This window comes from Dicentrarchus labrax, unplaced genomic scaffold (genome assembly GCF_905237075.1).
Source record: "Dicentrarchus labrax unplaced genomic scaffold, dlabrax2021, whole genome shotgun sequence".
NCBI classification, from domain to species: domain Eukaryota; kingdom Metazoa; phylum Chordata; class Actinopteri; family Moronidae; genus Dicentrarchus; species Dicentrarchus labrax.
The window spans coordinates 279,606-423,784 of record NW_026136760.1 but is presented as its reverse complement, the minus strand read 5'-3'; the positions used below and the strand labels follow the sequence as shown (position 1 = coordinate 423,784).

Genomic DNA, 144,179 nt, shown 5'->3' with positions numbered 1-144,179 from the left:
ACTGGAATTATGGGTTCTTGAGAATAAAATCATTTTGTGTTGTCATTATGTGATACAAACATTTAGGTTGAGAGGTTAAAATGTATTTCCTGTGCTTGTTCAGTGTGACCAGTCCTCGGTCTGCAGCACTGTGCAGAAACTTCCTGAAGTTCAGGAGGACGAAGAGGATGAAGATCAAAATGCAAACACACCTGTGGACTGCTTTACTGACAGTACGAACACACACACACACACACAAATAAATCAGTCATAGTGTAACAGACTGTCCTGGGTTTGTGTTTCTGTATTTGCAGAAGTGTGTCCCCTCAAAGTTGCCTCAAGACAGGAGTCTTAATGTTAGAGAAGAGTCCATAGGACAAACCCATGCATTATCACTATCTCAATCAGTATAAGCTCCTCTGGTCTAGTCCAACAGGTTGTGTTCAATAACAAGACCATAGATGGAGAGGGAGAGGAAGAGAGGAGATCAGTGCATCATGGGAAGTCTAGGCTTATAGCAGCATAACTAAGGGATGGTTCAGGACTCACTTGAGCCAGCCCCTAACTATAAGCTATATCAAAGACAAATGTCTAAGCCTACTCTTGTGCTTAGTTGGCACAACAGCACAGGTGATGGTAGTGCAAAAAGTAAAGAAAATATAACAAAATTCAACAAGATATTTAAGAATATAATAAAATAAATATACTTTATACAATCAAATAAAAGACAAGAAGCCTGTGTCTGTATGTTCATGTGCAATGTTTGAAAGTATTGTGTATGTACATGTTTAAATCAGTGTTGTCCTTTACAGTTTAAAAATCTCCAATATGCCTGACTTTTGCAATGTTACGTAAGTAAAAAAAGGCTTTCCTAGAAGTTTGCTGTATGTGAGAGTAAGAGGACATATCTCGATCAAAGATTACTTCAAGATTCCTGACAGTGATACAAAAGTTTCAGTTCAGTCAGGACCACTTTTGTCAAAAGAAAACTTTATTTCCAAATGCAGAATGTTATATTTGGCGCTATGGCTTTGTTCTGGGACCTCTCTGTTCTTCCATCTGCATACATGGAAATGGTAAGACAGGGAGAGCAGCAGCAAAGACCCTCTGGGGTACAGAACAAAGCAAGCATCAAGGACAAAAGAAATAACATTGATTAAATCAGACACAGCATAAAAGGAGGAGCAGGGGTGGAGCTGGGTTGCAAAGTGGCTTGCAGAGAAAGCAGCCAAGGTAGGCAGGCTAAAGCAACTTAAATAAGGCACCCTGAATGACATTTGGCAATTTGGATGCTTGAAGGGAATCAGCTGAGCCATCAGCTGATATGTGTTTATGATCAGCTGCAATCAGCTGATGTAGCTGGATTTGAGTGGACTAACGCTGTGCTCAATTTTTGGGTTTAAAATCATTGGGTTTTTATGTCCTTAAGGCATGCTAGTAATTTAGACAGTTGGTTAGTTTAATTCGATTGATAGATATTCTAAGAGGGTTAGGGAGTTTAGCGGTTAAGGTTAGTGTAAGTAAGATTTACTTTATTAATCCCCTATTGAGAAATTCTTCTTTTCACTTTTTTTTTGTGTGTATAAAATACTGAAATGCACACTCATCCACATGACCCTCCGGTTCCCAAGCCAAGTCCCTACACACTGAACTACTGAAAAACTCAAATCCAATTCATGAAGCTAAAAAGCAGGATACCAACACCAACTCAAGACAATATTTTGTTACATTTATGAACAAAGGAATAAATGTTCATTTCAGCTTTAATGTGAAATTGAAATGTTTAATTTTCAGTCTCCACTCTGAGGTGCTGGATTGAATGTTCACTTTTCTGATTCAGTTGTTAAGTAAGATCTCTGTATATATTTGAGTACTGTATATATTGTCATGTAACCAACTGTTTCAAATAAAATCTGTCTGTGTGCATATATTTCAGAGTGTTACCAACGCTGTCCATTCCTGGACATAGACACGTCTCAGGGCAGAGGGAAGGTCTGGTCTAATTTCAGAAGAACCTGTTTCTCCATTGTGGAACATAACTACTTTGAGACCTTCATCATTTTCATGATACTGATGAGCAGTGGAGCTCTGGTGAAGATTATTCCAAAATATTATGTATTATTGAATTATACATGATCAGATTTACTGTTGATACATTTGTATTTGCTTTCTTGTTTGCTGGTTTTATTTCTTCCTGTTAAGCATGTTGTTTTATTTATATGTATATGTATATATATATATATATATATATATATATATATGGAATGCCGTTTATATACCATGCCCTTTAGGAAATTATTGAAAGTCTGAATATATTCAGACTTTCATTCCATCCATTCAATAATTTCCTAAAGGGCATGCTATAATGTGTGTGTATATATATATATATATATATATATATATATATATATATATATATATATATGTAGTTTAAATACAGTCTGAGTGCTGCTCAGTCCTCCTGGAGGCTGATTGGTCTATTTGATCTGATCATGTGACTGAGTAGCTCAGATCTGATTGGTTCTCAAGAATGTGTGCAGTGTGAGTAATAACCTGGGGCAACAACGTGGCCGTCAGCAGATCACTGATAAACTGACCACAGAGCTACTAACATGACTAACAGTGGACTACAAAAATGACATTATGTGCTACTAACATGGCCACCACACCTTACACAGGTGAGGTTACCGTTAACTCACTCAGATTAGATTGTTAGTGTATGAGTGGTACAAGTTTTTAGTGTCACCAAGGTGGCTCTCTTTTAACCTGGTAAGATTATGGAGAAAATGCAAGACACAAATATTTGAATAATTTATTTTATTCTAATTTATTACTGAGCCAGCAAAGACAGACAAACTGGCTTTATAATACATCCCTCGGCCCCTGCAGTGACATTAGTCTGTGTGTCAACAGGCATTTGAGGACATCTACATGGAGCAGCGTCAGGTCATAAAGACGGTTCTGGAATATGCAGACCAGGTGTTCACGTACGTGTTTGTAGTAGAGATGATTCTTAAATGGGTCGCCTATGGATTCAAGACTTACTTCACCAACGCCTGGTGCTGGCTCGACTTCCTCATTGTAGACGTAAGAACGTGAATACCTGTGGTAGTGTGTAACCATAGTAACAGTACTTATTACACAAACACTGTAAAACGTTGAGGTGATATGATGTCATCACCAGGTGTGCTGTGTCTTACAGGTGTCTCTGGTGTCTCTGACAGCAAACATCCTTGGATACTCTGAGCTGGGAGCCATCAAGTCTCTGAGGACTCTGAGAGCTCTGAGGCCACTGAGGGCCCTGTCTCGCTTTGAGGGCATGAGGGTGAGAAACAGCCTGTCGGTCCAGATGGTCCTGAGGTACCAGTAGGTACTAGCTGTTCTATGGCCCAGGGACAAACTGAAAACTTTGTAAACCTTGGGCCCCGAATACCAAGAAGAAACCTGAAACACTTTATAGTATGACAATAAATTATAGTTATTTACAAACCATAATTAACCAACCAAACTTTTAAGGATAACAAAAACATGTAAGGTGGCAAGGTCTCCCAAACTATAAGATAAAAGTTCAACTGACACAGAAAAACACAATTCTAAGCTTCCTAACTAGCCACTACACAGGAGGAAACTGAATACAAAATAAATAGCGGGGAACCCCTATAGTGCTTCTTAAAAGTTACTAACCAACACAGTTACAGAGTGACTAACACAGCATTAGCATGTGACATGTTAGTTGCATCCATCAACATAAATAAAGATGGATGATATGACAGCTGTGGTAATCTCTCTCTGTCTTCCCCTGGTGGCTGACTGCAGTTTAGACTCTCTCTCTCTATTTCCCTCTGGTGACTAACTGCACTATAGACTCTCTCTCTATCTCCCCCTGGTGGCTGACTGCAGTATAGACTCTCTCTATCGCCCCCTGGTGGCTGACTGCAGTATAGACTTTCTCTCTATCTCCCCCTGGTGGCTGACTGCAGTATAGACTCTCTCTCTCTATCACCTCCTGGTGGCTGACTGCAGTAGACAGTAGGTAGTGGGTTTCTGTCATTTTAGGTCATTCTTATCATGCTGATGTTTGTTTAAGTATATGTGTTTAGTTTTAATTAGTTATTTTAATAAATAAAAAGGGGTGAATAAATAAAAACAGGTTTCACATCATGATTGACAGCTGAGTCCTGTTCGCCATTGAATCGGTCGGGCGCATGGGTGGGATCACAATTCCGCAGAGCCAACCCTGTGCAGACTCTGGTTCCAAATGACAAAACTAGTACAAACCACAAAAATTGGGGCAGCTAGAGGGTTTATGTAGAAACCCTCCAGCATTTGGAGGGTTCACAGAGTGACTCCAGGTGTGGGTGAACAGGCCCTTAAAGAGGGGCAGACCTGAAACACAGAGAGAAAAAGACCTCTCTTCCAAAAAGAGAAGCCACAAGTCAGTGGATGTAAGGGAAAACTGCCTTTTAAGAGGCAGAAACCTAGGACAGACCGTTCGGCTCTAGGTGGGTGGTCGTCTGTCTCGACCAGTTGGGGTGAAAGAGAGAGAGAGAGACAGAGAGAGAGAGAGAGAGAGACACAGACAGACAGACAGGTGCACAGCAACAACAGTAGCAACAACTACATTAATAGTAGTGACTGATGATGAACGGTGGGGGACAATGACAATTATGAGTAATAATAGTAACTGCAGTAATAATAATATTAATAATATTAATAATAATAACAATAGTATCAGTGATATTAGCAATTGCAGTCAAGCAGGACCATGGCAGGAGGCACCACCAGGATCCATGAGAACCTGCAAGACGAGAGAGCACAAGAACTCCGGGGAATTGCAGTTATCCAGCCTAGAAGTAACAAATGCATGGATTACTTTTTCTGCATCCATCTGTGACAGGATGTGTCTAAATTTTGTAATATTACGTAAATGAAAGAAGGCAGTCCTAGAGGTTTGCTTTATGTGGGAATTAAATGACATGTCCTGATTAAAGATAACTCCAAGATTCCTGACACTGGTGCTAGAGGCCACGGTAATACCATCTAGAGTAACTATATCTTTAGACAGTGAGTCTCCTAGGTTTTTGTGAAACTAAGTACAAGAATTTTAGTTTAGTTTAACATCAGAAAATTGCAGCTCATCCAGGATTTTATGTCCTTAAGACATGTTTGTAATTTAGATAATTGATTAATTTCATCAGGCTTAATCGATTGATATAACTGCGTATCATCTCCATAACTGTGAAAGTTAATGGAGTGATTCCTAATAATGTTGCCTAAAGGGAGCATATATAAAGTAAATAGTATTGGTCCAAGTACAGAACCTTGTGGAACTCCATGACTAACTGTAGTATTTATTGAAGCTTCATCGCTAACATGTACAAACTGCGAACGATCTGATAAGTATGACTTAAACCAGCTTAGTGCGGTTCCTTTAATGCCAATTTGATGCTCAAGTCTCTGTAAAAGAATATTATGGTCAATGGTGTCAAATGCAGCACTAAGATCTAATAATACAAGTACAGAGACAAGTCCATTGTCAGAAGCAATCAGAATGTCGTTATTAACTTTAACCAGAGCTGTCTCTGTGCTATGATGAACTCTAAATCCTGACTGAAAATCCTCAAATAAGCTGTTGCTATGTAAAAAGTCACACAACTGCTTGGCGACTACTTTCTCCAGAATCTTAGAGAGGAAGGGGAGGTTAGAAATCGGTCTATAGTTGGCTAAAACCCCTGGGTCAAGAGTGGACTTTTTAAGAAGGGGTTTAATTACAGCTACTTTAAAGGACTGTGGTACATATCATGACAATAAAGAAACAACAACACAGAGTGCCCAGTTATCCCAGTTGGTAGAGCTGGTGACCCATGTACGGAGTGGCTGCAGTGGCCCGGGTTCGAATGCAACCTGTGGCCCTTTGCTGCGTGTCATCCCCTTTCCTGTTGATCTTCAGCTGTCACTATCCAATAAAGGCAATAAAAGGCCAAAAAAATAACTTAAAAAAAAGAAACAAACAACAACACAATACTGATCAATCCCCCAACTTGGTTGTCTGTATTTAAAAACAGATTCAAATATTTTAATTACTTGACATGTATTTCAGTCCTGTCTAGATCTCTGACCTGCTAACCCAATAGAAGCCTGAAATCCAATTCTAGGAATCTGTTAGTAGTTCCTGGATTGAGACCAAGTGTCAACCTATCGTGACGTCACCCATTGATTCGTAGAGAACCGTTTTGAAGACTTAAATTCCGTGTTTTGGCCACCGCCATGACAGTTAGACGAAGCAAGCACGAGCCAGCAGATGTGACGTACTGCAAGTTGATTTATGCTCATTGTCTGGCAGTTTTGACTCATCAGTAGCAGGAAACAATGGCAGCTCACATGGTCACACACAATCTCATATTACAGTTCACTAAAATATGTTTGTGAACAGATTTTAAGAGAATTAGTAAAGACTCTTGCTTCACATCTGATCAGCACTGCCTAGTTTGACAGTTTGATCTGAGTTTGGTGCGTTGAGCTGGACAGACTCACTAAGAATGAGCTGTCAATCACAAGGAAGCCCCGCCCTAAAGCATACTCTGCTTAATGGTCTATTTTACTCTAAATGGGACCATCATTTACTTGGAATCTTGGAATTATCTTTGATCATGATTTGTCATTTAATTCCCACATAAAGCAAACCTCCAGGACTGCCTTCTTTCATTTACGTAATATTACAAAAATTAGACACATCCTATTACAGACAGATGCAGAAAAACTAATCCATGCATTTGTTACTTCAAGGCTGGATTACTGCAACTCTTTATTATCAGGTTGCCCCAATAAGTCCATTAAAACGCTCGAATTAATTCAGAACTCTGCAGCACGAGTACTGACAGGAACTAGAAAAAGAGATCACATCTCTCCTGTACTAGCTTCTCTACACTGGCTCCCTGTAAAATTTACAATAGAATTTAAAATTCTCCTCCCCACCTATAAAGCTCTTCATGGTCAGGCCCCTTCATATCTTAAAGAGCTCATAGTACCCTATTACCCTTCTAGAACACTACATTCTCTGAATGCTGGGCTACTTGTGGTTCCTATAGTCTCTAAAAGTAGAACTGGAGCCAGAGCCTTCAGTTACCAAGCTCCTCTCCTGTGGAACCAGCTTCCAGTTGTGGTTCGGGAGGCAGACACCCTCACCACATTCAAGAGTAGGCTTGAGACGTTCCTCTTTGATAAAGCTTATAGTTAGGGCAGGATCAGGTGAGTCCTGAACCATCCCTTAGTTATGCTGCTATAGGCCTAGACTATCGGGGGATTTCCCATGGTGCACTGAGCTCCTCTCTTCCTCTCTCTTTCTGCACTCATTCATGTTCCATTAATGCTTGTTACTAACTTCACTTCTTCCCTGGAGTTCTTGTGCTTTCTCGTCTCGCAGGTTCTTATCGATCCTGGTGGAGCCTCCTGCCATGGTCCTGCTAGATTGCCATTGCCAATACTGTTGTTACTGTGCACCTGTCTGTCTCTCTCTGTCTCTGTCTCTCTCTCTCTTTCTTTCTCTCTCTCTCTCTCTCTCTCTGTCTGTGTCTCTCTCTCTCTCACCCCAACTGGTCGAGATAGACGACCACCCACCTAGAGCCGAAGGATCTGTCCTAGGCAGTTTTTCCTTTCCCTTTTTGCCAAGTGCTTGCTCATGGTGGTACTGTTGGGTCTCTATAAATAATGTTATAAAGAGTTCGGTCTAGACCTGCTCTATTTGAAAAGTGTCCCGAGATAACTTCTGTTATGAATTGGCGCTATACAAATAAAATTGAATTGAATTGAATTAAATCATGCTGTATGGAAAAAGACTGAAACTAGAGACTGAGACCATAAACTCATCTGGAAACTGTTTACTGAGCTCATTAATCAACTTCTCCATAAGACTCAATACTTTCAGAGTGAAGCTGCTCCCTGCTGGCTTTTAGAGAGAATGCAGGTTTTAAGACACTTCTGCGGTGGCTTCAAATTTCTGACCCAGAAGCTCAGTCCATTATATATACTGATAAACATATTTTTTATTGCATTTTTTTCTTCAGTAATTATTCATTCCTCTTTTACCTGGCATTTCTGTATTATTTGCAAAGTTAAGTGCTAGGTTTAATGTATTGACCTGTCTCTCTGTGCCTGTCTGTCCTTAGGTGGTGGTGAACGCCCTGATTGGAGCGATCCCATCGATCTTTAACGTGCTGTTGGTGTGTCTGATCTTCTGGCTGATCTTCAGCATTATGGGAGTGAATCTGTTTGCAGGAAAGTTTTATTACTGTTTTAATGAGACGTCTGAGGAGTTTTTTCTCCCTGAAATCGTCAACAATAAGACAGAGTGTTTGGCATTAATTGAGGCAAACTTCACTGAGATCCGCTGGAAGAACCTTAAAGTGAACTTTGACAACGTGGGGATGGGCTACCTGTCACTGCTACAAGTGGTGAGTCTCAATACTCAACATATGTCATACAAGTGATTACGTCTGATATATGAAACACTAAAACTATGAGATATGACAGGTTAGAGCATCAAAATAATAATATTTAACAATTTTTAATTAATTGTTGGTTGGTTAATTGCAGTGAACAAATTACCCTATGGGGATCAATAAAGGATAACGTAACATACCTAACTCTGTTTGTAGAACTGAATCTATTAAACCCCCACAACTGATGGCTACAATTAAACAGTAATCAGTTAAATATTAGCATATTTCTTCAGCACAAGAATAGTTCATCTGAGCTGACATCCTTTTCTGGCCACACATTTTTAAACCTCCTGGGTATCACTGTATGCAGATGACTGGTCTTTCTTTATATATCATATCATATTATATACATATATAGATTACACTTAGTTGTCTAAATGGAAACTGATTATAATGAGTCTCGTCTCTTTCAGGCCACATTTAAAGGCTGGATGGACATCATGTACGCAGCAGTGGACTCCAGAGATGTCAGTATATAAATAAATAAAACAATTTTGGTACTAGTACTTCTGTGAAGTACCCTTGAAACCTGTGCCTAGATTCATCTAAACCTTAAGTATTGTGCCAATCCTAACAAAACTAAAAGTGTTGTTTGTTGTGTGAAGATCTTTGCTGCGTCTCAAATTTGTACAACAATTTGTATGAAGCAAATCTGTGATATTGTGTTGCACAGGTAAAACTTATAATTGACTATAATTGACTCTGGTTACCATGGTTACCAAACTGTGTGTGTGTGTGTGTAGGTGGAGTCCCAACCGATCTACGAAGCCAATCTGTACATGTACATTTACTTTGTCTGCTTCATCATCTTCGGCTCCTTCTTCACCCTGAACCTCTTCATTGGAGTCATCATCGATAACTTCAACCAGCAGAAAGCCAAGATATGTTTACACTCACTGAAAGCTGTGTCCAGATTCAACCGTGATAGTAAATATCATTCTGTATCTGTCTGTCAGTGAGTTAACTGTCGCCTTTTCTTTTGTCTTTACATGGGAGGAACAGATATTTTCATGACGGAGGAGCAGAAGAAATATTATAATGCCATGAAGAAACTAGGCTCAAAGAAACCTCAGAAACCTGTTCCTCGACCTGAGGTCAGTTCAGTTACTTCCTGTATGACTTTATTTAAACCAGTAAACCAGTAACTCTTTTTAAAGAGTTCGGTCTAGACCTGCTCTATTTGAAAAGTGTCCTGAGATAACTTCTGTTATGAATTGGCGCTATGCAAATAAAATTGAATTGAATTGAATTGAAATTGAATAGAAGACAGTAGATACAGGTGTTCAGATGAGACCAGAATTAAAACATCAGTTTAAAGCAGTTTCCAGTCCTTCTTTCTGGGCTAAACTCGTGTTTCTTCTCAAGAATAAGTTCCAGGGTTTGGTCTTTGACCTGGTGACCCAACAGTTCTTCGACATTTTCATCATGGTGTTGATCTGCCTCAACATGGTGACCATGATGGTAGAGACGGACGAGCAGAGTGCGGAAAAAGAAATGATCCTGTACTGGGTCAACCTCGTTTTCATCATCATCTTCACCATGGAGTGCTCTCTGAAGGTTCAGTTATAGTTTTATATACACTTATAGTTTTTTATATTTCTATTATATTTTGTAATATTCTTATCTGTGATAAGATTTTACTCGTACACTGTACTTTTTTTGCATTATATTCCCCAATGTTGCTGTGTGTAACTTGAATTTTTCCTACGGGGGATTAATAAAGGTATATCTCATTTTATCTCATCTTAAGGTCATCGCGCTCCGGCAGCATTATTTTTCCGTAGGCTGGAACATCTTCGACTTTGTGGTCGTCATCCTGTCCATTGTAGGTGAGTCGGGAGAGTGTCTGGTGATGTCATTGTCTCATCTGGTGATGTCATCGTATTGTCATTCATTCTTGTCATTCTTTCTTCCCCTCAGGTCTCCTCCTTGCTGATATCATAGAAAAGTATTTTGTTTCACCCACGCTTTTCCGAGTAATCAGACTGGCTCGAATCGGCCGAGTCCTTCGCCTCATTCGTGGAGCCAAGGGGATCCGGACACTACTGTTTGCCCTGATGATGTCACTTCCTGCTCTCTTCAACATTGGCCTCCTCCTCTTCCTCATCATGTTCATCTTCTCTATCTTTGGCATGTCCAACTTTGCCTACGTGAAGAAGGGAAGCCATTATCGATGACATGTTTAACTTTGAGACGTTTGGAAACAGCATGATTTGTTTGTTTATGATTACCACGTCAGCTGGATGGGACGGTCTGCTGAGTCCCATCATGAACACACCACCGGACTGCGACCCCGCCATAGATAACCCGGGAACAACGGTCAGAGGGAACTGTGGTAATCCAGCAATGGGCATCGTCTTCTTCACCACCTACATCATCATGTCCTTTCTGGTGGTGGTCAACATGTACATTGCTATCATCCTGGAGAACTTCAATGTAGCCACAGAAGAGAGCTCTGACCCTCTGTGTGAGGACGACTTTGAAATGTTTTATGAAACCTGGGAGAAGTTTGACCCTGACGCGTCACAGTTTATACAGTACAGGTGAGTCCTCTTTCTGCAAGCTGGGTCTTCATCTGGGAATTTTCTGATCCTGATCTGACTCTGATGTGTTCCACAGTAAGCTATCAGATTTCTGCGACACTCTGAAGGATCCTTTGAGGATTCCCAAACCAAACACCATCAAACTGATCCACATGGATCTGCCTCTGGTTCCTGGAGACAAGATCCACTGTCTGGACATCCTGCTTGCACTCACTGCACAGGTACCATGACCCCTATACCCAGATCCAACAAAACCCTGTCCCCCGTCCACTGCTGATATTATATTATATTATATTGTATTACATGTCTGCAGGTTTTGGGTGATTCAGGAGAGATGGACACTCTCAAAGCCAGTATGGAGGAGAAGTTCATGGCCAACAACCCCTCCAAGGTTCTATTCTATTTTATTCAATTCAATTCAATTCAATTCAATTTTATTTGTATAGCGCCAATTCATAACAGAAGTTATCTCAGGACACTTTTCAAATAGAGCAGGTCTAGACCGAACTCTTTATAACATTATTTACAGAGACCCAACAGTACCACCATGAGCAAGCACTTGGCAACGAGGGCAAGGAAAAAATGCCTGTTAAAAGGCAGAAACCTAGGACAGATCCTTCGGCTCTAGGTGGGTGGTCGTCTGTCTCGACCAGTTAGGGTGAGAGAGAGAGAGAGAGAGAGAGACAGAGAGACAGAGAGACACACACAGCAACAACAGTATTGGCAATGGCAATCTAGCAGGACCATGGCAGGAGGCTCCACCAGGATCGATAAGAACCTGCGAGATGAGAAAGCAGAATTCTATTCTATTGTTTTGTTTTACCCATTATCTTGACCCACACTCTTCATCTTTATTCCTATTTAATCTCAGTGTTATTTTCCACATTCATACAGTATTCATACAATTCAATACAATACTGTGAACGGTTCATTTTTCAATATGTAGTCTAATGGGAATGACAGATGGTGGTAGAGCTGATATTTAAGTTTTAGATCTTCAGGCATGATTGTATTTGGAAAGAAGATTGGACCTTCAGTGGTTCATGATGAAAACAGGTCAAAATGTGAAAAATATTTTCTACGTTGACTTTATTTGTTGAAATGTTTTAAATGACTTGTCTCTTGCAGATGGTGCATTGGTCATTCATTGATATTGTTTATAACTGATTAGACTGTAATTATTGTTACCTACAGGTGTCATATGAACCAATCAGTAGCACTCTACGAAGAAAACAGGAAGAAGTGGCGGCGACAGTGATCCAAAGAGTGTATAGGAAACACCTCCTGCAGCGGACAGTCAAACTGGCGTCCTACAAATACAGAGAGAAGGTGGAGGGACGGCGAGACCAGAAGGCTCCGCCAGAGACAGAGGGACTTCTCTGTGAACGACTCAGTCAGCTGTATGGAAACATAGCGGAGACAGAGGAGCCCATCTCAAGTGAGGATCCCCCCGCCCGTGTGGAGCTTCAGAGCGAGTTTCTCCTCCACGCTGCTCCTCCTCTCAATGCCCCTGACTTCCTGCGACACGAGAATCTGAGGGAGTCTATTGTCTGAGGATGTTTCTGTAGTTTTTTCCTGTTTTTCCTCTGTACTGTGCAAACTCACCTCTGGTGTTTCTTGTTGGAGGAGCAGCTACAGCATCTGTGGAGACTCCGCAGAGCGTCAAGTCACAGCAGAGACAAGGTCACAGTGAACACTGCAGATCTTCGACCATCGATGACGCTTAAACTGTGTCAGTTGATTCGGTTCTTCCTGTGGCTTTGCACTTGAAAATGTCTTGTGCTGAGGTTTTTAATCTTCTAACAGTTCCCTTCTAACGCTGATTAACTTTATCCACATTATCAGTAACTCTGTTAGCAGCAATCTGTGACTTGTCTGTAAACTATCAGTCCCAGACAAGGTGATACCTTCCTGTTCCCAGGTGTTTCTTAGCTTTGACTGCTCCACAGTGTTCTTTATAGTCAGAAAAGAACTGTGTTTTGATGGAGATAGCCAATCACGTGGCTGTATTGGTGGTCAAATCTGTAACTAAATAAATAACTCTCACTAGATGACTTTATGACCTCCTAATCTGCAGTAACACCTTTTCCCTACCAGTCCCATTACCTAACCTTCCCCACCTACCTGCACACCTGTTCCTACTTTCTCCATCATCCCATTCCCATTCACTCTTTGCAGGTTGTTGTATGATCTGGTTTCCTTTTGCCTGCATGGTTCTGACCTGTTTTCTGACCACAAGAAACTTTTACTTTTCTTGTCTCTTGGTCATGGATCTGGGTTCAAACCTGTTACTTGTCAGTGGTTACTGACCGAGTAGGCAGCCACTTAGAGGGCAGCATTTAAACAGATCAGACCTGGTTACATTAGTTAAGGAGACTTAAATAGAGTTCAGGAATATTCAACAATATTGGAGGGAAAATCAAACTAGAGACAAAGACTGCCACCAGAGCTGAAAGAAAAAAAAAAATCTTGTTTTTACCATGTTGTTAGTACACTGGTCATGATATGTCCCAGTATTGATCTCAATATCTACTAGAATATATGAAACTAACTTAACTAAAAATTATTTTTCCATCTGAATCAGTGTCTGTGAGCAGTGAGTGAACAGGTTGTAGCGTAGCTTTGTTCCTCTGCTGCCTGTGAACTGATTTCTGTGTTTCTATGTAGGGATGAGGGTCAAAGGTTGTGACCTTTATGCTCCCAAGTGCCTTCTCTCTCCGCTTCCCTACAGTGTCAACAGTGTGCCACACTAACTAATGTTAGCTTATAAATGGAGTCCGCTAACGTCTACAAATGACCGACACCCACCACAACACAGAGTCCAACACAAAGTCCAAAGTCAAAGCTATCATTACTGAAAAGCTTGTGGGACATATTGTCTGATTGGCTTACAGCTGGATAACATTAGGTTTCTTTCTAACATAGGCTAATGAAGCAAATTACCATTAGCTAGCTTCATCAAAACTCCCAGGGCTGATTTGGCTGGTTGTCATTTGCAGGTTACTTTGTCGGCTGGTACCAGTTATTCAGCGTGGCTTTGTTGCACTTGTTGGTTAACCTTAGCCTGCTTGCTCACTCACGTTTTTGCTATCAAAATACTTTGAGTTGGCTCATATTAGCTTGCTTCCTGACTAACTTTATACTGCAGAAGGGCCACTAGTGTTACTGTTAACAACAGTTTAATGAAAGTTACACATAGACGTTTTAATAATCCGTCTCCATTTGTGGTATTCTTTGATTCTGCAGGTTGTTTTTTTACAGCTGACTGAGCTCTTTATGTGAATCTACAGCTAGTAAACATCAGTCAGACAATTACATATGTGGACCAGTTAGTTAACAGCCCATCCATCATCAAACTTGGGAAAAGTTAAAGGTCCAGTTTGAACCTGAACCTGAACTGATCAAAGCTACAACAGCTAAACGATAACATTATCTCCACAGGGGAACTAAGGACAATGCAACAAATATAACTTGAATTGACAAAAACTATGTTAAAAAGAGCAGTGTTTTGATTATAAAACAGGCAGATGAGAAATGTCCAAGGATGGACTTTAAGAGAAGTGGTTAATTAATAAAAATTGATCATTAATGACTGATTTTGTCTTTAGCTCCCTCTTCTTCACTGAGCGGATCCTCCTTTCTCTTTCTTTCTTTCTTTCTTATTTCATGTATTTTTGTATGGCGTATGGTATATCAGTGTGATTATAATATTAATCTTTGCAGTAATCATCAGTTGTCGCTTTTTCATATTTTGGTTCTTTAAGAATTCTCTCAATGTGATCGGCCCATGACTGTCAGAGTCATCAGCTTGCTGACTGGTCAATTTTGAAATGTTTGATGAATATCTTGTGACCTTCAGTGATGATTAACTGATTAAAGTTTTAAACAGAGAGCGTTTCCACTTTCATTCTTCAAGCTCACCTGATAGTAACATCTGCACACCATTATACCTGCACACCATTTTATGGGATGATATTTGTTTCCAAACACATCAGAGTTCTGTTGATTCTGTACCTAACTTTGGGTTTCATGATGTGGACTCTCTTTCTCCTACTGACTCAGAAGTGCTAAATCTTTTTCATTTACATTGAGATTTTGATTTGCCTTTCTGACCAGCATGTGAGCAGTATTTTACAATTATGTTCACTGGACTAAATATGCAGAATAGTTTCTAATGATTCTTAATAATTGGGCTGTGTCTTGGTTGGTTCCACTTCCTGGCTCAGAGGCAGCAGCAGCTGTTGTCCGGTCTAAATGGCCAAAGTTCAAAGAGAAAGACAAGAAGAGCAACAGCTGCCAATAGAACTGACATTACTCAGGATTACACACCACACACACACACACACACACACACACACACACACACAGACTGAGTATCTTGTTTCAGTCGTCAGTGATTCAGAGGAAATCTCAGCTGAAGAACATTTTGACTCTGAATGAGTTCTCAGTTTGTTCTGTCAACTGAAATCAGGTCTCTGTTCTATAAAATAAAACTCCTGCAGCTGCAAACACACAGAGAAATTATTAACAGAAACTCCACTGAAATCTTCTCTGGGAATAATATGTGTTTCTTAAATACTGACAGCAGGACAAGATGAATACACACATTTTTTTAAATAAAAAAAATAATCTGAAAGAAAAGGACAGTTAAACTCACCGGGTTAAAAACGGTACCACTGTCAGTTAAATAAATTTCCCCCTGGGGATCAATAAAGAATTTCTGATTCTGAACACAGCACAGAAAGAAAACCTATGAAGTAGTTTTATTAGTTTTTATATGTAAAATCTATTTGAAATTAGTGAAACATCTGTGAACAAGTTTGATGGTCATCAGATTCAATAATTAATAATAGTTGATTTTTAATTTATAATTTTTCTTTTTAACGGATTCATCAGAGTTGTTTTGTGTCTTCATCAGCAGAGACTTTATTTAGTCTGAATGCAGCTGTCGCCCTCTGCTGGACAAACGCTGAATTACATTGTTTACATTCACACAGATAAATTATTTTCTGTCTAAAATGAAGCCGTGGACAGGATGAAGGTTTTATTTGATTTATTTTTTCTTCATTTAACAAGATAAGTCAACTGAGAACCAATTTTAATTCACAATGACGACCTGGCCAACAGGCAGCAACAGTCAACACATCAAGTAAAACATGCATACAGCTAAGGCAAAAAACAGTACAGTTAAACAGAGTTAAAAGGAGTACCTGTGGCAGCTGCATTGAGTAGACGCAAGATGCACATGCTCCTCGTTTCAAATTTGTGCACTTATTTTATTTCACGCACACCTGTCTTAAAATGGCTTCAAAGAGTGGCAGATATGAAAAAAAGGACAACTTGCCGACTAGCTTAACGATGGAGGCTATCTCTGCGCTACTAGACCAGCACTGCTCGGCATTAGCAACAGACTTCAGGACCTCTTTTAGCTTACTTGAAACAAAATTCGACCAAGTCCGGGCCACCTTGGAAGACCATGGCCAACGTCTGAGTTCTCTCGAGCTTGTTTCAGAGGACCTGAGCCAGCGTGTCAGTGAGCTAGAAAATGCATGCTCCAGCCTCTGTGAAAGCAACTCCAATGTAACGACTTGGACCTGGAAGGTCGCAACAGACGGCAAAACCTATGCATCCTTGGCCTGGCTGAGTCTACTGAAGGAGGGCAACCTACGGAATTCTTCTCGGGTCTGCTGTGTGAGGTTTTCGAGAAAGAGATGCTTTCCTTTTTTTTTTCTTTTTTTTAACCTCTCTTTTTGGCGGCGAGGTCGTTCTGCCTCCTCTGTCGTAGTCAAGGTAAACATGTCAAATCAGCGGTGATGTGAGTATTTTGCTTTTCTTTAAACTCAATGGACTATTCGGTGGCTGTGGCTCAGAAGTAGAGCAGGTCGTCCCCTAATCAGAAGGTTGGTGGTTCGATCCCCGGCTCCTCCTGTCACATTTCAAAGTATCCTTGAGCAAGATACTGAACCCCAAATTGCTCCCGATGCTGTGCATGAATGTGTATGTATGAATGATAAGTTTCTGTTCAATGGGCTTTGCCATTGCTGTGTGAAAGGGCGAATGTGGTAAAAGCGCTTTGAGTGGTCGGAAGACTAGAAAGGCAATATCAAAAGTTATTAAATAATGGTCAGATAGGAAAGGATTTTGTGGGAAGACAATATTAAATGTTCAATATCAATGCCATACGATAGAACAAGGTCAAGAGTGTGATTGAATATTAAAATCACCTGCAATAATTACTTTATCTGATTTAAGGACTGAACTTGATAAAAACTCAGAGAATTCAGATATAAAATCAGAGTACGGTCCAGGAACAAATAGAACTGGCTGCAGTGTTTTCCAGACTAAGAACAAGGCTTTCAAATGAATTATAATTTAGTTTAGGTTTAGGGTCCATTAAAACGCTTGAATCATATATGGCTGCTACTCCACCTCCTCGGCCAGTGCCTCGAGGAATGTGAGTATTAATATGAATGGGGGGGTGGATTCATTTAAGCTAACGTATATATATATATATATATATATATAATACAGTATATTATATATTTACTGTGTGTATAATATAGTATATTATATATTTACTATGTGTATAATATAGTATATTATATATTTACTGTGTGTATAATATAGTATATTATATATTTACTGTGTGTATAATATAGTATATTATATATTTACTATGTGTTTAATACAGTATATTATATATTTACTGTGTGTATAATACAGTATATTATATATTCCGTCCCACTACAGATAGTCCATACCATAATAACGCCTACCTTCACATACGTTCTCTATGTGACTGCATACCATAATAATAAGCAGCTGTCTGTCTGTCTCATTAACTCATTACGTCTACCTACTTTCTGTGGTTCAGATCATGGCTGTGTTTCATTAGTGGTTCCACTTCCACTCGTTCACTTCCCCTCAGCCCTTGGTATGACGTAACAGCATACGTCACACGGTGGAGCGCGGAGGGAGCGGGGGATTTAAATGAAACGCACCTTGGAGTCTACTCATTGGCAGCCGCCGGCGTTATAGCGGCAATGATGTAAACTGCAATGCATTGTGGGTGATATCCACCTCGGAGTGACACTCGTCGTTCACTCGCTCCCTCAGCCCTCCGAGGGTCCATCTCACCAAGTTCACTTCAGGTTTTCAATTGGAACGACACTTATGATGGCGGCGGGGATTCCCCCGAGGGCGTGTTTAACGACTAATGAAACGCAGCCTATTCAATTCAATTCAATTTTATTTGTATAGCGCCAATTCATAACAGAAGTTATCTCAGGACACTTTTCAAATAGAGCAGGTCTAGACCGAACTCTTTAAAACATTGTGTTGTGTGATGTTGACATCACTTACTGCTGTTCAGGAAGGAAACAGAATCTAATCCTTTCAGAGTAAAAGTGTTATGGACAACTAAACCAATCAGCTCTCTGCGACGTTCTCGGCGATGTTCAGATGGTGCGTCTTTAGCAAACTGAGAGCAACGACTCTGCTGGTCCAATCAGTGCAGAGCTGCTCTGATTGGTTGTTGCTAACAGGAAGTAGACAGACAGCAGTGGGCGGAGTTTACATATTTTTATTGGTTTATTTTCATAACGATGATAAAAAGAACATAAAAAACAGCTGTGATGTCAGAGGATAAGCTCGATGACATACAAGGAAGAGGAGGGTCAGGTGGCGGGGCGTCAGAGCAGCAGCAGTCTGTTTCAGCCAATCAGAGGACGGGGAAGAGGGCCAAGGGCGGCGCTAAACTGAAGAGCTGTCTGTCAGAATGTTGCCTAGCAACAGTACTCCTCCTGCCAATCAGAACAGGGGGCTGGGCTTGACTCGAACAGGGGGCGGGGTTCATTGAAGGGGCGGGGTTAAAGGACGTCATCACTCTCAGCTGTGTGGAGCTGCGTGTCATCGGCGTCCGTCATGATACTGCTGTCCTGACTGTCGTCCACCTCAGCCGCTGAGACAGGTAGAGAGACAGACAGTATTTAACAAACAGCCTTCATCCTCAACAACCTCTGACATCACAAACAGCCTGACCAATCACAGTTCAGCGAGAACAGACTCCAGGTACTTTCAGTTCACTCTGTGAACCCGTCTCACTCTGTGAAGCTGTCTCACCTTCGTCCTCTGGCAGGTATCTCTTGTCGATGGCTTCTTTGATCTGGTTGTTTGCTCCTTTAGGATCCAGATCCATTGCCCAGCTGAAGTTCATCAGAGCCAGATGAGTCTGACCCAGCTTCTTATACACCTGATGAGACAGACAGGCAGTCAGACAGACAGCTACTTCCATGGTGAGGTCAGTGTCAGAGGTCAAAGGTCGGTTAAGGTTACCTTTCCTATGAGGAAGTAAACCAGAGACTCTTTGGGAACAATCTGTTTCAGCTCCTCCAGCTCCTGGAGAGCCGCCTGCAGCAGGTCACAGACAGACAGGTCAGAGACAGACAGACAGGTCAGAGAAGCACAGACAGACAGGTCAGAGAAAGACAATTTGTGTTACTCAGTTTCAGCCTCTGATTAATGGCTGATTAATGGTTATTCACAGTACCATGACTGTATTGATTCTTACTGATCAGTATTGATTACCTTATATTTGTCGTTGGCGAACAGTATGGACGCTCGGTGGAACTTGCAAAGCGGGTTTTTGGGGTCGATCCCAATCGCTCTGTTCAGAGTCTCTAAAGCCGCATCAGACTTCTTCAACGCATGTTGCACCTACACACAGACGAGATGTAGATGGAGGATGCTACGTGCTAACAGATCAGTTGATGTAGATGGAGGATGCTACGTGCTAACAGATCAGTTGATGTAGATGGAGGATGCTACGTGCTAACAGATCAGTTGTAGTAGATGGAGGATGCTACGTGCTAACTTACCACTCCAATGTGACAGAGCAGCACGGAGCTCTGAGGGTTGATACTCAGAGCTTTCTTAAAGTGAATTTCTGCCAAGTTGAACTTCTCCTGTTTGTAGTAAATCATCCCCAGACCATACCTACACACACACACACACACACACACACACACCAAGATCAGGCAGGTAGCCTTGAGCGAAAGCGAGTTGCAGATGTGATGTCATGAAGACATCCCCCGGTGTAATTTTGGGTGTAACCTGTTGGTTACCACGGTTATCGTACCATGCGTTGTAGTGTCTGTTGTTGACTCTGATGGCGTTGCGGAAGCAGGCGAGTGCTCGGTCCAACTCCTCCGTCAGAACAAACTCATGACCCAACAGAGTGTAGGCGTACGCAAAGCCTGGGTCCACCTGAGAGACAGACAGGTCAGAGAGAGAAAGAGACAGGTAGGTGGCGACAGAGACACAAACAGGTCAATGTCCTCCTGGATCCTACTCTTCACATATATCTGATAACCTTCATGTATCAGACATTGAGTCATCAATAAATGTCTGTAATGTGATTGTATTGGTTTGTTCCACTTCCTGTCTGTCCTGTAGAGGGAGCGGTCCTCGTGGCTCTTCCTGTTTCCCTGTTAAACGTTTGCTTGGGAGTTTTTACAGGAATGGAGGCTCTGCGGTCAGAGGGCATTGAAAGTTGAAGGGACTGTAACCATGGTAACAGCCACTCACCTGGATGGCTCTCTGGAAGAACTTGATGGCGATGTCGTGCTCCCTCTGCAGGCTGAAACAGTTACCTGCTACACACCAGGCCTGCAGAGACAGACAGACACAACGGTAATGAGAACGTAGTCTGTGTGCAAATATTCACTGATACGAGTCAGAAATCAGTTTAACGTTATGGATGAAACAACAAAGGTACGAGGACCCCTGGATGGATCCCAATATACCATCAACCGGTCGATGGTCAGATTCTAAAGTTATGAAACTGTTGACTGAAGCTTTGCTGCTAGAAGCGTCTCCACTCTCGTCTCACAGCTGATCTGTTAGACATGGCTCTATTGTCAGTCTCAGGTTGGGTCTGGGTCTAAGGCCCGTGGTTCTGAGCTGGAGTGTAGTCCTACCTCAGGACAGTTCTTGTCCATGTCGGTCAGGTCTTTGGACAGCGCGGACAGGGCCACGTCTTTCTGCAGGTGCCACAGTGTGGTCGAATAAATCTCCATCCCTTCAACTCTGTACGACTCGATCCTTCGGACCTCACTGAACAGACGCTCCGCCTACAAAACACATCATTGTGACATCATAACACCTGAACAGAAAGCACTGCTGACCAATCAAACTGCTCCCTGGCTGACAGGTGAGTGTTACCTGTGTATACTCTGCCAGTTCAAAGTAAGCCCTGCCGATGTGCGTGAGGACCCAGCCGGTGTTGTAGTGCTGGGGAGGAAGGGAGGTGAGGATGTTGATAGCCTCTCTGCAGTTGTACGAGCACAGCGCCTGGTAACCACGTCCCAGTTCCCGTAGCAACACCATCACGCTGTCTGCACGCACACACAGATGTAAATGAAAAGTTTGAATGAATGAATTTAAAATACTCCTCCTCACCTATAAAGCTCTTCATGGTCAGGCCCCTTCATATCTTAAAGAGCTCATAGTACCCTATTACCCCACTAGAACACTACGTTCTCTGAATGCTGGGCTACTTGTGGTTCCTATAGTCTCTAAAAGTAGAACAGGAGCCAGAGCCTTCAGTTACCAAGCTCCTCTCCTGTGGAACCAGCTTCCAGTTGTGGTTCGGGAGGCAGACACCCTCACCACTTTCAAGAGTAGGCTTAAGACATTCCTCTTTGATAAAGCTTATAGTTAGGGCTGGATCAGGTGAGTCCTGAACCATCCCTTAGTTATGCTGCTATAGGCCTAGACTATCGGGGGGATTTCCCATGGTGCACTGAGCTACTCTCTTCCTCTCTCTTTCTGCACTCATTCATGTCCCATTAATGCATGTTACTAACTCCACTTCTTCCCCGGAGTTCTTGTGCTTTCTCGTCTCGCAGGTTCTCATGGATCCTGGTGGAGCCTCCTGCCATGGTCCTGCTTGACTGCCATTGCCAATACTGTTGTTGCTGTGCACCTGTCTGTCTGTCTGTCGCTCTCTCTCTCTCTCTCTCTCTCTCTCTCTCTCTCACCCCAACTGGTCGAGACAGACGACCACCCACCTAGAGCCGGAGGATCTGTCCTAGGTTTCTGCCTTTTAACAGGCAGTTTTTCCTTGCCCTTGTCGCCAAGTGCTTGCTCATGGTGGTACTGTTGGGTCTCTGTAATTAATGTTAAAGAGTTCGGTCTAGACCTGCTCTATTTGAAAAGTGTCCTGAGATAACTTCTGTTATGAATTGGCGCTATACAAATAAAATTGAATTGAATTGAATTGAATTGAATTGAAAAGGTTTATAAAGAAAGACAGTGTCAGAGTGTACTAACCTCTGGTACTGCAGTATGAGTTATACTAGTCTCTGGTACTGCAGTATGAGTTATACTATCTGGCAGTGCTCACCATCAGTCACACTTCAAATCAGGTAGAATTTATCTTGTTTTACAGAAAATTTGATGATGTAAATGAAGAGCAAACGTTTCCAGGAAAACTTATTATTATTATTATTATTATTACATTATTTCCAGGAAATTTGGTCATTTGAATCAAATTAGAGGTGATTCCATGACTGGGAAACTAGTCTCTACATTTCCAGGTTTTGTAGGACATGTGGGAACCCTGGCAGTGTGGTTCTCTACTACAGGAGCTCTGGACCACCAGGAGTCCATTAGCAGCAGTTAGCCAATAGCTACAAGTTAATGTCCATTAGTGAAGTAAGGATAAAGTAAAGATCGGATCTGTACCTGCTGCAGCCCTTTGGTACTGGGGGATCTTGGTGTCTGGTAGACTCAGACTGGGATCCAGTCTCAGGATGTCCAGACTCTCGTTCAGGTTGCTGCTGTTTGAAGTCTTCGCTGATTTACATTTTGTTTTCCTGTTGGGGATCTTTGTTGGAAACTTCATCTTTAACTTCTTACTGTTTTCCTGCAGAGACACACAGTATCAGGCTGTAGTGTGTTATTACTGTATCATTACTGTATCATTATTACTGTATCATTATTACTGTATCATTAATGCATCATTATTACTGTATCATTACTGCATCATTACTTTATCATTACTGTATTATTATTACTGTGTCATCATTACTGTATTATTATTACTGCATCATTACTGTATTATTATTACTGCATCATTACAGTATTATTACTGTGTTATTATTAAAGACTGAGCCAGCGACCACTGGAGGTCCCTAATGTTTTTGCTCGATTTCTTACCTATTATTAGGGACCGAGCACTGACCAGTGCAAGGCCCTATTGTTTCTCTTCTTCTTATTAGGGACTGAGCCAGCGACTGCTGGAGGTCCCTATTGTATTTGTTCAATTTCCCTATTATTTTTAGCGCATTCGACTGCATTTTTGCCCTCCTGAACATATACAAAAACTTTATTTTATTTGGAAAAGTGGTCAGGCCTGGTGACAAATTTGATATTCTATGAGTCGCTTTTTGGCCCGCCACTAGGTGGCGTTACTATCATGAAAAGTGCGTTTAGGCTAATAACTCCCACACCGTTTGTCGCACATTCAAAAACTTTATATCCACGCGTTCGGTGAATGGAGCTGAATCGAACGCGCGTAATGTCCTTAAACTACTTTTTCGTGTCCCTCCTACACGCTCTCTCCGATTCGCATGAAATTTTTCAACTAGCACCTGGGGACCCCCCTGGCAAAAAAAGTAATTTGAACATTTTTGAAATTTCAAAAAATAAGCACGCTATAAAATTCACACTTCCTGTACATTTTTCGTAAAAAAAAGGAAGTGGACCATTTCTCCACATTGGTGTGTCCGATTGACACCAAGCTTGGGTCCATAGTTCCGCATGTCTTCCTTAGGCACCGTGCTCAATTTCAGGCTATCACCACTAGGTGGCGCTCTTTAAAATGAAGAAGTTTATATCTCTGCAACGGCAAGTGTGATTTAAATGAAACTTGGTAGGATGCTTGCCCATGGCTTCCTGAGGCTCACCTAAAAAGGAAAAAAAATGATGCCACTGGGTGGCGCTCTGGTGGCGGTGTAAATCACTGTGCGGAGACTGTAATAGTTATGAAAATGAAATTCACAGGGCACGTGTAAAGTAGTGCCTGAAGCTCACATACCAAAAATTGTGTTTGTAGCGCCCCCTTCAGGATAAAAAAAATGCAGCCCCGGTGCCCCACGTTTAACCGATATGTACGAAACTCGGTTAAAAAAAAGCCCCTTGGACTAGGGACGATCGATTAATTGATCATTAAGAATTTTGACGATGACGTTAATTTTTCATCGATAAAACTAATGCAGGGTCTGTTGCGTAGTGTGAGTCTTGAGCAATGCAATGAATTTCGCTATGTGGCAGCAATTAAACATTTTACCACACGGGGGCAATATTAAAACCACCACAGGCCTACTCAGTTTCTGTGTATTTCAAAAGTCATCATGAAGAGGACGAGGCCCCGGCAAAGTGTGGTGTGGGACCATTTTGATTTAAACAATGACTTAGTTCACTGCCAACACTGCGAAGCTGTGTATAAGTACAACACGGCCACGACTCAAATGATGTACCACTTGAACAACGCGCATCCGACCCTGGTTAGTGGCGGTGCAGCCTGCTCTCAGTCTCAACCTAGCATCGACTCGATGTTAGCACGGACACGGAGGAGCTGCGATGCACAACGAGCAGAGAAAATTACCCAAGGGATCTGCAAGTTCATTGAGATGGATATGCTGCCCTTAAGTATTGTTGAGGGCGAAGGTTTTCGAAAACTGATAAACTTATTGGAACCAGCATATCACATTCCGTCACGACGTACCATCACCAGACTGATAGAAACTCATTATGAAGAACGGAAGCAAGAGCTGTTAAAAGAATTGAGCTCAACTGAAAAAGTTGCTCTAACCACAGACTGCTGGACCACTTTAACAGCTGAGAGCTACATCACCATCACCTGACACTACATCAGTGATGACTGGCAAATGAACTTAGCGGTGCTGCTCACAGAAAGCCTGCCAGGCCGGCATACAGCTGACAACCTCGCTGAGAAAATGAATGAAGCTGTAGAGCAATGGGGACTTGAAGACCGAGTTATTGCATGCGTTCATGACAACGCGGCCAATATTGTTGCTGCCAACAGTCCCACCAGAGTGAACTGGATTTCCGTTGCCTGCTTTGCGCACAGTTGGCCATAAATGACGGATTTGAACCGTATCTATATCGGGTAATATCAGCGGCTAGTAAACTTGTTAGCCACTTCAATCACAGCACCGCAGCAACCAATGCACTGCAAAAGAAACAGGAGCAAATGGGCCTCGCAACTCACCGGCTTATCCAGTCGTGTAAAACACGGTGGAACTCTGTGTGCGAGATGTTTGATCGGCTGGTGGAGCAGCAGTGGGCTGTTGCTGCTGTGCTTTCGGACCGAACCGTGACTAAGCTTCAAGATGCCAGGATCCTGGAGTTGAAGGATGAGTACTGGCAGATGATGGAGGACACACAGCCTGTGCTGTCAGCACTTAAATGTGCCACCACGGTTATGTCTGCAGAGAAAGACGTCTCCATCTCGAACACTTATCCCGTTACCTTCGGTCTCATCAATATCCACCTCATGCGCAGTGAAGAAGATGGGCCCAGGCTCATCGAATTCAAAGCAAAGGTGCGGTCCTCCCTCATCAAGCGAATGAATGTAAGCTAAACTTTTTTTTAATCTTAGTTTAAATGATTTCCATAATAAATAGCATATTTGGGTAGGCCTAATTACATGCATACTTGTCTCTTATCTGCGTTGTGTTGCCTATTTAGATATAGCATTTTTTTTCATCATATATTTACAGGTTCAGTCTGATGAGTTTGTTTCATCCGCCCCCATGATCTCATCAATGCTGGACCCTCGTCACAAGCACCTGGGCTTTCTTACCCCAAAACAGAAAATAGCTGCTAATGTGAAACTGGTTGAACTGGGTGAGGCAGTGGAGATCGGTAGGGTGGCTATCCCAGAGGCTGGGGGAGACGAGGAGTCTGCGTTGTCTGACACGGACGAGGGTAACGCAAACACTGGAGTCGCGGCCCCTCAGTCCCAGGTCTCCGCTATGACACAACTCCTTGGGGAGCACTATACCACTCAATGCGAGTCTGGCATCGAAGCAGAACTTCAGAACTTTCTGAGGGAGCCCCCTCCACCCCTGGATTGCACCCCTACAGCCTGGTGGAAATTGAATAGAATAAGGTTCCCCCGGCTTGCTAAGTTAGCACGGAGGTACCCGTGCATCACGGCAACGTCGGTCCCCTCAGAGCGGGTGTTTTCGGCGGCAGGACTGACGGTCACCCGGCTGCGGTCGCGTCTGACCCCAGAGCATGTTAACATGCTCATCTTTCTCAACAAAAATCAGTAGACTGGTGCTGAAGTTGTACGTGAGTTACTGGTTATTTTATTACTGAAGCTTTGTTAATAAGCCTAATTCATTGTTCCCTCTTTCTCGACTTGGTGCCTTTTTTGATAGTTTTGAGTTACATCTGGCAAAACCTGTCCGAACTAAGTATTATATATTTTTGGTTAACATGATTGTTTTTTTTATATTATTATTATTATTATTATTATTTTAGGAAAAAACGAGGGTCAGTTGTGTTTATGAGCACCGGCTTCTAGCTGTAGCGCATATCAAGTGTAACCATTGAGCGGATCCGGTTTAACTGCCACAAGAGTTGTTCATCTTGTAATAAAGATCTCAAAGAGGAAAACACGCTGTGTTTTTGTATTTTCGTTGCATTTTGAATAAAGCATATAAATAGTGAATTTTAATATAAAAATATTAGCCTAATGATTAATCGAAAATCGATCGTTAATTCTCCTGACGATCGACTAAGACAATTTAATCGAATGCCCATCCCTACCTTGGACCCATACCCCAAACCCCGCGGGAAGTCGGCCATTTTGATTTTTTATTTTCACTTTCCGCGAACTTTTCGCATTGTATTTGAACGAACTCCTCCTAGGGAATTTATCGGATCTGCTTCAAAATTGGTCAGTACATTAAAAAAATGGTGCTGATTAAAAGTTGTGCTATTTGTGCTTGTAAGTTGAAGGGCGTGTCCGTGGCGTGCCCTCAAAATTGGCCATTTTGAATTCCGTGCTCATTTTCTGTGATTTTACGTGTTGTATTACAAACTCCTCTTAGGGAATTTATTGGATCTACTTCAAAATTAGTCAGTACAGTCAACATATGTTGTTGATTAAAAGTTGTGCTATTTGTGACTGTACATTGAAGGGCGTGTCCGTGGTGTTCCGTCAAACTTGGCCATTTTGAATTCTGTGGTCATACAAACAAGATGAAAAGTTGAGCTTTTTGTGACTGTGTCAAACCGCGTGCCAGTGACGACTTGTTGAATTCAGCCGATTCGCCATAAAACAGCACTCATAACTTCAGTGTGTAATGTCCAATCTCCAATAAACTTCACATATTCTGTAACAGTCTCGCCCTGAACTTGTCCACATGACAATATTAAGACATAGTGATAGCGCCACCTACTGGCAACAGGAAGTAAGCGTGAAACGTGACATTTTTACGTTGTGGTGTTACAACGGCACGTGACGCAGCCGCAGCACGCCCCGAGTTGCGTGGAGTGTGAGGTCACGCCCAACGCTGCTTGCAGCTTTATATTATGCCCTCATTATCATATTATTATTATTACTGTATCATTACTGTATTATTGTAAATAATGTTATAAAGAGTTCGGTCTAGACCTGCTCTATTTGAAAAGTGTCCTGAGATAACTTCTGTTATGAATTGGCGCCATACAAATGAAATTGAATTGAAAATGGAATAATTATTATTATTATCATTTTACTGAATTATTATTACTGTATCATTATTACTGTATCATTACAGTGTTATTACTGTATTATTACCGTATCATTATACTGTATTATTATTACTGTATTACTACTGTATTATTATTACTACTGTTTTTATTACTGTATTATTACTGTAGTGGTGCAGTACCTTGGCAGTAGAGCTGGCACTAGTAAACAGTCTGGAGCTTCTTCTGGGCTGAACGTTGGGAGGACCAGACATACTGGGACTGAGGACCTGAGGGGAGCCACTGAGAGACAGACAGGTCATCAGAGAGACAGGATATCAGACAGAGTTGAATGAACATAAACTGCCTGTCTGACTACAGACACTCGTCAAACTACAGGAAGTCCCAGCTGACACAGAGCTGAAGCTCTGCCCCTCCTACAGGTTAGCATTCACCTGGATGAGAGGCAGAGTTCCGTTATTTGCTGCTATAGTTACCTGGTGTGAGGGGCAGAGGTCTGTGATTGGTTGAAAGGGATGGGGAGAACGTCTCTGCTGTTTCCGCTTTGACTGAAGACAGACTTTGACTGACTGATCCTGGACACAGACTAAGGGACAGACAGGAGAGAAGTGAGACAGATATAATATCATCAAAGTTAACAATAAAAGTCCTGTAGAGTTTTCAAATGTTTGTCTATAATATGTGTAGAAAGTGTGTATATATAATATACGATCAGCACTAACACTGTGGAACTGCTGGACTCCCTGGCTGGTCCCAGACCAACAGACTGCTCTGCACTGTGTGTTCTGACCCCTCACGCTGCCCATTTTTCCTGCTTCTAACACATCCATTCTGTTCAATGTCTGTCTGATATACCCCCCCTACCCCCCCCCACCCACTGTTAGGGCTGATTGCACACACATTGAACACATTCATTATATATAATGTTATAATGTGGTACCTTCTTGCTGGGAGCTGTAGATTGTGTTTCCATGGTCGCTGAATAGTTCTGTAGATATGTTGGGTCTCCAGGGCTGGGCTCCAGGGGCAGGATGCCAAAACTACACACACACACGCACGCACGCACGCACACACGCACACACACACACAGTCAGTGTTAAGTATGATGGAGACGTTAAAGGTCAAGTTTCAAACTTTAAAGTTAAAACATTCAAACAGTTTTTCTAATGTATTCATTCTGGTCTTATTGGTTGTTAACAGTTGTCTTCATAAAATGGTTGTGATGGTTGTGATGGTTGTAATGGTTGTGATGGTTGTGATGGACCTAGTTGTAATGGTTGTGATGGTTGTAATGGAGGTGATGGTTGTGATGGAGGTGATGGTTGTGGTGGTTGTAATGGTTGTGGTGGAGGTAATGGTTGTGGTGGTTGTAATGGTTGTGATGGTTGTGGTGGTTGTAATGGTTGTGGTGGTTGTGATGGAGGTGATGGTTGTGGTGGTTGTAATGGTTGTGATGGTTGTTGTGGTTGTAATGGAGGTAATGGTTGTTGTGGTTGTAATGGAGGTAATGGTTGTGGTGGTTGTAATGGTTGTGATGGTTGTGGTGGTTGTAATGGAGGTGATGATTGTAATGGAGGTGATGATTGTGGTGGTTGTAATGATTGTGATGGTTGTGATGGAAGATATACAGTGTGTATAAATATTAATATCTCAAGTTAATGATGGAGTGACTTTATGATTTAATTGTACAGTGTCTCACCTGGGAGTCAGCGGGCTGAGTGCAGCAGGTCCTCCAAGTAAACTCCGCCCACTCTTGGGCTTGTTCTGTTTAGCCAATAAGGAGCCAGCTGACGCCATGGAAACTGTGTTACCCAATAAGGAGCCAGTCTCTGGGGAGATGAGGGAGGAGTCGATGTAGGAAACCGACAAATCAGATGTCAGCTTTCCGTTAGACGATTCTAGATTCAAGCGATTTAACTCCTAAAGGGAAACAAACGTCACCTCAGTAATCTGAGCAATTAAATGATAATTGATTGATTATTGATCATCTCTCTCTTCATACAAACTACAACTAATTGATTAGAGTTTACTATCACTAAGACGTTTTATGTACCAGTGTGTCCTGTGGCGTCTCCATGAGGGCGGTATCCAGGCGGTGGGAGGAGTTCTGGGCAGGGCTAACAGATGGAGGGGGCGGTGCTATAGAAGAGTTTTGTAGAGAGGACAACCTAAAGACCTGATCTGGATCTGGTTTCTCTCCTAGAACACACACACACACACACACACACACACACACACACACACACACACACACACACACACACACACACACACACACACACAGTATATATTGATTATATACAGACACATACTACAAAGGTTCCTCAATTAAGTGAAATTGATCCCAATATAAAGAGAGTAAACACTGTTAGCTAGCTGCTATATCCTGCTGCACTCATCAGAATCAGTTTGCTCCATTATCAGGTGGAGATGTCAGTATACGTATTGGGACGCTGCTCAAATGGAATACATATGGACAATAACTATGTTGATTGATGGTTATTGATAACCTGATCCATAAGGCCTTTACAGATTTTATTGAAGATCGTTTCCACTGTGGCTGGATTCACTTTGTGATGGGAACCACAGAATGTAGCTGACGACATTACAGAGGATCAATTTACAGCATTGAGAGAGCAGGTAAGCTAACTCTACGTTGGTAGAGACTGATTTTTTTTTTATTAGACACATACTATCACAGACAGATGCAGAAAAACTAATCCATGCATTTACTTCAAGGCTGGATTACTGCAACTCTTTATTATCAGGTTGCCCCAATAAGTCCATTAAAACGCTCCAATTAATTCAGAACGCTGCAGCACGAGTACTGACAGGAACTAGAAAAAAAGATCACATCTCTCCTGTACTAGCTTCTCTGCATTGGCTCCCTGTAAAATGTAGAATAGAATTTAAAATCCTCCTCCTCACCTATAAAGCTCTTCATGGTCAGGCCCCTTCATATCTTAAAGAGCTCATAGTACCTTATTACCCCTCCAGAACACTACTTTCTCTGAATGCTGGGCTACTTTCGACCAAAATTTTTAAGAGTGCGACTAATAATTTTTCTAGGTGGTCACTTTCACTGGTGCACCTGACGCTGCCCGGGTGAAAACAAATTTATTTCGCAAGCGCATCATCTCTCTGTGTTCTCCTGTGACCGAACTCACACACTCATGGTAGGATCATATCGTGTTCTAAACCAATAAGAGACAGAGCTCGGGCGGGTCTTTGCCTCTGATTGGCTGTGGTCCTGTTCACCGCGCTAAGTTGCGTGTGTTTAAAAATTGCCGAGCCCCGGTCCTTCGGCGACAGCATCAGACTCGGAACCAGAGAAGAAGACAATAGAGTCTGGGATAGAGCCCGGCTCCGAGACCCAAATTAAAAAGGTCAAAATATATTCCTTCAGACAGGACTGGCTGAAACAATTTCCCTGGCTGAGGTACAACAAAGGACGTAACGCAATGCACTGCGTGTACTGTCAGGAGTGCGGTCAGAATATGGCCGGAAATAGTGCATTCGTGAGCGGGTCAACAACATTTCGTATCGAAACTTTAAAAAAAACATAACGTGTCTAAAAAACACACGATATGCCGTGACAAGTGTGTAGAGAAAGTGGCCCCTCTCCCAGCTGCATTTCAGCGGCAGGTAGTAGTAATCAGGTCCTCTTTTATTTGGAAATGTTTTATTTTGCTTAGTGTTTTAATTTGAAATGTTCAACTTCAGCTCAGTGAAGCACTTTAAACACTTTATTATTATTGTGCTTCAAATAAAGACAAGCATTTCTCTATAACTTATTCTTGTTTAAAAATATTTCACCTTATATGAAAGTTATGGAGAGCGATAAAAAGGTGACCGTATGGCGTTAAAGGCAACGTAATGAAACATTTGGGTGCACCTACATTTTGTGCTGGTGCACCTAAAAAAAACAAAGTTAGGCGCACCAGTGCAACCAATGCAAAAAGTTAGTCTGGAGCCCTTCTACAGTCTCTAAAAGTAGAACAGGAGCCAGAGCCTTCAGTTACCAAGCTCCTCTCCTGTGGAACCAGCTTCCAGTTGTGGTTCGGGAGGCAGACACCCTCTCCACATTCAAGAGTAGGCTTAAGACATTCCTCTTTGATAAAGCTTATAGTTAGGGCTGGATCAGGTGAGTCCTGAACCAGTTCTTATTGATCCTGGTGGAGCCTCCTGCCATGGTCCTGCTAGATTGCCTTTGGCAATACTGTTGTTGCTGTGCACCTGTCTGTCTGTCTGTCTCTGTCTCTCTCTCACCCCAACTGGTCAAGGCAGACGACCACCCACCTAGAGCCGAAGGATCAGTCCTAGGTTTCTGCCTTTTAACAGGCAGTTTTTCCTTGCCCTTGTCGCCAAGTGCTTGCTCATGGTGGTACTGTTGGGTCTCTGTAATTAATGTTATAAAGAGTTCGGTCTAGACCTGCTGTATTTGAAAAGTGTCCTGAGATAACTTCTGTTATGAATTGGCGCTATACAAATAAAATTGAATTGAACTGACTTGAAACCAGCTGCTAGAATCCCAAAACAGGGACCAAATGTTGGACTACAGCTTCTAAAGTGTGATTCTTAAAACCAGCGGTGGCAGTAGTAGTGCAGGGCAGGGGCAGTAGTGTGTGTGTGTGTGTGTGTGTGTGTGTGTGTGTGTGTGTGTGTTACCTAGGTGACAGAGGTTCTGGAAAGGCGACCACAGGAACGGGTTGAGAGTTAAACTTCTCTGGAAACACTCGGCGCCTTTAGCAACACGATCTGTCTTACTGCTCACAGACAGACAGAGGGAGAGACAGGTCAGTAATCAGTGTGTCTAACATCAGTAACACCAGTTACAGTCTGGGAGGACTCGTTTGTTACCAGTAAATGTGTCCCAGTAATGACAGCGTGAAGGAGGCAGAGTCTCCGAACTCTGTGATGATGTCATCCTGACTCTTCTGTTTGTTCAGCACTCCACCAATCAGAACCTGTTCTCCTTCAGCCAGCCTGAGAGACAGACCGAGAGAGAGACAGACAGGTAGAGAGACAGAGAGAATACAACCTGATGTAACACGGGTGTCTTAAATTTGTGTGTGTCTGTGTGTGTGTTAGTTACTGTGTGTGTGTCTTACTGTGTGTGTGTGTGTCTTACTGTGTGTGTTACTGTGTGTGTGTCTTACTGAGCGTTACTGTGTGCGTGTATGTGTTACTGTGTGTGTGTCTTACTGTGTGCGTGTGTGTGTGTGTTACTGTGTGTGTGTGTGTGTGTTACTGTGTGTGTGTCTTACTGAGCGTTACTGTGTGCGTGTATGTGTTACTGTGTGTGTGTCTTACTGTGTGCGTGTGTGTGTTACTGTGTGCGTGTGTGTGTGTGTTACTGTGTGCGTGTGTCTTACTTGCTGAGCTCCACGCAGCACTTTGCCAGCAGGAATCGAACCTGCGGTGTGGAGCAGCTGTGAGCCTTCAGCAGCCGGTACGCTTTATATGGCTTCCCAGAGCGGTAATAACACGTAGCCAACAGGTAGAGAGCCTCCTCCGACCTCACTGACAGACACAGAGGCAGAGAGACACAAAGGCAGAGAGACACACAGGCAGAGAGACACACAGGTCAACAATGAGCCAACAGGTAGAGAGCCTCCTCCCACCTCAATGACAGACACACAGGCAGAGAGACACACAGGTAGACAGACAGGCAGGTGTTACCTTCAGCGTAGAGTCTCTCTGCAAGGAAAACAGCATCCAGGTAGGCATAGTGGTTCAGAGCCTGCCAGACTGCAGCCTGCAGACAGAGAGACAGACAGACAGAGAAAGAGAGAGACAGACAGAGAAAGAGTGAGAGAGACAGAGGGAGATACAGAGAGAAAGAGTGAGAGAGACAGAGGGAGAGACAGACAGTGAGACACACACCGAGAGAGGGAGAGAGACAGACAGAGGGAGAGACAGACAGAGAGAGGGAGAGACAGAGAAACATTTAATGTTAATGTCAGTCAAGTAGTCCTGAGTCCTGACAAAGTGGTTACCTTTCTATAGCTCATTTCTTCTTTCACCATTTTAATTATCCACCTTATTTTGGTGTTTTACTCCCAGAATGCTCTTCTTCCTCTCACACCTGTCTCACACCCTCTCTCCATATACAGGCTGAATGTGTCTGTCACTGCGTTGGTCAGCAGTGAGGTTTGTTCCACAGCAGCAGGTGAGATGGATGGATGTACCTGAAATCTGTGTGTGTTAAACAACTGACTCACTGATCAATATCAGCCCATAACAGTGACCGATCAGAGGATAATAATAGGCTGATACAGGCAGGATTATATTAACTATACTTTATCATATAGACTATATAATGACAGTGTGTTAAAGCTGCAGTGTCTACAACAGCCAGGAGGGGGCACTAACACTGATAGTATGGAGTCTTATAGAGATCAATAAGCTCAGTAAACAGTTTCCTGATGAGTTTCTGGTCTCAGTCTCTAGTTTCAGTCTTCTTCCATACAGCATGATGTTCATTTAGTAACTGATGGTCCCATTTAGAGTAAAACAGACCATAAAGCAGGGTATGCTTTAGGGCGGGGCTACCTTGTGATTGACAGCTCATTCTCAGTGAGTCCGTCCAGCTCAACCAAACTCAGATCAAACTGTCAAACAGTGCTGATCAGATATGGATCCACATTCTGTTGTTGACCATTTCTCTCCTCAGATCTGTTCACAAACACATTTTACTGTTTATCTGGAATACCAGATCCTGTGTGAGCAGGAGAGCAGCCAATGAGAGCAGAGCATCTCGCTTTACGTGACCTCTGCTTGCTACTAAACACCAACATGCAGACGACCATAAAGCCCAACTGGAGGTTAAGAGCTCCACAGACCGATGATGGTTTCAACTCGTCTGTAGCAGGAAATATTAGGCTTTGGTCACACTACACACACTAGGGCTGGGCGATATGGCTGAAAAATGTATCACGATATAAGTGTTTCATATCCGCCGATATCGATAATTATTGATAAAAAGGCTGAATTTAAATACTTTTATTTTAAACGTAACCTTTAACCTTTATAAAGAGGTCAACACAACTATGAAAAACAGTCAAATAAATAAACATACTGGTCAATGTGCAAATATAGACATTAAATAAATGCTTAATCCAACAAAATGTGCAATGTATTTTGTCAATAAAAAATGAGTGTACACCTGAGGTAGAACTAACATCTTTGACATGTAACAAACAGTAATAGGTCAAACCAGCATAAAATTATAAAAATAACACAACATGGTTTCACTGCAAGGAAAACTGTTGAGCATGTCCTTCGCTAAATGATACGCCATTGCATCCGTTATTTCTTTATTTGCTTTGATGTTTTGTCGTATGGCACTACTGCCGTGTACCTCTCGATGGTGGTCTGTTGCTGCTTGTGTGTTGTTCCACTTGTACTGGCAGATGTCGATGGCTGTGGCTCTTTGAGGCTGCTGTACTCTAGTGGATGAGAGCGGCTGAGGTGATAAAGTAAATGTGTCGTGTTGCCAGACTCGGCAAGGACGACGACCTTGCAAAGTTTGCATCGGTCGGACTCTTGTCTGTCTTAGAATAACCAAAATGGTGACGTGACCTTTCCTTTTTTAACTACAATTACCTCTCGCGCTGTCGCACTCATATTCTCCTTTCACTCCACGCCGTTCTTTTTCTGTTGTTGTTGATGATGATGCCACCAACCTGGCCTAGCTGGGCCGTGATAGGTCGAGAGGCTAAAGCCCTTCCTCTGCCTACATCCCCCAGAATGACTTGCGGTTCTGGCTCGGGGTTTTCTTCCTATTTTTCTCTAACAGAGTTCAAGTGAAATTATCGAACATTCTACCGAACATATTTTCTATTCTTTTTTTTAATATTACTATTAATGCATTCCTTATATGTTATTTACTTTTTTTGGCCTTTTCCTATTCTGTTTCGGGGGGCTTTTATTTTGAAACCATTCCAACCGTGAGATTGTAAACAGAACAAACATTAAACAGAGATGTGAACATAGTGAAATGAAACAACACAGAATGATGATTTGATTGTTTCAGCACACTCCGAAGAGACCCAAGGTTAGTGTTCATGGAATATGTACTTATCAATGTGCATTTTAAGCCTTAAAGTCATTTTAGACTGGAACTAGATCATCTTTTCACCTGCTAAGTTGAGTAGGCTGAGTTAGTGTTAATTTAAGTGAATGAACGACAAAATACTTCCACACTGGTGATTTCAGAGTAGCAAGAGGGGCTTCGAGTTCGGTTGGTTGATGTATTTTTTAACTGGCTGCAGCCTAAAATTAGACGAGTGTTGGCGCCGCAGTTCAGCACGTGTGTGTGTGTGTTTGCGTATTGGCATACATGCTGGATGTGACATTGGGGGTGTGGCTGCATCGTCGATTCTGCCTTTGAGTTCGAAGTGACACCCCTAATAAAGATACAGTGTATACTGATCAATATCATCCATACAGATACAGTGTATACTGATCAATATCATCCATAAAGATACAGTGTATACTGATCAATATCATCCATAAAGATACAGTGTATACTGATCAATATCATCCATAAAGATACAGTGTACTCTGATCAATATCATCCATACAGATACAGTGTATTCTGTAGTGATCAGTTGTATTGATACTGGCTCTGTAGTGATCAGATGTATTGATACTGGCTCTGTAGTGATCAGATGTATTGATACTGGCTCTGTAGTGATCAGATGTATTGATACTGGCTCTGTAGTGATCAGATGTATTGATACTGGCTCTATGACTCTGTAGTGATCAGATGTATTGATACTGGCTCTGTAGTGATCAGATGTATTGATACTGGCTCTATGACTCTGTAGTGATCAGATGTATTGATAGTGACTCTGTAGTGATCAGATGTATTGATACTGGCTCTGTAGTGATCAGATGTATTGATACTGGCTCTGTGACTCTGTAGTGATCAGTTGTATTGATACTGGCTCTGTAGTGATCAGTTGTATTGATACTGACCCTGTAGTGATCAGTTGTATTGATACTGGCTCTGTAGTGATCAGATGTATTGATACTGGCTCTGTAGTGATCAGTTGTATTGATACTGACTCTGTAGTGATCAGATGTATTGATACTGGCTCTGTAGTGATCAGATGTATTGATACTGGCTCTGTAGTGATCAGTTGTATTGATACTGGCTCTGTAGTGATCAGATGTATTGATACTGGCTCTGTAGTGATCAGATGTATTGATACTGGCTCTGTAGTGATCAGTTGTATTGATACTGGCTCTGTAGTGATCAGTTGTATTGATACTGACTCTGTAGTGATCAGTTGTATTGATACTGGCTCTGTAGTGATCAGATGTATTGATACTGGCTCTGTAGTGATCAGATGTATTGATACTGGCTCTGTAGTGATCAGTTGTATTGATACTGGCTCTGTAGTGATCAGATGTATTGATACTGACTCTGTAGTGATCAGTTGTATTGATACTGGCTCTGTAGTGATCAGATGTATTGATACTGGCTCTGTAGTGATCAGTTGTATTGATACTGACTCTGTAGTGATCAGTTGTATTGATACTGGCTCTGTAGTGATCAGTTGTATTGATACTGGCTCTGTAGTGATCAGTTGTATTGATACTGGCTCTGTAGTGATCAGTTGTATTGATACTGGCTGTTAACCATCAGACTGTTGATGTTGTCTAACTGCGGCTAACATGGCAGCTAACCAGCTGATTGATATTGTTCATGTTGACCGGCAGCTAGCTGACGTTGGTTAGCGTTAACCAGTTGTTGGCTAACTTTAGCATCAGTGCAGCGGCTGGTCTGGGGTCAGATTGTAGTCCAAAGTGAGCAGACTGTCAGATGATGTTTACTGAGGAACTTTACAGCACAATCCGCTCACTGGAGCCGCTCGGGAAACGTTAGAATCGGTGTTAGCCTCGGTGTTAGCCTCGGTGCTAGCCACGGTGCTAGCCACGGTGCTAGCCGGCTAACTGAACAACGCTAATAATACAAAACTCAATTTGGAATCCGGCTCATTATTTTCGCCCTGTTTAAAGTAGACACAGTCAACTCTAACATACGTTGAACCAATCAGTACCGTCCACTGATCAATTCGGCTAATGTGTATTCAAGCCGACATTGTTTGTCTGTGTAGAATATAAACTTTAATTTAAACTTTAAGAACTGGAAGCTAACAGCTACTGCCGCCTTCAGCCACAGTGGGTTGTTCAATCAATGCTCAATTATCCCAATAAAAGATCGATTATTATGTATTGGGTGTCAGCCGAAGCGACGTGTGCTACCACAAAATTCACAGAAGGTGACAAGAATTATTCCACTGAGTTTATTCATTAACCAACAGCAACGCAAAGCTTAATCCGGCAGGTTTTTAAAGGGAGTCATGTATGACCTATCTGAGCTGTAACTCGGCTGCCGTTAGCACACCAAGTAGCACTGTGTTAAAGAGTTGAAACAAACAGCCGCTGACAGACTGAACTACACGGTGATAATCCGGGTTTTAACGCCGATAAAACGCTCCGTGCGGCCGGCGGCGGGCTGCGGGGCCTGTGGCGGGGGAAGAGCTCACACCACGGGCTGGAGCAGCGGCTGAGGCCGGGACGGAGAGAGCAGCACAGGCTTCATAAATACTCGGTTCCCCGTTCGTGACAACGAGCTGAAGGTGTGTTCATACCTGGACAGGTTCCTGCAGCACCGTCATTCCGCTTCCACACTCCGTCTGTTGGTTCTTGTTGTCTGTTTCCCTCTTTTCTCTTTCTTTACTTCAGCCTCCACTCGGAGCTGCGGCCGAAGATTTGAAACACCGACCGTTACCAGCCGAACACAGCCGAAGTCTTCCGAAGAGGAAGAAGGCCGGCCCGGAGATGACCGAACGTAAAACGGACAGAGCCGAAGCGGCCGCTGCGCCCCCTAATGGTGACGCATACTCAGATAGTCTGCTTGGGGGAAAAAGTGTCATCTCCTCCTTCTATCTCATTAAGTATTCCAGCATCTGTAAATATGCTTATGTTTTCCTGCTGGACATAAGATGTCTCCTCTCCACAGTTAAGTAAGTAAGTAAATAAGTAAGTAAAGCTTTATTTATATAGCACCTTTTTGACACAGAGATCCAAAGTGCTTTACAAACAACAAATAAACATATGGGTATAACCAAACCCAATCAAACAAACGTAGGGTTCATGTAAATACAAACAAAGGAAGATAAAACAAGAGGTAGAGGATTAAAAACAGTCCACAGATTGGGTGAATCTGAGTGACTGGGGAAGACTGTTCCACAATGTCGGGGCTAAAACAGCAAAGAAGAAGAAGGTATACTTTATTGATCCCCTAGGGGAAATTATTCTTTTCTTTCACTCTTTTTTTCATACACACACACGCAAAGGGGAGAGAGATGTTGGAGTGATGGGGCTGCAACGTTAACAGCGCCCCATGAGCAGGTTTTTGGGGTTAGGTTGCCTTGCTCAAGGACACCTGGGCAGTGCACAGGAGGTGAAACTGGCACCTCTCCAGCTACCAGTCCACACTCCATATATATATATATATATATATATATATATATGCCCTCCAGTTCCCAAGCCAAGTCCCTACACACTGAGCTACTGCCGCCCCGGTCACCTTTAGTTTTACAGTTAGAGCAGGGAACGGATAAAAGGCCAAGATTTGAGAAGCGAAGTGGTTGAGGAGTGGAATGAGGAACAAGGGGATTTGAAATGTAACTGGGGGTCATGAAGTGCCTTATATGTAATCAGTAAGATCTTATAATTGATTCTGAGTTTTAAAAGGAAGCCAATGGAGGGATGTGAGAACAGGAGTAATAGATAGATAGATAGATAGAACCACCAGGGCACCCTGTTTTTCCAGTGTGACATGCTACGGTAAGCGTACTGACTCATTTCCGGTTTACTTCCTACTTTCCTTAGCTTCTGCTAGCCGTCCCACGGTGGATCCCCCAATAGTTCCCCCGATAGTTCCCCAGCAGCTGGGAAGACAGGGAGGCTGGGTGACTGAACGGAGGAAGAATAAAACGCTGAAGCCCACAGTTCACCACCAACCCATTCACTTTTCCAATAGTTTTTCCCCACTCAGCGACACACCCGCTGAGGAACCAACTCTGGTTATTGGCAGCTCCATAGTCAGAAACGTGAAGTTAGTGAAGCCAGCGGCCATAGTTAAATGTATCCCTGGGGCCAGAGCGGGCGACATTGAATCAAATTTAAAACTGCTGGCTAAAGGTAAACGTAAATACAGTAAGATTGTTATTCACGTCGGCGGTAATGACACCCGTTTACACCAATCGGAGGTCACCAAAATTAATGTGGAGTCGGTGTGTAATTATGCTAAAACAATGTCGGACTCCGTAGTTTTCTCTGGACCCCTGCCCAATGTGACCAGTAATGACATGTATAGCCGCATGTCGTCATTCCACCGCTTGTCTGTCGAGGTGGTGTCCAGCAAACAATGTGGGCTTCATTGATAACTGGAAGCCTTTTTGGGGAAAACCTGGTCTGATTAGGAGAGACAGCATCCATCCCACTTTGGATGGAGCGGCTCTCTTATTTAGGAATATGGCGAAGTTTATTTCTAAAACCTGACAGTCCAGAGTTAGGACCAGGAAGCAGAGCTGCTGTCTTACACACTTCTCTGCACTTTCTTTAGAACAGTCACCCACCCAAAACCCCAATTATTTAAAGAAATAAAAACAAGACCGTACTCTGATTTTATATCTGAATTCTCAGAGTTTCTATCAAGTTTAGTCCTTAAATCAGATAAAGTAATTATTGTAGGTGATTTTAATATTCATGTGGATGTTGAAAATGACAGTCTTAGTAATGCATTTATATCATTAATAGACTCAATTGGCTTCTGTCAGAGTGTAAATAAACCAACTCATTGTTTTAATCACACTCTTGACCTTGTTTTATCATATGGCATTGATATTGAACATTTAATAGTCTTCCCACATAATCCTTTCCTATCTGACCATTATTTAATAACTTTTGAATTCATACTATTAGATTATAAGCCATTAGGCAAAACTTCTTACAGCAGATGTCTATCTGACAGTGCTGTTGCTAAATTTAAGGAGGAGATTCCTTCAGTGTTTAATTCAATGCCATGTCTGAATTTAACAGAATCCTATAACGACTTTAGTCCCTCTGAAATTGATAATCTTGTCGATAGTGCTACAGAAATGGCGCTCTTCCAAACAGAATATCACTCAATTTGGCAAGATAATCTTAAAATTTATAGAAAGGCCCTCCGTAATGCCAGAGGAGCCTATTACTCAGCACTAATAGAAGAAAATAAGAATAACCCTAGGTTCCTCTTCAGCACTGTAGCCAGGCTGACAGAGAGTCACAACTCTATTGAGCCACATATCCCCATAAACTTAGTTAAGTAGCAATGACTTCATGAGCTTCTTCTATAATAAAATTATTACTATTAGAGAGAAAATTAATCACCAACTGCCATCAACAGTTATCAGTGGCTCTCCAAGTTCAGGGACTTCTGTCAATGTAAACTTAGATATATATTTAGACTGTTTTTCTGCTATCGATCTTCATCAGTTAACTTCAATCATTTCTTCATCGAAGCCATCAACCTGTCTATTAGACCCGATCCCAACTAGGCTGCTTAAAGAAGTTGTTCCCTTAATTGGCACTTCTTTACTGGATATGATTAATCTTTCTTTATTATCAGGATATGTACCACAGTCCTTTAAAGTAGCTGTAATTAAACCCCTTCTTAAAAAGCCCACTCTTGACCCAGGGGTTTTAGCCAACTATAGACCGATTTCTAACCTCCCCTTCCTCTCTAAGATTCTGGAGAAAGTAGTCGCCAAAGAGTTGTGTGACTTTCTAAATAAAAATAGTTTATTTGAGGATTTTCAGTCAGGATTTAGAGTTCATCACAGCACAGAGACAGCTCTGGTTAAAGTTAATAATGACCTTCTGATTGCTTCTGACAATGGACTTGTCTCTGTACTTGTATTATTAGATCTTAGTGCTGCATTTGACACCATTGACCATAATATTCTTTTACAGAGACTTGAGCATCAAATTGGCATTAAAGGAACTGCACTAAGCTGGTTTAAGTCATATTTATCAGATCGCTCGCAGTTTGTACATGTTAACGATGAATCTTCAATAAATACTACAGTTAGTCATGGAGTTCCACAAGGTTCTGTACTTGGACCAATACTATTTACTTTATATATGCTCCCTTTAGGCAACATTATTAGGAATCACTCCATTAACTTTCACTGTTATGCAGATGATACGCAGTTATATCTATCGATCAAGCCCGATGAAATTAATCAATTATCTAAATTACAAACATGTCTTAAGGACATAAAACCCTGGATGAGCTGCAATTTTCTGATGTTATCATCATTCTGTTGGTAAAATCTGAAATGCTTCCATATCTCAGCTTTTAAAATGTTTGGAGCGTTTTTAAGGACGTTCTCACAACCACCTTCAGCCATATTGCTCTGGCACTTACATGCAAATCTTGATAAATGACGTCAGGTAAATGAGACCCGGATGAGACTAGAGTCTATCATAGGTCTAGATGAAACGGGTTAGACTACTGAGAATGTTATTTTTCATTTGAATGTTTATGCCGCGACCGGAAAATTAACGAACGACATCATTGGGTTATAATCGATTATGGTCGGCCACTGCATCGATGCAGCATCATCCATGTCTGCATCGTGATGCATCGATTATTTGATTAATTTCAAAGCCTCTAGTTATAATATAAAGTTATAATATAAAGTTATAATATGAGGTTGTAATATGAGGTTATAATATAAGGTTATAATATACAGTTATAATATGAGGTTGTAATATGAGGTTATAATATAAGGTTATAATATACAGTTATAATTTGAGGTTGTAATATAAGGTTATACTATAAGGTTATAATATAAAGTTATAATATAAAGTTATAATTTGAGGTTATAATATAAAGTTACAATATAAAGTTATAATATACAGTTATAATTTAAGGTTATAATATAAAGTTATAATATGAGGTTATAATATAAAGTTATAATATAAGGTTATAAGCCCTGTGTCTGGTCCTCCTGCTGCAACCTGATGACTGTGTGCAGAACCTGTTTAAAATCAGGTCTAAAGAACCTTTTTTAAAATCATGTTTAAGTGCGAACGACCTTTTCAAAGGTTACAGTTTGAAAAAGAATGATCCTGACAACATGAAGAAGAAACATCTTCAGAGAACGTTAATGAATCATCAACACACAGACACATCCGAATGCAACACAGCACAGGCTTTATAATGACATCACTTCCTGTTCACAGCTGACATCATAACATCAGAAAACCTCCAACTTCATCATCACTCTGGACTTTAGCCCCAAAACACTTGACTACCAAACAGGGACTAACACTAATGCTAGTGCTTATGCTAGTTAAGAGAGTCAGAGAGTATGGAGGTGGAGCTACAGAACACGTAAGATTACAGGGGGCGTGGCTTCACAGTGTGGAGGCGTCACTACAAGGTGCAGTTGGCCTCTGGAGAGAGTCGACATTTTGCCACCGTCAGGTAGGTCTCCACCTGTAAACACAGACATCATCATCCTCAGTACATCTTCATCATCATCAGTACATCTTCACCTCCTCCTCTTCCTCACCTTATGCATGTCTTTTTTGAAGCAGGCCAGCAGTTCGTAGGTTCGTCTCAGCGACTCATCGGCTCCCAGACTTTGGTAATAGTTACCGTACGGAGCCAGCTGGAGGGTGGAGCTGTCAGGGAACATCTCTGCTCCGTCCTGATTGGCCTGCAGGATCAGGTGGTTACTCAAAAATGTAGGCTGGGTACTCAGATGACATTATGATTCACCTGTGTGTGTGTGCGTGCGTGCGTGCGTGCGTGCGTGCGTGCATGCGTGCGTGCGTGCATTCACCCCGATGAGCAGCAGGATCCCGGTCTTCAGTTCAGACAGTTTGGGTGAAATCTGGTTCCTGGCAGCAGGACCTACAGACAGAGAACGACTGGGGAACTCCCAAGACTCAATCAGTCGATAGGAGATAGACAGCAGCTTCAGAACCTGGAAGCAACCGATCGATAGAGTTAGAGTTAATCAATAAAACCAGTGTAACTGTTAATATAGACACAGAAATACTTTCTGCTGTTAAAGAAAATAGACTGAGGATGATTTCCAGTTGTATGCTGTAGTCCTGTGTAGTACTATGTAGTAAGGTGTAGTACTGTGTAGTACGGTGTAGTACGGTGTAGCACTGTGTAATATATTGTAGTAGAATGTAGTACTGTGTAATACTGTGTAGTAATGTGTAGTACAGTGCAGTGCAGTGTAGTACAGTGTCGTACAGTGTAGTATATTGTATCAGAGTGTAGTACTGTGTAGTACAGTGTAGTACAGTGTAGTACTGTGTAGTACAGTGTAGTATAGTGCAGTGCAGTGTAGTACTGTGTAATACTGTGTAGTACAGTGTAGTATATTGTTGTAGAGTGTAGTACTGTGTAGTACAGTGTAGTACAGGGTAGTACAGTGTAGTACAGGGTAGTAACGTGTAGTACTGTGTAGTACAGGGTAGTACAGTGCAGTACAGTGTAGTACTGTGCAGTACAGTGTAGTACAGGGTAGTACAGTGCAGTACAGTGTAGTACTGTGTAGTACAGTGTAGTACAGTGCAGTATAGTGCAGTACAGTGTAGTACTGTGTAGTACAGTGTAGTACAGGGTAGTACAGTGCAGTACAGTGTAGTACTGTGTAATACAGTGTAGTACTGCTCTCTCACAGAACTGCGTTGTGTCTCGTGCTTGTCGATGGGGCTGATGATGTAATCTGAGTTGCAGAAATCCTGCAGGAAGATTTTGTTGAGTTGTCGCTGCTCCTCCGTCTGCAGAGAGCTCTCCTAACAAACGCACACAGAAATACACACTGTTATACACACACAGTGACGTTAATGACATCACACTGCACCCTGTGACCTGGAGCTGCTGACACGTACAAACTCAGTGAAGAGTCTCTGAGCGAGCAGGTGGAGGTTGTGGACTCTTTCGACAGCGATGGAGAACAGACGCTGGCCCTCTGTGATTGGCTGAGAGGACACACCCAGAGACAGCACCGATAATAGGAGGATTGCTGACAGACAGACAGGAGAAAGACAGGTCAGACTCACCTGTTCTATTTTTATTTAATACAGTTCACAGTTGTTTAAAGCTTGAAGGAAAAAGCAATCAATCAATCAATTGATCAGTGTCATCAGAAAGATTTCTGATCAATTAGGACTTTACTTATATATCTGGTAATAACTGACAAACCAATAAGGTGCTGAAGACAATAATGAATATTAAATAAACCTGAACCCGACTGATCACAGGAACAGGAAGTGGATCAACTGAGACCGTTCAGCTGACGGCTGGCGAGGTTCCAAATTTGCCACAGGCTACATTGTGAGGGGGTCCTCTGGGTCCAGGTCTGGTTTCAGGGCCAACAGCAGAGGTCTGGCCATGCGGGAACTGTTACCAAGTCTGCATTTTAACAACATCACATCAAAAATAAAGTCAAAGAGAGTCTTACCTCTGTCCATGGCTGGGCTGAGATCAGTTATTTTTCTGGTTCTTAATTAAGATCAGGTTCAGGTTCAGGTTCAGATTTGTGATCTGATGTTTTCAGCTCAGTTTTGCGGTTTTATAGGAGAGAAGTTGATGATTAAATTCATCAACAGAAACATGAAACGAACAAAACAGTGTGTGTGTGTGTGTGTGTGTGTGTGTGTGTGTGTGTGTGTGTGTGTGTGTGTACGGTGTGTGTTGACCTCTATTTAACACATCAATAATAATATTTATTAATCATGACTGTTGATGGTTAAAAGTTATAGAACTGTAATAGAAGTCATTATCTGTGAAATGGCAGTAGTTATTGCTGTTTACACTGATAATGGACAGTTGGACAAATAATTGGACAGTTTACCAATGCTTATACACTGCAGCCAGTTCTGTTTGTTATAGTGTACCGCGCTCCTGGCCCCTACTCTGATTTTATATATGAATTCTCAGAGTTTTTGTCAAGTTTAGTCCTTAAATCAGATAAAGTATTTATTGTAGGTGATTTTAATATTCATGTGGATGTTAACAATGACAGCCTTAGTAACACATTTATATCATTAATAGACTCAATTGGCTTCTGTCAGAGTGTAAATAAACCCACTCATTATTTTAATCACACTCTTGACCTTGTTCTATCATATTCAATTCAATTTTATTTGTATAGCGTCATATGGCATTGATATTGAAGATTTAATAGTCTTCCCACATAATCCTCTCCTATCTGACCATTATTTAATAACTTTTGAATTCATACTATTAGATTATAAGCCATTAGGCAAAACTTCCTACAGCAGATGTCTATCTGACAGTGCTGTAGCTAAATTTAAGGAGGAGATTCCTTCAGTGTTTAATTCAATGCCATGTCTGAATTTAACAGAGTCCTATAATAACTTTAGTCCCTCCGAAATTGATAATCTTGGTAATAGTGCTACAGGCTCACTACGATCAACATTAGATTCTATCGCTCCTATAAGGAAGAAATTATTAAACCATAGGAGACTAGCACCGTGGTACAACCACCAAACCCGCCAATTAAAGCAAAAAGCTAGAAAATCTGAAAGGAAATGGCGCTCTTCCAAATTATCAGAATATCACTCAATTCGGCAAGATAATCTTAAAACCTATAGAAAGGCCCTCCGTAATGCCAGAGGAGCCTATTATTCAGCACTAATAGAAGAAAATAAGAACAACCCTAGGTTCCTCTTCAGCACTGTAGCCAGGCTGACAGAGAGTCACAGCTCTATTGAGCCACATATCCCCATAAACTTAAGTAGCAATGACTTCATGAGCTTCTTCTATAATAAAATTATTACTATTAGAGAGAAAATTAATTCAATTCAATTCAATTTTATTTGTATAGCGCCAATTCATAACAGAAGTTATCTCAGGACACTTTAATCACCAACTGCCATCAACAGTTATCAGTGGCTCTCCAAGTTCAGGGACTTCTGCCAATGTAAACTCAGATATATATTTAGACTGTTTTTCTGCTATCGATCTTCATCAGTTAACTTCAATCATTTCTTCATCGAAGCCATCAACCTGTCTATTAGACCTGATCCCAACTAGGCTGCTTAAAGAAGTTGTTCCCTTGATTGGCACTTCTTTACTGGATATGATTAATCTTTCTTTATTATCAGGATATGTACCACAGTCCTTTAAAGTAGCTGTAATTAAACCCCTTCTTAAAAAGTCCTCTCTTGACCCAGGGGTTTCAGCCAACTATAGACCGATTTCTAACCTCCCCTTCCTCTCTAAGATTCTGGAGAAAGTAGTCGCCAAAGAGTTGTGTGACTTTCTACATAACAATAGTTTATTTGAGGATTTTCAGTCAGGATTTAGAGTTCATCATAGCACAGAGACAGCTCTGGTTAAAGTTAATAATGACCTTCTGACTGCTTCTGACAATGGACTTGTCTCTGTACTTGTATTATTAGATCTTAGTGCTGCATTTGACACCATTGACCATAATATTCTTTTACAGAGACTTGAGCATCAAATTGGCATTAAAGGAACCGCACTAAGCTGGATTAGGTCATACTTACTAACTTCAGGTGCTTCTGACAATCTATAAAAAGTTCTCTGAAACATTCAGCATTAAAGTTTGTGAGATCATCAGTGTGTGCCAATGTTTCCTGTAACCTGGTCACAAAAACAGACACAGTATGACAAAAAGATCGGTCAAATTTAAATGTGCTAATAAATATGGATACAGTTTAAACAGAAATGCATCAAACTAAATGATCATCAATATGGAAACATGGAGCTGTTGTAGAAAACAGATGTTTTTGTCCTCAGAGATCTGAATTTATTCACAATTGTCACTGATCTAAGGTCAGACAATTACTATTTATTCAAGGCTCCATGACAGTGATACTGCCAGAGAGACATCAAAGAATTAACCTCGACAACAAACAGCTCGTCAACAAACTACTGAAGAAGAAACAGCATGCAAAACAGACAGTGAACAAACAGTTTGATAACAAATGGATCATTAACGAGAAACTGCTCATTAACAAACAACTACTTTACAAACAGTTGGAAAAGAAAAAGCTTGTTAACAAACAGCAGTATGTATGCGTGTGTGTGTGTGTGTGTGTGTGTGTGTGTGTGTGGTGACCTTCTCATTGGCCGTTTATTTAAATATTCAGTCTCACAGCAGAAACAAAGTCATTCATCTTAATCAACCTCCATCATCTGGTTTCCACAGTGACACAGACACACTCACCTGTGCAGGTGAAGCTGCAGGGCCTCAGCTGACAGCCAATCATAACCAGGAGACCGTTTTTTTGTTTTTTTTTTGTTTTGGAATGAAACCGAACCTTCTGACTGCAGGATGGAGAAATTCTTAATAGCATCAATTCATAACAGAAGTTGTCTCAGGACACTTTTCAAATAGAGCAGATCTAGACCGAACTCCTTCTAACATTATTTATTTATATGTATTTTATACAAAAACATCTGGAAATAAGGTGATGAAAGAACGCAGTTATCAAAATCATCACTGGGTTACAACAGAGACTAAACCTAAACTAAATTATAATTCATTTGAAAGCCTTGTTCTTAGTCTTTCTCACCCAAACTGGAAAACACTGCAGCCAGTTCTATTTGTTATAGTGTACCGCGCTCCTGGACCGTACTCTGATTTTATATCTGAATTCTCAGAGTTTTTATCAAGTTTAGTCCTTAAATCAGATAAAGTAATTATTGTAGGTGATTTTAATATTCATGTGGATGTTGACCATGACAGCCTTAGTAATGCATTTATATCATTAATAGACTCAATTGGCTTCTGTCAGAGTGTAAATAAACCAACTCATTGTTTTAATCACACTTTTTTTCTTTTTTTAAATATGTTTATTGAGCAAACTTCAAAGCATGTTACAAGCAGGACACAGATTAACTGTAAATGAGAAGTCTGACATTTTCATATTTTCATTTTTTTTTTAAGTAGACTGTTTGAACATACAGGCAAAATACAATGCACCCAACTCCCTGGGTTGATACTTGTTAAACCTGCCCACAGGGGACACACCAAAGATAGCAGTTAAAGGGCATGGGGTCAGGGGGATGTCCAGAACTCCAGAAAGGGAATTGAAGAAAGACGACCACAATTCAATTCAATTCAATTTTATTTGTATAGCGCCAAATCATAACAGAAGTTATCTCAGGACACTTTTCAGATCGAGCAGGTCTAGACCGAACTCTTTAAAACATTATTTACAGAGACCCAACAGTACCACCATGAGCAAGCACTTGGCGACAAGGGCAAGGAAAAACTGCCTGTTAAAAGGCAGAAACCTAGGACAGATCCTCCGGCTCTAGGTGGGTGGTCGTCTGTCTCGACCAGTTGGGGTGAGAGAGAGAGAGAGAGAGAGAGAGAGAGAGAGAGAGGGAGAGACAGAGAGAGATAGAGACAGACAGACAGACAGACAGACAGGTGCACAGCAACAACAGTTATTGGCTAAGTTAGTAACATGCATTACTGGGACATGAATGAGTGCAGAAAGAGAGAGGAAGAGAGGAGCTTGGTGCACAATGGGAAATCCCCCGATAGTCTAGGCCTATAGCAGCATAACTAAGGGGTGGTTCAGGACTCACCTGATCCAGCCCTAACTATAAGCTTTTCTTAAAGAGGAATGTCTTAAGCCTACTCTTGAATGTGGAGAGGGTGTCTAGCTCCCGAACCACAACTGGAAGCTGTAATCCCACCTAGAAGTCTGTCTGTCACAGGACTAGGACCAACTAGGCTGCTTAAAGAAGTCGTACCCTTAGTTGGCACTTCTTTACTAGATATGATTAATCTTTCTTTTTTGTCAGGATATGTACCACAGTCCTTTAAAGTAGCTGTAATTAAACCCCTTCTTAAAAAGCCCACTCTTGACCCAGGGGTTTTAGCCAACTATAGACCGATTTCTAACCTCCCCTTCCTCTCTAAGATTCTGGAGAAAGTAGTCCCCAAGCAGTTGTGTGACTTTCTTCATAACAACAGCTTGTATTATTGGATCTTATTCTACTTCGTTTAAGAATGCTTGATTCTGATTGGCTGGGATGAGGGCATTAACCCGGCATATTGCCCACTGACTGAGCACAGCGTCATCAAATAGTAGATCAATACGCCACTTGTATTATTTTTCTATCACATAAATTTCAAACATGAGGTCCATAGTAAAAATACACCTTGTTTAAAAAAGTTTCTAAAATGTGTCGGAAATCTATCGGAGGGTCAGTCGATACATAGTTTCGCAAACGAGATACAATGTAGCAACTACGTTATTAAACTAACGTTAGTGATCAGATGCATCCTTGTGTGGTTGCTATAGAAACGAATTAGCTACAGCTGAGCTAACGTTATTCACCATTAGTTCTAAACATTTCAGCGTTTTAAAAATGGACGAATTCATTGTCAATTTTAATCTATTTGGAGTAGGGAAGACATTTGAGGACTGGTTAAAAAGCGTTGAGGACGACGGAATGACAAAAGCAAAAGACAAGGCCCAGGGTACCCGTTTCCGAGATCTGACAGATGAGGAGCTGCATACAATTGAAGACGGGGCCCTTGAACCAAACATGAAAAAGGCAACTGCCTTTGCTATCAAGGTTTTCACCAAGTGGAAGTGCCACCAGAGGGATAGACTGACAGTGACAACTAAGGCTGAGCGTTTTTATCGATCCTGCGATATATATCGATATTTTGTTTCCCCAGAAAGTATCGATTTTTCGGCCGCGAGTATCAATACATTAAGTCCTATTCAAATCCCCCGTGTTCCGCCTGGCACTCTGCTCGCTGCCCACTTCCCCTGTTTGCTTTGCAGGAAGAGCTATTAGGTCAGCAAGCCACTAGTGGCCACACATGTGGCTCGTCAAGCTTTAATTGGTGGCTCGCATGGTAGCTTATAACAATATGGTAACACAGCCAATACATTTTTTCAAATGTGCTACATAAATATACAGTGAACACAGCACTGCAATACACTTCTCCTTTCACCTTCATTAATGGTGTTTCCTAAAGGGGGCACTGTCAAACCTGGCAACGCAGCCCGCTAATGGCATTGTTTACATTTGACTGCAGTGCATGCTGGCAGCCAGGTTATGTTAGCTCTGCTAGTCAGCGTGAGACGCAGGCACAAAATGGATCGATTTCTAATTAAAAAAAGGGCAAAAGCCACCACAAAAACCAGACGGACAGACAACAATGTTGTAACGAATAGTGAGGAAAAAGAGTCTGAAGAAGCAGCAAACAAAAATCAACATGAAGAGGCCATGGAGAGGGGACGAGCAAGCAAACGTCAGGTGTTCCCAGTTAAAAAACGAAAGGTACGAGGCATACAAGATGAGCACAGGAAATTTCAAGAGAAGTGGATAGACGAATTCTTATTTGTTCGTAATTGAAAATGTATTGGCTGTGTTGTTTCTTTTTTTGTGGGATGTCCAATTTATATGTAGAAATGCACATTTGCAAAGGTGACTTGGTATGTTGTCGTAAAAGTGGCTCTCCCCTTGATTTTGCTCTGCCAATCTGGCTCTTGTGAAAAAAATAGTGAGGATCACTGCTTTACACAGACGCCGACGTCTTCCTCTTCCTGTTTTAGACTCACTGTCTAAAGATATAGTTACTCTAGATGGCATTCACTTGGCCTCTAGCACCACTGTCAGGAATCTTGGAGTTATCTTTGATCAGGATTTGTCATTTAGCTCCCACATAAAGCAAACCTCTAGGACTGCCTTCTTTCATTTACGTAATATTACAAAAATTAGACACATACTATCACAGACAGATGCAGAAAAACTAATCCATGCATTTGTTACTTCAAGGCTGGATTACTGCAACTCTTTATTATCAGGTTGCCCCAATAAGTCCATTAAAACGCTCCAATTAATTCAGAACGCTGCAGCACGAGTACTGACAGGAACTAGAAAAAGAGATCACATCTCTCCTGTACTAGCTTCTCTGCATTGGCTCCCTGTAAAATGTAGAATAGAATTTAAAATCCTCCTCCTCACCTATAAAGCTCTTCATGGTCAGGCCCCTTCATATCTTAAAGAGCTCATAGTACCCTATTACCCCACTGGAACACTAAGTTCTCTGAATGCTGGGCTACTTGTGGTTCCTATAGTCTCTAAAAGTAGAACAGGAGCCAGAACCTTCAGTTACCAAGCTCCTCTCCTGTGGAACCAGCTTCCAGTTGTGGTTCGGGAGGCAGACACCCTCACCACATTCAAGAGTAGGCTTAAGACATTCCTCTTTGATAAAGCTTATAGTTAGGGCTGGATCAGGTGAGTCCTGAACCATCCCTTAGTTATGCTGCTATAGGCCTAGACTATCGGGGGATTTCCCATGGTGCACTGAGCTCCTCCCTTCCTCTCTCTTCCTGCACTCATTCATGTTCCATTAATGCATGTTACTAACTTCACTTCTTCCCCGGAGTTCTTGTGCTTTCTCGTCTCGCAGGTTCTTATCGATCCTGGTGGAGCCTCCTGCCATGGTCCTGCTAGATTGCCATTGCCAATACTGTTGTTGCTGTGCACCTGTCTGTCTGTCTGTCTCTCTCTTGCTCTCTCTCTCACCCCAAGACAGGGACAGACGACCACCCACCTAGAGCCGAAGGATCTGTCCTAGGTTTCTGCCTTTCAACAGGCAGTTTTTCCTTGCCCTTGTCTCCAAGGTCTTGCTCATGGTGGTACTGTTGGGTCTCTGTAAATAATGTTTTAAAGAGTTCGGTCTAGACCTGCTCTATTTGAAAAGTGTCCTGAGATAACTTCTGTTATGAATTGGCGCTATACAAATAAAATTGAATTGAATTGAATTGAATTTCTCCACATTGGTATGTCCAATTGACACCAAGCTTGGGTCCATAGTTCCCCATGTCTTCCTTAGGCATCGTGCACAATTTCAGGCCATCGCCACAAGGTGGCGCTCTTTAAAATAAAGAGGTATATATCTCTACAACGGTATGTGTGATTAAGACGATACTTGGTACGATGCTTCCCCATGGCTCCCTGAGGCTCACTAAAAAATGTGTCAACAATCTGCCACTAGGTGGCGGTCTGGTGGCATGGTAAATCACTGTGCGGAGACCGTAATAGTTATGAATATGAAATTCACAGGGCACGTGTAGAGTGGTGCCCGAAGCTCACATACCAAAAATCGCGTTTGTCATGTTTGTAGCGCCCCTTACAGGATACAAAAACAGCAGCCCCGGCGCCACGTTTCACCGATATGTACGAAACTCGGTAGGCACGTGTAACATGCCTGGACGTACAAAAAAGCCTCCTGGACCCATACCCGAAACCCCACAGGAAGTTGGCCATTTTCATTTTCATTTTCACTTTCGGCTAACTTTTCGCGTTGTATTGAACGAACTCCTCCTAGGGAATTTATCGGATATGCTTCAAAATTTGTGAGTACAGTCAAAAATGGTGCTGATTAAAAGTTGTGCTATTTGTGCATGTACGTTGAAGGGCGTGTCCGTGGCGTGCCCTCAAAGTTGGCCATTTTGAATTTCGTGCCCATTTTCGGTGAATTTTTTGCCTTGTATTTGAACGAACTCCTCCTAGGGAATTAATCGGATCTACTTCACAATCAGTCAGTACAGTCAAAAAATGGTGCTGATTAAAAGTTGTGCTATTTGAGACTGTACGTTGAACGGCGTGTCTGTGGCGTGAGGTCAAAATTGGACATTTTGAATTCATTGGTCATACAAACTGATTGAAAAGTTGAGCTATTTGTGACTTTACATCAAACTGCGTGCCAGTGACAACTTGTCAATATCAGCAGATTCGCCATAAAATAGTGCTCATAACTTCAGTGTGCAGTGTCCAATCTCCAATAAACTTCATATATTCTGAAACAGTTTTGCCCTGAACTCGTCCTCATAACTTCAGCGTACGTGGTCCAGTCTCAATGAAACTTCACGTGTTTGATAACATTCTCGCCTTGAATACGTCTACATGACAACATTCAGACATTGTCATAGCGCCACCTACTGGCAACAGGAAGTAAGCGCTGCGTGGCGATTTTGAGCTAATTTAAGTGAGATTTTCATGTTGTGGTCTGCACGTGTTACGACGGCATGCAACGTGGCCGCAGCACTCCCCGAGTTGCGTGGAGTGGGAGGTCCCGCGCATAACCCTATAAGGAGTTTGTGCTCTATACCTGCTCTACATATTGTATTATATATACAGTAAATATATAATATGTTGTATCATACACACAGTAAATATAGAATATTATTGATAGAACAAAGAGATCCGATCCAAGAGAAACTTTATTGGTACAAAGCACTTTAACAGCCGACAAGCAGAGAGAGAAACAGTATGGTTTGGCACCTGGTATCAAACTGCATTCTGGGTATTTTTTATGACGGGGCCATCACAGGGAATTACAGTACATTAGCATACAGAGATGATGATTGGCTGAGAGAGTTAACATCAGAGGGAGATGTTCTGTGATTGGAGGGATTTTATGAAGGATGCTAACGTGCTAATCAAGGCTAGTTATGAGTTAGCATGGAGTATCATGTTCTCTGTTTTCTCCTGAATGAACCTCCTGGAACTTTATTCAAGGACCTCCTCAAGGACTTTTCAGACCTTCACCCTGAACCTGAGAAAGTCCTCAAGGGCTCCTGGAGACATTTTACTCTTCTATCAGTCAATTATTGATCTCCATATCAAATACATCAATGTTGTGTGTCTATGTCTAGCTAATGGTAGCAACAATCTTCAAAATGTGGTTGTCTTTCCAACATAGATTAGCCTAGCACATAGCATATCTAAGTACAGGAAAGGAAGAAGTTGACCAAGGTTCTGACCGTGGCTTGCTCACCTGTGATTGGAACACAGAGCGCAAAGGGCCGGGGCTTATGAAGGGTCAGTTGTATCTGAGCAGTAGTTTCAAAGCCATAAACAATATCCAGTATCGATATCTTCCAAACTATCAAACTATCAGCGTAACAGCTGCTGTAGTCAAAGGAATCCGTCCAAAAGATCACAGCGATATTTGATGTTTATGTCAATATAGGGTAGATATAGCGTCAACATAGGGTCAATATAGGATCAATATAGGGTCAATATAGGATCAATATAGGGTTAATATAGCGTCCTTATAGGGTCAAAATAGGATCAATATGGGGTCAATATAAGGTCAGTATAGAGTTTATATAGGGTCAATATAGGATCAATATAAGGTCAATATAGAGTTTATATAGGGGTTCCTTATAGCTGTATACATACAGACTTAAACCACTATATCTTTACAATGCTTCAGTAAAACAATATTTTACATTCATATAATTTTCTAATTTTGAATGTCGGACAACATTCAGCTGTTTGATGTGTTTGGATGAATTTGCCAAGCCTATATGGTTCGTTAAACACTGTGAGCAGGGAGAATCTTCTAGCCTAGCTTAGCACAAAGACTAGAAGCAGGGGGGAACTGTTAGCCTAGCTTAGCACAAAGACTGAAAGCAGGGGGAAACAGTTAACCTAGCTTAGCACAAAAACTGAAAGCGGGGGAATTGTTAGCCTAGCTTAGCACAATGACTGGAAGCAGGGGGAAACTGTTAGCCTAGCTTAGCACAAAGACTGAAAGTGGGGGAAACTGCTAGCCTAGCTCAATTAGAGGAGAACAATCTCAAGTCTGTCTGATCCAGTGGTCAATTTAGCTAGGCTAGCAGTTTCCAGTCTTTGTGCTCAGCTAGGCTAACGGTGTCCTGGATATATCTGTACTGAACGCACAAACATTAAACTTCTATTATTCTTCTTATTCTTCTTCTTCTCATTATTATTATTATGACTGAACACCTGATGGATTGAACTGTGATTGATTGATAATCTGTCTGATAACGGATATTGATCCGATATTGATGTGGATATTGATGTGGATATTGATGTGGGTGATAATCTGGATACTGATCAGATATTGATCAGATATTGATTGATGATCTGCGTTCAGAAACTCAGAAGTTTAAGGCCTCACTTTGACTTCATAAAATCTCTCTGATCCTGTGTTTTGTGGAGTCAGATGAAGGTGATGAGGAAAAAGGCAGAATGAGGTTTTTTTTCTTTCTTCGATCAGGCAGTTTCCTTGGTAACAGGAGTGGGCGGGATCTGTTGGCACAGGGTTGTCCAATCACAAGCCCTGTTTGGCGAGAGAGGCAGACACCTGAAAGGAAGAGGAACTGGTGAGTTTATGTGTGTTTTACTTTCATCTCTTTAAAATGTGGTCTAAACCAGTAAATCTGTCACCTGGTCAGCCAGGGTGTCGAGGGGCGGAGCTTCAGCAGCGTTAAGGCTTCCAGGGGAGGAAGTGTTGCTAAGGTGACGAGAGGAGGAGTCAGGCTGGATGACGATGTCAGCACCGTGGTCAGTTCGAGCTTTGGCATTCTCTTTAAAGGTCAGTTTCTGGCTCTCAATCTAACACAGCAACAATATAAATAATATAAATAAATAATACAAATACAAATAACATTACATCCATAGTTCAATATTATAAATAAATATTAATATTGTTACTTATGACATAAGCTGTACAGTAATTAACATATATTAAATACTGTCATATAAAACTATATATAAACAAATACAATACAAAATGTAACATATAAGGTACACAAATGTAAAATACATAATACACAGACAATTCAAAATATATAAATATAGTTAGATGTATGATATAGAATGTACTTAGTATTATAATTAGTAATAAATAGTATAGAATCTCATGACTATGGTAATCAATAGTACACAAACAAACAAACAAATATAAACACAGATGTGATGTAATTAATAAAAAATTGATGAACAGTAAAATGTGTTTGTGGTCGAATTATATATATATTGTTATTGTTATTATATATTATTATAATTAATAATAATAATTATTATAATTAACAATTATTAATTATTAGTTTGATATATTTTAAATGTAAAGTGGTCTGTTCATGTAAAATAATAAACGCTGATCACAGATCAATACGTCATACAGAGCATCACTTTATTTAACAGGAAGTAAAGTTTTAAATATTAAACCAATAAATATACAATATAAAGTATTATTTTATAAAGAGCTCCAGTGTGTCACATTAACATAATATTCATAGATATGTTTTCATTAATCAGCTTACAATAACAATCGTTGTTGTTTTTATCTACAGAGGGAGTGGCTCCTCTGCTGGCGGAGTCTGCCATGTTGAACCACCATGGTTGTACAGTAGCCCAGAATGGACAAACACTGGATCTAGAGAGAGACTGCACTGCACACACACACTGAAGGCTGAGCTGCAATCTCTAACTTCACCACTAGAGGGTGCTACACACTGGAGCTTTAAGACCTCCAACTGGTTCATCTACTCACAGGAAGCTCATTGAATGTGCTGCAATGTTAGTGTGATGTTAGCGTGATATCAGCATGTACCTTCTTCTTCCCTCCTCCTGGCACATGAGTGACGTTCTCCAGAGAACCGACTTTAGACTGAACAGATTTAAAATCCAGTTTCTCAGATTTAATCTCCAACTTCCCTCCACCTACACACACACACACACACACACACACACACACACACACACACACACACACACTGTATATAGCACTACAGTACAATATATAAATATAAATATTGTATTATCTCATACAAATACTACATGAACCTGGTTTGTGGTGGAGGTTGCCTTTGGAGCCACACTTTGATGTCACGTTACTGAGATCCAACTTCTTATGAACAATCTGAACCTACAGACAGACAGACAGACAGACAGATTTGGAGTAAACAGTTAAACTTGTGTTAGTTTGAGTTTAAGAACTTGTGAGTGAGGTGGGGGGTTGGACCCACAGCCACTGCAGCACGGACACGGGGGACTGTGTGAACTGTGGCTGAGATATTCGGGCGCCACTTGAGTTGAAGTTGAGGCCGTGGAGGGTTTCAGAGCTGCCAGTGCCTCCGTTATGGTTACAGTGAAGTGATGAGATTGAAGTCAATGCAATGACGGAGCTGCTGCTGCCCACAGACAGCTACTGGGGTCCGGGGAGCTCTGCAGGAGAGAGCCCATAAACAGCCAGAGTCCCACCGGATCCTGATCTGATCTGTTTATACTGTTTATTACTGAAATTGTTGGGATTAAAGAGTGGATTTATCTTTACTGCTGCCTCTGTGGCTCTCAGCAGACAGCTTGAGAAGAGAGGAAGTTGGAAAATTTGTGTCTGTTACTTGATTCCAGCCATCAGTTAGCATAGCCCTGATCATCCAAACTCCATTCAGAAAACGAGCATTTTCAAAGTTGTTTGCTCGTCGTCTTGCAGACAGACGCAACATCTACATCAGGATGTCATTATTTCAGCATCATATTGATCCTTTATTGACATTAAATCACAGAAACATCTGATTATTTTGGGTGCAGTGAGACAGAATAAAGGGACTATATTTACTAAGTAAACACAAATGATCCTGTGAGTAAAAGTGACTTCATGGTTGTTTAGTTAATGCGTTATGCTAACCAGGGTCCTCACAAGTGCAGAAAGATGTGTGTGTGTTACCTTGCCCCCTCCGGGTGTGTGTTTGAGGTTCTCAGTGGATCCGACCTTTGACCTCACGCTGCTGAGGTCAGGCATGGGGTGGGAGGGGAGGGGGGGCGTCCGTCCACGAGCAGAACCAGGAGACCTCGGGGGGGTCCGGACAACCGCGACCTACAGCACCAAATTATCAGAACCAGTTTAACCAGTAAATCTATCAAATGTATTGATGGATTTATAGATTATTTATTATTAGTTCACAGACAGACAGACAGACAGACAGACAGGTAAGTGGACAGGTGTTCAGACCTTCTTCACATCTCTGTTGGGAGTGGAGGATCGACTGGCAGGAGAACGACTTCCTGGACTGCTGACTCCGTCGACTGACTCTGACAGACAGACAGGTGAGAGACAGACAGGTTATGGACCCAGTTTGAGCTACAGAAGCTTGTATGTAAAAACCTTTGCAATAAAAACTGGATGCAGTGTTTGTTCTTAAGAGAGCTGCTCAGCGTCTCTTCCTGCTGTAAGAAATTGCCCGGATGAATGCGTACTGAGCATGCTCTATGGGCCACAGTGGCCAGGACTAGCCAAGCTGTTAACTTCCTGTTTATCCCTCTGCTAACTTCAATTCAATTCAATTCCCTTTTATTTGTATAGCGCCAATTCATAACAAAAGTTATCTCAGGACCCTTTTCAAATAGAGCAGGTCTAGACCGAACTCTTTATAACATTATTTACAGAGACCCAACAGTACATCCATGAGCAAGACCTTGGAGACAAGGGCAAGGAAAAACTTCCTTATAAGAAGCAGAAACCTCGGACAGACCCCGGCTCTAGGTGGGTGGTCGTCTGCCTCGACCAGGGAACTTGAATGGAGATAACCCTTTTAGACTTTTCAAATGAAACGTGATCACTCAGGACAACGAATCCACTGTTTTACAGACGCATCTTTCTCAATGTTTAATGGGAAAAAGTCTGCTGTGCCAAACTGATTCAAAGCCCAGCGGTCTTCCTGGAGGGTTGGGTCAGAACTGATATTACTGTTTGAACTGATGGTGAGTACCTGTACTCTTGGCTGAGATCATCTTGGCTGCTTTGGCACCTCCTGCTGTCCTGGAGGCCTAAAACACACACACACACACACACACACACACACACACACACACACACACACACACACACCATCATCATCATCATCATCATCATCATCATTATTATTATTATTAGTTGTTGTAGTATTGTGTGATTGCTGCAAACAATCTTCACCTATAAAGCCACACAAAGCCAAGTCATTCTGGGTATTACTTTTCTTTTTGATATCTGTTACAATCACTGAAATATCAATATTTTACTGTAATACTTTTTTAACGGCCCACCATTGGAACTCGCTGATATTAATTTATTAATTATTAATCAATATTGTATAATATAATATACCTATCAACCAACATCTAAATTAAGTCTTCATTCAAATGCGTATAGTACCTGATAATACAGTTTTTCTCAATTGCTAAAACACTAAAACCCATTGGCTGAACAAAGTTTGCAGTTGCCTGAACTCATTTAGCTAATTGTGCAGTCTGTTGTCAGTACATTAAACCATTTCACATGGTAAAACACAATTTGCAGATCTCAATTAGACTTTCCAGCAGAACTCTAAACACATTCTCATTCTTAAAACACATTGTGCACTCTAATGCACATGTCATCCATACTGGTAAACACAAGTGGCAACAATCAAATACAAATAGAGAACACATGTCATTGATTAAACACAACCACTCAAAATTGATTTCACTTGTTTCAAATCATGCGACACAACCAATATAAGCCAGTTCAGAGAAAAAGAAGAAGCACATTGATCACATGTTTACTCCTTTGATTTTTGTATTGTATACTGTAGTACAGTGCATTGTAGGCTGTATACTGTACAATAAACACATTGTCTGCCCTGAACATTGTGCTTTCCATTTGTTTACAGTACTGACTGCTCAATAGATTTTGACTGGTTGCAGGTTCATATCAACAAAGAACAAGAATTACAGTATCACAGAAACAAGGGACAAGTTTGTGAGATGCAGGGTACAGTTCTGTAAAAATAGGGGTACAAGGAGGAGGAGGAACAAAAAAATTGCAAAGAGCAAAGCAGAGCATAATTTCTGATCAGTTTTGAGCTACTATGATAGAACATGTTTTCATTCTTTAAAAGACAATGACGGAAAAATATGAAATTTGTTTGAGATGTACTTCTCCCTGAGAACTATATGTTTTGAACAACGTGCTTTCTATTTTTTGGTGTATTGTTTACTGACTGCTTGATAGTGTATATCATTTTGATCACTTTGTTTATGATTTGAGAGCAGTGTTTGGTTTTGAACACAGGTAAATCTGTTTTGAGGCAAAAGTTTCATTTTGCACGAGGAGTCAGAGGTTTTGTAAATAGTGCTTGAAGCTGAGGTTTTGTGTTTAATGTTTTCAGAAAATGGAGCAAGGTTTCAGAAATTGTGTTTTAGCAATTGAGAAAAACTGTAATATAAATATAGACAGTAACAATAATAATGTAATATATACAGTAATTATGATATAATATATACAGCTACAGTACCTGATAATAATATAAATATAGACAGTAATAATAATATAAATATAGACAATAATAATATTATATATACATAAATAATAATATTATATATACATAATAATAATATAAATATATACAGTAATAATAATATAAATACATACAGTAATAATAATATAATATATACAGTAATAATACCTGATAATAATATAAATATATACATGATTATTGATTATTACACAGATTTATTGAATATTGATTGATTGATTTTTACCTTCATTGTTTCTTCAGTTTCTTTCGCAGCTGCTTTTTCTGAATAAGAGAAGAAGAACTCAGAGCAGGAAGTGACAGAACAAACAATCACTGATTATCATGTTATTGATTATGATCATTAACAAACACAAACATGATGGAGTGCAGAAAGCAGGAAGTACAAGCAGAGGTCAATGTTTCCATGACAACCACAAGGTCACGCAGCGGTCAACAGGAAGTCCAGTCTGTGTCACTTTCAAAATAAGAAACTGAAATATACAAAATGTTCCTTTAACGTCCAGAAACATGACACAGAGGAGGAGGAGGAGGAGGTGGGAGGAGAAATAAAGAGGAGGAGGTGGGAGGGAGGAGAAATAATGAGGAGGAGGAGGTGGGAGGGAGGAGAAATAGAGAGGAGGGGGTAGGAGGAGAAATAAAGAGGAGGAGGAGGAGGGAGGGATGAGAAATAATGAAGAGGAGGAGCTGGGGGGAGGAGAAATGAAGAGGAGGAGGTGAGAGGAGAAATAAAGAGGAGGAGGAGCTGGGGGGAGGAGAAATGAAGAGGAGGAGGTGAGAGGAGAAATAAAGAGGAGAAGGTGGGATGGAAGAAAAATAATGAAGAGGAGGAGGTTGGAGGGAGGAGAAATGAAGAGGAGGAGGAGGTTGGAGGGAGGAGAAATGAAGAGGAGGAGGCGGTGGGAGGGAGGAGAAATGAAGGGGAGGAGGAGGTGGTAGCATAAGGAAGAGGAGTTGAGGGAAAGAAAGGACGTGAGGGAGGAGGAGTGCAGAAGGAGGTTCAGAACGACAGACCTTTGTTAAGAGGAGGAGCACTTGTTTTCCTAACTTGGGGAGCCTGTTTAGGTGGAGGAGCACTTGTTTTTCTGGGTCGAGCAGTCTGTTTTGGAGAGGAGGAGGTGGCAGCTCCGGTGGGTGGAGCTTTGGTAACAGAGGCAGAAGCTGCAGTAGAAATCAAGTGTCTCTTCTGTTTGCTGAAGTCTCCATTGGTCTGGTGAGTGCTTGTTTTGTTGGCGGGGACCTCCTGGTCTTCAGAGGATGGAGGGGCTGGAGGTGCTTGGTGGATCAGTGTGCTTGTTTTCTCCTCTTGCATATCCAGCTGCTCCTCCTCTGGTGACATTACAGCTACTTGTAAACTATCCTTCATTATCTGGTCCTCTTCCTCCTCCGCCCCCTCCTCTTTCTCTCTTTCAACTGTTTCTTCCTGCTCCTCATCAGGAGATCTGATGGAGAAGGCCTGAACCTCCTTCTCCATCTCCATCTCCATCCCTCCATCTCCTTCTAGCTGCTCCTCCTTTTTTGTCATCACAATTTTCTCTTCTGTCACCTCCTCTTCTTCTATCATTTCTTTCTCTTCCTCTTTCTGTTCTTCTCCTTTAATCTCCTCCTCTTCGTCACCTCCCCTCTGCTCCGTCTGTAAAGGAGGAGGTGTGATATGTGAGCAGAAATTCTCAGGCTGTTTCTGTTTCTTCTCCACCTCCCCATTTTCACCTCCTCCTTTTGGTTGCTCCGTCTCCTCTGACACGTCCTCTTTCTGCTCTTCTTCTTTGTCTACTTCCTCCTCTTCTTTCTTCTTTCTTCTTTCATCCAGACGAGGTGTGGTGGAGGAGAAAGGAGTCTCTAGCTCCTCCTTGTCTTTCTCTTTGTCTCCTTGCTGCTCCTCTTCCTCTTTCATCAGCATGGATCTCTCCTCTTTCTCCTCCTCATCCCTCCTCTCTGACTGCTCCTCAGAGCTGCTCCTCATCTGTTCACCTCCATCTCCCCGCTCCCCCTTCACCTCCTCCTGCTCAGCTCTGCTTTCATTTGGGGGTTTATCCTGAGTGCTGACAGAGTCAAGGAGGTCTGGGAGGATGGAGGAGGACAAACAGGAGGAGAGAGGAGACAACAGAGGGCAGAGAGGAGAGAAGGAAAGAGGAGAAGGAGGAGACAACAGGAGTAGAGACAAACACTGAGAACACACAGACTGACTGGATGTATTTAACACATCACCATGGAAACAATGCTGTTTCTTTACTAAAGTGGTTGTTAACGGTAACAGGAGCAGCTGGAGGAGGAGTCACTAACACTAAAGTTCCTCCCTAAACTCAGCCCTGAGTACTGTCTGCAGGCGTTGCGCACAATAACTCAGCCCTGACTACTGTCTGCAGGCGTTGCTTCCTGTAATCAGCCCTGAGTACTGTCTGCAGGCATTCCGCTCTATAACTCAACCCTGAGTACTGTCTGCAGGCATTCCTCTCTATAACTCAGCACTGAATACTGTCTGCAGGCATTCCTCTCTATAACTAAGCCCTGAGTACTGTCTGCAGGTGTTCCTCTCTATAACTCAGCCCTGAGTACTGTCTGCAGGTGTTCCTCTCTATAACTCAACCCTGAGTACTGTCTGCAGGCATTCCTCTCTATAAATAAGCCCTGAGTACTGTCTGTAGGCGTTGCTCCCTATAACTCAGCCCTGAGTACTGTCTGCAGGCGTTCCTCTCTGTAACTCAGCCCTGAGTACTGTCTGCAGGTGTTCCTCTCTATAACTCAACCCTGAGTACTGTCTGCAGGCGTTCCTCTGCAATACTCAGCCCTGAGTACTGTCTGCAGGCGTTGCTTCCTGTAATCAGCCCTGAGCCTGTCATCCTCTGTAACTCAACCCTGAGTACTTCTCAGCCCTCTCTATAACTCAGCAGTACTGTCTGCAGGCATTACTCTCTATAACTAAGACTGAGTACTGTCTGCATTCCCTCTATAACTCAGCCCTGAGTACTGTCTGCAGGTGTTCCTCTGTAATAAACAGCCCTGAGTACTGTCTGTAGGCCCCCAGTCCCGCCCCAGAACTAGCCTGAGTCTCTGCAACACTCAACCCTGAGTACTTTCTCATCATCCTCTGCTCTACTCAGGGCTGTCTGAGGGTCACCTGTAATAAACAGCCCTGAGTACTGTCTGTGGCAGGAGTCAACACCAACCTTCCATCATCCTCTGCTCTTCAGGGGCGGGGTCACCTCCGAGGGTGGCGGAGTATCCATCCATCATTACTCCTGCAGAGGAGAGGAGATAAGAAGAAAAATTAGGAAAAGTGGAAAAAGAAGATGAGAGGAAGAGGTAAAAGGGGAAGGAGGAGGAGGGGAGGAGGAAGAGGAGGAGAGGAGAGGAGGAAAAATTAGTGGGGAGGAGGGGTGGGTGAGGTGAAGGAGAGAAGAGGAGAAGGAGGAGGAAAAGGAGGGGATGAGATGAAGAAAAAGAGGAGGAAGAGGAAAGGAGGTGAACAAGAGGCAACTGAGAGGAGGAGAAGAGTTTATGTGGAGGTGAGGGAGAGGAGAGGAGGAGTTAGTGAGCATGCTCAGTAACAATACATCCTCCATGATGATGCAGCAACAGCATCAAGCATCTCCTCCACCTCCTCCTCCACCACCTCGTCTAGCTGTCAATCACCGCTTTGGCACATGTTCTCCGCCCTATCTCTATCTGAAGCTACATTAGCCTGCAGGCTAACAGGCTAACAGGCCAACGGCTCACTGAGCAGAAAAATACTGGTCGGCCGCTTCTGCCGCAGCCTGCAGACGGAGGAGTGGCAGAGCCACATGGAGCAGAGACAGACAGACACAGAGAGAAAGAGAGAGAGATAGACAGACCGACAGACACATAGAGAGAGACAGACAGACAGACAGACAGACAGAGAAACAGGTGTGTGTTTGTGTCTTACCTCCTGGCTGCTGTCTGTCCGTCTGTCTGTCTGCTGCTTCACCCTGCTGCACTGCCACCTGCTGCCGCTGTGTGAGGAGAAGGAGGGAGGGAGGCTCTGCTGCTGGTGCATTCTGGGTGAGGAGGCTGCTGTTACCATGGTAACCTGCTGCATCACCCAGCAACCGGAAACACGATATTCACTGAAGACTTAAAAAAATACAATAAAACTCGATTACTTTAATCCTTTACTGCAGTATTCCTAATCAATGATGACAATAACAACAATAATATCAGTAATAATAATAATGATAATAGTAATAATAATAGTAATAATAATAGTATCAGTATAATAATAATAATAATAATAATAATTATAATTATAATAATAATAATAATAATAATAATAATTATAATTATAATAATAATAATTAAAGCTGCCTGCAGCAATGAGCGGGCCCTCGCACACTAGCAACTCGGGGTGTGCTTCGGCTGTGCCATGTGCCATCGTGAGTTAGAGGAACGGTACCGTACCACAGAGATATCTTTAGCCGCTATAGTTAGCCAGCCCCCAGTAGCCGGTGCGGTCCGACCGAAGGTAGCTTCTGTTAGCCGTCCTCCAGTACTTCCCCCGGTACTTCCCGAGCAGCCGGGAAGACAGGGAGGCTGGGTGACTGAGCGAAGGAAGACTAAAATGCCGAAACCCACAGTTCATCACCAACCCATCCATTCACCAACCCATTCTAATACATTTTCCCCACTCAGCGACACACCCGCTGAGGAACCAACTCTGGTTATTGGCAGCTCCATAGTCAGAAACGTGAAGTTAGCGAAGCCAGCGGCCATAGTTAAATATGTCCCTGGGGCCAGAGCGGGCGACGTTGAATTCTATTTAAAACTCCTGGCTAAAGATAAACGTAAATATAGTAAGATTGTTATCCACGTCGGCGGTAATGACACCCGTTTACGCCAATCGGAGGTCACTAAGATTAATGTGGAGTCGGTGTGTAATTATGCTAAAACTATGTCGGACTCCGTAGTTTTCTCTGGACCCCTCCCCAATGTGACCAGTGATGACATGTATAGCCGCATGTCGTCATTCCACCGCTGGCTGTCGAGGTGGTGTCCAGCAAACGATGTGGGCTTCATTGATAACTGGAAGCCTTTTTGGGGAAAACCTGGTCTGATTAGGAGAGACGGCATCCATCCCACTTTGGATGGAGTGGCTCTCTTATCTAGAAATATGGCGAAGTTTATTTCTAAAACCTGACAGTCCAGAGTTGGGACCAGGAAGCAGAGCTGCTGTCTTACACACTTCTCTGCTGTTTCTTTAGAACAGTCACCCACCCAAAACCCCATAGAGACTGTGTCTGTCCCCCGACCACCTAAATTATTTAAAGAAATAAAAACAAGAGGAGTTCAACATAAAAATCTAATTAAGATTAAAACTAACTCCTCAGTAGCACAAAATAAGAGAATGAAATGTGGACTGTTAAATATCAGGTCTCTGTCCTCTAAAGCTGTTTTAGTGAATGAATTAATATCAGACTATGATATTGATTTACTTTGTCTTACTGAGACCTGGTTGTCCCACGAGGAGTATGTTAGCCTAAATGAATCCACCCCCCCAGTCATATTAATACTCACATTCCTCGAGGCACTGGCCGAGGAGGTGGAGTGGCAGCCATATATGATTCGAGCGTTTTAATGGACCCTAAACCTAAACTAAATTATAATTCATTTGAAAGCCTTGTTCTTAGTCTTTCTCATCCATCCTGGAAAACACTGCAGCCAGTTCTATTTGTTATAGTGTACCGCTATCCTGGACCGTACTCTGATTTTATATCTGAATTCTCAGAGTTTCTATCAAGTTTAGTCCTTAAATCAGATAAAGTAATAAATGTTTTATCATATGGCATTGATATTGAACATTTAATAGTCTTCCCACATAATCCTTTCCTATCTGACCATTATTTAATAACTTTTGAATTCATGTTTTAGATTATAAGCCCTTAGGCAAAACTTCCTACAGCAGATGTCTATCTGACGGTGCTGTAGCTAAATTTAAGGAGGAGATTCCTTCAGTGTTTAATTCAATGCCATGTCTGAATTTAACAGAATCCTATAACGACTTTAGTCCCTCTGAAATTGATAATCTTGTCGATAGTGCTACAGGCTCACTACGATCAACATTAGACTCTATCGCTCCTATAAAAAGGAAATTATTAAAACATAGGAGACTAGCACCTTGGTATAACCACCAAACCCGCCAGTTAAAACAAATAGCTAGAAAATCTGAAAGGAAATGGCGCTCTTCCAAATTATCAGAATATCGCTCAAATTGGCAAGATAATCTTAAAATGTCTAGAAAGGCCCTCCGTAATGCCAGAGGAGCCTATTACTCAGCACTAATAGAAGAAAATAAGAACAACCCTAGGTTCCTCTTCAGCACTGTAGCCAGGCTGACAGAGAGTCACAGCTCTATTGAGCCACATATCCCCATAAACTTAAGTAGCAATGACTTCATGAGCTTCTTCTATAATAAAATTATTACTATTAGAGAAAAAATTAATCACCAACTGCCATCAACAGTTATCAGTGGCTCTCCAAGTTCAGGGACTTCTGTCAATGTAAACTTAGATATATATTTAGACTGTTTTTCTGCTATCGATCTTCATCAGTTAACTTCAATAATTTCTTCATCGAAGCCATCAACCTGTCTATTAGACCCGATCCCAACTAGGCTGCTTAAAGAAGTTGTTCCCTTAATTGGCACTTCTTTACTGGATATGATTAATCTTTCTTTATTATCAGGATATGTACCACAGTCCTTTAAAGTAGCTGTAATTAAACCCCTTCTTAAAAAGCCCACTCTTGACCCAGGGGTTTTAGCCAACTATAGACCGATTTCTAACCTCCCCTTCCTCTCTAAGATTCTGGAGAAAGTAGTCGCCAAAGAGTTGTGTGACTTTCTACATAACAATAGTTTATTTGAGGATTTTCAGTCAGGATTTAGAGTTCATCATAGCACAGAGACAGCTCTGGTTAAAGTTAATAATGACCTTCTGACTGCTTCTGACAATGGACTTGTCTCTGTACTTGTATTATTAGGTCTTAGTGCTGCATTTGACATCATTGACCATAATATTCTTTTGGGGAGACTTGAGCATCAAATTGGCATTAAAGGAACCGCACTAAGCTGGTTTAAGTCATATTTATCAGATCGCTCGCAGTTTGTACATGTTAACGATGAATCTTCAATAAATACTACAGTTAGTCATGGAGTTCCACAAGGTTCTGTACTTGGACCAATACTATTTACTTTATATATGCTCCCTTTAGGCAACATTATTAGGAATCACTCCATGAACTTTCACTGTTATGCAGATGATACGCAGTTATATCTATCAATCAAACCCAATGAAATTAATCAATTATCTAAATTACAAACATGTCTTACGGACATAAAATCCTGGATGACCTGCAATTTTCTGATGTTAAACTCAGAAAAAAACGAAATTCTTGTTCTTGGCCCCAAAAACCTTAGAGACCCATTGTCTAAAGATTAGCCTAGATGGCATTAACTTGGCCTCTAGCACCACTGTCAGGAATCTTGGAGTTATCTTTGATCAGGATTTGTCATTCAGGTTCTCATGGATCCTGGTGGAGCCTCTTGCCATGGTCCTGCTTGACTGCCATTGCCAATACTGTTGTTGCTGTGCACCTGTCTGTCTGTCTTCTCTCTCTCTCTCTCTCTCTCTCTCTCTCTCTCTCTCTCTCTCTCACCCCAACTGAGCAACCACCACCTAGTCAGGAGGATCTGTCCTAGGGGTTCTGCCTTTGAACAGTACCCAAGTGCTTGCTCATGGTGGTACTGTTGGGTCTCTGTAATTAATGTTAAAGAGTTCGTCTAGACCTGCTCTATTTGAAAAGTTTGTCTAAAAAAATTTTTTTTTTTAATTGGCGCTATACAAATAAAATTGAATTGAATTGAATTGAATTGAATTTAACTCCACATAAAGCAGACCTCTAGGACCGCCTTCTTTCATTTACGTAATATTAGAAAAATTAGACACATACTATCACAGACAGATGCAGAAAAACTAATCCATGCATTTGTTACTTCAAGGCTGGATTACTGCAACTCTTTATTATCAGGTTGCCCCAATAAGTCCATTAAAACGCTCGAATTAATTCAGAACGCTGCAGCACGAGTACTGACAGGAACTAGAAAAAGAGATCACATCTCTCCTGTACTAGCTTCTCTGCATTGGCTCCCTGTAAAATGTAGAATTGAATTTAAAATCCTCCTCCTCACCTATAAAGCTCTTCATGGTCAGGCCCCTTCATATCTTAAAGAGCTCATAGTACCCTATTACCCCACTAGAACACTACGTTCTCTGAATGCTGGGCTACTTGTGGTTCTTATAGTCTCTAAAAGTAGAACAGGAGCCAGAGCCTTCAGTTACCAAGCTCCTCTCCTGTGGAACCAGCTTCCAGTTGTGGTTCAGGAGGCAGACACCCTCACCACATTCAAGAGTAGGCTTAAGACATTCCTCTTTGATAAAGCTTATAGTTAGGGCTGGATCAGGTGAGTCCTGAACCATCCCTTAGTTATGCTGCTATAGGCCTAGACTATCGGGGGATTTCCCATGGTGCACTGAGCTCCTCCCTTCCTCTCTCTTTATGCACTCATTCATGTCCCATTAATGCATGTTACTAACTTCACTTCTTCCCCGGAGTTCTTGTGCTTTCTCGTCTCGCAGGTTCTCATGGATCCTGTTGGAGCCTCCTGCCATGGTCCTGCTTGACTGCCATTGCCAATACTGTTGTTGCTGTGCACCTGTCTGTCTGTCTGTCTCTCACTCTCTCTGCCTCTCCCTCTCCCTCTCGCTCTCTCTCTCTCTGCCTCTCTCTCTCTCTCTCTCTCTCTCTCTCTCTCACCCCAACTGGTCGAGACAGATGACCACCCACCTAGAGCCGGAGGATCTGTCCTAGGTTTCTGCCTTTTAACAGGCAGTTTTTCCTTGCCCTTGTCGCCAAGTGCTTGCTCATGGTGGTACTGTTGGGTCTCTGTAATTAATGTTAAAGAGTTCGGTCTAGACCTGCTCTATTTGAAAAGTGTCCTGAGATAACTTCTGTTATGAATTGGCGCTATACAAATAAAATTGAATTGAATTGAATTGAATTGAATTGAAAAGGACACGACCAGTAGGGGGCAGTCGAGCCGGCTGCAATTTTCTTCCTCACAGTTAATAGAAAATCCTGAGAGACTGCCAAACTTATCAATGAGAGTCAGGAGAGGAGGTATTGATACTTGTGGCTGGGAAATGTACAAGAGTATATCGTATGATGGAGCATATGCATTCTCTAAGTCTATTGGCCAGAATTTTTCGGAGAACTTTGGTTTCGATGGATAATAACGAAATCGGGCGATAGGATGACACCACCTGAGGGTCTCGGCCTGGCTTTGGGATTAGTGAAATATTAGCTTTGTATAAGGTAGGCAGCAGACCCGAGGTTCGCATCGTATGGTTGAACATGCGTAAGAGCAGAGGTGACAACTTAGAGCCGAATTTTTTGAAAAATTCTACGTTAAATCCATCTGGACCCGGCGCCTTGTTATTGGGGAAGGAAGAGATAACCTGCGCGATCTCATCCAGATTGATGTTTTTGTCTAGTATATCAGCCCGTGATAATTTGGGTAAGTCCAGATTCTCAAAAAATGTATTGAAAGCTTGAGAATCTAGGTCGCCCTGTGACTGATAGACATTAGCATAGAAATCTGCAAAACATTCATTAATCTTCTTCGGGTCCGTGTGCAAGGTACCTCTCTCAGACATGATACAATGTATGGCTCTGGAAGCCTGCATTCGCCTCAGCTGGCGGGCTAACAGCCTGTGCGGCTTGTGGCCAAGCTCAAAATATCTCTGTCTGACTTGTACTAATAATTTTGATATGTTTTTTGACATTATAGAATTATACTCATACCGTAGAGCAGTTATTTTATTAAGCACTTCTGCTTTTTGTTCAGTTTTGTATGAAACTTCTAGCTTGGTCAGTTGATCATCAATTTCAGTCAATCTTTCCTTAGATTTTTTTTTCTCTGCTGCCTCATATGATATTATATGGCCTCTAAGGACAGCCTTCATGGCCTCCCATAGAGTGGAGTCATCCACATCGCCTGTGTCATTGGTGCTTAAATATAATTCTATTTTACCAGAAAGATAGGTACAAAATTCTTCATCTTTTAACAGTGTATTATTCAAACGCCAGTTGTAGTCACCTCTCTTATGGTTCAAGTCAAGGCTTAAGGAGACAGGAGCATGATCTGATATTAGTATATTATGGTAAGTGCAGTCAACTACTGACTGTAGCAGCTTAGAATCCATCAAAAAGAAGTCAATCCTTGAGTAGGACTTATGTACTGCGGAAAAATAAGAAAAATCCTTCTTGGTGGGGTGGAGAAGCCTCCAGACATCCACCAAATTATAAGACTGCATAAGGTTGTTCAGTATGCCACTGCTTCTAAATGTACTAGTTTGGGAGTGCTGTTGATCAAGTACAGGATCTATACGTAGTTAAAATCGCTGCCCATGATTACATTTGAATTCGTCAAATTTGGCAGAGCATTATAAAGTTTCTGAAAAAAAAGCGGGTCGTCAAAATTGGGCCCGTATATATTTACTAATAATAATAGTATGGAGTTCAGGGTCCCACTAACTATCACATATCTGCCCCTCTCATCTGAAATCGTTTGGGAGTGGATAAATGGTATATTTTTTCTTATCATAATTGCAACGCCTCTTGATTTTTTACACTAAAGTTTGACTGATAGACCTGAGAAGCCCACGAGGGACAAAGTATTTTTGCTGCTGTTTTTTTAATGTGTGTCTCCTGGAGAAAATATGTCGGATTTAAGTGCCCGTAAATGTGCATACACCTTCCCTCTTTTCATTGGGCTGTTCATCCCTCTTACATTCCTGCTAGTTATCTTAACTTTACCATTACTGTGCCTATGTAAATCAGCTAACATATATCTATTGTATATATATATAAAAATAAAAAATAAAACACATGACTGTGGGACAAGGCATACTCAGTAGACTTAAACTGACAGATGTGCTGAAAAAACACCCCATAACAAACACAAAAACCCTCCCTATGAACACAGGAGCGGTGCTTCCATACCCCTAACTTTAAGTTAAAACTAGACTCAGGGACCAGCTGGTGGCCCAGACTAGTGGTATAACTGTCCACCTCTCTCCAAACAGGGGAGACGAGACACCCCGCTTCACGAGCAAACATTGAGGAGAAAATAAAACTTATTAGTCCTCACACAAGCAAAACATGGACATACCTTATGAACTGGCAGTCTTTGTTAAACAACGACAACTCACGCCATCCTTCAGTGTGGCAGCATTTATCGCTTAACGCGTCCGGGACATTAGTCCGTTCCCCAGCTTGCAGCAGCGCTGGTGACCTGAAGAACTTCTCGGCTTCGGCCGGGGTGGTAAACGTGCCAGTGTTGTTATTGACCGTGACCACGAACTGCGCTGGGTGTCGGAATCCACACCGGATCGACCCGCTCCTGCACTTCTCCCTGATGGCTCGAAAAGCCTGACGTTTCTTCATCGTGGCTGCAGTAAGATCCGGAAAGATGTACACCGGGCGCCCATCATATTGTAGAGGAGCCTTCTCTCTTGCGAGCCGTAGCACAAGCTCTTTCACCTGATAGTAGTGTATCCTAGCGATGATGGCTCTCGCTTTGCCGCCTGTAGCCGGAGCCAAGCTCCTGTGGGCCCGGTCCACTTCTATTGGGAGGTTGAAATGCTCCTCTCCAAGCAGTTTAGAAAGCAATTTAGACACAAACTCCGTAGGCCGGCCATTTTCCGTTTTCTCCTTAATCCCGACAATACGAATATTCTGCCTGCGTGAGCGGGCCTCAAGGTCGTCTAGTTTAGCTTCTTGCTGCTTGTACTGGGAAGCCAACATATCGTACCGCTTCTCAAGCCCCTCTAGTTGCCTCTCGTGTGACTTGGTGGCAGCCTCAGTAGATGACACCCGCTCGCTGACTTCGGTTAGGGCAGCTTTAAAGTCCGAAATAACTCCATTGAGCTCGGTGAACCTCATGTCGACCCTGCTGCTCAGCACGTTTATGGCTGTCAGGATGTCTTCAATAGTAGTATGAGCTGAGGAGTTAGTTATGCTAGCGCTAGCTTCACACGCGTGTGTTAGCATGGCGCAGTTGTCACCAAAGTCGTCCTCCTCGGGACCCTTGTCTTGCTTCTTCTGTTTACCAGCTTTCTTCATCTTGACTAAGATGTTGTAGTTTACTTCTGGCGCACGAAACGATGATTAAATGTCTTATGTGTGAGGCAAATGGTGAAGTCGGGATGGAGCTCCCCTAACACACATCTACTCCATATCGAAACCTCCGGTCCCCTCTTTTTTGTCCTTTTTAAGTGAGCCTCAGGGAGCCATGGGCAATCATTGTACCAAGTTTCATTTTAATCACACGTGCCGTTGCAGAGATATAAACTTCTTCATTTTAAAGAGCGCCACCTAGTGGTGATGACCTGAAATTGTGCATGATGCCTGAGAAAGACATGAGTAACTATGGACCCAAGTTTGGTGAAAATCAGACATAGCAATGTGGAGAAATGGTCCACTTCCTTTTTTGACGAAAAATCCACATGAAGTGTTCATTTTATAATGTGCTTATTTTTTTAAATATCAAAATTCTTTGGATTACTTATTAATAAGGACGGTCCCCACATGCTACGTGAAAAATTTCGTGCGAATCGGACATGGGAGGAACACGGAAAAGTAGTTTATGAACATATCGCGCTCTAGAAAAGAAAAATCTAGGCGGAAGTGGGCGGGGCTTACATGGGGAGATTTAGCTCTATTCACCGAACGCGTGGATACAAGGATTTTGAATGTGCGACAAACAATGCAGAAGTTACTAGCCTAAACGCATTTTTTATGATAGTAGCGCCACCTAGTGGCCAACCTGAAAGCGACGCATAGAATATACCCCATTTTCACCAGGCCTGACAACTTTGCCAAATAAAACTGAGTTTTTATATATGTTCAGGGGGGCAAAAATGCAGTCAAAGGGGGCTAAAAATAATAGGTAAGAAGAAGAAATCGAGCAAAAACAATAGGGACCTCCAGCGGTCACTGGCTCGGTCCCTAATTATTGCTAATAACTTCTACTACTACCAATGATACTCTCTGGAGGAGTACAGAACTAACACATGTAGTTTTAATAATGAATGTTCATATTTATTTAACAATAAAATAACAATGATTATTAGTATTATTACTGATCGACAGCACCTCTCTGTCTGTTTCATTCTAAACTCAAACTGTCTACATCCAATGAGTTTCAGACATTGCAGTGATGTCATAGATGAGGGGAGGGTCAAGATGTCACACTAATCTGGTCTGGCAGATCACAGCTGACCTCACGGGTCAGAGGTCAATCCCGTTGTCAGGAGCCACTGAGGCCTGACTCCAGTCTCTGTGGAAACGGCCACTTGGGACGTGATTGTACCTGACCCCCCCATTTACCCGGGACAGCCAGGTTACCATGGAGACCATTCAGACAGGTGGAGGACAGGAAGTGGAATAAAGTGCAGGTCATGGTAAGGTCACAGCTTTACTTCCTGTTAATGTTTCTATTCCAGAAAACAACATTGATCCTGTTGATTAATCGATTTATTAAATATCAGAAGACACAGCAGGGTCACAATATCCACTCCACCTTTCATTTATTCAAGTGTCTGGGTAGCCAAAACAAGTGCTCCTCATCTCACTGAAACTATAAATTAGATTTTAATCTGATGTTATTATAAATTCAATATTTACAAAAAAATAAGATTTGAAATAATTTCTACACACACACACACACACACACACACACACACACACACACACACAAGGCACAATGATGAAGATGAGTTCAGGGAAAAGGAGGAAGAGGGGCAGTTTGTGTTTCATCCTGAGTATTTTCCTTTACACAGACTTACAGTTACTATCTAACCTACGGTTACTACGGTTACTGCAGTTACTATGGTTACTGTTAGTACTACTGACCTCTATCTAACCCCAAACTCTTATTTAAGATTTACAACTGTGCAAATGTGCACAACAACAATTACAATTTATGATAAATATATATTTTCAACTGTTCTGTGTCCGTCTCATGGAAAGAAAATATTCAAGGTACAAAAACACATCATCAGCATATTAAAGATAAATTCCCGGAGTGTCTGTATGCATTCATTATAATCAATTAATTATATAATTTTGTTTTTTAATAGATAATGATGAATATGAATCCCCAGAATTTGTTATAATTGTTATAATGAATACATTTGTATATAGCGCCCCCTGATGTTCAGCTGGTATTTTTTCTTTAGTGCAACAGAGCAAGATGAATATTTCCAGTTGGTCAGAGTGGACCCTGGTGGCTGCTCTCTTTGTGATGTGTTCAGGACTTTCAGCTGCAGTGGTGGAGCTCTGGAAGAGTTCTGGTGCAGACTTTTTTGTTTGACTATTTAAGTGTCCAGATTGAAATAAATATGATTACTGAAGTGAATGTGGTTAATGAAGTAACTACAGTTAGTCATGGAGTTCCACAAGGTTCTGTACTTGGACCAATACTATTTACTTTATATATGCTCCCTTTAGGCAACATTATTAGGAATCACTCCATGAACTTTCACTGTTATGCAGATGATACGCAGTTATATCTATCAATCAAACCCAATGAAATTAATCAATTATCTAAATTACAAACATGTCTTACGGACATAAAATCCTGGATGACCTGCAATTTTCTGATGTTAAACTCAGAAAAAAACGAAATTCTTGTTCTTGGCCCCAAAAACCTTAGAGACTCACTGTCTAAAGATATAGTTACTCTAGATGGCATTACCTTGGCCTCTAGCACCACTGTCAGGAATCTTGGAGTTATCTTTGATCAGGATTTGTCATTTAACTCCCACATAAAGCAAACCTCTAGGACTGCCTTCTTTCATTTACGTAATATTACAAAAATTAGACACATCCTATCACAGACAGATGCAGAAAAACTAATCCATGCATTTGTTACTTCAAGGCTGGATTACTGCAACTCTTTATTATCAGGTTGCCCCAATAAGTCCATTAAAACGCTCCAATTAATTCAGAACGCTGCAGCACGAGTACTGACAGGAACTAGAAAAAGAGATCACATCTCTCCTGTACTAGCTTCTCTGCATTGGCTCCCTGTAAAATGTAGAATTGAATTTAAAATCCTCCTCCTCACCTATAAAGCTCTTCATGGGTAGGCCCCTTCATATCTTAAAGAGCTCATAGTACCCTATTACCCCTCTAGAACACTACGTTCTCTGAATGCTGGGCTACTTGTGGTTCCTATAGTCTCTTAAAGTAGAACAGGAGCCAGAGCCTTCAGTTACCAAGCTCCTCTCTTGTGGAATCAGCTTCCAGTTGTGGTTCGGGAGGCAGACACCCTCACCACATTCAAGAGTAGGCTTAAGACATTCCTCTTTGATAAAGCTTATAGTTAGGGCTGGATCAGGTGAGTCCTGAACCATCCCTTAGTTATGCTGCTATAGGCCTAGACTATCGGGGGATTTCCCATGATGCACTGAGCTCCTCCCTTCCTCTCTCTTTCTGCACTCATTCATGTTCCATTAATGCATGTTACTAACTTCACTTCTTCCGTGCTTTCTCGTCTCGCAGGTTCTTGTCGATCCTGGTGGAGCCTCCTGCCATGGTCCTGCTAGATTGCCATTGCCAATACTGTTGTTGCTATGCACCTGTCTGTCTGTCTGTCTGTCTCTCGCTCTCTCTCTCTGCCTCTCTCTCTCTCTCTCTCTCTCTCTCACCCCAACTGGTCGAGACAGACGACCACCCACCTAGAGCCGGAGGATCTGTCCTAGGTTTCTGCCTTTTAACAGGCAGTTTTTCCTTGCCCTTGTCGCCAAGTGCTTGCTCATGGTGGTACTGTTGGGTCTCTGTAAATAATGTTATAAAGAGTTCGGTCTAGACCTGCTCTATTTGAAAAGTGTCCTGAGATAACTTCTGTTATGAATTGGCGCTATACAAATAAAATTGAATTGAATTGAATTGAATGAAGTACATGTTGAACTAAATATTCTGATTGTAGATAATCAATGATGATCAATGCTGAGGGACTTCATCCAGAGTGTCATATCACACACTGTTTGAGATAATTACTGCCATCTACTGTGTGTGTGTGTGTGTGTGTGTGTGTTCAATTCAATTCAATTCAATTTTATTTGTATAGCGCCAATTCATAACAGAAGTTATCTGTTATGAATTGGACAAGTTATCTCAGGACACTTTGTCCTGTTTGTGTGTGTGTGCTGTTAGCTCTGTTAAACAGGAGAAAGCTGGTGATCAATATTACAATATACACATATATAGCTCATCAATAACACTAATCAATAAATAAACTTGATTATATGAACACAGTCCAGCTGCCTGAGTGTCTGTGACCCTGTGGAAGCGGCTGATTGGTCGAGTCCAGTGATTGGTGATTGGAAGAGGGGCGGGGCCTTGCAGAGTCTTCACTTACAGGTCTCCATCTGATTGGCCCCGCAAATCTGTGTCCTGCACTGTGATTGGCTGGTCTGAACTGATCCACTGGTTGGTTAAATCTGGTCCTGATGCAGAATAAAGCATCTGAGCAGCTGACTGGAATGAAACCATGGACTGTAGTTGGATAAGTTCAGGTCCAACAGAGACACAGTCTGTCTGTCTGTCTGTCTGTCTGTCCGTCTGTCAGAGGTTGGAGGACTGTTTGATGCTGTGGAAGGACACTCTGCTCGGTGAGGTGGGAAGTGATGTGGCGCGCACCGCCCGGCTTCGGAAGGAGTGACGGTCCTGCCAACGAATCCAATGCTTCCTGACCGCGGAGCGCACCTGCAGACCAACAGACAGACAGGTTGAGACACTTAAGTATGTTGGTGTGAGTCTGCATTGACTGCACTTATACAGCACTTCTCAGTACAGGTCACATTCACCCATTCACACACATTCATTGACTGATGATTCAGCATCAGGAGCAGTTTGGGGTTCAGTATTGTGCTCAAGAACACTTCAACATTCTGATTAGTGAGCAACCTACTCTAGCTCCTGAGACACAACCAGTTTAAAGATTAGTGTTGGGCAGGAGGGCATTACCAGTAATAATAATACAGTAATGTAAACTAGTAGTGTAACTAATTACTAATAAAAGTAATAATATTACAGTTACTTTCTAATTAAAGTTATTAGTTACACTGCTCTTGTTGTCTCCTCCTACTGATCTGAAATCCAACAATTAATCACATCCTTGGATTCACTTTTGTAATCACAAAGGAAACTAGTTTGGAAGATGGAAACATTCAGGAGCTGGAATATTCCATTACTTTGATTTTGACAATCAAAACTGGATTTTAATTATCATCAGTGTCAATTTTGTGCAGAAAGGACACTATGTGAGGCATAGCTAAAAAAGTAATATTAAGTGATATTATATTCGAAAAGAGTAATGAGTAACTAGTCCAACACTGATAAAGATAATTCAAAATAATAACAGCAAAATGGGTCCCAGTTTAGAAATGTGTGGAACACCACAGACACAAAGGGGGAAGAATAGTAGAATAAACAGAAGTGACAATTACCTCACTGTTGAGAAAACAGTAGAAAACTGAGACAAAAAAACCCTGTAGAGACAGACAGAGGAAGAGTGTTAGCTGTTAACTTTGCTAATAGCTAATTAGCTTAGCTCAGATTCAGGTTAGAGTTTAGGTTAAATTTTAGGGCCACTTGGAAAGGTCAACAGAGATCAGACGAACCTGGAAGGACTCCAGAATGGAGTTGAAGTAGATGAAGACAATCTGAGCGACTTCGTCTTCTCCTCCAGGATTCACAAAGAACAACATGTAGGTGATTCCTAACAGAGGCAGCAGCACCAGAGTCGCCTTCACTGCCTTCCTACAGAAACAACACATATATTCTATTCAATTCAATTCAATTCAATTCAATTTTATTTGTATAGCGCCAATTCATAACAGAAGTTATCTCAGGACACTTTTCAAATAGAGCAGGTCTAGACCGAACTCTTTAAAACATTATTTACAGAGACCCAACAGTACCAATTAATTCAGAACGCTGCAGCACGAGTACTGACAGGAACTAGAAAAAGAGATCACATCTCTCCTGTACTAGCTACTCTGCATTGGCTCCCTATAAAATGTAGAATTGAATTTAAAATACTCCTCCTCACCTATAAAGCTCTTCATGGTCAGGCCCCTTCATATCTTAAAGAGCTCATAGTATCCTATTACCCCACTAGAACATTACGTTCTCTGAATGCTGGGCTACTTGTGGTTCCTATAGTCTCTAAAAGTAGAACAGGAGCCAGAGCCTTCAGTTACCAAGCTCCTCTCCTGTGGAACCAGCTTCCAGTTGTGGTTCGGGAGGCAGACACCCTCACCACATTCAAGAGTAGGCTTAAGACATTCCTCTTTGATAAAGCTTATAGTTAGGGCTGGATCAGGTGAGTCCTGAACCATCCCTTAGTTATGCTGCTATAGGCCTAGACTATCGGGGGATTTCCCATGGTGCACTGAGCTACTCTCTTCCTCTCTCTTTCTGCACTCATTCATGTCCCATTAATGCATGTTACTAACTCCACTTCTTCCCCGGAGTTCTTGTGCTTTCTCGTCTCGCAGGTTCTCATGGATCCTGGTGGAGCCTCCTGCCATGGTCCTGCTTGACTGCCATTGCCAATACTGTTGTTGCTGTGCACCTGTCTGTCTGTCTGTCGCTCTCTCTCTCTCTCTCTCTCTCTCTCTCTCTCTCTCTCACCCCAACTGGTCGAGACAGACGACCACCCACCTAGAGCCGGAGGATCTGTCCTAGGTTTCTGCCTTTTAACAGGCAGTTTTTCCTTGCCCTTGTCGCCAAGTGCTTGCTCATGGTGGTACTGTTGGGTCTCTGTAATTAATGTTAAAGAGTTCGGTCTAGACCTGCTCTATTTGAAAAGTGTCCTGAGATAACTTCTGTTATGAATTGGCGCTATACAAATAAAATTGAATTGAATTGAATTGAATTGAACCACCATGAGCAAGACCTTGGAGACAAGGGCAAGGAAAACTGCCTATTAAGAGGCAGAAACCTAGGACAGATCCTTCGGCTCTAGGTGGGTGGTCGTCTGCCTCGACCAGTTAGGGTGAGAGAGAGAGACAGAGACAGAGAGAGAGAGATATATCACAATAACAGGATTCAACCTTACTGTCTACAACATGTGACTGACAGCACAGTCAGTGGACTGGATGCTTCCCTTATTACAAAATACCAGCAGGTACAAATGGGATTCACATGGGATGTACATCTTATTTACCATTGATTGATTCTGATTGGCAGCAGGCTGGGACCTAATTCCTGATAATGGACACCCATTCAGGTATCTGGACTGTTACAAAGAGTTACATCCTTCCAGCTGTACTCTCTCAGTAGACCTGACTTTGTAGTTGGTTAGTTGTGTTGTTACCTGTTTGTTCACCTGTTTAAAGGTACTTCTGTGTTGTACTGTGAAGTAACTCGTACCTGTACTGGATGGTCTCTGAGGTGGTAGACGCCCTCAGTTTGGTCATCAGGATCCGAACAATGTTGAACAGAAAGACAAAGTTAATCTGAGGAGAAGAAGAGATTGATTGATGAGACTGACGCTGACTCCCAGCAGTCGCTTTCTAATTATTATTATCGGGTTGCCCCAATAAGTCCATTAAAACACTACAATTATCTCAACACGCTGGAGCACGAGTACTGATGGGAACTAGGAAAATAAATCATATTTCTCCTGTACTAGCTTCTCTGCACTGGCTCCCTGTAAAATTTAGAATAGAATTTAAAATCCTCCTCCTCACCTATAAAGCTCTTCATGGTCAGGCCCCTTCATATCTTAAAGAGCTCATAGTACCCTATTACCCCTCTAGAACACTACGTTCTCTGAATGCTGGGCTACTTGTGGTTCCTATAGTCTCTAAAAGTAGAACAGGAGCCAGAGCCTTCAGTTACCAAGCTCCTCTCTTGTAGAACCAGCTTCCATTTGTGGTTCGGGAGGCAGACAACCTCACCACATTCAAGAGTAGGCTTAAGACATTCCTCTTTGATAAAGCTTATAGTTAGGGCTGGATCAGGTGAGTCCTGAACCATCCCTTAGTTATGCTGCTATAGGCCTAGACTATCGGGGGATTTCCCATGATGCACTGAGCTCCTCTCTTCCTCTCTCTCTCTTTCTGCACTCATTCATGTCCCATTAATGCATGTTACTAATTTTACTTCTTCCCCGGAGTTCTTGAGCTTTCTGGTCTAGCAGGTTCTCATGGATCCTGGTGGAGCCTCCTGCCATGGTCCTGCTTGACTCCCATTGCTAATATCACTGATATTATTGTTATTATTATTATTATTATTATTACAGCTTCTATTATTACTATTGTCACTGCTCATTGTCCCCCATCGTCGCTGTTGTCGTCGTCATCATCTTCCTCATGTTCATCATCATCAGTCACTACCATTAGTGTAGTTATTCGTACTGTTGTTGCTGTGCACCTCTCTCTCTCTCTCTCTCTCTCTCTCACCCCAACTGGTCGAGGCAGACGACCACCCACCTAGAGCCTATGGGTCTGTCCTAGGTTTCTGCCTCTTAATAGGCAGTTTTTCCTTGCCCCCGTCTCCAAGGTCTTGCTCATGGTGGTACTGTTGGGTCTCTGTAAATAATGTTATGAGGAGTTCGGTCTAGACCTGCTCTATTTGAAAAGTGTCCTGAGATAACTTCTGTTATGAATATATATATATCAGAAATACTTTAAAATACTTTAATAATCCCAGGGGGAAATTATTTTATTATATATATATATATATATATTGTTATTATTATTAATATTACTATTATTATTACTACAGTTTCTATTATTACTATAATCACTGCTCATTGTCCCCCATTGTTGTTGACGTTGTTGTCTTCATCTTCTTTATGGTCATCATCATCATCATCAGCAGTCACTACTATTAGTGTAGCTGTTGCTACTGTTGCTGTGTGCTGTGCACCTTTGTCTCTCTCTCTCTCTCTCTCTCTGTCTGTCTCTCTGTGTGTGTGTCTCTCTCTCTGTCTCTCTCTCTCTCTCTCTCTCTCTCTCCCAACCACCTAGAGCCGGGGTTTGTCCGAGGTTTCTGCCTCTCAGAAGGAAGTGTTTTCTTCCATTAATGTCCTCAGTGAGTCTTTGCAGGTTTGTTTGTGGCCGGTCACTCAGAGATTCATCACCAGAACAATACCAATAAAACTACTGATGTTGTTTAGTGTGCCGGTATGGTTTTCTCAGAGTGGAGAAAGCAGGTCAAGGTGTTTTTTAAACAAGTCCGCCTGCTGTGATGACCCAGAGATCATAGGAAGTCTAGTCAGTTCTCTGCAGAGGGACAGGATTTAAGGTGGACTGACAGTGACAGTGACAGTGCGCAGTTCAGATAGACAGGATTTAAGGTGGATTGGCTTTGTTCTTACCAGCAGGACCAGGATCATGGGGCCTTGGTAGATATAGTCTGTGTAAACCCCTGCCCTCTTTCCAAACCAGCACCTGTCAATCAAAACACAATCACTAATCAGATCACTGCTGGTTCTGGACATTGTGGACTGTCAGGTAACATAAACCAGGTAACCTGCAAGCAACCATAGCAACAGTGCTAATGCTTCATTAGCTAATGTATGAGGTGAAAGGGACAGCTATATCCTGATCATGTGACTTACTTCTCGTTGTCGTAGTAAAGCTTCCCAAAAGCCCACGCCACAATGATAGGAAATGGAATACCTGTCAACAGACCGACAGGTGTACAGGTAAGCCCACAGGAGGACTGGTACCCAGGTAAAGCTATAGACAGGTACAGGTAGACAGACAGGTACATGTAGACAGACAGGTGCAGGTAGACAAACCCCAGCCGATGCAGATGAACATCCACTTCCTGAGCTTGTCGGTGGAGTAGGTGAGAACGACGGCCGTGTGGAGGTAACAGCCTTCACCAAACATCCAGAAGAAGTTTGTGACATGGAAATAATTATAACCTGCCGTCACCAACCTGCACCACACCTGAGGAGGAGAGGAGGAAGAGGAGGAGGAAGAGAAAACAAAGAGTTAATCTAATCTAATATTTACTTTTTATCCTCATTTTCTTTGTTGTCATAGTAACCAGTGAGAAAACAAAGACTGCACAGTGTGATGTCAGTGTAATAGTGTAGAGTTAAAGAGTCCCAGTCTGAAGGTCATGGCTTGTTTCAGTCTAGTGTGAATCATTATCCATTGTTTTATTGCCTTCGGCGTTATGGTCATCACCATGTTGTTTTTTTAGCGGTTGGGCTGCTCATTGGCGGCATTCTGTTTCAACTCAGCTGCTTCAGATGATTTCCCCCACAGAACCATGTGGAAAGTTGTTCTTGAAAACTGTGGCAGGCACTTTCAAAAAATACTCTGCAGCTGATTGGATGGACCATCTATCTATCACCGTCTATCAACCAATCAGATCAATGAACAATATAATGCAGTCAAACTCCTACTGAAAAAGAAAGAAAAGCTTTCTAAAGCTAGTGTTGTTCTTTACTCGTATTTCAATGAAGAAATACTTTCCAGTTCTGATAAAACTGATGCTGCTGTTAGCAGCTATGCTATGCTAACCTCTTTAGCAGCCAGCATTGCTTTTTAACAAACTGTGCTATGTCATACCTAGCGGGCATCACTGTAGCTGCCAGTTCTCCCTCAAAGGACGTTGATCTGGTACCATGTTTGTGAACAGTTTTGTGGAGAGAAATAGTCAACAACAGAATCTGGATCCATATCTGATCAGCACTGCCTAGTTTGACAGTTTGATCTGAGTTTGGTGCATTGAGCTGGACAGACTCACTGAGAATGAGCTGTCAATCCCAAGATAGCCCGCCCTAAGGCTGAAACTAGAGACCAGAAACCCATCAGGAAACTGTTTACTGAGCTCATGAATCAACTTCTCCATAAGACTCAATACTATCAGAGTGGAGCTGCTCCCTGCTGGCTGTTAGAGAGAATGCTGGTTTAAAACACTGTTGAAATTATTAAAACATAGGAGACTAGCACCTTGGTATAACCACCAAACCCGCCAGTTAAAACAAATAGCTAGGAAATCTGAAAGGAAATGGCGCTCTTCCAAATTATCAGAATATCGCTCAAATTGGCAAGATAATCTTAAAATTTATAGAAAGGCCCTCCGTAATGCCAGAGGAGCCTATTACTCAGCACTAATTCAATTCAATTCAATTCAATTTTATTTGTATAGCGCCAATTCATAACAGAAGTTATCTCAGGACACTTTTCAAATAGAGCAGGTCTAGACCGAACTCTTTAACATTAATTACAGAGACCCAACAGTACCACCAATTCTAATAGAAGAAAATAAGAATAACCCTAGGTTCCTCTTCAGCACTGTAGCCAGGCTGACAGAGAGTCACAGCTCTATTGAGCCACATATCCCCATAAACTTAAGTAGCAATGACTTCATGAGCTTCTTCTATAATAAAATTATTACTATTAGAGAAAAAATTAATTACCAACTGCCATCAACAGTTATCAGTGGCTCTCCAAGTTCAGGGACTTCTGTCAATGTAAACTTAGACATATATTTAGACTGTTTTTCTGCTATCGATCTTCATCAGTTAACTTCAATCATTTCTTCATCGAAGCCATCAACCTGTCTATTAGACCCGATCCCAACTAGGCTGCTTAAAGAAGTTGTTCCCTTAATTGGCACTTCTTTACTGGATATGATTAATCTTTCTTTATTATCAGGATATGTACCACAGTCCTTTAAAGTACCTGTAATTAAATCCCTTCTTAAAAAGTCCACTCTTGACCCAGGGGTTTTAGCCAACTATAGACCGATTTCTAACCTCCCCTTCCTCTCTAAGATTCTGGAGAAAGTAGTCGCCAAAGAGTTGTGTTAATTTCTACGTAACAATAGTTTATTTGAGGATTTTCAGTCAGGATTTAGAGTTCATCACAGCACAGAGACAGCTCTGGTTAAAGTTAATAATGACCTTCTGACTGCTTCTGACAATGGACTTGTCTCTGTACTTGTATTATTAGATCTTAGTGCTGCATTTGACACCATTGACCATAATATTCTTTTAGAGAGACTTGAGCATCAAATTGGCATTAAAGGAACCGCACTAAGCTGGTTTAAGTCATATTTATCAGATCGCTCGCAGTTTGTACATGTTAACGATGAATCTTCAATAAATACTACAGTTAGTCATGGAGTTCCACAAGGTTCTGTACTTGGACCAATACTATTTACTTTATATATGCTGCCTTTAGGCAACATTGTTAGGAATCACTCCACTAACTTTCACTGTTAGGCAGATGATACGCAGTTATATCTATCAATCAAGCCCAATGAAATTAATCAATTATCTAAATTACAAACATGTCTTAAGGACATAAAATCCTGGATGACCTGCAATTTTCTGATGTTAAACTCAGAAAAAAACGAAATTCTTGTTCTTGGCCCCAAAAACCTTAGAGACTCACTGTCTAAAGATATAGTTACTCTAGATGGCATTAACTTGGCCTCTAGCACCACTGTCAGGAATCTCGGAGTTATCTTTGATCAGGATTTGTCATTTAACTCCCACATAAAGCAGACCTCTAGGACCGCCTTCTTTCATTTACGTAATATTAGAAAAATTAGACACATCCTATCACAGACAGATGCAGAAAAACTAATACATGCATTTGTTACTTCAAGGCTGGATTACTGCAACTCTTTATTATCAGGTTGCCCCAATAAGTCCATTAAAACGCTCCAATTAATTCAGAACGCTGCAGCACGAGTACTGACAGGAACTAGAAAAAGAGATCACATCTCTCCTGTACTAGCTTCTCTGCATTGGCTCCCTGTAAAATGTAGAATAGAATTTAAAATCCTCCTCCTCACCTATAAAGCTCTTCATGGTCAGGCTCCTTCATATCTTAAAGAGCTCATAGTACCCTATTACCCCTCTAGAACACTACGTTCTCTGAATGCTGGGCTACTTGTGGTTCCTATAGTCTCTTAAAGTAGAACAGGAGCCAGAGCCTTCAGTTACCAAGCTCCTCTCCTGTGGAACCAGCTTCCATTTGTGGTTCGGGAGGCAGACACCCTCACCACATTCAAGAGTACGCTTAAGACATTCCTCTTTGATAAAGCTTATAGTTAGGGCGGGATCAGGTGAGTCCTGAACCATCCCTTAGTTATGCTGCTATAGGCCTAGACTATCGGGGGATTTCCCATGGTGCACTGAGCTCCTCCCCTCCTCTCTCTTTCTGCACTCATTCATGTCCCATTAATGCATGTTACTAACTGCACTTCTTCCCCGGAGTTATTCTGCTTTCTCGTCTTGCAGGTTCTTGTCGATCCTGGTGGAGCCTCCTGCCATGGTCCTGCTAGATTGCCATTGCCAATACTGTTGTTGCTGTGCACCTGTCTGTCTGTCTCTCACTCTCTCTCTCTCTCTGCCTCTCTCTCTCTCTCTCTCTCTCTCTCTCTCACCCCAACTGGTCAAGACAGACGACCACCCACCTAGAGCCGGAGGATCTGTCCTAGGTTTCTGCCTTTTAACAGGCAGTTTTTCCTTGCCCTTGTCTCCAAGGTCTTGCTCATGGTGGTACTGTTGGGTCTCTGTAAATAATGTTTTAAAGAGTTTGGTCTAGACCTGCTCTATTTGAAAAGTGTCCTGAGATAACTTCTGTTATGAATTGGCGCTATACAAATAAAATTGAATTGAATTGAATTGAATTGTCCCCTGAGTTTAATCACATCATCAGAGCAGATCACCTCCTCTCCATGGTGACCGTCATCAGGGACAGTGTGTGCGTGTAGGGTTACCTGGTTGCTCTCGGTAACAGCGGGGTTCATCGTTAACTGCACAATGAACCAGGTAGCGTTCCTCAGGATGAACGCTGAGATCAGATTCCAGTGGATGATGTTCCTCAGACAGCGGATACTCCTGCAACACACACACACACACACACACACACACACACACACACACACACACACACAGGTAATGAACTTATGATCAATGACCATAAACTTGAGATATTGATCTGTTAATGAGCCTTTAGGCTGCTCTGACCAATGAGAACTAGAGGAATATTTCATATAGGTGAATAAAAAACTTTGTTGACTGTCCATCCAAATATGTTTTATGTAGAACAGCAGCTTTTTTCTTATTAAATATGAATTCTCTAAGTAATTCTTATGGCTTTAAAATCATGACCAATTATTTGACCTCTGCCCCGTAAACTGTGTCTTTGTATTACATAAACAGATATATAGGTAGGGCACGGACAGAGTGCAGTAACTACTTCCTGACTAAATCTACTTTTATTACATTAAATCTGGATTTCTGTTTACTGTGTACAAAGTTGAAATAGATTAGGAATTCAGAAGAATTAAAGTATTTTATGAGATTTAATCTACTAAAATGATAAACCTAGTAACTACACTTACTGCGGTTTAGTTTTGGGCAATTTTTCTTTAAGAAAGAGCGAGACTAAACCTTTGTCAAAGGATAAAAAAAAGAACTGAATTTTGACCATAATATTAGTGGAGTTTGCCTTTGTAGAGCAGAGTAGAGCGGTTTATGGAGAGAATATTTCATCTGTCCTTTAATATTGAAACTGTCTCTTATCTGTCTCTTTATCAAAACATTATATTACATTATTATTCTCCAATTTGCAGATTGCACCATGCTGCTATTTTGATAATATATAATAATAATATTTTGATTAATTGTGCAGCTCTAATCTGGACATCCCTAGATTTTACACTAACATCTTTAAAGGTTTCAATGAAAAAAAGGATTAAAAACAACAGAACAGGATGAGACACTAAACTAGAAAGGAATCTGTTGGACTGAAGCTTCATTTCTCTAATCCTCCTCCTCCGACTCTGTTTGATCCTTAATCCTCCAACAATGACTGGACATCACCCAGCACACACACACACTGGCTGTTTGTTTATGAGGATCAAAGGATGAGACAGAATCCGGATCCTTCAGGTTCATTAGAGTCTCAATCAGCTGATAAACCAGCTGACCTCAGTTCAGTTTTATTTCTCTGCTGAGATCTACAAACATTCTCAGAACCTGGATGTCCCTGAACGCCTCATTTTGCTCTGTTCTTCTACCAGATGAGCTCTGGTTCTCTCTTCAACGTGCAATATTTCATTTCACTGTGCAATCTATTGCCCATGTGCTACTGCTACAATTTGTACTATTTTTACTAATTGTACTATTTGTGTTATCTGTTGTTATTGTTGTAATATTTGTGTTATCTGTTGCTACTGTTGTAATATTTGTGTTGTACTATTTGTGTTATCTGTTGTTACTGTTGTACTATTTGTGTTATCTGTTGTTATTGTTGTAATATTTGTTATCTGTTGCTACTGTTGTAATATTTGTGTTGTACTATTTGTGTTATCTGTTGTTACTGTTGTACTATTTGTGTTATCTGTTGTTATTGTTGTAATATTTGTGTTATCTGTTGTTACTGTTGTACTATTTGTGTTATCTGTTGTAATTGTTGTAATATTTGTGTTATCTGTTGTTACTGTTGTAAAATTTGTGTTATCTGTTGTTATTGTTGTAATATTTGTGTTATCTGTTGTTACTGTTGTAATATTTGTGTTATCTGCTGTTACTGTTGTACTATTTGTGTTATCTGTTGCTACTGTTGTACTATTTGTGTTATCTGTTGTTATTGTTGTAATATTTGTTATCTGTTGCTACTGTTGTAATATTTGTGTTGTACTATTTGTGTTATCTGTTGTTACTGTTGTACTATTTGTGTTATCTGTTGTTATTGTTGTAATATTTGTGTTATCTGTTGTTACTGTTGTAATATTTGTGTTATCTGTTGTAATTGTTGTAATATTTGTGTTATCTGTTGTTACTGTTGTAATATTTGTGTTATCTGTTGTTACTGTTGTAATATTTGTGTTATCTGCTGTTACTGTTGTACTATTTGTGTTATCTGTTGCTACTGTTGTAATATTTGTGTTATCTGTTTGTGGATTCGTACTGTTGTGGATTCTTACTGTTTTTTCTCTTGTACATAGTGTTTTTATGTATTATTTTTTCCTACTCCTACTGTTTTTAGACTGTTTTTTTCTATCCACTTTGCTGCTGCAACATTGGAATTTCCCCCATTGTGGGACAAATAAAGGAATATCTTATCTTATCTTATCTTAACCGGTTCCGTTCAACGTTCTTGGAACCAAGGTCGGGGGATATGTTCAAATGTTCCAACCAGCCTAATTTGACAGTCTTCTCCTTTCTAACATAAGACTGTTGGTGTGTGAGTAAGCGTCAGGGTTATAATAATAATATCACAGGGCAGTTTCAGGTTGTTGTAATATACAATTCTTAAGTCATAATGAAATCGTTTCATGTAACAAGTAATAATGAATGGTGTCATCTCAATTTTTCTCTCTCAAAGAAAGTGCACCTGTCAGACCATTATTTATCTCCACCTCTAATATTAGTTATTTTAGAGACCTCCACAAAGTTTAGATCATAATTCGGTCAACAATGACTAAAAGAACTGGATACTGGACTGGAAAATACTGGTCACAGTTATAATAACAGCTACAGCAGGTCCCAACCAAGCCAGATGATCATTATTGAACTGTTGTCAATCAGTCAGAACTAGAAGGAGTCCTGCTCTTCTTGCCCACTGAATCGATTAGAGCTTGACTCAATCTAGGTACCAGGTACTTTTGTTCACTGCAGACAATAACCCTGTAGGTGGGATTCCTAGCTGAGCATCAAGGCTGAAGGCAGCGAGATAAAAGACTGCTGAATAAAACGTATATAAGGTAGAATCCACAACTTCTGCCAACTGGACTGCTGTTGTGACAGAGACCCTTCAGTAGCTGTGGTTTAACGCCTCAGGACGACAATGATTGACAAATAAATAACCGACAGACGGACAGACAGACAGATTACCTGAGTCTCATGAAGAGTGTGAAGGCCAGTAGCAGTGCTCCCAGAGAGATACAGTGACCCAGGTAGTTGATGATCACAGCAACCTGATAATGAACTTTACTTTTCCTCTGAACACACAGGAAACAGGAAACAGAGACAGCAGTTGGTTTGTTTGTTTGCTCTACAGATAGTCCCCAGACCTCTACAGCTAGTGTCAAGACCCCTACAACTCTCCAGTCCTTAAAGTTTTTATTAATTAAGTATGTGTGTGTGCGTGTGTTTGTGTGTTTTTTTTTGCCTTGGCTACAGCTGCATTCTGACTTTACATCTTTGTTGTTGTTTTTTTATGAATATAAATTATGCCAAAACATGTAAACAAAGAATCAGAATGTGTGGTTGTCTGCTGATGATGAATATTTATTAACACACACACACACACACACACACACCTTAATTTCCGCTCTGTGATTGGCCTGCAGCCAGCTATGTGCTCCAATCAGAGGATAGCGGGAAATAGGCGACAGATTCTCTCAGTGGGAAACAGAAAAAGAGACACTAACTGTGTTATATGGACACACACACATACACACACACAAACACACACACACACACACACACACACACACACACACACATGCACACAGGGTCCAGATGGTTCACACTTACGTTTTCACCACTCACTCATCCATAGTGTCACACACGTCTCTGATTGGTTCAGGCTGTGTGTTTGTGTGTGTGTGTGTGTGTGTGTTTGTGTGTGTGTCTCTGTGTGTGTATGTGTGTTTAGTCCAGATGTGCTGAGCTGGTTGTTGTGTTTCAGCTGACTTTAAAAACAGAAAAATAATTCCATCTCATGGCGGTGGTGGGGGCGTTTGTTATCAGCAGCCGGTAATGTCATCCAGAACCTGGTTCCATAAACTACCTTCAGATAAACCCTCACTGTCCTGTCTGTGCTAGGGGCCACGCCTGACACATGTTCTATGACGCCCTGCAGTGATGGTGTGTTTTAGCCTTAGGGTTAGGGGGGAGAAGAAGTGTTTCTGACAGTGGTTGGTTGGTTTTAGTTTAATGGGGACAGACAGACAGACAGACAGACAGACAGACAGAGAGAAAGACAGGTTGTACTAAGTGGTTTGAGGTCAACAAACAGTCAGAACAAATCTGTGCCCTCTGAGTGTGTGTGATCCATTATAGATGGCTGTATCAGAAAAACACATTATCACCCAATATATGTGTTAACCACACACACACACACACACATACACACACAGGTCCTGAAAGTGTTTTCTTGTTTTATATGTCTGTGGGGACCCGTGTCTGCGTGTGTGTGTGTGTGTGTGTGTGTGTGTGTGTGTGTGTGGGGGGGTCGGTCTTTTAGGACAAACATGAAGTTTTAAAGAGGTTTGTCTGTAGTGTTCACTGTTTATTTAAGCAGCTGATTTCAATCCATTATCAGGAATTAATGGACACCTTGCAGCCTATCAGAATTGAGTATTCACACAGACATAAATACATAGAAAATATTACTAAATATAACTAAACTAAATAAATATTAGAGCTCAATGACCGATGCACTTGAAAAAGCTCGATAGCGTTAAATTAAAAAAATCACTTCTTGATTTATTTTAAATTACGACAAGTAGAAGCCAAAATCCTGAACCTGTCAGCATAACTGAAGACTCTCCCGTCTCTCTAGATTCAGACCGTAGGCACAAACTGAAGACTCTCCTGTCTCTCTAGATTTAGACCGTAGGCACAAACTGAAGACTCTCCTGTCTCTCTAGATTCAGACCGTAGGCACAAACTAAAGACGGACCAGAAAACAATAAATCGGAAGGTAAAATGATTCCAGATTGTTTGATGATTATCATGATAACATCAGAGCTTCAGGATCATTAATCAATCAATAATTCAAAAACCAAATCATCTAAAAATATCTGTAATAATGTCACTGTCTGTATATTAATAATAATAATAATAATAAAATGCAGTTTGTTGACTCACAGTTTCAATGTCAAGTTCAAAAGGTTTACATTGAATAAGAAAATGTTGCTAGGCAACAGAGAGCAAAAACATGAACATCATCATGATAAGGACTGGAGGTATTGATGACTGAGTTAATCAGTGTATTGATCACTGAGTTAATCAGTGTATTCATGGTTTTCAGTCATGTGACTAACATACTAACGTACTAAAACAACGTACCAATATGGCGACTTACACTAGAAACCACAAATAAGGCATTTGAATAATATCCATTCATTTTAACCATGAATATTTATATCACCTCTCAAAAGATGAAAAACAAAGATATGTGGACAAGCTGCAGGTTTTGGGTTGTTGTGATCCACATACAGAAGCCGCTGCAGTATTTATAGTATAAGTCACTGCCTGAGCTCCAGTTTGATCTTTATATCTCTCTTATGGAGAATCCCTCCCCCCATACTGCCGCAGACTGAAAGCAGACACAAGTACAGACTGGAGATGTCCTCAGATCAATGAAGGCATTTTTAACTGATCCGATTGGCTATATTGAGCTTTATTGATCCCATCTTTTATTTTACACCAGCTGTCACACTGCTGTTTTTACTGGTGAAGCCATCATCAGCTGTCTCTCGCTGTCTGCCTCTCCACTGTGAGCTCTGTGTGAGAGACAGCGGTAGAGATCAGACACAATCACAAGTACAACAAATGCCAATAAGAGGACTTAATTAATGTAATCCACCAAAAGATGTAATTCAGGTCAATCTGGTGCTTCGGTGCAGCCAAACACTGGAGAGAGAATCTCCCTCCCAAAAAGAAAGCCTTGTTTTACCTCCAAGTGGGCGTTCTGATGAGGGTGTGACGTCATGTGAAAAATATGAATTCATCAGTGTATTGATCAGTGAGTTAATCAGTGTATTGATCAGTGAGTTAATCGGTGAGTTAATCATTATATTCAACAGTGTATTGATCAGAGTTCAGACTTATGCTGAGTCATTGTTTACATAAACAGTTTCTATAGCAACATGTTGATTCTTCAGTTCAACTACTTTATCTCTTCTTCACAAATTATTCTTATTCCCAGGTTGTCAGATACAGATGTGAGTGGTTTTCAGTAAGTTATTTGACATTTCATTGCTAGATGGCACTAAATCCTCCACACTCAGCTGATTGGACGTCTGTTTCCTCACTTCTTCTTCTGTGGTATGGCTTCAGACAAATATTAACATTCTTTTTCCACATTTGAAGAGTTCAGTCAAAAGAGACAGCCCTAATGAGTGTATTGATCTGAGTGTATTGATCTAAGTGTATTGATCGGAGTGTATTGATTTGAATGTATTGATTTAGTGTAGTGATCAGTGCTTGTATTAATGAGTCTCACCAGGATGATAATCTCGGTGCACTGACTGTAGTTTCCTCGAGGAGCCCAGCTGCCGTTAGACTGACACTCTCTGTACACTTGGTCTGAACACACACACACACACACACACACACACACACACACAGGGAGGATGATGGTTATCAATAACATTTATGGTTAAAACAGCTGCTTTCAAACATCTTCAACCTGACAAACTGACACTAGGGGGTCTTTCACATCCCAAGTGTGATGAGGTGGTGAAGCAGCGTGGGATCATGGGAGTTGTTGTCTTCACCACCATTGGCGTCATTGCAGTCAGCTTCTCCCGGTTAGGATTCCTTCAGTGTTCATGGTTCAGGAGGTTTCTACCGGGAGCCCAATGATCCACAGAGGTCTCCTCCTCTCCAACACAAACAGACCCGCTGATTAAAACCACTAAACACACTGAATAAAGCAGTTCCACCTTAAAAATCACTGCTTCTCCCACGCTGTTGGACAGACAAAGGACGTCCCGGAGGGGCTGCGAGCCAAGCTAATGGTAACGTTAGCTCAGCTTGTTTCTCTGATAACTTAAGATCCAGACTTCCGATGACTAAAATCCTTCATCCGGTCTGATTTGATTATTGATCATTGATTGAATCTACTACATACAGAACATAGCTCTGTTTAATGATTATATTTTTATTGGTTTTTCATTTTTAAAAGCACAAACAATAGAGAAAAAAACAAACAAACAAACCAGTCAACAAAACAAAAAAGTCCCACCCCATACTAACAGTGAGCGATGCGCTATATATTTCTACATATACATAAAATAAATAAGTAAATAAATAAAAAGACGACAGGAGACAGGTAAACGAAGAGCACATACATGAAATAAATGGAAGGGCAGACAGTCCTCATCTTCCAGGGACAGATGATAAGTTATGGCTTCTGTAAAAAGGAATGCAATGGTTCCCAGATCCTCCAAAACTTGTCCGATTTGTGATTAAGGTCATGAGTCAACTTCTCGAGAGGAATAAGAGCAGAAATCTGTGATATCCACATGTCAACTGTAGGGATCTGCGGAGTTGACCACCGCAGCATGATACATTTTTTTTTGCCAAAAACAAAAGGCTTATCAACAGAGATTGGGTGTCCGTGTATGAGAAATCTGGAGCATGGTTAAGTAGACAGAAAGAAGGAGTCAACAAACACTGTTTACCAGTGACATCCTGGATTACAGAGTGAACCCCCTTCCAGAAAGTCTGGATGTGGTAACATGACCAAAATAAGTGGATAAATGTACCTTTGTGTATATTACATTTATAACAAAGGTTGGAGGTGTCAGGGAACATTCTCTGGAGGCAAACAGGTGTGTAATAAGTTTGGTGAATAAATTTAAAGTTCTGTTCATGTATAGAGATTGAAGTACATTTAGGGAAAACCCCGCTGCAGATCTTGTCCCAGTCTACACGGTTGAACGTCACCTCCAGATCGCGCTCCTACAACAGCTTCAGAGAGTCATAGCCTGAAGAATCAGAGTAAATTAGTGAAGTATAAATCTTTGAAATCAGTCCTTTGGGAGATTTGGGCAGAACTATGTTTTCCAGCTCTGACAGTCTCATATGGATCCCGCCTGTCCTCCAGAGAGACCCTATAAAGTGACGAATTTGGAGATATTTATAAACATCTTTGTGTGGAATATTAAAATCAGCCCTGATTTGCTCAAATGACTTACCAGAGTCGGAGACCAACAGGTCTGTAAAGTTTGACAGGCCCTTGGATGTCCACTCCATCAAACCAATACTCCTAATCTGTGCTGGTAAATCTGGATTTAGAGCCAGGGGAGAATGGAGAGAGATGACAGGGGGAATATTCAGGTATTTCTTTACATCTAGCCAAACCAGTAGTGTGTTATAAACAATAATGTTGTTCTTGAGATGATTTAACTGATCTATATTATTGATAAAAGGAAGGGAGTTAAGCCTTCTGGGATAGCAAAATACGGATTCAAGACCCAACCATAAGGAATCTTTCCTGTTCATAAACCAATTTGACATTGTTTTAAGTTGTGCTAACCAATAATATAGTTGTAGATTGGGCAGGGACAAGCCTCCCAGATCCTTTGGCTTAGTAAGTGTAGAGAACTTAACTCTTTGGTGTTTGTTGTTCCAAATATAGCGAGAAATATGAGAATTCAGTGACTTAAAAAAGGCACGGGTCAAATAGCACGGGAGATTTTGAAATACATAGTTCAATCGAGGGAGAATATTCATTTTTATAGTGTTGATTCTCTCAAGGAGAGAAGTTGGTAGGGAGGCCCATTTTGTCAGATCATTCTTAATCTTTTGAATTAGGGGTGAGTAATTCGTTTCAAACAGCTTATTTAAATCAGGAGTGACAAATATACCCAAGTATTTGAAACTCCTTCTGGACACTTGTGTATTAACATATCCTGGGGGATATTAAAGGACGTAGCGACCGACTTCCCTAGGTTAATCTTATAACCTGACAAGTTACTGATTGTGGCTATAGATTTCAAAACTGCTGAGATTGATTTCTCAGGTTTATTCGGATATAAAAGGGCATTGTCTGCGAATAAGGAAATAATGTGTTTTTTCTTCACCTATCCTAACTCCAGATATATCAGTGTTAATTCTGATGACCTCGGCCAAAGGTTCAATAAATAATACAAACAATAAAGGTGACGAGGCACCCCTGTCTGCAGCCCCTGCGCACCGGGAAGCCATCAGACAGCAGGCCATTAGTATTAACTGTGGCTATTGGGTCTGAATAGAAGGTTTTAATCGTTTTTTTACTGAAGTTAGAGCCAAGACCGAATTTTTCTAATACCAGAAACAGAAAAGACCATTCCACTCGGTCAAAGGCCTTTTCGTCATCAAGGGAGACTATCAACGCTGGGTTTTTATGAGTGTTAAGATACTGAACAACATTAAGAGCACGGCATACATTGTCTGTGCCATATCTTGATTTTACAAACCCTGCCTGATCTGGGTTTATTATTTTCGGAAGGATATTTCCCTATCTCCGAGCCAGTGTCTTTGCAACAATTTTGTAGTCCACGTTGAGAAGACTAATAGGCCTAAATGATGAACAGTCTAAAGGGTTTTTATCTTTTTTTAAAAGTAGACTAATGGAAGCGTATCTCCAGGAGGGGCGGATGCTGTCTCTTAAAATACCATTGATGGCAGGCATAAAAATTGGTTGGATCTGTGGCCAGAATTTCTTAAAAAATTCCAATGGAAACCCATCTGGGCCTGGACACTTCCCATTTGGCATAGACTGGATTGCGGCCCAGACCTCCTCCGGCGTGAACGCAGTGTCTAAGCTGGAGCGATCCTCCTCTGCAATAGTAGACAAAGGAATATTGTTCAAATATGAAGCGATAGCAGCGGCGTCAGCCTTCTCTACACTATACAGGGATTTATAAAAATCCCAGAATGTGCTATTGACAATCACTGGATCACATGTGACATCCCCATTCTGTGTTCTTATCATGTTAATTGAGCGATCATTATTTTGATTTTTCAGTTGGTGGGCAAGCAGGCAACTAGACTTATTACCAAATTCATAATAATTCTGTTTGTTGTAAAGTAATAGCTTCTGGACATGTCGAGTATGATCCATAGGAAGTTCAGTCTTTGCAGCCACTAGTGCCTTTAAGTTTGCTGGTATGGGTGACTGTTTATGTATTTGCTCCAGCCTAATCACTTCTTTTTCAAGGTTTTTTCTGTTTTCATCTAAGGCTTTTTTCTGATGAGAGCTATAGGAAATAAGGTGTCCACGTAAAGTGGCTTTAGCTGCATCCCAGATTGTAGCAGAGGACACCGGAGAGCTTTTATTATCGAGCCAGAATTGTGATAGGTTGTTCCGGACAAAGGTGCAAAAAGAGTCGCTATTCAAAAATTACGTATTAAATCTCCAAGTGGGAGTTTTAGGGATGTTAAATACTGGGTTAATGTACAGATGTACCAGAGCATGGTCTGATAAGACAATAGGGTCTATACAGCAGGTCTGGACAGAGTGTAAAAAGTTTTTGGGAATAAAACAATAGTCTAGTCTAGAATACGAATTGTGAGGATGTGAATAAAACGTGTAGTCCCTCACTTTAGGATTTAAGTGTCGCCATATATCTATCAATCCAGTATCTGTGCATACATTTTTAAGGCGGCAGACGATCTCCGGTTAGACTAGGGCTGGGCGATATATCAATATAAAAAATATATCGATATATTTTTAAATGTGATATGGAATTAGACCATATCGCATATATCGATATAGTTAAAATTTGCACTGTGATCGTTGCTCCAAGGAAGCTGCTGACCCGGAGCTCTCTGCACTGCTTCCCACGCCCCCGCCACCGCCCCTCCTTATTCAATAACCTAACGTAATGTTTGTGTTCATATCCATAATTTAGACTGTAACGTTGTCAGACTGTTAGGTTAGCTAACTGCTGAGTAATTAACTGATGTTACAGGTAACTTAACGTGGTAACGTTAGCTTGTTACGCTCGGCATTGTTAAAGAGTTCGGTCTAGACCTGCTCTATTTGAAAAGTGTCCTGAGATAACTTCTGTTATGAATTGGCGCTATACAAATAAAATTGAAAATTGAAAATTGAATTGTTATTAACATGGGGTTATGGGGTTATTAACTGCAGCGCATAGTCTTCTACTGCGTATAGAGGATAAGTAGAACATACTCAAATTTATCTTTAGCCTCTTGGCATATTTATTTAACAGTAAAGTGCGGACTGATGTGCCGCCGTCTCATCGGCATGGCTCACACAACAACAACTAGCGCTCAGTGGGAGCGTGGTGACGTCATGTCTTGTATGTACCGTAACCCTTTCACAATACAGCAGTACAGCATATCAGTCTACCGTAATACAGGGAGTAAGGGCGCCATCAGTTAACACTTAACAGGCATGATTCATGTTAGCAAAACACAACGTTAATATTGAGTGGTTTTAGTCGAGATGGGTTGCTTGTTCTGTTTACAGTCAGCAAATCTTTATAATACCATTAACGTTATGTTACAGACACTTAACTAATGTACAGCTCCGTAATAGCGTTAACTTACGTTAAGTTGTTATAACATAATTGTATTTGCTTGTGTTATAACAGTAGCAGTTTTGGTGAGTGGTAACAGCCTTACTGCCTTCTGAAAATATTAATTTAAAAGTTATAATGCAGCCTAACTTCTGTTCACAACGTGTGTAGGTGTGTGTGTGTGTGTGTGTGTGTGTGTGTGGAGAGAGAGAGAGAGAGAGAGAGAGAGAGAGAGACTGACCATTTGCTCTCACTGCAGAAAAAAAATAAATACTGGGATATATATCGTATATTGATATTCAGCCTAAATATATAGGGATATGACTTTTGGTCCATATCGCCCATTCCTAGGTTAGACATGTTTGCAGAGGAGGATTTATCCATAGAAGCATTCATTATACAATTAAAATCACCAGCTAAGAAGCCCAGGCCATTGCAATGATGGTTAAACATCAAAATCATTTGTGACATAAACTGGGGTGAATCATTATTCAGAGCATAAATATTGAGAATAGTTATATGTTGTTCAAGAATCGAAGCCCTAATCAAAATAAATCTCCCTTCTGAATCTTTTTCTTCATGCTCCAAGATGAAAGGAAGGTTCTTATTTATGAGAATGGCTGTGCCTTTCTTGTTCTGTGAATGGGAGGAGAAGTATACTTTGCCTACCCAGTAACCTTTGAGTTTCAGATGTTCTGTATCAGATAGCCTTGTTTCCTGAAGTAATGCTATATCAGATTTTTGTTTTTTCAAATATGTTAAAATCTTCTTCCTTTTAATTACATGGCCCAATCCTTGAACATTCCAAGTAGTAAGTTTAAGTGAACCAGACATAAGAGCCACAAAGCTTGAAAGTAATTGAGTAACAGGTACTGAGTATAGAGGAATTAATCAGGGTGCAAGCAATTATATAAAGAGTGAACCTAGACTCCAGTGGTCTAGCAAAAGGAAACTAAAACACAAAAAATTTGAATAGCAGCGCTTACCCTCCCCTATCCTGTCCCCAAACGACAGGAAAGAAATGCCCCAAAAGAAGTCACTGGGCATTCTAAGCATAATCAAAATCCTAATTTAACAGTTAGATCACAGTAAAAACTTAGACACTCGAAACAGTGTCCATACTCCAGGCTGAATGATGAACGCCACTGAGAAACACACCAGAGTGATGGGTTTCCGAATTGTGCTAGGACCACAACATGTGCAAGGTCTACTTTAAATTTAGATTGTTGGTACAAGGGCATATGAACTATTAAAGCTAAATAAAAAATGCAAGTGCTATATGTGCAAGAGAACATCATGGAAAATAAAAAGCAGTGCAGAATATGAGATAAAACTGAATACAATGCAAAATGATCAGTCTTTATGCATTCTGGGTTATAAAGGGCGAAAAGGTGAGGGAGAGAGGAAAAAAAAAAAAACTAAAATCACCTTATTTCCAAGGGAGAGAGTACAAATTAAATCAGCACCGTTGTACAGACTATTCTCTCAAAGTCCATGTGGTGGTCACAAAAAAGTGCACATTGTTCAGAAAAAAGTGCACATTGTTCAGTGGGGGCTCAGTGTACATATAAGATCCGTCCTTCTCCATTATAAGTGGCAACATTAGAGATGAAGAAGTTACCTCATTTAAGAGTATCCAGGAATGCAGCCGCAGACTCAGGGTTGTCAAAAAGGCAAATTTGACCTTCGTGGAGACACCGGAGGCGTGCTGGGAAGGCAAATCCACGATATTTATTTTGACGAGCCAGCGCTTTCCCCACGGTGTCAAACTCTCAGCGCTTTCGCAGGACCCACGCAGACAGGTCAGGGTAGAACCGTAGCTGGGAGCCACCATGGTGAATGCCGTGTTTCTTCATCGCTGTAGATGTAGAAACCGGACCAAGACACTTCTCGGGGGCTTGTCTGGAGCCGGAGCCGGAGCCAGGGCTCGGTGGGCGCGTTCAATCTCCAGTAAGGGATAGTCAACAGGTAAGCCGACTAAAGTCGGTAAAGTTGTCTTGAAAAAGTCAGCAAGAGAGGTGTTGCCCTGCGTTTTCTCTGAAAGATTGATCATTTTCAGGTTTTTACGTCAGCCACAGACAGATGCAGAAAAACTAATCCATGCATTTGTTACTTCAAGGCTGGATTACTGCAACTCTTTATTATCAGGCTGCCCCAATAAGTCCATTAAAACGCTCCAATTAATTCAGAACGCTGCAGCACGAGTACTGACAGGAACTAGAAAAAGAGATCACATCTCTCCTGTACTAGCTTCTCTGCACTGGCTCCCTGTAAAATGTAGAATAGAATTTAAAATCCTCCTCCTCACCTATAAAGCTCATCATGGTCAGGCCCCTTCATATCTTAAAGAGCTCATAGTACCCTATTACCCCACTAGAACACTACGTTCTCTGAATGCTGGGCTACTTGTGGTTCCTATAGTCTCTAAAAGTAGAACAGGAGCCAGAGCCTTCAGTTACCAAGCTCCTCTCCTGTGGAACCAGCTTCCAGTTGTGGTTCGGGAGGCAGACACCCTCACCACATTCAAGAGTAGGCTTAAGACATTCCTCTTTGATAAAGCTTATAGTTAGGGCTGGATCAGGTGAGTCCTGAACCATCCCTTAGTTATGCTGCTGTAGGTCTAGACTATCGGGGGATTTTCCATGGTGCACTGAGCTCCTCTCTTCCTCTCTCTTTCTGCACTCATTCATGTCCCATTAATGCATGTTACTAACTCCACTTCTTCCCCCGGAGTTCTTGTGCTTTCTCGTCTCGCAGGTTCTTATTGATCCTGGTGGAGCCTCCTGCCATGGTCCTGCTAGACTGCTATTGCCAATACTGTTGTTGCTGTGCACCTGTCTGTCTGTCTGTCTGTCTGTCTCTCTCTCTCTCTCTCTCTCACCCCAACTGGTCGAGACAGACGACCACCCACCTAGAGCCGAAGGATCTGTCCTAGGTTTCTGCCTTTAAACAGGCAGTTTTTCCTTGCCCTTGTCGCCAAGTGCTTGCTCATGGTGGTACTGTTGGGTCTCTGTAAATAATGTTATAAAGAGTTCAGTCTAGACCTGCTCTATTTGAAAAGTGTCCTGAGATAACTTCTGTTATGAATTGGCGCTATACAAATAAAATTGAATTGAATTGAATTGAATCATTTTCAGGTTTTTACGTCGGCCCCGGTTTTCTAAGTCGTCAATTTTCAGCTGCAGCTGCTTCATTGTTTTTTCCATGGCAGCTATTAAGGTGCTGTGGGCACCGTGGCTGTCCTCTGTAGCAGAGACCCTCTCCTCAACCTCATCCATGCGCTTTTCCAGGTCCGCTACATAACTGCTTGATCAGTTAGTGTTAGCTCCAAGGTGTTTCAAGCGTCCATCTTTATCCGGATCATGTGACCATCCCAGATTATTGATTTTAATATAAAGAGCTGAAAATATCTGAGCTATGAAGAGACTGTAAAAGTCTGATTTCCATCATTTGACCTTTGACTTTGAGTTCTTTTAATGACATCTCGTCGTGTCCTCTTCTTCTGCAGAGGATTAATGGCAGTACCTGGAGAATTAGCGCCACCAGGTTTTTATCTCCATCAACCAATCAACAAACAAACATTCACTGTTTATCTCACAGTACACTCTAAAATATATAATATACATAAATAAAATACTTAAGTAAAATTACTTTCTCTGCTGTCGATCAATCAATCAATATCAGTTTAAACTGATCGGCTCCTTAAACTCCTCATGCGCTCATAATCAAATACTGAAATATTCTGTGTGAGTAACCACGGCAACACCAGAGCTGTAATTCGGTCCTAATTGGTGTCACAGCACCCCCCTGCCCCTCCTCCCCCACCTCACCGATGGGGTGGGTGAGGCGACAGCTGGCTTCAGGTTCAATCAATAAGTCCAGGTTTAGCTGCTCTGCTGGCAGATTAGCTGAACAGATCAATACACCCACTCAGTGCTGACCGACAGCTAGCTCATTAGCTCGTTAGCTGAGTCAATGTTAGTGGAACACTGACCAATCAGAGGCCAGAGATTGGATTACATCAGCAGGGAGAGACAGCAAGGGTATTTCACAGTGTGTGAAGAGATGATGATGATGATGATGATGAAGGTGGAGTGAGACATGAGCTCCAGCTGGTTTAAACACACAAACCCACACACACAAACCCACACACACACACACACACACACACACACACACACACACAGATGACTCATGCTATTAAGTCAGATCAACAACTAAACCTCTAATTAAACAGGATATTTATTACCACCCACACACACACACACACACACACACACACACAAACACACTGTGTCGTTGGATGTCAGTGAGATCTCAAAGTGTTAAGCTGTGATTGGCTCACACTTAATTGGCAGCTCCTGATTGGCTGAGGGCTGAGGAGGACTGAGGAGGAATGAGTATTACAGGGCCCTGGTTCTGAGTCCAGGTCCACAGTCTGTCTGTGTCTGCAGCAGGTTCAGGTTTACAGTGAAGATCCTGGTATTATATGGAACTACATCCAAACCATGATGTGTTAGAAGCAGGAAAAATGTGCAGCTCGAGGATCTGATCCACTTTGACAAAAACCACGTTGTGATGGACAACTGGGTCAGAACATCTCCAAACCTGCAGCTCTTGTGGGGTGATCCCAGTCTGCAGAGGTCAGTACCTATCAACAGTGGTCCATGGAAGGAACAAAACCAGAGACAGGGTCATGGGGGGGGATGCAGGTGGGGAGTGAAGGCTGGCCCGTCCGATCCAACAGACGAGCTACTGTAGCTCAAACTGCTGAAACAGTTAATGCTGGTTCTGATAGAAAGGGGTCAGAACACACAGTGCAGAGCAGTCTGTTGGTCTGGGACCAGCCAGGGAGTCCAGTGCTCATAATATATCTATTTATATATATATTGTGCTTTCTCGTCTTCTTATCGATCCTGGTGGAGCCTCCTGCCATGGTCCTGCTAGATTGCCATTGCCAATACTGTTGTTGCTGTGCATCTCTCTCTCTCTCTCTCTCTCTCTCTCTCACCCCAACTGGTCGAGGCAGACGACCACCCACCTAGAGCTGAAGGATCTGTCCTAGGTTTCTGCCTTTTAACAGGCAGTTTTTCCTTGCCCTTGTCTCCAAGTGCTTGCTCATGGTGGTCTCTGTAAATAATGTTTTAAAGAGTTCAGTCTAGACCTGCTCTATTTGAAAAGTGTCCTGAGATAACTTCTGTTTTGAATTGGCGCTATACAAATAAAATTGAATTGAATTGAATTGAATATAGATATGTTGACTCACCATATTTTGGTTCTAGTACAGAAACTGTAGGCGAGGCTGAGAATGAAAGGAAAAGGTTTTGTTGACCACTGGAGGCTCATTTCCTGCAAATTAACTTCAAGAACACGTTGTCGTCGACATCCCTTGTTGAATCCAGCTCCTAAGTTGGGACACAGCAACAAGTAGACAGACAGGTAGACAGACAGGAACTTACTGGTGGTATTGTAGTGGATGCCATTGAACTGTTCAGGACAAGGTCTGGAGATCAGCTCTCCTGCTGCACTTCGAGGCCAGCAGGTTCCTATCCCGTCCACAGACAGGTGACAGTACAGACCTGCAGACAGACAGACAGACAGACAAACAGACCGACAGATAGTGAGATAGTCAGACAGACAGACCAGAAGAAGTAGTAAGAATATGCAGATTGTGTCCTTTAATCAGGTGAAACTTTGACTCTGATATTTCTGTGTATGCTGTATTACACATAAAGCTTTAAATAAAAAGTATGAATGAAGGAGGAACTTTTACTTTGAAGCTGCCAGTAGCATTAAACTACAGGACTACAAATATTAAATGGTTCAGTGTGGAACAAAGGAAATCCAGTGAGAGTATAATACTGGTGTAAACATCCAGTCCTGTACAGACCTGAGGAGTTACTGATGGTGAACGTCTGGTTCAATAACGCCAACGTCCTCGCTGAAAGACAAACATGAACAGGATTGGTGCCGTATTCTTTTTGGATTATTATTATTATTATTATTATTATTATTATCCCTTTTTACTTGTTTGTCTATTGTCTGAGGATTCGGACTGTAGATCCAGAGACAGGAGGACAGACAGGAAGTTACCTGTCAGGTTGGTGGACAGCAGGATCAACGTCTCGCAGGTTAATTCTGCCGGATAAACTCTTCCACTCAGCAACACACACACACACACCACCTGAAAGAGAGAGAGAGTATTAGAGGTCAACAACCACTCTTCCCTGTCTCAGCACTGGGGTTGGGTACCAAAACATGGTGTCTCTCTTTTTAACAGCAGGTAGCCTACCGCTAGCGAACAGCTACCTTAAACACAGATACAATGTGTGGCTGGAAAAGATTCAAACAGTGGGCGTCCAACAAATGTTTAAAAGAGTGAGTCTTCTTCTTCTTATTATTATTGTTAATATTTTTACTTAAGAACCGGACATGAGGGTTGAACACAATAAATAAACATTCTTCTAACTCAATATTGTTTCTGAACCAAAAGAACTCTAAAGTCAGCATGAACTGTCTGTCCTGACTCTCTGTTTTATATTAAACCAGTGACGCTGAAAATGAGAAAGACAGACAGATAGACAGTCAGGTCTGAAGTCCAGACTTTCATAACCACATTTAATATCTCACAGACAGACAGAGAGAGAAGCCTCCGAGGAACAGGATGAAAATATCAAAGTAATATAAGTTCAGTTGTTTATTTCATCCAACTGACTGTCGATCAGAAAGTTTTAATATCATCAATAAATTTGATCGGTACAATCAGAACACTGATTCATTAATTTAGCAATTAGACTCAATCACTGATGATCAGTCAGTGCGACAGTTCTGTGCCTTCTGTTGTTATTCACTAATGTCACACACACACACACACACAAACACACACACACTGAGTAAATCTGTCGTCCACAGAGATTTACTGTCGTCTTCCAGCAGCTAAAATTAGACACGGGCTTGTTTCCTGACGGCAGTGAATGCAGCATCAGTGTAATAAACAGTCAGTGTAATAAACAGTCTGTTTATTACACCGACTGTCTATTACACAGTCAGTATAATAAACAGTCAGTATAATAAACAGTCAGTGTAATAAACAGTCTGTAACCATAACTGATCACCAAAATACTCTGTATCATCAGATTAGACCACTCTGCTCTTCAATCTGAGTCAAGACCTGGACTGTATGGACCTGGACTGGAAACACAGCCTCAGCGTGTGTGTGAGTGTGTATGTGTGTGTGTGTGTGTGTGTGTGTGTGTGTGTGTGTGTGTGTGTGTGCTGGCAGAGCGATCTTATTGGCTAAGAAGTCCCAGGGGAGTGTCGGCCATATGGCTCTGCTTACCACACCTGCTTCCCTCCTCTCATACGTATATATATATATACATAAATATACACATACATATATATACTGTATATTTTCAGTGTATTCATGCTACTTATAGCACTGCATAAGAGTATTATATCTACTGTTATTATTGTACTTTTATAGTTTATAGTTATAGTTATATCACGTTATCCTTATTTATTTCTTGTGTAACTTGATTTTTGCTTGATCCCCCAGAGGGCAAACTCAGTTCAGATAAAAAAATAAAATATTTATTTTTGTATAAAGTAATAAAAACTGTACAAGAGCAAAGTTATAGACAATAGTAGTACACATACAGAAGTGTGAAGTATAAAGTAACGGCATACAGCTGTAGTATTAATGTACACTATACACATACGTATTATAGACTGAACGTCTATAGATATATAGACTGAACGTCTATATAAAAGGCAATATTTCCTTGCCCCCATCGCCAAGAGCTTGCTCATGGTGGTACTGTTGGGTCTCTGTAAATAATGTTATAAAGAGTTCGGTCTAGACCTGCTCTATTTGAGAAGCGTCCTGAGATAACTTCTGTTATGAATTGGCGCTATAATAAATTGAATTGAATTGAATTGAATACCACTGTAATCTGACTATAATTCAGTCCCTACAGGAATGCCATCGCAACAATTAACACAAATTCAACCAATCTGTGTGAATTCTGGACATCCTCGAAATTCTGTCCTTTTCCACACATTTGACCAATAATTGTAGCTTCCTTTTCACAAATCAGAGCATAGCTGGACCAAATTGGACTCTGGACAAACAACGGGACATTAGAGACTGTTGTGTCCACATCTTTACAGAGACCTGCTCCATCAACATCTCCAGATCCAGAGACAGAGCGTGAGACGAGAAACATTTAACCTTTGATTGATTATATAATTTTGTTGATAGACTACAGTTTGCATTTTGTTGTACAACCCTGTAGGAGAATGATGAATAAACCTTGTACCTCGTATACATAAAAATATGTTTTGTATTTATTCCTCATACCTGTGTTATATATAACTTATACATCACATTCATACTCATATATTTTATGTGTTGTAACATGAGGATTCTGATCTGATCTGTAATCCAGAGATGTGATTGACAATAAAACTGATCAATAACAGACTGAAGCAGACAGTTATATGAGAACAGTCATGTTTATAATATTTGATTCTCTGCACAGTGAGATGTTCCTCTCAGCTGTTACAGTCCAGCTGTTGTTGAGTGGGAGGAAGGAGGTCTGCTGATCCGGATCAGACTGAAGCTCTGCTGACTCACAGTTCTGACAGCAGCAAACACCTCTTCCTTCACCTCCTCTCTCTCAGTATCTCTAAAGGAACATGTGGTGTGTTTGTTTTCCTTCCTTTGGTGGCGACTGTTCGGCTATTTCGAGCATACTGTGTAAATCCGGGATCAGACTGCAGGAGTTTTAAAAATCTTAACTGATTGTGGAATCGAGTGACACCACGTACAAAACCCTTCACAGATTATCTTCTGTCTAATCTCAGACAGGCACACACTACAAGATGTTATTAAGATTTTCATGCCAGAGGGTGCAATGCATCACCTCATGGAAAGTCAGAGGTACAACACGGGGGCTGAGAGCGAAACGACACGCTGTAGTAACATCAGTGATTTAAAATGAGAAAAAATTAGTCTGGGTGACAAAACGGTGGCGGGACACGGTTGTCTGTTCTTCAGCAAGAACTGGAGGTCAGATTTTAGCTTCAGTTTTTGTGGTTTTGCAAAAGAAAGAAAAGTTAAAAAAATTCATAAGAACACATTGTGAACTATCCTCATGCTCCCGGTTGTAGAATGCAGCAGGGTTCAACTTATAAGAAGGGTTCTGAGCTCCCATGAAGGCAGTGAAATCATCTGTGGGGGTCTCTAACACATTATTGACAACATTTTGATCACAAATAATACATTTTTCAATGTAATGAGTATTATTTCTCTCTGTACTGACGGCTTGCGCTCTACTGCATCCTCCCACTATAGTGGAGCACTGCATAGGATTGGGTACTCATGGCCAGCAGTGCCTAAAATGATAACACTGACTTTCATATGATAACAAAAAGGGTGATGTGTTCTCCCATCACAGGGCAGTTTCAGGTTGTTTGTACAGTTCTTTTTGTATTTGCTATAGGATCTCAGTAACGGTGCAGCAACTCTATACTATGCTGAAGGAACGTTAATAAACTCCACAGAGCACAAACACAGCTTGATCATTTGATCAATCATCATTGGTCGTCCCCTAATCGGAAGGTTGTTGGTTTGATCCCCGGCTCCTGGTGCCACATGTCGAAGTTAGGGATGGAGAGATTCACCGATTTGAATCGGTGGTGCGAGACAGACATTTGCGATGCGAGTGCACCGGTAGCTTCAGTGTGCATTGGATACAACTGGCGGCTAAATGCGCAATGTATCTTTCTTTGCGTGTCTGCATTGGTAAAACCCATGGTTACATCGATTATTACATAGTTTATCTCCTCTGCACCAGTGTTTTCGAGGTGCCTTGAACGTACCATCACTATCTTTTTGCGCGGCGCCGCAGATGCAGTTATTTAGTAAACAGAAAAAATGGAGGGAAGCGACACAACAGGTGAAGAGGAGATATTAAGCGTACCTTGGAAGACACACAATAGTGCAGGAGCAGTGTGGACTTTGCACTTTGAAAAGAAAGACCTCTAGTTGATATACCTCAGTGTGAGTGATGTTTACAGTTGCTGTGGGTGTCAGTCAATAGTTAAATTTTTAACACCTAAATTTGTAGGCAGTTGCAATTGTTTATTTTTGTTATATTGTTGTATAAATCTCAGTGATTTCTGCTCTCACTGCTCAGTTAGCAAACTAGAAGAGTGTCAGCTCAAGCACATCAGTCTGGCAGCAGTAGTATGGACATTGCACTATGATAAAGTTATTTGCACAATGCACATTGTTGATGTTGGGAAGTTTTATAAGTGTTCTGTAAAACATTGTGAAATTACAGACAGAGAACACTATTAGTATAAGGACCTGAGAAAAGGACTGTTTTTTTCTTTTTTTTTTATAAAGAGGCTAAAAAGAAATTGCCCGAATACAATACATTTAGTATTGTATAAGTAGAGAATGAGATTAAAAACACGTAATGAAAAAAATATTTTTTGTTTATGATTTAGTGTTATTAGGAATAAAAAAATTCTCTGTCTGTACCATATTGAATTGCATCTTCTTTTTAAGTTGGATTTATTGGTTTGCTTTATAGAAAACAATCAAGTATCAAATACATTAGAAACCAGATGTGGGCTTGTAAATTCTTTGTATTGTGTTGAATCGTATCGAACCGAATCGCATTGTATAAAGTCAAATCGTTGTCAAATCATCAATGAATCGCATCGCATCGTGAACAGAGGTGAATCGTATCGTGTTGGCAGGGGGCTCCACTGTATCGTAACCCAAATTGTGTGAATGTGTATGAATGAGTTAGATTCTGTTCGATGGGCTTTGCCATCACTTAGTGAATGTGTGTAAAAGGGTGAATGTGGCACGTAGTGTAAAAGCGCTTTGAGTGGTCGGAAGACTAGAAAAGTGCTATACAAGTACAGGTCCATTTACCATCATTTGGCTTATGAACATAATAGTCATGCATGCTGTCCGAGGCCATGTCATCATTGTTTTCACACCAAAAGTGGCAATTTACGGTAAGGTTACAGTTGACTGGAGGGTGGTGAGGAGGTAAGGTATGTGCTGGATGCCGATGAATCAGTGTAACACACGCTGCTTGAGGTTTCTATGTGAAACATGGAGAGCTCATATAGACGTTAGGGCAACCAAAGACAGTAATGCTGCAGGTCGGTCTTCTGATGGAGAACAGGAGAGTCAGGGGCCTGTAGTAATAGGTGGGGATGATTGGAGGGAGCAGGTAGACAGGAGCAGGATGGGTGGACTGGGGTGCCTCACTTCCTGGGAACAGACAGAGGGCAGTCTGGAGGTCGATGAGGAGTCTGAAGGAGGTGGGATCAGATGGAAAAGTCTCTTGCGGACATAGGAAAAGCTGAGATGTCAGTGGGCCAGGTCGATGAAACCAAGAATACGAAATATGAAACAGTGATTTTATCATTTTCCAGACTCTCAGCAGAGTCTAACATCAGTGAGACATATATGTTGGAAGCAAGGTGCAGATCCAGATTTAGGCTGAAGAGCTGTCAGACAGAATCTGGGCTTACTGGAAGAATGATGATGTGGTTTTCTGTTTTCCTCTTGTCTTGGAGGGTTTAAGATTTGGGTCACTTAATATAAATGGCACCAGAGACCGGGGGAAAGGAGAGTGGATTTTGTAAAAGAAAAATGTGATTTACTTGCCAGAAACACACAGTGATGTTGTCAATAAGGTGGTCTGGGGTAAGGTCTGGTGGAGTGCAGGGGTTGCAGAGTGGTTTTTAGTTTACTGAATCAAGAACAAACTGTAGAAATGTTCTTGTCAATATATTTTCAATTTTATTATGTTTAACTCTTCCGCTGTTGTTTCATGATATAAAATAAGCAGCTGTTTTTCACAGTCATATAAAAGATGTTTAGACTCAATCATTGAGGATCAATGTTTAGTTTGAAAATCCATCAGAGATCAAACAGCAAACCCTTCTAATGTTTTTTCTGTGTTTCTGTGAACACAGCTTCATCCTCCATGAACCAACCAACAACCACACAACAATCAACCAACCAACCACCAATCACCAATCAACCAACCAACCAACCAACCAACCAAAAACCAACAAACCACCAATCAACCAAATAAAAACTAACAACCAACCAACCAACAATCAACCGAAATAAAAACCAACCAACAACCAACCAACCAAAAACCAACAAACCACCAATCAACCAAATAAAAACCAACCAACAACCAAAAACCAACAATCAACCAACAAAAAACCAACAAACCACCAATCAACCAAATAAAAACCAACCAAAAACCACCAAACCACCAATCAACCAAATAAAAACCAACCAACAACCAACCAACCAACCAACCAACAACCAACCAACCACCAATCAACCAAATAAAAACAAATCAACAAATCAACAATCAACCAACAATCAACCAACCAAAAACCAACAAACAAACTAACCATCAACCAATCATTTAGCAACTGACAGAACTGCCAACTGACCAACTAACTATCAATTCAATTCAATTCAGTTTTGTTTGTATAGCATCAATTCATAACAGAAGTTATCTCAGGACACGTTTCAAATGGAGCAGATATAGACCGAACTCCTTATAACATTATTTACAGAGACCCAACAGTACCACCATGAGCAAGCAACTAACAACCATCGGACTGACCAAACAACTGAACAAAAAAATAATCAACCAACCACCATCAACCTTTCAGTCGGACTATACCATCCCAGCAGTCTACAGGTCGACTGTTTGAGCACTCGGACTATACCATCCACATAGTCTACAGGTCGACTGTTTGAGCACTCAGACTTTCTGTTGGTTTCCTGCCTGCAGGCGGCTGTTAGTGCTGTGAATGAGAAACAAAAAGAAAAGGTCCCAGCAGAGAAACCAGAGACGGGCCCAGATAACCAACCATGCAGACCAACAAACTGTCAGAGACAGAAAATGTCACATATAAATAGAAACTGAATGTTAGGGGCTGATAAACTTTTTGAATATTGAACACTGAGCCAATTATCATCAGTGATTCCATAAATCACAGAACCTTCATCTTCGACCTTTGAAAGAATCATAAGAGTAAACAGCTGAGACCCTCTAACAAACAAACAGACAAACAAACAAACAAACGTGACCTCAGCTGCTTCACACAGACCACAGTTGTGATAACATCTGCTCTCAGATTAAAGCAGAACTGAATAATAACAAAAATAATAGTATTTATAGGCTATTAGACCTGTCTCTCGCTCTGCCCCTCCAGGATTTACAGACACTGACTGCAGTTCGCTTTCTCTGACACAGAAACTCAATGAACTAACTCACAAAACGTTCAGTTCAGTTTCAGTCAAAACTTCAGTTTCTATTTGTAGAGCACAATATAAATATAATATAAAATACTGATAAAGTTCAGTCTCTGCCTTATTTTTACTTCCTGTTTACAGTGACACACACACACACAAACACACACAATGTTTCAGTTATTCAGAGAATCCGTTTTCAAAATATTCGTGTCTGTCTGGACAACGTCCCAGAATCTCTCTGTGTCTCACTCTCTCTTTGTCTCACTCTCTCCGTGTCTCACTCTCTCTGCAGTGTAATATGATTGAGGGATGAACGGAGAAGACAGAAACAGGAAGAAGTGATGGATGAGTGTGTGTTGATCGCCCCCCGCAGCTGCTGACAGTTATTTTACACCTCTCTCTCTCTCTCTCTCTCTCTCTCTCTCTCTGTCTCTCTCTTCTTCTCCTCATTTCATTATTCGTCCTCTGGAACTGAATGAAACAGACCTCAGCTGTGTGTGTGTGTGTGTGTGTGTGCGTGTGTGTGTGTGTGTGTGTGTTCTATATATAGAATGATGTATGTTGGTGAAATGCCAGCACCCTCCTCCATTTATACATTACCTCTCTCTCTCTCTCTGTCTGTCTCTCTCTCTCTCTCTGTCTCTCCCAGTTTTAGTCTTTTTGTCCACATCGTCTTCGTCTCCACAGAGACTTGAACACGTGTGACTACCAGATGTTTCTCATCCAGATGTTTGGCAGCTTCACTGTAGATGCTGTTTATTTAGGAGTCCAAGCCTGGAGGGTGAAGGGACTCTGGGCCAGTGCTCACAGTCCGTCCCAGTCTGTCCGAGTCCCTCCCAGCACTAGCAGCGGTGCTGGGAACCCAGTTGAGACCTCTCATACTGATGTTACTATTCCTCTGTTGGTGACCGTTCTGCTGCAGAAAGGCTAAAACACGCCGGCGCCAAACGCCATGCGTCCAAACAGCCATCCCTGTTATTTTCTATGTATAATCGGCAGCTAGACGCGTGCATTGACGCGTGCATTGACGCGCTACCCCACAACCACTGTCCTATTTCTAGCATCACTCTGGAGTCTCGTCTCTCCAGGTGAGTTTAAAGTGTCCACACCGGGTTACCATTAATTATAATCTAAAGGAAACAACACCGCATCCTGCTGTTGTAAGTGTGAGCATCATGTTTGAGCCTGACACATGCCCCCCAGCAGGTGGCACTATAATCAAGGTAACATCTACCAGTTCCTTGAATTGAGCTGTGTCTGGTGACAGAGGCCACGCCCCTTTTCTCTTTATTTAAACTCCACACAACCATAGGAAGAACATGCTAACTGCTCCAGCTGGGAATCAAACCTGGGACAAGTGAGGCGACAGAGTTACCCACTGAGCCACCACTGTGTTATCGAACAGTTCCTAACAACATATCAATGAAGCTGAGATCCTACAGGACCACGAACTGACAGCTGATTATTGGCAGTGAAACAGAAACAGGTCTCCATAGAGTCCTGAGTCCTGGTCTGGATTGTACAGATGTGGTCTGGATGAATAAAACCTCTTAAAGCTTTAGATCACCTGCACAAATACAAATGTTTAAACTTTTGTCAATATGGACGCTTATGTGTTACTAGGGGGCTCAGTCTGGGTACGGGGGCTCAGCCTGGGTACGGGGGCTCAGTCTGGGTAAGGGGGCTCAGTCTGGGTACGGGGGCTCAGCCTGGGTACGGGGGCTCAGTCTGGGTACTGGGGCTCAGTCTGGGTATGGGGTCTAAGCCTGGGCGAGGGGGCTCAACCTCGGTACGGGGGCGGCTCTACCAGCTTCACTAAAAGAAATATTCCTGTACTGAACCCGCCGTCTCTTCATCCCCATAGTCAGAGTCCCATTTTTAATGACTTATACTAAAGAATCAGCAGAAACAGCCTGTGAGATCCTGCAGGGACTAATGAGCGTTTCTAACGAGCTGTTTTACAAAATGCTGAGTTTGATTTGGTTTGAGGAACTCTCCACAGACACACATCAGCCAACGGCTTTAAAGTAGATTCAGTTCAACAGGTTCTATTAACTCTAAACGTAGTCAGTGTAATCTAAAGACGGGCACAATTACAAGAAAGAAGCGTTTTTGCCATTTTTGCACAAATCCTAACAAACTGAATGACTTCAGATTTGATTTCTAAAGACATTTACAATCTAAGGTTCTAGTCTAATGGCGTGTCTGTGGCGACCAAACATAGCACCCCCCACTGGAAACAGGAAGTAAGCCTTGTATGGAGGTCAATCAAATCTGTGTATCATTCGTTCTTCTCATATTCAATTGAGATTCCAAAATCAGAAAATGAAAAAACGGTTTGTTATTTCCTTATTCGTTTATGAATCTGATACCAAAAAACAAATAACGGTTCATTTTTTGAACTTTCAATTTATTGCTCAGATCAAAAATAGAAAATGAAATAACGGGCCTTGATCGCTCGTGATTTTGATTTTGATATTAAATTTTTTCGCTTTGTATGAACTGGAAGTTATTGTCTCGTTAGCTTGAGTCACTTCTTCAGTTTAACTAAAGTTAGCCGGATACCCATCTGCTGCAGCGTAGTAGAAATCTCTACATGTGTCTTGCCAGTTCCAAATAAGTCTTTAATTAAATCAGCATATGGTTCCAGTGCAGCCATGGCGTCGATACGAAATTACTCAAAAAATACAGAGTACAATCACTGCATGATTGAGTTTTTTCAGGCTTTGCAAAATTGCGGCAAACTCAATATCAAAATCAAAATCGATCCGGGTCCATGTATCTTTTGGTCATTGGATTTTCCTTTCAGAAACGGGTATTAAAAACAGAAAACGAGTGGTTATTTGATTTTCGTTTTAAAATACAAAAATTAAAATTGAAATACAAAGCGTTTTTCTTTTTCATGGTCAGAAAGGGATGAGCGAAATTAAAAAAATTATTCGATTTTCATTTTCTATTTCATAAAACAAAAATTAAAATCACTAGAAAACAGAAACAGAAAAAAGGCCTGTTGTTTCATATTCTGAGACCGGATGTTGTCATTTACAGGACAGTGCTGTGTAGAAGAAACAGTAGGCTAGTAGACTGCGGTCAATCCAGCCGTGAGTCCGATCTCCGTGGTCAAATCAGCCGCACTTAAATTTAGAGTGTACAAGTATTCTCAGCATTATGGTAAATGCGGAGAAACAGCGTATTTACTTCCGGTTTTCAAAATAAAGGTATTTAGAACAGTAAGCTATAATTAAAATATGTTACATTAAAGTGTTTCATGCGCCCCTGATGAATAAAAAAAAACACTTTATATCAAGTATCTTTACTGCACCAGTGTGGAGAAATGCCAAAATAAACGTCTCATATTTATGCCTCCAGAGATTGCATATTTGACCATATTTGAGGTACTGTAAAAACATATTGCTCAGTGTTTCCTGGCTACTGATGGTATATTTGACTTTTACACATATGAGACTACAAACATACTTAATATCAAGCATTTGTATTGTACCAATTTGGAGAAATTCAACAATAAAAGTCCATATTTGTACCTCCAAGTGGTATTTTCATATATTTGAGCTACTGTAAAAACACTTTGCTCAATAATTCCTGGCTATGGATGGTATATTTGACTTCTACACATCTAAGACTACAAGTATACTTAATATCAAGCATTTTTACTGTACCAATGTGGAGAAATTGAAGAATAAAAGTCCCATATTTATACTTCCAGATTCCATATTTTCTTATATTTGAGCTACTGTAAAAACATATTGCTCAATATTTCCTGGCTATGGGTGAAGCATTTTCATTATACTTCAATAATGCTGCAGTAATCATGACAAAATTTCACACAAATGTTTAATAACATCTTGATAATATAAACACTAAACACAAAATCCTACACAATTCTAATTTGTTTACTTTTCACACAAAATGCAATGCCAGTCCACATTCTTCTTATTTTGCAGCTCTGCTGTGTCCATTTGTAGGTAAAAGGGAAAAATAATTAGTTTTAACTTCAAAACACCATTGTACCTACTGTCTCTTCATCACATATTATTTTTTATATTATTCAGTGTGACAGCTGTTGCAGGTGGTTCCACATACAGTTTACATTTTTACAGTAGCTCAAATATAAGAAAATATGGAATCTGGAAGTATAAATATGGGACTTTTATTCTTCAATTTCTCCACATTGGTACAGTAAAAATGCTCGATATTAAGTATACTTGTAGTCTTAGATGTGTAGAAGTCAAATATACCATCCATAGCCAGGAATTATTGAGCAAAGTGTTTTTACAGTAGCTCAAATATATGAAAATACCACTTGGAGGTACAAATATGGACTTTTATTGTTGAATTTCTCCAAATTGGTACAATACAAATGCTTGATATTAAGTATGTTTGTAGTCTCATATGTGTAAAAGTCAGTAGCCAGGAAACACTGAGCAATATGTTTTTACAGTACCTCAAATATGGTCAAATATGCAATCTCTGGAGGCATAAATATGAGACTTTTATTTTGGCATTTCTCCACACTGGTGCAGTAAAGATACTTGATATAAAGTGTTTTTTTATTCATCAGGGGCGCATGAAACACTTTAATGTAACATATTTTAATTATAGCTTACTGTTCTAAATACCTTTATTTTGAAAACCGGAAGTAAATACGCTGTTTCTCCGCATTTACCATAATGCTGAGAATACTTGTACACTCTAAATTTAAGTGCGGCTGATTTGACCACGGAGATCGGACTCACGGCTGGATTGACCGCAGTCTACTAGCCTACTGTTTCTTCTACACAGCACCGTCCTGTAAATGACAACATCCGGTCTCAGAATATATAAAACAGGCCTTTTTTCTGTTTCTGTTTTCTAGTGATTTTATTTTTTGTTATATGAAATAGAAAATGAAAATCGAATATTTTTTTTAATTTCGCTCATCCCTTTTTGACCATGAAAAAGAAAAACGCTTTGTATTTCAATTTTAATTTTTGTATTTTAAAACGAAAATCAAATAACCACTCGTTTTCTGTCTTTTAATACCCGTTTCTGAAAGGAAAATCCAATGACCAAAACATACACGGACCCATGTATCTTTTGGTCATTGGATTTTCCTTTCAGAAACGGGTATTAAAAACAGAAAACGAGTGGTTATTTGATTTTCGTTTTAAAATACAAAAATTAAAATTGAAATACAAGGCATTTTTCTTTTTCATGGTCAAAAAGGGGTGAGCGAAATTAAAAAAAATATTCGATTTTCATTTTCTATTTCATATAAAAAAAATAAAATCACTAGAAAAAAAAGGCCTGTTTTTTCATATTCTGAGACCGGATGTTGTCATTTACAGGACGGTGCTGTGTAGAAGAAACAGTAGGCTAGTAGACTGCGGTCAAGCCAGCCCTGACCCCGATCTCCGTGGTCAAATCAGCCGCACTTAAATTTCGAGTGTACAAGTATTCTCAGCATTATGGTAAATGCGGAGAAACAGCATATTTACTTCCGGTTTTCAAAATAAAGGTATTTAGAACAGTAAGCTATAATTAAAATATGTTACATTAAAGTGTTGTGCCCCTGATGAATAAAAAACACTTTATATCAAGTATCTTTACTGCACCAGTGAGGAGAAATGCCAAAATAAAAGTCTCATATTTATGCCTACAGAGAGCATATTTGACCATATTTGAGGTACTGTAAAAACATATTGCTCAGTGTTTCCTGGCTACTGATGGTATATTTGACTTTTACACATATAATACTACAAGCATACTTAATATCAAGCATTTTTACTGTACCAATTTGGAGAAATTCAACAATAAAAGTCCCATATTTGTACCTCCATGTGGCATATTTTCATATATTTGAGCTACTGTAAAAACACTTTGCTCAATAATTCCTGGCTATGGATGAAGCGTTTTCATTATACTTCAATAATGATGCGGTAATCATGACAAAATTTCACACAAATGTTTAATAACATCTTGATAATATAAACACTAAACACAAAATCCTACACAATTCTAATTTGTTTATTTTTCACACAAAATGCAATGGCAGTCCACATTCTTCTTATTTTGCAGCTCTGCTGTGTCCATTTGTAGGTAAAAGGGAAAAATAATTAGTTTTAACTTCAAAACACCATTGTACCTACTGTCTCTTCCTCACATATTATTTTTTATATTATTCAGTGTGACAGCTGTTGCAGGTGGTTCCACATACAGTTTACATTTTTACAGCAGCTCAAATATAAGAAAATATGGAATCTGGAAGTATAAATATGGGACTTTTATTCTTCAATTTCTCCACATTGGTACAGTAAAAATGCTTGATATTAAGTATACTTGTAGTCTTAGATGTGTAGAAGTCAAATATACCATCCATAGCCAGGAATTATTGAGCAAGGTGTTTTTACAGTAGCTCAAATATATGAAAATACCACTTGGAGGTACAAATATGGACTTTTATTGTTGAATTTCTCCAAATTGGTACAGTAAAAATGCTTGATATTAAGTATGTTTGTAGTCTCATATGTGTAAAAGTCAAATATACCATCAGTAGCCAGGAAACACTGAGCAATATGTTTTTACAGTACCTCAAATATGGTCAAATATGCAATCTCTGGAGGCATAAATATGAGACTTTTATTTTGGCATTTCTCCACACTGGTGCAGTAAAGATACTTGATATAAAGTGTTTTTTTATTCATCAGGGGCACACAACACTTTAATGTAACATATTTTAATTATAGCTTACGGCTCTAAATACCTTTATTTTGAAAACCGGAAGTAAATACGCTGTTTCTCCGCATTTACCATAATGCTGAGAATACTTGTACACTCTGAAATTTAAGTGCGGTTGATTTGACCACGGAGATCGGACTCACGGCTGGATTGACCGCAGTCTACTAGCCTACTGTTTCTTCTACACAGCACCGTCCTGTAAATGACAACATCCGGTCTCAGAATATATAAAACAGGTCTTTTTTCTGTTTCTGTTTTCTAGTGATTTTATTTTTTGTTATATGAAATAGAAAATGAAAATCGAATATTTTTTTTAATTTCGCTCATCCCTTTCTGACCACGAAAAAGAAAAACGCCTTGTATTTCAATTTTAATTTTTGTATTTTAAAACGAAAATCAAATAACCACTCGTTTTCTGTTTTTTAATACCCGTTACTGAAAGGAAAATCCAATGACCAAAACATACACGGAGCAAAAAATGAACCGTTATTTGTTTTTTGGTATCAGATTCATAAACGAATAAAGAAATAACAAACCGTTTTTTTGATTTTCTGATTTTGGAATTTCAATTAAATATGAAGCGAACAAATGATACACAGATTCAAACCTTATTTACTGATAATTCAATTCAGTTTTATTTGTATAGCACCGATTAATAACAGAAGTTATCTCAGGACACTTTTCAAATGGAGCAGGTCTAGACCGAACTCTTTAAAACATTATTTACAGAGACCCAACAGTACCACCATGAGCAAGACCTTGGAGACAAGGGCAATGATGAGAAATTAATATAATTATAAATTAATGAAATGATCTAAGTCTGTTTTTAATGAACTTTGTTGTTGTTGTTGTTGTTGTTGTTGTGTTAACAATAGTGAATCTGATCAAATGATCACTTATCTTATTGATATTATCAGTTACATCAGGAACTAATGATTATTGATTAGATTATTACGGTCCAAATCGTAGTCAACAATAATATAATAGTAAACACACGCACGCGCTCTTACCTGACTCAGTAGTTTCTCCATGTCTGTCTCTCTGTCTGTCTGCCTCTCTCTCTCTCTCTCTCTGTCATTCAGCCATCGCAGGTCGCGCGCGCTCTGGCACGCGGCGGTCCCTCCGTTCACAACCTCGTCCCGCGCGGTCCGGTCCGGTTTAAGTCCATGTCGGTCCGAACCAAAACAGATCCACAAGGGAAGAGCCGAGCTGAGCCTGGCCGAGCCGAGCCGGGTTAGATCCCAACACACAACGCAGGCAGCCGAACCGGACCAAAAGAACTCGGGACACACACAGAGAGAAAAAGGGAGTCCGGGTCAGTCCGGTCCTGGTCCGGGTCTCTCAATAGTCCTCCCTCCAGTTATTAACGGGGACCACAGACCGCACCGGGACTCTGACGGACCGGAGCAGCGCGTGCTGCCGGTGAGGAGGCTGCTGCAGAGCGCGAGCCAATCAGAGCGCGGGAGAGAGAGAGAGAGAGAGAGAGAGAGAGAGAGAGAGAGAACAGAAGAGAGACAGAGAGAGAGAGACAGAGACAGAGAGAGAGACAGATAGAAACAGACAAAGACAGTGAGAGAGAGAGAGAGAGAGAGAGAGAGAGATAGCGAGACAGAGAGAGAGAGAGACAGATAGAAACAGACAAAGACAGTGAGAGAGAGAGAGAGAGAGAGAGAGAGAGAGACAGAGAGAGAGACAGAGAGAGAGACAGATAGAAACAGACAAAGACAGAGAGAGAAAGAGAGAGAGAGAGAGAGAGAGAGAGAGAGACAGCCACATCATCATCCATACAGGCACCAGGACAGACTGGCAGACTCTCTGAGGAGAGTCATTGAGCAAGCTTCCCCCAATTTCCCTAACAGCAAGATAGTCATATCCACACTGCTGCACAGGAGAGACTTCCATCCCCACACCATTGAATATCAGCCTCTCCAGGGACTGTGCCCTCAAACTAGGGATGTAACGTTATGAAAATTTAACCTCACGGTTATAGTGACCATAATTATCAAGGTTTTCGGTATTAAGTATTTAACAGTGTTTATTATATTACAAAATCTTATCAAAAGCATCAAAATGTAACATCAAAGGCACAAGGGTTCAGCATGTAAACAGCTTATTTGTCAGGAATATTTCCAGTAGTGCAGGTTTAAATGATACAAATCTAAACATTCAAGCTAAGACATAAAGAACAATATGTAAAGAAATCAAAGAAACACCACTAATTATATACCTGTTTTCGTCATCATCAAAATTAAAATGTAAAACTGTTAGTAGCTTATTTGTCAGGAAAATGAACCATTGTGCAAGTTTATGTGAACACTTTAAACTAAACTAAAAATAAGACAAAAGTGCATTATGCATTTACAATAAATAGCCACTATAAACAAACAACAAAAATAACTACAAGCTGATGTAATCAAATCCAAATGTTCAAGTGTTAATGACATTAAAATAAAAAAACTAAATATGTAAACAAATCAATGGAACAGAACTGATTGTATACTTATTCTCTCCACCATCAACCAATAAGATGCTGCTGATCTGGCATCCTGTATGTATGCATCTCTATTCACTTTAATTCTATTCATTAAAATGTAAAAATGTCAACATATTTACTTTGTTTGGTTTAAGTAGTGATCTACGAGGGGAAACAATGTACCCGCTGGCACTGAATAGCCTCTCTGAAGGAACACTGGTTGCTGGGATGCACAAAAGCTTTCTTGCAATCCTGGCAAGATGAGGCAGTTCTGATGCATGGCCCCTCCACCACACCAGTGGATCATCCTCGGCTGGAATGGATGGCAGAGACATGTAGACCTTGATCTCCTCCTTCACTGTATTTTCTGGGGTGGCTGGAACTGAACCATCTTCAGATCTCTGCTGCCTTGTTGAGGTAATCTTTTTTAGAAACTCAGCCAGGCCTTTCCCTTCTGATACTGCTGTGGAGGTACTGCTGGTGCTTTCTGGTTCCTGCCTGACTTGTACAGGTGTCAGCTTCAAGGCCTCCTGGACACAGCTGTCAACTACAGCATTCAGAGGCTCATCTAAAAAGTTAGTTTTGAACCTGGGGTCAATGAAACAAGCCATCTGCATGACACCCTTTGCCTTCTCTGTGTACCTCTTGTTTAAGTCTTCTCTCATTACCTTTTTCATCTGCTTGGTCAGGGCTGGATCCTCATCATTTTCCTACAGGACATCACCAGTGATGTGGTCAAGGACTGGCTTAATGGCTGATATAGTTACTTGTGTCTCTGAGCCAAGTGCATCTGTAAATGTGCTCAGAGGTTCAAGGAGCTGGCAGAGTTGCTCCATAACAACTATGTCAGCATCCTTGGGCATCAGATGCCAAACTCAAACCCATTTCTGCAGCCAGTGTAGCACTGACTGCCTGCTGCTGGCTGAGGAAACATTCAAGCATCTTGTATGTAGATCCCCATTGGGTCACTACATCATGGATGAGATCCTTCTGTGGCAGGTTGAGGGCAGCTTGCTTTTGTGTCAGTGCTCTCGTTCTCTTCCAGCTCCGTGAGAAGCCTTGGACCAGATGACGACAGGCCCTGACTGCTGTTTCAACTCTCTGAATTTTCAAAGCTTTTGAGATGGCCAGGTTCAAATTGTGACCGAAGCATCCAAGCCACAGATCTGGGAACTATTCAAAAGCCTTGATCATGTTGGTTGCATTATCTGTGGTTATGGAGACCAGATCTGTCTTGTTTATCACCCACTCATCCAACATATTCTCAAAAAACTCTCTGATATTTTCAGCGGAGTGATCTTCTGGGAAAAACTGGGTTTCTAAGCAGTGTGATTCCAGTTGCCAGTCTGGGGTGAGATAATGAATTGTAAAGCTGATGTATGGTTGGCCAGCCCCACTTTCACTGGTCCAGAGGTCAGTAGTTGCAGCAAAGAATGCACCCTGAGCCAAACTTGTCCTAACATCAGCTTTGACTGCGTTGTACATCTTTGGTATGTCAGTCTTTGAAAGAAAATTGTGTGAAGGCACTTTGTAATGAGGCACGGCAACCTTCATCACCCTCAGAAAGCCAGGCCTCTCAATCATCTGGAAAGGCATCATGTCTTTTGCTATGCAATAGGAGATTTCTGCAGTTAGGTCTTGAACTTTTTTGGATGCAGGTGCATAAGCAGACTGTCTTTGGAATGCTTGCGAGTCTGTGTCACTGATGAACCCGTAGCAGTACTTGGCTGCCCCACTGCAAGTCCACTCTGTAAAAAAAAGGAATAGCCATGTCATTATTATTAATTATTATTATTATCATTAGGCTACCATTCATATCAATATTCATACGATTTTGCCTTTAGCTGTTATTGTTGCTAAATCAAAAGAAAACGATTGGCTAGAAATTAATTCTCTTACTGGGCAAATGATGTTTCGTGTTTTCAAAGACACATGGTTCAGACCGTCACCGTGTGACTTAGTCCATTAAAATTATCCAACTTTGCTAGAATTAAACGATTTACTGAACTTAAGACAAATATAAATTATGCATTCTTGTAGTAGGACACTGAAAAACCTAGACATGAAAAGGAAATCAAGAAATGCATGCAATGAAATACTGTAGCCTACTACTGTTTGACAAACGCAACTCAAATGGGCATCCGTCTAGCTCTGAGGCTAAAAATGTGTCCTGATTTGCACCACACACCACCACTGAACGAAAATGTGCATTTCAGGTAGACAAGTTGTTAACAAGTTACACAGACGGATCATTGCATTCTCCTTCAACCTGAAGTCCCCACACCATGCATTTTAGCTAAAACGTTAACGTTAACTTACCTTGCATTGGCTATAAAGTTGTGGGTGACGGTCACGGAGATGAGTCAGGAGATTTGACGTATTTGCGCCTTTAGCAGCAACTTTTTTCCTTCACGTTCTGTAGATAGGATAACTATCTTCAATCAACTGTCCCTCGGCATTCTTATAATAACCATAATATTCCCATGCTTCAGACTTAGTCCTCTTAGAGGGCGGATAAATGTCCTGAGCACTGTTATCTCCTCCTTCTGCCATGATTCCAATTTGCACACATGTTGTAGGCTGAGCAGTGAGCCTGCGCGGCAACTTCAGGAAACTCGGATGACGCGGGGAAGGATTAAATACACGGTTTCCACACCGTGGTAATCATCCATGATAATAATGATATTTGAAATGAAAACTGTAATTGTTATCGTCAACATTTTTATCGTGGTTTACCGTTACACCGGTAATTGTTACATCCCTACCTCAAACCCAACGTGTTCATGGCCCACCACACGACTCTCCACCTGGACTGCCTGTATGATAACACACACCTACACAGGAATGCAGTCCCCACCCTTGCTAGGACCCTGAAGGATGTTGCCCTTGGAAGGAGCCTTACTACCACTCCAAGGGGTAACCACACAACGCAGACCCCACGCAGACCGCCAGGACCTTCTCGACCTTCAAGACCATCCAGACCTCCACCATGCTTCCACCCCCAGCTGTCAGAGAGGACGACCAGGCCACCAAATCCACCGCATCACCAACATCACAACCCACAGCCAACCCCACAGCCAACACAACACTGGCCTCTAAAACCCAGCCAGAGAGCCCCCCAGCCTGGAGGTCCTATACCCCCCCTCCTCCCAATGGCAGAACCAAGACTACAGGAGCAGCAGCCTATTGGGCTGAACTATGCTGCAACGGTGAGAAGAACCACAGCCCCACCCCCCTCTGGTGAACTCATAGAAATATTACACTTGCTAAACCTGCTCAGCTCTCGCCTCATGTACCTATATGGTGGAAGAGCAGAGACACCACAATAATTAATAGTTTAACATGTTGTATATCATTTTAAATGAATAGTAATATAAGGACAATTCTCAACAGTATTTCACACATGATACACTCTAAAATGTCACTCAAAGTTTAATATTTTATTAATTTACTTACTATACTCTTTTCGTCTTTTTACACTTTTGTTCTTTTTATTTATTACCATTATTGTTTTTTAATACCTAGTTTATTATTATTATTATTTTTCTTTTAAGGTGTTTCTAAGGTGTATCTAATTTTTTAACGGATCGCACTTAGAGATGAAGTCATTTACAATAACATGTTGGTACATTCAAGGTCTGAGATCATCAGCTTTTGGTTTAAAGAGCAGAAATTCAGATTTTAATAGAGAGTTAAAAGACTCTGACATTATAGTTTTACAGGAAACATGGTGCAGAGAAAATGTTTCCACTGGTCGTCCTCACGGCTACACTGAGATTATTATACCATCAACAAAAAAACCCACAATTAACCCAAGGCAGAGATTCAGGAGGCATGATTATATGGTGTAAATCAGAACTGAGCCCGTCCATGACAGTTATTAAAAAAGAAGAATCTTATATATGGTTGAAAATTACCAAAAAGATTATTTGTACTGAGCAACATGTCTACATGTGTGCCATCTATATACCTCCATCAGAATCCCCCTGCTACAACCCAGATATTTTCTCTATTCTTGAGGAGGAAATTAACCATTATAAAACCATGTGAAATGTATTACTCTGTGGGGACTTGAACGCTCGAACAGGGGAAAGAGCTGACACTATGAATGAACACCCAAGGAGACAAACACTTACCTTGGAAGCACCTGCTTCCCCCATTCCTGAATGTCCTACTAGAAAGAGCTTTGAAAAAGCTTACTAATACAAGTGGTATGCAGCTTTTACAGCTCTGCTGTACACTGGGTCTGTACATAGTCAACGGCAGGCTACGAGGGGACTCTCTGGGTCGCTACACTTACAGCTCAGCTCTTGGCAGTAGTATGGTAGATTATTTAATTACAGATCTAGATCCAATGTCTCTCAGAGCTTTCACAGCCCCCTCACACTCCTCTCAGACCACAGCAAAATCACAATCTATCTGAAAAGGGCCCAGTCTAACTCTGGAGCCCCTAGTGCCTGTGAACTGTTTAACAGCACATACTAATACAGATGGACCCCTGACAGCATGGGGGCGTACCAAAATACACTGGAAAATCAAAACATATATGATTCAACTCATTTAGTTCTAACTGAAACATTTCCCCATAATAATTCTGGTGTAAATTCTGCTGTGGACAAAATCAATACAATTTTATTCTATTGTCTAATTTGAAAGCCTCCAAACCAAAATCTCAACAAACAATAATAATAATAATCTCAATGAACAATAACAAATGGTTTGACACTGAATGCAAAAACCTTAAAAACTTTAAGGAAATGATCAAATGAAAAGTATAGAGACCCAGATAACCACAACATACGCTGTCAATATGAGGCCACTCTGAAACAATACAATTCACCCCAAAAACAAACAAGAGCAGACAGACAAGAACAACACAGCAAGAATCAGCTCTGTGAAATTGAGGAATCCCTCAAATCCAACCAGTTCTGGGAGAAATGGAGCAACCTAAACAAAACCCAGCAGGATGAATTGGTGATCCAAGATGGAAATACTTGGATTAATCACTTTAGAGAATTATACAGTAAAAAAATGATGATCAGTACAAGATATTCACGGAATGGAAAACTCTGGAGGCGGTGATAAAAAAAACAACCAAAACCCTCTAGATTACCCAGTAATAGAATAAGAATTAACAGAAGTCATCCAGTCCCTGAAAGGAAAAAAGGCTTGTGGTATTGATGGAATCCTCAATGAAATGATCAAATACTCAGACTATAAAATCAGATTGGCTATACTAAAACTATTCAATACTATTCTGTCAACTGGAGCTTTTATAGATATCTGGAACAAAGGTTTAATAACCCTAATTCATAAATCCAGAAATAAATATGATCCAACTAACTACAAAGGAATATGTGTCTCCAGTAACCTGGGAAAAATATTCTGCAACATCATTAATAAACGACTTGTCAACTTTCTTGATGACCACAATATTCTGAATAAATGCCAAATTGGTTTCTTGCCAAATTGCTGCACAACGGACCATATATTTACCCTCCAGACTTTAATTGATCAAGAATTAAAAATTAAGAAAAGAAAGGTATATGCCTGTTTCGTTGACTTCAAAAAAGCCTTTGATTCCATCTGGCACAAGGGCCTTTTCTATAGGCTACTTGAAAGTGGTATTGGAGGAAAGACATATGATCTGATTAAGAACATGTATACAAAAAGTGAATGTGCCGTAAAGATTGGAACCAAACAAACAAAGTTCTTCTCCCAGGGCCGGGGAGTGAGGCAGGGATGCAATCTCAGTCCAATTCTCTTTAATCTATATATCAATGAATTAGCGAACCAACTAGAGCATTCCACGGCACCTGGCCTCACCCTGAACGACACAGAGATTAGAGGTCTGTTACATGCAGATGACTTAATTCAATTTTCAATTCAATTCAATTTTATTTGTATAGCGCCAATTCATAACAGAAGTTATCTCAGCACACTTTTCAAATAGAGTAGGTCTAGACCGAACTCTTTAAAACATTATTTACAGAGACCCAACAGTACCACCATGAGCAAGACCTTGGAGACAAGGGCAAGAAAAAAATGCCTGTTAAAAGGCAGAAACCTAGGACAGATCCTTCGGCTCTAGGTGGGTGGTCGTCTGCCTCGACCAGTTGGGGTGAGAGAGAGAGAGAGACAGAGAGAGAGAGAGAGAGACAGACAGACAGGTGCACAGCAACAACAGTATTGGCAATGGCAATCTAGCAGGACCATGGCAGGAGGCTCCACCAGGATCGATAAGAACCTGCAAGACGAGAAAGCACAAGAACTCCGGGGAAGAAGTGAAGTTAGTAACATGCATTAATGGAACATGAATGAGTGCAGAAAGAGAGAGGAAGAGAGGAGCTCAGTGCACCATGGGAATTCCCCCGATAGTCTAGGCCTATAGCAGCATAACTAAGGGATGGTTCAGGACTCACCTGAGCCAGCCCTAACTATAAGCTTTATGAAAGAGGAATGTCTTAAAGGGCAACTTCGGCAGATTTTTACCCTAGTCTTGATCACTAGAGGTCACCGAGTACTGTCGATAGGAAAAAGAACGACCAGAATTGGTTCTAGCAAACTGGAGATCCTGCAGCTAATGGCCAGAGCTACCAATTAGTTATAATACACTTCTTGGGGGCATATCCTAAAGAGTGCCTTTTGCTCCTCTTAACAGACACAAAATGCAATTAAAATGTCTGTGCAACATGATCAGGGCCCTTACGTGACAACAACATGCCTTTTCAACTCATACGTTGTGCAGAAACCGTACAAAACAGTACTGTCGCCTATCTGTTTTTCCACCGCTCACTTTACCGAAAGTCCAAAATAATCGATCACAGAGATAATGCCTTCGCGACGAAAAAAAGTTTATTTCCCCCTCAAAAATGTCCATGTCTTCACACACTACTCTCCGATTTGCACACTTCCTGCAACAATTTCTTCTTCTGCGTTTACCTACAACAAGTGAAGTCCCATGGGATTTCATTTGTTGCAGGTAAACGCAGAAGACGAGATTGTTGATCGGAGGTGTTTACAAGGGAAGAAGCTTGGAGTAAGAATAACGTGTGTTGATCTACTGTGGAGAAGAAATGGTTCGCGTTTGTGCCTTTCCAAATTGTGGCAATAGAATGAGAAGGTACAAGTGCCTACACTTTCATCGTCTACCTTTCCATGACCATGAGATACTGCAGTTGTGACTAGTTGTTCTTCAGCTGGATGTGCTAAGGTAGATGATGAAAGTGTAGGCACTTGTACCTAGTAAACAGAGGCGGCGTGTTCCGGTGGAAGCGCCATAATAAAAACAACACGTAGAAAAGCTATGTGCGCATGCGCAAAAGCTGCATGCTGCCTGTTCCGTTGCTCCAGCCTTTGAGTTAATTTTTTTCTTAACTTCCTTAACTTTTATTCTCTTTTGTTCGTTCTTGTTTCTTCACTGTAACTTTGTGAAGTCCTGTCCTCTCTAACAAGGTTGTTTTCAGAGAGTTTTCGTGCTTTTCTACGTGTTGTTTTTATTATTATATATTATTCCACCGGAACACGCCGCCTTTGTTTACTCCAGAGTACAGCTGATCGCGCTAATGCCGGCCGGCGTAGTGGCCAGACCAGCTGATATACCACCTGAACTCTGGAGAAAAACACACCGGGGATGCAGAGGAGGGAAGCAACGTCGGGGAATGAGAGGAGGGTCGAGACGGGACGGGCTTATGGAGAGGGTCCCTTAGCAACAAAATGGACGAGCTAACGGCGCTGACACGGAGCCACCCGGAGTACCGTGAGTGCAGTCTGATGTGTTTCACTGAGACATGGCTGCACAGACATTATGAGACATTACGGACCATATCGTCTCCGTGGATGGCTTCCACTACGTCCGAGCTCAGTCCCGTGGGAATTCAGTCGTTGCAGGAAGTTCTAGTGTGCAAATCGGAGAGTAGTGTGTGAAGACATGGACATTTTTGAATTCAATTCAATTCAATTTTATTTGTATAGCGCCAATTCATAACAGAAGTTATCTCAGGACACTTTTCAAATAGAGCAGGTCTAGACCGAACTCTTTAACATTAATTACAGAGACCAACAGTACCACCATGAGCAAGCACTTGGCGACAAGGGCAAGGAAAAACTGCCTGTTAAAAGGCAGAAACTAGGACAGATCCTCCGGCTCTAGGTGGGTGGTCGTCTGTCTCGACCAGTTGGGGGAGAGAGAGAGAGAGAGAGAGAGAGAGAGAGAGAGCGACAGACAGACAGACAGGTGCACAGCAACAACAGTATTGGCAATGGCAGTCAAGCAGGACAATGGCAGGAGGCTCCACCAGGATCCATGAGAACCTGCGAGACGAGAAAGCACAAGAACTCCGGAAGAAGTGGAGTTAGTAACATGCATTAAAGGGACATGAATGAGTGCAGAAAGAGAGAGGAAGAGAGTAGCTCAGTGCACCATGGGAAATCCCCGATAGTCTAGGCCTATAGCAGCATAACTAAGGGATGGTTCAGGACTCACCTGATCCAGCCCTAACTATAAGCTTTATCAAAGAGGAATGTCTTAAGCCTACTCTTGAAAGTGGTGAGGTGTCTGCCTCCGAACCACAACTGGAACTGGTTCCACAGGAGAGGAGCTTGGTAACTGAAGGCTCTGGCTCCTGTTCTACTTTTAGAGACTATAGGAACCACAAGTAGCCCAGCATTCAGAGAACGTAGTGTTCTAGTGGGGTAATAGGGTACTATGAGCTCTTTAAGATATGAAGGGGCCTGACATGAAGAGCTTTATAGGTGAGGAGGAGTATTTTAAATTCAATTCTACATTTTATAGGGAGCCAATGCAGAGTAGCTAGTACAGGAGAGATGTGATCTCTTTTTCTAGTTCCTGTCAGTACTCGTGCTGCAGCGTTCTGAATTAATTGGAGCGTTTTAATGGACTTATTGGGGCAACCTGATAATAAAGAGTTGCAGTAATCCAGCCTTAAGTAACAAATGCATGGATTAGTTTTTCTGCATGTCTGTGATAGTATGTGTCTAATTTTTCTAATATTACGTAAATGAAAGAAGGCAGTCCTAGAGGTCTGCTTTATGTGGGAGTTAAATGACAAATCCTGATCAAAGATAACTCCAAGATTCCTGACAGTGGTGCTAGAGGCCAAGTTAATGCCATCTAGAGTGACTATATCTTTAGACAATGAGTCTCTAAGGTTTTGGGGCCAAGAACAAGAATTTCGTTTTTCTGAGTTTAACATCAGAAAATTGCAGGTCATCCAGGATTTTATGTCCTTAAGACATGTTTGTAATTTAGATAATTGATTAATTTCATTGGGTTTGATTGATAGATATAACTGCGTATCATCTGCATAACAGTGAAAGTTAATGGAGTGATTCCTAATAATGTTGCCTAAAGGGAGCATATATAAAGTAAATAGTATTGGTCCAAGTACAGAACCTTGTGGAACTCCATGACTAACTTTAGTATTTATGGAGGATTCATCGTTAACATGTACAAACTGAGTACGATCTGATAAGTATGACTTAAACCAGGTTAGGGCAGTTCCTTTAATGCCAATTTGATGCTCAAGTCTCTGTAAAAGAATATCATGGTCAATGGTGTCAAATGCAGCACTAAGATCTAATAATACAAGTACAGAGACAAGTCCATTGTCAGAAGCAGTCAGAAGGTCATTATTAACTTTAACCAGAGCTGTCTCTGTGCTATGATGAACTCTAAATCTGACTGAAAATCCTCAAATAAACTATTGTTATGTAGAAAGTCACACAACTCTTTGGCGACTACTTTCTCCAGAATCTTAGAGAGGAACGGGAGGTTAGAAATCGGTCTATAGTTGGCTAAAACCCTGGGTCAAGAGTAGACTTTTAAGAAGGGGTTTAATTACAGCTACTTTAAAGGACTGTGGAACATATCCTGATAATAAAGAAAGATTAATCATATCCAGTAAAGAAGTGCCAATTAAGGGAACAACTTCTTTAAGCAGCCTAGTTGGGATCGGGTCTAACAGACAGGTTGATGGCTTCGATGAAGAAATGATTGAAGTTAACTGATGAAGATCGATAGCAGAAAAACAGTCTAAATATACATCTAAGTTTACATTGACAGAAGTCCCTGAACTTGAGAGCCACTGATAACTGTTGATGGCAGTTGGTGATTAATTTTTCTCTAATAGTAATAATTTTATTATAGAAGAAGCTCATGAAGTCATTGCTACTTAAGTTTATGGGGATATGTGGCTCGATAGAGCTGTGACTCTCTGTCAGCCTGGCTACAGTGTGAAGAGGAACCTAGGGTTGTTCTTATTTTCTTCTATTAGTGCTGAGTAATAGGCTCCTCTGGCATTACGGAGGGCCTTTCTATAAATCTTAAGATCATCTTGCCAATTTGAGCGATATTCTGATAATTTGGAAGAGCGCCATTTCCTTTCAGATTTCCTAGCTATTTGTTTTAACTGGCGGGTTTGGTGGTTATACCAAGGTGCTAGTCTCCTATGTTTTAATAATTTCCTTTTTATAGGAGCGATAGAGTCTAATGTTGATCGTAGTGAGCCTGTAGCACTATCGACAAGATTATCAATTTCAGAGGGACTAAAGTTGTTATAGGACTCTGTTAAATTCAGACATGGCATTGAATTAAACACTGAAGGAATCTCCTCCTTAAATTTAGCTACAGCACTGTCAGATAGACATCTGCTGTAGGAAGTTTTGCCTAATGGCTTATAATCTAATAGTATGAATTCAAAAGTTACTAAATAATGGTCAGATAGGAAAGGATTATGTGGGAAGACTATTAAATGTTCAATATCAATGCCATATGATAAAACAAGGTCAAGAGTGTGATTAAAACAATGAGTTGGTTTATTTACACTCTGACAGAAGCCAATTGAGTCTATTAATGATATAAATGCATTACTAAGGCTGTCATTGTCAACATCCACATGAATATTAAAATCACCTACAATAATTACTTTATCTGATTTAAGGACTAAGCTTGATAGAAACTCTGAAAATTCAGATATAAAATCAGAGTACGGTCCAGGAGCGCGGTACACTATAACAAATAGAACTGGCTGCAGTGTTTTCCAGTTTGGGTGAAAAGACTAAGAACAAGGCTTTCAAATGAATTATAATTTAGTTTAGGTTTAGGGTCCATTAAAACGCTCGAATCATATATAGCTGCTACTCCACCTCCTCGGCCTGTGCCTCGAGGAATGTGAGTATTAATATGACTGGGGGGGGTGGATTCATTTAGGCTAACATACTCCTCGTGGGACAACCAGGTCTCAGTAAGACAAAGTAAATCAATATCATAATCTGATATTAATTCATTCACTAGAACAGCTTTAGAGGACAGAGACCTGATATTTAACAGCCCACATTTCATTCTCTTATTTTGTGCTACTGAGGAGTTGGTTTTAATTTTTATTAGATTTTTATGTTGAACTCCTCTTGTTTTTATTTCTTTAAATAGTTTAGGTGGTCGGGGGACAGACACAGTCTCTATGGGGGGAAATAAACTTTTTTTCGCCATGAAGGCCTTATCTCTGTGATAGATTATTCTGGGCTTTCGGTGAAGCGAGGGGTGGAAAAACAGGTAGGCGACAGTACTGTTTTGTACGGTTTCTGCACAACGTATGAGTTGAAAAGGCATGTTGTTGTCACGTTAGGGCCCTGATCATGTTGCACAGACATTTTAATTGCATTTTGTGTCTGTTAAGAGGAGCAAAAGGCACTTTAGGATATGCCCCCAAGAAGTGTATTATGACTAACTGGGAGCTCTGGCCATTAGCTGCAGGAACTCGAGTTTGCTAAAACCAATGCTGGTCGTTCTTTTTCCTATGGACAGTACTCAGTGACCTCTAGTGATCAAGACTAAGGTAAAAATCTGCCAAATTTCCTGTTTAAGCCTACTCTTAAATGTGGAGAGGGTGTCTGCCTCCCGAACCACAACTGGAAGCTGGTTCCACAGGAGAGGAGCTTGGTAACTGAAGGCTCTGGCTCCTGTTCTACTTTTAGAGACTATAGGAACCACAAGTAGCTCTGCATTCAGAGAACGTAGTGTTCTAGAGGGGTAATAGGGTTCTATGAGCTCTTTAAGATATGAAGGAGCCTGACCATGAAGGATTTAAATTCTATTCTAAATTTTACAGGGAGCCAGTACAGAGAAGCTAGTACAGAACCTCATACAGAGTCAGAGGGGAGGGGTCGGATATGGAGATAAGATATGTACTTTATTAAAACCCTATTGGGGAAATTGTTTTTTCACTCTTTTTTTATTCAGGTGTCAGGTAGGAGAGGAGGGGTTACAGGGGAGGAGTCAGATGGGGAGGAGTCTAGGAGAATGTGATTACCATATCTGCACACTTATGATTCAGCCCTTTTTCATGTTTGTTTTTAATTGAGTTGGATGCTACAATACTAACACCGCTACTTCAGCCTCAAACTGCAGAGGTCAGAGGTCAGGGGGCAACTGGATCTGGTTTCTGTGTGTTTCCAGGAAGTGGAGCAGGTGGAAGTCCTCGGGCTGTCGACCCACATACTGAAACACAAGCTGCAGTGAATTCTGGGTAAACTGGACTACATTACAGACTGACTGTCGACCCAGCAGCTACCCTTCCTGTGTGTGTGTAGATTGTATTATGCAGTACTCACACACTCAGACAAACGCAGTGTTCACATTGTCTTTCAGCTGTACAGATGTTTTAGAAACAGATGTTTTATACACAGATGTTTTATATGTGAAAAAAATGTTAAGTCTCCTTCAAACTTATATTTTGTCTAAAAAGAAAAATAATCTTTGCTTTTTCTTAATATTCCAGCTAATATCTAGCTCGATTTAAACGGTAACAACAATGGTTGCATAATATCCCAGAAGAGGAACAAGATTATTGTCCTTTTTTAAGCCTAAGAGCACTTGCACAACTTCTCTCGCCCCAGTGTTGGAAACGAAGCAGCTGTTTAGTTTTTTAATGGTTTAATAAAAACTGATAAAAATAAGAATGTTTCTGGAGCTTTCATTTAACACAAGGTCACAGAGTTTTATCATGCTGTTCAAATTGTGTCTTACTGGAAGATCTTGTTTGCTAATCATTAATCTCAGATTCAGGTACAAATTGAATTGCGTTAATTTGTGGTATTAGTACTCATTTTAAGGCCCATTACAGTCTTTCAAGATTTATGTTTTAAGAATTGTAACCAAGCAGATCTGTTTGATCCCATTGGCAGATTTTATTCCTCAATACAAGAGATTTCAGTTATATTTGAGAATATTTGGCTTGTTTGTTGAAGGGCTGTATTTGCAGTGTGCTGCTTTATCTGTTAGCATTTAACAGGTGGCTGCTAATAAATGTAGATAAATCATTAAATTAATATCACAAACATTCAACAACATTCCCGCTACATAGCTGAAAATGTTCCTGCATACAAATACATGTTAGCATGTTAGCAGAGGCTCTTTAACAAACACAGTAGAAAATCAACATTGAACTTTATTTCTGTCTCTGGAACATGATCTGTATTCACTGAGGGTTAGCATTAGCATTAGCATTAGCATAACCCTAACCCTAGCAGTAAACAGGTCCTTTAGATGCAGCTGTCACAAACAGTAGAAATAAAAAAATCAATTGACTAAACTTTATTAACACACACACACACACACACACACACGGTAATGGATCTGACTGTGAGGCTGATTGATTATTGATCGGGAGACAAGATGGATGACTCCTCTCCTCCTCCTGTTCTCACAGATCAACTGAAGGAGGAGAGGGAGATTAGGAGGAGAAAGGAGAGAAGGAAGACAGGAGTTGAGTATCACCTTTAGTCTCTCTTCTGCTCTCTGGTGGACAAAATCTGAACTACAGTTTGTAACATCAGCAGCAGGAGGATGAGGAGGAGAAGGAGGAAGAGTAAAGAGAAGAGTAGTTAGTTCAATGAAAAGAGACATAAAAGTCCAAGGGTGAAAGAAAGAATCTTATATTATTATTATTATTATTATTACATGTTTCTATGAGTTCATCATTTTCTTTCAGCAATAAACAATTATGTTGGTCCAACTTAATTTACTTGAGTCAACTTAATTTAGTAAGATTCAAACTTCAGAATTCAACTTACTCTCTAGGTTTGAGTCTGACTTTGATGTTATTGGGTTGGTCCAACTCATTTTACAGTTGTAACAGGTAAAAGATCCAACCCAAGTAAATTGATTAAATAAACAGAATTATTTAATTCCAAAAGGAAGACATTTAATCCCAGAGAAAGGAATTAATTCAGTAAATTGAAAGAATGAGTTGAGTGTAACTTACATAAAGAAACAACAACCATCCGGTCCAGTCTCCACTTTCCAGTGTTTCGGTAAGGTCAGTGTCAGTGGCTGTAAGACCTGAGGCATCCATTGGTACTATGTCAGGTTCAACCTCAACATATCTGAATGAAAATTAGTTCTCTGGGAGTCTCCCCTTTAGAAACATCCCCATTATGCTAACACCATCCAGTTAGGAACAAAAACCCTTTTTAGTTGTTGATGGCTAGACTGAGATCAAAAGGAAGTTGATATGAAAAGATCAGAATCAGAATCAGAATCAGAATTGTTTATTGCCTAGTAGGTTTTTACACCTACGAGGAATGCGTTGGTGCATAAAATATACAAATATACAAATCACACAAAAATCACACAGAAAAATAAAGTTTGTTTAAAATATAAATAAAGAAAGTAAAGAAAGAAAGAAAGAAAGAAAACTGCAGAAGACAGGAGTGCATTAATGTAATGAATATTTATAGGGTGGGTATAAGAGTCAGTCAGACTTGAGGTCCTGGGTAATGATGGTACCCAGGAAACAGAAGGACTCCACAGAGTCAACTGGGGAGTCAGGTTTAGAGTCAGTAGTAATTGTTATCTAGAGCCTCTTTCACCTTAATAGAGATGTCAGTTTTGTTGTCAGGACTGACTGCTGCGCTGATCTCCACCACTTCCTATTCCATGTGTTCCTCATAGTTGTCCATGCAGAACTGCACAACTGATTTCTGAACTTGGTAGTCCTTCTTGAACATCTGGGTGTGTTCAGCGTTTTTGCCTGATGGGTTAACACCAATATATTTCCAGTAGAGCTGGTTGAGCACTAGCCCCTTCCACAGTAAACTGCTCAAATAAATGTTATATTTGAAGATCTCTTTAGTGTCACATTTAAACTTCTTCCTCTGCAGCTTGTTCAGGTTTGTGTTGAGATACTGACTGTCAGGTAATGGTAGACATTGGCCACACTGTCCTCAGTTCCTGTGAAAGTAGTTGATATATATATCTGCCTGTCGCAGTTTTTCCTCCTTAGTTTGTGCTGACACACTGTTCTCAAGAAACTCATTGAACTTCCTCCAGGCGCTGAGGATGCGACGCTGGCGAAGTTGAACCACTTCACATCTGTGGCCAGGTTGGAGAACTGGATGGCCCAGCTTTCTGTTCACCTCAGCAAACCCTTCCTTCAGCTCCTTCAGAGGGTTTTCCTGATGGATGAAGACTAAGGCCACACCAACAATAGAGGAGATCAGTCCTTGGATGCCAGGTGCCAAGCCGGCAATGTTTGTGAGGACCTTTATCTTTTCTGAAAACTTTTTGGAGTCAAACTTTCTAATACAATTTGTATAGCGTCAATTCACAAAAGAAATTGAAATAGAGCAGGTCCAGACAGAACTCCTTATAACATTATTTACAGAGATCCAACAGTACCATCATGAGCAAGACCTTGGCGACGGGGGCTAGGTGACTGGTCGTCTGCCTCGACCAGTTGGGGTGAGAGAGAGAGAGAGAGAGAGAGAGTGAGAGAGAGACGCACAGCAACAACAGTAGCAACAACTACACTAATAGTAGTGACTGATGATGATGAACATGAAGAAGATGATTACAACAATGACAACAACGATGGGGAACAATGAGCAGTGAGAAGAGTAATAATAGTAACTGTAGTAATAATAATAATAATAATAATAATAACAATAATATCAGTGATATTAGCAATGGCAGTCAAGCAGGACCATGGCAGGAGGCTCCATCAGGATCCATTACTACCTGCGAGACGAGAAAGCACAAGAACTCCAGGGAAGAAGTGAAGTTAGTAACATGTATTAATGGGACATGAATGAGTGTGGAAAGAGAGAGAGAGAGAGGAGCTCAGTGCATCATACTGGTACTGTTGGGTCTCTGTAAATAATGTTATAAAGAGTTCTGTCTAGACCTGCTCAATTTGAAAAGTGTCCTGAGATAACTTCTGTTATGAATTGGCGCTATACAAATAAAATTGAATTGAATTGAATCATGGGAAATCCCCCGATAGTCTAGGCCAAAAGCAGCATAACTAAGGGATGGTTCAGGACTCACCTGATCCAGCCCTAACTATAAGCTTTATCAAAGAGGAACGTCTTAAGTCCACTCTCAAATGTGGAGAGAACTGGAAGCTGGTTCCACAGGAGAGGAGCTTGGTAACTGAAGGCTCTGGCTCCTGTTCTACTTTTAGAGACTATAGGAACCACAAGTAGCCCAGCATTCAGAGAACGTAGTGTTCTAGTGGGGTAATAGGGTACTATGAGCTCTTTAAGATATGAAGGGGCCTGACCATGAAGAGCTTTATAGGTGAGGAGGAGGATTTTAAATTCAATTCTACATTTTACAGGGAGCCAATGCAGAGAAGCTAGTACAGGAGAGATGTGATCTCTTTTTCTAGTTCCTGTCAGTACTCGTGCTGCAGCGTTCTGAATTAATTGGAGCGTTTTAATGGACTTATTGGGGCAACCTGATAATAAAGAGTTGCAGTAATCCAGCCTTGAAGTAACAAATGCATGGATTAGTTTTTCTGCATCTGTCTGTGACAGGATGTGTCTAATTGTAATGTAATATTACGTAAATGAAAGAAGGCAGTCCTGGAGGTCTGCTTTATGTGGGAATTAAATGACAAATCCTGATCAAAGATAACTCCAAGATTCCTGACAGTGGTGCTAGAGGCCAAGGTAATGCCATCTAGAGTAGCTATATCTTTAGACAGTGAGTCTCTGAGGTTTTTGGGGCCAAGTACAAGAATCTTGTTTTTTTCTGAGTTTAACATCAAAAAATTGCAGCTCATGCAGGATTTTATGTCCTTAAGACATGTTTGTAATTTAGATAGTCCCTTCTTTGATGACAGAGAGGATGTTTTTATCACCTGTGTGTTTTTGTACAGTGACAATAAAGTTGTGTTTGTACAACAGTTCATAATATATATCTGGAATTACACAGATATGTAACACGATAGATGCATTATTATTATTATTATTATTATGTATAGAAGCAGTACCTGTCATCAGCAACTCAGTGAAGCTGAAATAAACTGTGAGTTTCTGGCTACAGCTTGTTTAATTTTTGTGTTTATTTCTGCTGTCAGCTTGTTTTCATCAAAAGAGACACTGAGGTCATATTCACACACACAGACACACACACACACACACACACACACACACAGACACACACACACACACACAACAAAACACGCACATACAGACAGACACCATGTAAGCAGTATCTATATAATGTTTCCCTCTGCTGACTGACTGAATGTGAAGGACAACCAAAGTCTTCAGAACGCTATCATCACATAAAGGACATAAAGGAACCCTGTGCACTGTTGATATGGAGAACTGTCTCCCAATCTGGGGATCCCGGCCCCCACAAGGGGTCACCAAAGCTTCATGGGGGGTCGACAGTTGTAGAGAAATAAAACCCTGATCAGGTGCAGTTCACATGGTTCACTAACAACTTAAACGTACAGGTCCATGAGGCAGCAGTCCAAAACCATCATATCAAGGATTAGGGTTAGGGTTAGGCTAACCCAAGTGCTCACAGAACTCAATAAATTCAGAAGGAAGTCAAACTGAGGGAGTAGACAACACTGAGGAAACATGAGGCAGCAGGCAGAAAGCTCCACATGCCAACAAGGAAAAACTCCCAATGAAACCAAAAAAACTGTATAATTTTTTTGCTGTCTCAGATTAACAACCAAAGAGCTGATAGAACAATGAGAGGAAAAGAAGAATATTAAGTCTTTCTGATAAAAATGATAAAAAACACAGAATACAGACAATGTATCAAAATGTCAGGAAAACTCATCTCTGCTCAATATTCACAGGAAATAATCTGCTCAAAATTCATCCAAATCTTTGGTTTTACACAAACTTGAAGCTGCATTGAAGCTCTATTGAGGCTGCAATGAAGCTGTATTAAAGATGCACTGAAGCTGTATTGAAGCTACATTGAAGCTGTATTGAAGCTGCATTGCAGCTGCATTGAAGCTGTATTGAAGCTTCAGTGCCTTTTTGAGTTTCTTAGAATTTAGTAAGAACATGATGTTCACTGATTGTCGGTGGCAGGGAGAAAACTGCAGTCTTCCTTGAAGAAAACTGACTTCCCGAGGGGGACACATACTGCCATTTGAGAAACACTGGTAAATGGGTCAGGTCAACCATTTCTGCCATTCTCTGACTTTCAACATGATGACCTTCACAAGAACAGGTGAGTCCAGGTGGGTGGAGCAACTGAGTTACTGGTTAGACCTCTAACATGAACATATAAACACATCTATATTGGAGTGGTAAACAAATACAGTAAAACAGGGAATCGCGGTTTATCTGGAAAGAGGATGTTTACATTTCTCAACAGATTTCATTGAGTTGTTTTAATATTCTGAGGTTTATGATAAATGTGGAGCAGATGAAGAAAATGAAATCTGATGAGTGACAACAGTAACAGCAGTAACAGCAGCAACAGCAGTGACAGTAACAACAGTAAGAGAAGTAACAATAGTATCAGCAGTAACAATAGTAAAAGAAGTAACAGCAACAACAGTAACAGCAACAACAGTAACAACAGTAACAGCAATAAAATAAGTAACGACAGTAACAGCAGTATCAGCAGTAACAGTAACAACAGTAACAGCAATAAAATAAGTAACAGCAGCAACAGCAGTAACAGCAGTAACAGAAGTAACAGCAGTAACAGCAGTAACAGAAGTAACAGCAGTGACAACAGCGACAGCAGTAACAGCAGTAACAGAAGTGACAGCAGTAACAGCAGTAACAGAAGTAACAGCAGTGACAACAGTGACAACAGTGACAGCAGTAACAGCAGTAACAACAGTAACAACAGTAACAGAAGTAACAGCGGTGACAGCAGTAACAACAGTAACAGAAGTAACAACAGTAACAACAGTAACAGAAGTAACAGCGGTAACAGCGGTAACAGCAGTAACAACAGTAACAGCAGTAACAGAAGTAACAGCAGTGACAGCAGTAACAGAAGTAACAGCAGTAACAGTAACAGCAGCAACATAAGTAACAGCAGTAACAACAGTGACAGCAGTAACGACAGCAGTAACGACAGCAGTGACAGTAACAGTAACAGCAGTCACAACTGTAACAGAAGTAACAGCAATAACATCAGTGGGTGGCTGTGACAACTATAACAGAAGTAATAGCAGTAACAGCAGTGACAACAATGACAGCGGTAACAGGAGTAACAGCAGTAACAGAAGTAACAGCAGTAACAGTAACAGCAGCAATATAAGTAACAGCAGTAACAGCAGTGACAGCAGTAACAACAGCAGTGACAGTAACAGCAGTAAGAGAAGTAACAGCAGTAACAGCAGTAACAACGGTGACAGCAGTAACAACAGTAACAGCAGTAACAGTGACAGCAGCAACAGAAGTAACAGCAGTAACAGCAGTAACAGTAAAAGAAGTAACAGCAGTAACAGCAATAACAGTAACAACAGTAACAGCAATAAAAGAAGTAACAGCAGTAACAGCAGTGTTTCTTGACCCTGCCATGGTCTGTGCGCCATCAGAGCAAAAGCCCACGCAGTTTTCCCATTTAAGGCCGTGTTCTTGTCCATGATCTTAAATAGCTCATCAGCTGTGGCTCTATTTTTTACGTATTTGCAAAACAGCAAATCCTCGCACATGTAGGAGATGAACAAGCAGTCTTTATTGCTGTCAGTAGCTTCGTCCACTTGTAATGCAAAACGACTGTCTTTTAATTTTTCTATGAGTTGTTCCTCAAGATCACTTGAAATGTTGCATATACGTCTCGCAACTGTGTCGTTTGACAGGGGGACAGCTTTTAATTTTGCTGCGCTTGTCTCGTCATGCATAATTGACACCATGTCTAGAGCAGCGGGGAGAATGAGCTGCTCTGCAATTGTGTGAGGTTTTTTGCATTGTGCAATTCTGTATGCCACTCTATATGAAGCCATCTGTGCTTTACTGTTTACCGATGCAGCTTTTACCATGCGAGTCTCCTGTTGACGGTATTCTGCCAGTTGTCTTTGAAAGAAATCAAGTGGCTTATTGACGTGACTGGGGTGTGTGGTCTCTAGGTGTCTTCTTAGTTTGTTGGGTCTCATACTGTCTGCTGCTAGCGGTTTAAGACACAAAACACACATCGGTCTCTCCTCTGTCCCCACCACCGCTGCCGTGAATCCAAGAGCAAGACACCCTTCATCATATTTTCTTTTCGGTTGGCTTTTTGGTTGATTAGGCCCGTCTGGTTTGTGTCTCTCTGCTGACGCTGGCTCGACAACTTTTGAGGTCCGTGTCACAAATTTATCCATGTTGTGTTATTGCCCACAGTAGCCTGCTACCCATCGGCGCGAAACATAGATATTGAGCATAGCGTTAGTTCAGGCAGGGCACGAAGTCAGGCTTAGCTTACAGCTATATCATACAATCACAGCTAGTCATAAACATACATCAGCTGATTCCTCTAAGCTTCCCATTGGATACCATACACAGTCAGCTGACAGCTCACCTGATTTCCTCAAGCATCCAATTGGCAAACATCATGCATGGCGCCTTATTTAAGCTGCTTTAGCCTGCCTGCCTATCTCTGCTGCTCCTCTACAAGCCTTTTTGCCAGGATGTTGTGTGCGTTACTTGTGGTTTGTCGTTTGTTTCTATTTGTCCTGTCTGCGGTGAGTATGATGGCGGGTCGATTGCATTGTGAAGTCTCAGCAGCGATCTCGGCTGTTGGGGAGAGTGTCGCTTTTGAACAACATCCGCAGTTGTGTCCAGCTGCTCTGGTTCTGGGGGGTCTGCAGAAGGGGGGGGGGGAATTGCTCCTGCGGCTCCGCTGCGGTCCCGGCTCCGGCGCTGCGCTGCCTTCCAGGGGAGAGCGGGTCCCAGGCGCAGCGGCCGGCTCCATCTGTCTTGCTTGTCAGTTCTGTCCAACATCCGGTTGTCGCTTGCCGTCATGGGTTCAAGGGTCCAGCGTTCGGTTCGGCACGGCAGGCCGGCCAGTCTTCGTCCGCAGTTGGCCTGTGTCCCTCTTCGCTGTCTGCAGGTAGAGCGCATGGTCCCACAGCTGCAGCGCTGGACGATGACGTCACAGCAGCTTGTTTTGACGGCGTCACATTCCCGCCGAGAATGCTGGGAAGTGCAGTCCCAATCACCATAGGGAAGAATGTGCTGCCTCTCAAAAAGGGGGCATGAGAGATAAACCTTCAACCCCAGTAAACGTCCCTGAGCTGGGGAAGGAGCTAAGAAAGCATCTAAACACTGTTAGTGAATTATCTGTTTTAGGGCTGGTTCATGGTTCTTAGCTGGGCTGACTTTGCTTTGAAGAGCTGAGATAGTCGATGCTTTACTGAAGAAAGGATAACAAAAGGTTATATTGGTCCATTCATAAGTCGCCTTCTCAACAAGCATTAAGGTATAGCTACCAGGAAATATTCAGGGAAAATAAATAAACATAATTATTAATTTATCTGCTCTTGCAAAGGCGAAACTAAGGCATAAATAGTTTAAATCCTCTGGCACTTTTCCCTTATTTTATGCTATAATCTACAATGCCATCAGTTGATTAAGGAAGCATGTAGAGGCACATGGCTAGCCAAGGCACATGGCTAGCAAGGCAGATGTCACAGATGCATTTAAGTCATGCATTACACCTTCACATTGGCATCTGTTCGGTTTAAATTAAGAGAAATGTACTTCTCAGTTAGGCTCACCTTTGGTTGTTACAGCAGCCCCAATATTTGATACCTTATCAGAGGCTCTCTGCTGGATTCTTTTAAATAACTGCAACTGCTTCGTGCTCCATCTCGTAGACGATTTTCTGTTAGTTGACTATCAGTTCAAAAAATCAGACCATGCATTTTTGCTCTTAAATATACCTTTAAACATTAGGTCTTCCGCTATCCAAGGAGAAACATCAGGCCCTGTAAGGCTAGAGTTCTAGGCTTCACTCTAGATAGTGTATTGATGAAAAAATTGCATCAGAGAGGTAATGAAGTAGCAGGCAGTAGTAATTTCCAAAAGAGAACTGCTCTCCTTGCTTAGACATCTTAAATTGGCATGTGTGTTATTCCCCAGGGAAGTTCCCTTATATCCAGGCTTCTGGACCTCTCCGATTTATAGAGAACTCCATGATATGGTGAGCTTGGATGAGGGCTGCAGATCCGAGCCCCAGTCCTGATCTCTTCTGTGTGATAATGGTATGGCATCTCCTTCTTTTACAATGAGCAGCTAGAATCATCATTTGCCATTAATTATAAAAAGACGCAGCATATTGAGTACATATAAATGAATCGAACACTGTGTGCCAGTTCACCCTGGGAGCTTTATGTCAACAGCGAGGTCTAATAGTGTGACTGCTATGATCTACTAGATCACTAATGAACAGCTTTGCTGGGCTAAGAAGACAGAGAGCAGACATGAGGGGCATTTAGGGAAGAGCAATGGATCCACAAGATTTTCAGTGTTGTGTACAGAAATAATGGATATAATTAATTCAAACATACAGTAGAAGTGCCATGATTGACCTGTATGATAACCGCCCTTCCGTAGGTTTTGGGGGGGGTATTTTAATAATCAGTGGTTTGCAGACATATGGCTAAAATACTGTCATCCTTGCCAGCTAATGCCTCTTCTACCTTTTTAATGAATGTACCCAATTGTTGTTTCATGTTTCTGTGTGGAAAAGACTGGTCAAGGAAACAATCATGTTTTTGCGACAATGATGCAACTGCCAACATCATTTACAAGGGCGTTCTTCAGTTCCATTCATTAATTTTGTAAGGTGCCTCACTTGGTTATCTATGTTGGGTAAATTCATTATTAGAGCATCTCATATTCCAATCTTGGATAACATTGCTGATTTTTGTCCCGGTTTGAATTGCAGATTTCTGGGGATATCTCTAGTATACTTAGCCATGTACTTCAACTAGTGTCTGCTTAGACGTATTGGTTTATAGTCCTGCTGGCTCCTCTTACTGGCA

The 144,179-nt window shown here is 41.2% G+C and overlaps 5 protein-coding genes and 2 long non-coding RNA genes across 12 annotated transcripts in view; 2 read left to right on the top strand and 5 right to left on the bottom strand.

Annotated features, from left to right (window-relative positions):
* Positions 1-14,910, top strand: part of scn4ab (sodium channel, voltage-gated, type IV, alpha, b) — a 47,662-nt gene extending 32,752 nt beyond the window's left edge. Inside the window, 15 exon segments of the mRNA XM_051393637.1 lie at positions 104-212; positions 1,916-2,070; positions 2,893-3,066; positions 3,182-3,304; positions 8,145-8,429; positions 8,891-8,944; positions 9,221-9,360; positions 9,469-9,571; positions 9,843-10,034; positions 10,228-10,306; positions 10,398-10,636; positions 10,638-11,020; positions 11,097-11,241; positions 11,334-11,411; positions 12,215-14,910. Coding sequence (XP_051249597.1) covers positions 104-212; positions 1,916-2,070; positions 2,893-3,066; positions 3,182-3,304; positions 8,145-8,429; positions 8,891-8,944; positions 9,221-9,360; positions 9,469-9,571; positions 9,843-10,034; positions 10,228-10,306; positions 10,398-10,636; positions 10,638-11,020; positions 11,097-11,241; positions 11,334-11,411; positions 12,215-12,574 — 2,619 coding nt within the window. The 3' untranslated portion in view covers positions 12,575-14,910.
* Positions 14,911-18,586: 3,676 nt separating this feature from the next.
* cdc27 (cell division cycle 27) lies at positions 18,587-38,634 on the bottom strand. 2 transcript variants are annotated; one of them, XM_051393642.1, is made up of 21 exons: positions 38,479-38,614; positions 36,156-36,222; positions 33,494-33,569; positions 33,187-33,334; positions 32,672-32,797; positions 32,480-32,577; positions 29,865-30,010; positions 29,511-29,731; positions 28,752-28,851; positions 28,288-28,397; positions 27,994-28,093; positions 22,766-22,946; positions 21,242-21,414; positions 20,998-21,150; positions 20,606-20,686; positions 20,157-20,284; positions 19,897-20,014; positions 19,607-19,735; positions 19,355-19,429; positions 19,142-19,271; positions 18,587-18,980 (listed from the first exon to the last, which is right to left on the bottom strand). In XM_051393642.1, the coding sequence occupies exons 2-21, from the start codon at positions 36,186-36,188 to the stop codon at positions 18,889-18,891; spliced, it is 2,418 nt and encodes an 805-aa protein (XP_051249602.1). In that variant the 5' UTR covers positions 36,189-36,222; positions 38,479-38,614; the 3' UTR covers positions 18,587-18,888. The 2 variants fall into 2 exon arrangements, with proteins under 2 accessions (XP_051249602.1, XP_051249603.1); XM_051393643.1 differs by lacking the exon at positions 36,156-36,222 and having other exon boundaries at positions 38,479-38,634.
* A 4,446-nt stretch (positions 38,635-43,080) lies between these two features.
* Positions 43,081-45,457, bottom strand: gh1 (growth hormone 1). The gene is made up of 6 exons (XM_051393670.1): positions 45,373-45,457; positions 44,801-44,934; positions 44,588-44,704; positions 43,732-43,875; positions 43,459-43,605; positions 43,081-43,382 (listed from the first exon to the last, which is right to left on the bottom strand). Exons 1-6 carry the CDS (start codon positions 45,380-45,382, stop codon positions 43,320-43,322), a joined length of 615 nt encoding a protein of 204 aa, XP_051249630.1. The 5' UTR covers positions 45,383-45,457; the 3' UTR covers positions 43,081-43,319.
* Positions 45,458-54,151: 8,694 nt separating this feature from the next.
* On the bottom strand, positions 54,152-65,108 carry maptb (microtubule-associated protein tau b). The gene is made up of 11 exons (XM_051393652.1): positions 64,941-65,108; positions 64,204-64,275; positions 62,051-63,097; positions 61,263-61,300; positions 59,474-59,531; positions 58,717-58,796; positions 58,432-58,581; positions 57,549-57,630; positions 57,316-57,425; positions 56,148-56,315; positions 54,152-56,064 (listed from the first exon to the last, which is right to left on the bottom strand). Exons 2-11 carry the CDS (start codon positions 64,268-64,270, stop codon positions 56,032-56,034), a joined length of 1,833 nt encoding a protein of 610 aa, XP_051249612.1. The 5' UTR covers positions 64,271-64,275; positions 64,941-65,108; the 3' UTR covers positions 54,152-56,031.
* Positions 65,109-74,626: 9,518 nt separating this feature from the next.
* crhr1 (corticotropin releasing hormone receptor 1) lies at positions 74,627-119,909 on the bottom strand. Of its 5 annotated transcripts, XM_051393646.1 has the most exons (16): positions 119,453-119,909; positions 104,480-104,570; positions 104,277-104,327; positions 103,846-103,965; positions 103,653-103,688; positions 95,054-95,143; positions 93,355-93,437; positions 90,012-90,118; positions 86,888-87,008; positions 82,935-83,088; positions 82,752-82,812; positions 82,509-82,581; positions 80,555-80,640; positions 78,799-78,937; positions 78,625-78,666; positions 74,627-77,881 (listed from the first exon to the last, which is right to left on the bottom strand). In XM_051393646.1, the coding sequence occupies exons 1-16, from the start codon at positions 119,471-119,473 to the stop codon at positions 77,741-77,743; spliced, it is 1,416 nt and encodes a 471-aa protein (XP_051249606.1). In that variant the 5' UTR covers positions 119,474-119,909; the 3' UTR covers positions 74,627-77,740. The 5 variants fall into 5 exon arrangements, with proteins under 5 accessions (XP_051249606.1, XP_051249607.1, XP_051249608.1 ...); XM_051393647.1 differs by lacking the exon at positions 103,653-103,688 and having other exon boundaries at positions 119,453-119,908; XM_051393648.1 differs by lacking the exon at positions 95,054-95,143 and having other exon boundaries at positions 119,453-119,907.
* Positions 115,543-118,031, bottom strand: LOC127359684 (uncharacterized). Its single transcript, XR_007882724.1, has 2 exons — positions 117,850-118,031; positions 115,543-115,736 (listed from the first exon to the last, which is right to left on the bottom strand). It is a non-coding gene; the product is annotated as an uncharacterized LOC127359684 (long non-coding RNA).
* Positions 119,910-144,095: 24,186 nt separating the features above from the next.
* The window catches only part of LOC127359683 (uncharacterized), a 1,008-nt gene continuing 924 nt past the window's right edge, over positions 144,096-144,179 (top strand). Inside the window, exon 1 of the long non-coding RNA XR_007882723.1 lies at positions 144,096-144,179. This exon is cut by the window's right edge and continues 25 nt beyond it. This is a non-coding gene — a long non-coding RNA (uncharacterized LOC127359683).

Coding starts and splice junctions, on each gene's coding strand:
- cdc27 (XM_051393642.1), bottom strand. CDS start 36,188: ATGCAGCCACACCCCCAATGTCACATCCAGCAT. Junction 29,732..29,864: donor AGACGCCACAGGACACACTG/GTACATAAAACG, acceptor GTTTCCCTTTAG/GAGTTAAATCGCTTGAATCT. Junction 19,272..19,354: donor TTTACTTCCTCATAGGAAAG/GTAACCTTAACC, acceptor CTGTCTCATCAG/GTGTATAAGAAGCTGGGTCA.
- gh1 (XM_051393670.1), bottom strand. Junction 44,705..44,800: donor AGAGACTCTTCACTGAGTTT/GTACGTGTCAGC, acceptor TGCGTTTGTTAG/GAGAGCTCTCTGCAGACGGA. Junction 43,876..44,587: donor ACGAGACACAACGCAGTTCT/GTGAGAGAGCAG, acceptor GGTTGCTTCCAG/GTTCTGAAGCTGCTGTCTAT.
- maptb (XM_051393652.1), bottom strand. CDS start 64,270: ATGATGGATGGATACTCCGCCACCCTCGGAGGTGACCCCGCCCCTGAA. Junction 58,797..59,473: donor GATCTCAGCCAAGAGTACAG/GTACTCACCATC, acceptor TCTGTCTGTCAG/AGTCAGTCGACGGAGTCAGC. Junction 57,631..58,431: donor ACACACCCGGAGGGGGCAAG/GTAACACACACA, acceptor GTCTGTCTGTAG/GTTCAGATTGTTCATAAGAA.
- crhr1 (XM_051393646.1), bottom strand. CDS start 119,473: ATGGAGAAACTACTGAGTCAG. Junction 93,438..95,053: donor CCTGTTGGTCTCCGACTCTG/GTAAGTCATTTG, acceptor GTGTGTGTTCAG/ACCAAGTGTACAGAGAGTGT. Junction 87,009..90,011: donor ACACTCTTCATGAGACTCAG/GTAATCTGTCTG, acceptor TGTGTGTTGCAG/GAGTATCCGCTGTCTGAGGA.